The following is a 144,179-nucleotide window of genomic DNA, read 5'->3' as shown; positions in this document are numbered from 1 at the left end:
ATATGTAGATGGCGGTGTAGATATTTCCATGTTTATACAGATAGCGGTGTAGTTATTTCCATGTTTATATAGATAGCGATGTAGTTATTTCCATGTATATACACATGGCTGTGTAGATATTTCCATGTTTATACAGATGGCGGAGTAGATATTTCCATGTTTATACAGATAACTTTGTAAGTATTACCATTTTTATACAGATGGCTGTGTAGGTATTTCGATATTTATAGAGATAGCAGTGGAGATATTTCCATGTTTATACAAATAGCGGTGTAGATATTTCCATGTTTATACTGATCGCAGTGTAGATATTTCCATGTTTATACAGATGGCGGTGTAGATATTTCCATATTTATACAGATGTCTGTGTAGATATTTCCATGTGTATACAGATGGTATTGTAGGTATTTCCATGTTTATACAGATGGTGGTGTAGATATTTCCATGTGTATTCGGATGACTGTGTAGATATTTCCATGCTTTTACAGATGGCAGTGCAGATATTTCAATGTTTATAGAGATGGCGCTGTAGATATTTCCATGTTCATACAGATAAAGGTGGAGATATTTCCATGTTTATACAGACAGCAGTGGAGATATTACCATGTTTATACACATAGCGGTATACATAATTCCATGTTTATAGAGACAGCAGTGTAGGTATTTCCATATTTATACAGATAGCGGTGTAGTTATTTCCATGTTTATATGGATAGCGGTGTAGATATTTCCATGTATATACACATGGCTGTGTAGATATTTCCATGTTTATACTGATGGCGGTGTAGATATTTCCATGTTTATACAGATCACGGTGAAGATATTTCCTTGTTTATACAAAAAGTGGTGTAGATATTTCCACGTTTATACAGATAGCGATGTAGATATTTCCATGTTTATACAGCTCGCGGTGCAGATATTTATATCTTTATAAAGATGGCATTGTAGATATTTCCTTATTCACACAGATGGCGGTGTAGAGGTTTCCATGTTTATACAGATGGCGGAGTAGATAGTTCCATGTTTATATAGATAGCGGTGTAGATATTTCCATGTACGTACACATGGATTTGTGGATATTTCCATGTGTATACAGATGGCATTGTAGATATTTCCATGTTTATACAGATAACTGTATAGGTATTTCCATGTTTTTACAGATGGCAGTGCAGATATTTCCACGTTTATAGAGATAGCGTTGTAGTTATTTCCATGTTTGCACAGATGGCGTCGTAGATATTTCCATGAACATGCAGATGGCGGTGTAGATATTTCCATGTTTATAGAGATAGCAGTGTAGATATTTCCATGTGTATACAGATGGCTGTGTAGATATTTCCATGTGTATACAGATGGTATTGTAGATATTTCCATGTTTATACAGATGACTGTATAGGTATTTCCATGTTTTTACAGATGGCAGTGCAGATATATCCATGTTTATAGAGATAGCGGTGTAGGTATTTCCATGTTTGTACAGATGGCGGTGTTGATATTTCCATCTATACACAGATGGCCGTGTAGATATTTCCATGTTTATACAGATGGCGGCGTAGATATTTCCAAGGTCATGCAGATGGCGGTGTACATATTTCCATGTTTATAGAGATAGCGATGTAGATATTTCCATGTTTACACAGATGGTGGTGTAGATATTCCCGTGTTTATACACATGGCGGAGTAGATACTGCCATCTTTATGGAGATGGCAGTGTAGATATTTTCATGTTTATAGAGATGGCGGTGTAGCTATTTCCATATTTATAGAGATAGTGGTGTAGATATTTCCATCGTTCTACAGATGGCAGTGTAGTTATTTCAATGTTTATAGAGATGGTGCTGTAGATATTTCCATGTTTATATAGATAACGGTGGTGATATTTCCATGTTTATACAGAGAGCAGTGGAGATATTTCCATGTTTATACACATAGCGGTGTACATATTTCCATGTTTATAGAGACAGCGGTGTAGTTATTTCCTTGTTTATACAGATAGCGGTGCAGATATTTCCATGTTTATATAGATGCCTATGCAGATATTTCCATATTTATACAGAGGGCTGTGTAGATATTTCTATGTTTATACAGATGGCAGTGTAGATATTTCCATGTTCCTACACATGACTGTGAAGGTATTTACATGTTTATACAGATGGCTTTGTAGATATTTCCATGTTTATAGAGATAGCGGTGCAGATATTTCCATGTTTATACAGATAGCGGTGTATATTTTTCCATGTTTACACAGATCGTGGTGTAGATATTTCCATGTTTATACAGATACCGGTGTAGATATTTCCATGTTTATACAGACCGCAGTGTAGATATTTCCATGTTTATAGAGATAGCAGTGTAGATATTTCCATGTTTGTACAGATGGCGGTGTTAATGTTTCCAATCTATACACAGATTGCCGTGTAGGTATTTCCATGTGTATACAGATGGCATTGTAGATATTTCCATGTTTATACAGATGGTGGTGTAGATATTTCCATGTTTACACAGATGACTGTATAGGTATTTCCATGTTTATACAGATGGCGGTGTAGATATTTCCATATTTATACAGATAATGGTGTAGAAACTTTCATGTTTATACAGATATCGGTGTAAATATTTCCATGTTTATACTGATCACGGTGTAGATATTTCCATGTTTATAGAGATAGCGGTGTAGATATTTCCATGTTTATACCGATAGCGGTGTAGATATTTCCATATTTATACAGACCGCGGTGTAGATATTTCCATGTTTATACAGATCGCGGTGCAGATATTTCCATGTTTGTACAGATGGCGGTGTTGATATTTCTATGGGTATGAAGATGGTGGTGTAGATATTACCATGTATATACAGATAGCGCTGTACTTATTTCCATGTTTATATAGAGAGTGGTGTAGATATTTCCATGTATGTACACATGGCTGTGTAGATATTTCCATGTTTATACAGATGGCAGAGTAGATATTTCCATGTTTATACAGATAACTTTGTAAGTATTTCCATGTTTATACAGATGGCGGTGTAGATATTTCGATGTTTATAGAGATAGAAGTGGAGATATTTCCATGTTTATACAGATAGCGGTGTAGATATTTCCATGTTTATACTGATCGCGGTGTAGATATTTCCATGTTTATAGAGATGGCGGTGTAGATATTTCCATGTTTATACAGATAACGGTGGAGATATTTCCATGTTTATACAGACAGCAGTGGAAATATTTCCATGTTTATACACATAGCGGTGTACATATTTCCATGTTTATAGAGACAGCGGTGTAGGTATTTCCATGTTTATACAGATAGCGGTGAAGATATTTCCATGTTTATACAGATGACTATGCAGATATCTCCATATTTATACAGAGGGCTGTGTAGATATTTCTATGTTTATACAGATGGCAGTGTAGATATTTCCATGTTCCTACACCTGACTGTGTAGGTATTTCCATGTTTATACAGATGGCTTTGTAGATATTTCCATGTCTATAGAGATAGCAGTGCAGATATTTCAATGTTTATACAGATGGCAGTGTATCTATTTCCATGTTTATACAGATCGTGGTGTAGATATTTCCGTGTTTATACAGATACCGGTGTAGATATTTACATGTTTATACAGACCGCAGTGTAGATATTTCCATGTTTATAGAGATAGAAGTGTAGATATTTCCAAGTTTGTACAGATGGCGGTGTTGATGTTTCCATCTATACACAGATTGCCGTCTAGTTATTTCCATGTGTATACAGATGGCATTGTAGATATTTCCATGTTTATACAGATGGTGGTGTAGATATTTCCATGTTTACACAGATGACTGTATAGGTATTTCCATGTTTATACAGATGGCGGTGTTGGCATTTCCATGTTTATTGAGATAGCTGTGTAGAAATTTCCATGTTTATACAGATAGCGGTGTAAATATTTCCATGTTTATACAGATCACGGTGTAGATATTTCCTTGTTTATACAAATAGCGGTGTAGTTATTTCCATGTTTATACAGATAGCGGTGTAGATATTTCCATGTATATACAGATGGCTGTGTAGATATTTCCATGTTTACACAGATGGCGGAGTTGTTCGTTCCATGTTTATGGAGATGGCAGTGTAGATATTTTCATGTTTATAGATATGGCGGTGTAGATATTTCCATGTTTATAGAGATAGCAGTGTAGATATTTACATGTTTATACAGATGGCTGTGTAGATATTTCCACGTGTATACAGATGGCATTGTAGATATTTCCATGTTTATACAGATGACTGTATAGTTATTTCCATGTTTTTACAGATGGCAGTGCAGATATTTCCATGTTTATAGAGATAGCGGTGTAGATATTTCCATGTTTGTAAAGATGGCGGTGTTGATATTTCCATCTATACACAGATGGCCTTGTAGATATTTCCATGTTTATGAAGATGGCGGGGCAGATATTTCCATGGACATGCAGATGGCGTTGTAGTTATTTCCATGTTTATATAGATAGCGGTGTAGATATTTCCATGTTTAAACAGATGGTGAAGGAGATATTTCCGTGTTTATACACATGGTGGAGTAGATACTTCCATCTTTATGGAGATGGCATTGTAGATATTTTCATGTTTATAGAGATGGTGGTGTAGATATTTCCATGTTTAAACAGACAGCAGTGGCGATATTTCCATGTTTATACACATAACGGAGTACATATTTCCATGTTTATAGAGACAGCGGTGTAGGTATTTCCATGTTTATACAGATAGCGGTGCAGATATTTCCATGTTTATAAAGATGCCTATGCAGATATTTCCATATTTATACAGAGGGCTGTGTAGATATTTGTATGTTTATACAGATGGCATTGTAGATATTTCCATGTTCCTACACATGGCTGTGTAGGTATTTCCATGTTTATACAGATGGCTTTGTAGATATTTCCATGTTTATAGAGATAGCGGTGCAGATATTTCCGTGTTTATACAGATAGCGGTGTATATATTTCCATGTTTATACATATAGTGGTGTAGATATTTCCATGTTTATACAGATAGCCGTGTAGATATTTCCATGTTTATACAGACCGCTGTGTACATATTTCCATGTTTATAGAGATAGCAGTGTAGATATTTTCATGTTTGTACAGATGGCGGTGTTGATATTTCCATCTCTACACAGATTGCCGTGTAGGTATTTCCATGTGCATACAGATGGAATTGTAGATATTTCCATGTTTATACAGATGCTGGTGTAGGTATTTCCATGTTTACACAGATGACTGTATAGGTATTTCCATGTTTATACAGATGGCGGTGTAGTTATTTCCATGTTTATAGAGATAGCGGTGTAGATATTTCCATATATATACAGATAACGGTGTAGAAATTTCCATGTTTATAGAGATATCGGGGTAAATATTTCCATCTTTATACAGATCATGGAGTAGATATTTCCATGTTTATAGAGATAGCGGTTTAGATATTTCCATGTTTATACACACCGCGGTGTAGATATTTCCATGTTTATACAGATTGCAGTGCAGATATTTCCATGTTTGTACAGATGGCGGTGTTGATATTTCCATCTATACACAGATGACCGTGTAGATATTTCCATGTTTATACAGATGGTGGCGCAGATATTTCTATGGATATGTAGATGGCGGTGTAGTTATTAACATGTATATACAGATAGCGGTGTAGTTATTTCCATGTTTATATAGAGAGCGGTGTAGTTATTTCCATGTATGTGCACATGGCTGTGAATATATTTCAATGTTTATACAGATGGCGGTGTAGATACTTCCATGTTTATACAGATAACTTTGTAAGTATTTCCATGTGTATACAGATGGCGGTGTAGATATTTCGATGTTTATAGAGATAGCAGTGGGAATATTTCCATGTTTATACAAATAGCGGTGTAGTTATTTCCATGTTTATGTAGAAAGCGGTGTAGATATTTCTTTGTATATACACATGGCTGTGTAGATATTTCCATGTTTATACAGATGCCGGTGTAGATATTTCCATGTTTATACAGATAACTTTGTAAGTATTTCCATGTGTATACAGATGGCATTGTAGATATTTCGATGTTTATGGAGATAGCAGTGGAGATATTTCCATGTTTATACAGATAGCGGTGTAGATATTGCCATGTTTATACTGATCACGGTGTAGATATTTCCATGTTTATAGAGATGTCGGTGTAGATATTTCCATGTTCATAGAGATAGCGGTGTTGATTTTTCCATGTTTATTGAGATAGCTGTGTGTATATTTCCATGTTTATACAGATAGGGGTGTAGATAATTCCATGTTTATAGAGATGGCGGTGTAGATATTTCCATGTTTATACAGATCACGGTGTAGATATTTCCATGTTTATACAGATCACGGTGTAGATATTTCCAAGTTTATACATATCGCGGTTTAGATATTTCCATGTTTATACAGATCATGGTGTAGATATTTCCCTGTTTATACAGATCGCGGTGTTGATATTACCATGTTTATAGGGATAGGGGTGCAAATATTTCCACATTGATACAGATAGCGGTGTAGTTCTTAGCATGTTTATACAGATAGCGGTGTAGATATTTCCATGTATAAACAGATGTCTGTGTATATATTTCCATGTTTAAACAGATGGCGGTGTAGATATTTCCTTGTTTATACAAATAGAGGTGTAGTTATTTCCATGTTTATACAGATCGCAGTGTAGATATTTCCATGTATATACAGATGGCTGTGTAGATATTTCCATGTTTATACAGATTAGTTTGTAGGTATTTCCATGTTTATGCAGATGGCGGTGTAGATATTTCCATGGTTATAGAGATAGCTCTGTAGATATTTCCATGTTTATACAGATCGCGGTGTAGATATTTCCATGTTTATACAGATCGCAGTGTAGATATTTCCGAGTTTATACAGATCGCGGTGTAGGTATTTCCATGTTTATACAGATCGCAGTGTAGTTATTTCCATGTTTATACAGATAGCAGTGTAGATATTTCCATGTTTATACAGATAGCGCTGTATATATTTCCATGTTTATACAGATGGCGGTGTAGATATTTCCATTTTTATAGAGATAGCAGTTTAGATATTTCATATTTATACATATAGCGGTGTAGATATTTCCATGTTTATACAGATTGCGGTGTAGATATTTCCATGTTTATACACATGACTCTGTAGGTATTTCCATGTTGATACAGATGGCTTTGTAGATATTTCCATGTTTATAGAGATAGCGGGGCAGATATTTCCATGTTTATACATATAGCGGTGTAAATATTTCCATGTTTATACAGATCGTGGTGTAGATATTTCCATGTTTATACAGATACCGGTGTAGATATTTTCATGTTTATACAGACCGCAGTGTAGGTGTTTCCATGTTTATAGAGATAGCGGTGTAGATATTTCCATGTTTGTACAGATGGCGGTGTTGATGTTTCCAACTGTACAGAGATTGCCGTGCAGGTATTTCCATGTGTATACAGATGGCATTGTAGATATTTCCATGTTTATACAGATGACTTTATAGGTATTTCCATGTTTTTACAGATGGCAGTGCAGATATTTCCATGTTTATAGAGATAGCGGTGTAGATATTTCCATGTTTGTACAGATGGCGGTGTTGATATTTCCATCTATACACAGATGGCCGTGTAGATATTTCCATCTTTATACAGATGGCGGCATAGATATTTCCATGGACATGCAGATGGTGGTGTAGTTATTTCCATGTTTATACAGATAGCGGTGTAGATATTTCAATGTTTACACAGATGGTGGTGTAGATATTTCCGTGTTTATACACATGGTGGAGTAGATACTTCCATCTTTATGGAGATGGCTGTGTAGATATTTTCATGTTTATAGAGATGGCTGTGTAGATATTTCCATATTCATAGAGATAGCGGTGAAGATATTTCCAACTTTCTACAGATGGCAGTGTAGATATTTCCATGTTTATACAGATGGCGGTGTAGATACTTCCATATTTATACAGATATCTGTGTAGATATTTCAATGTGTATACAGATGGTATTGTAGCTATTTCCATGTTTATACAGATGGTGGTGTAGATATTTCCATGTTTATTCAGATGATCGTGTAGATATTTCCATGTTTTTACAGATGACAGTGTAGATATTTCAATGTTTATAGAGATGGCGCTGTAGGTATTTCCATGTTTATACAGATAACGGTGGAGATATTTCAATGTTTATACAGACAGCAGTGGAGATATTTCCATGTTTATACACATAGCGGTGTACATATTTCCATGTTTATAGAGACAGCGGTGTAGGTATTTCCATGTTTATACAGATAGCGGTGAAGATATTTCCATGTTTATACAGATGCCTATGCAGATATTTCCATATTTATAGAGGGTTGTGTAGATATTTCTATGTTTATACAGATGGCAGTGTAGATATTTCCGTGTTCCTACACATGACTGTGAAGGTATTTCCATGTTTATACAGATGGCTTTTTGGGTATTTCCATGTTTATAGAGATAGCGGTGCAGATATTTCCATGTTTATACAGATAGCGGTGTATATATTTCCAGGTTTATACAGATCGTGGTGCAGATATTTCCATGTTTATACAGATACCGGTGTAGATATTTCCATGTTTATACAGACCAAAATGTAGATATTTCCATGTTTATAGAGATAGCAGTGTAGATATTTCCATGTTTGTACAGATGGCGGTGTTGTTGTTTCCATCTATACACAGATTGCCGTGTAGGTATTTCCATGTGTATACAGATGGCATTGTAGATATTTCCATGTTTATACAGATGGTGGTGTAGATATTTCCATGTTTACACAGATGACTGTATAGGTATTTCCATGTTTATACAGATGGCGGTGTAGATATTTCCATGTTCCTACACATGACTGTGTAGGTATTTTCATGTTTATGCAGATGGCTTTGTAGATATTTCCATGTTTATAGAGAGAGCGGTGCAGATATTTCCATGTTTATACAGATAGCGTTGTAAATATTTCCATGTTTATACAGATCGTGGTGTAGATATTTCCATGTTTATACAGATACCAGTGTAGCTATTTCCATGTTTATAGAGACCGCAGTGTAGATATTTCCATGTTTATAGTGATAGCGGTGTAGATATTTCCATGTTTGTACAGATGGTGGTGTTGATGTTTCCATCTATGCACAGATTGCCGTGTAGGTATTTCCATGTGTATACAGATGGCATTGTAGATATTTCCATGTTTATACAGATGGTGGTGTAGATATTTCCATGTTTATACAGATGACTGTATAGGTATTGACATGTTTTTACAGATGGCATTGTAGATATTTCCATGTGTATAGAGATAGCAGTGTAGATATTTCCATGTTTATACAGATGGCGGTGTAGATATTTTCATGTTTATAGAGATAGCGGTGTAGATATTTCCATATTTATACAGATAACGGTGTAGATATTTCCAAGTTTATACAGATCACGGTGCAGATGTTTCTATGTTTATACGGATCATGATGTAGCTATTTCCATGTTTATACAGATCGCGGTGTTGATATTACCACGTTTATAGGGATAGCGGTGCAAATATTTCCACATTGATACACATAGCGGTGTAGTAATTAGCATGTTTATACAGATAGCGGTGTAGATATTTCCATGTATAAACAGATGTCGGTGTATATATTTCCATGTTTAAACAGATGGCGGTGTAGATATTTCCTTGTTTATACAAATAGCGGTGTAGTTATTTCCATGTTTATACAGATAGCGGTGTAGATATTTCCATGTATATACAGATGGCTGTGTAGATATTTCCATGTTTATACAGATGGCTGTGTAGATATTTCCATGTTTATAAAGATGACTTTGTAGGTATTTCCATGTTTATACAGATGGCAGTGTAGATATTTCCATGTTTATAGAGATAGCTGTGTAGATATTTCCATGTTTATACAGATAGCGGTGTAGATATTTCCATGTTTATACAGATCACAGTGTAGATATTTCCATGTTTATACAGATCGCAGTGTAAGTATTTCCATGTTTATACAGATCGCAATGTAAATATTTCCATGTTTATACAGATAGCGGTGTAGATATTTCCAAGTTTATACAGATAACGCTGTAGATATTTCCATGTTCATACAGATGGCGGTGTAGATATTTCCATGTTTATAGAGATGGCGGTGTAGATATTTCCATGTTTATAGAGATAGCGGTGTAGATATATCCATGTTCATAGAGATAGCAGTGAGGATATTTCCTTGTTTATACAGATAGCAGTGTAGATATTTCCATTTTTATAAAGATAGCGGTTTAGATATTTCCTATTTATACAGATAGGGGTGTAGATATTTCCATGTTTATACAGATTGCGGTGTAGATATTTCCATGTTTATACACATGACTGTGTAGCTATTTCCATGTTTATACAGATGGCTTTGTAGATATTTCCATGTTTATAGAGATACCGGTGCAGAAATTTCCATGTTTATTCAGATAGCGGTGTAAATATTTCCATGTTTATACAGATCGTGGTGTAGATATTTCCATGTGTATGCAGATTGCGGTGTAGATATTTCCATGTTTATAGAGATAGTATGGTAGGTATTTCCATGTTTATAGAGACAGTGGTGTAGATATTTCCAGGTTTATACAGATGGCTGTGTAGATATTTCCATGTGTATAGAGATGGCAGTGCAGTTATTTCAATGTTTATAGAGATGGTGGTATAGATATTCCCATGTTTATTCAGATGACTGTGTAGATATTTGCATGTTTATACACATGACGTTGTAGATATTTCCATGTTTATAGAGATAACATTGTAGATATTTCCCTGTTTATAAAGATAGAGGTGTAGATATTTCCATGTTTTAGAGTTAGCAGTGTAGATATTTCCATATTTATACAGATAGAAGTGTGGATATTTCCATGTTTATTCAGATGGCGGTGTAGATAATTCCATATTTATACAGATGGTGGTGTATATATTTCCTTGTTTATACAGATAGCGGTGAAGTGATTTCCATGTTTATACAGATAGCGGTGTAGATATTTCCATGTTTACAGAGATAGCGGTGTAGATATTTCCATCTTTGCAGAGATTGCGGTGTAATTATTTCCATCTTTACAGAGATAGCTGTGTAGATATTTCCAAGTTTAAACAGATAGCTATGTAAATATTTCCATGTTTGCCCAGATAGCGTTGTAGATATTTCCATGTTTATACAGATAACGTTGTAGATATTTCCATGTTAATACAGATAGCGGTATAGATATGTCCATGCTTATAGAGGTAGCGGTGGAGATATGTCCACGTTTATACACATATCGATGTAGATATTTTCTACATTTATACAGATAGCGTTGTAGATATTTCCACGTGTATACAGATAGCGGTGTAGATATTTCCAGGTTTTTACAAATAGCGTTGTTGGTATTTCCATGTTTATACAGATAGCGGTGTAGATATTTCCATGTTTATACAGCTCGCGGTGTAGATATTTTTATCCTTATACAGATGACAGCGTAGATATTTCCAAGTTCATAAAGATAGTGGTGTAGATATTTCCATGTTTATAAAGATGGCGGTGTAGATAGTTCCATGTTTCTGGAGATGGTGGTGTAGATATTTTCATATTTACAGAGATGGAGGGGTAGGTATTTCCATGTATATAGAGATGGTGCTGTAGATATTTCCATGTTAATAGAGACAGCGGTTTAGGTATTTCCATGTTTATAGGGATAGCGGTGTTGATATTTCCATGTTTATACAGATGGCTGTGTAGATATTTCCATGTGTATTCAGATGGCAGTGTAGATATTTCCATGTTTATAGAGATGATGGTGTAGATATTTCCGTGTTTATACAGATGACTGAGTAGATATTTGCATGTTTATACAGATGGCGGTGTAGATATTTACATGTTTATAGAGATAGCGGTGTAGGTATTTCCGTGTTTCTACATATAGCGGTGTAGATATTTCCATGTTTACAGAGACATTGGTGGAGATATTTCCTTGTTTATACAGATCGTGGTGTAGATATTTCCATGTTCATACAGATCACGGACTAGATATTTCCATATTTGTATAGGTAGCGGTGTAGTTATTTCCATGCATACACAGATCGCGGTGCAGATATTTCCATCTTTCCACAGATGTCAGTGTAGATATTTCAATGTTTATATAGACGGCGGTGTAGATATTTCCATGTTCATGCAGGTGGCGGTGTAGATATTTCCATATTTATACAGATGGCCGTGTAGATATTTCTATGTTTATACAGTTAGCGGTGTAGATATTTCCATGTGTATAGAGACGGCGGTGTAGTTATTTCCATGTTTATACAGATGATGGTGTAGATATTTCCTTGTTTATAAAGATATCAGTGCAGATATTTCCATGTTGATACACATAGCGGTGTAGTTATATCCATGTTTACAGAGATAGCAGTGTAGATATTTCCATCTTTGCACAGATTGCGGTGTAGATATTAACATCTTTACCAAGATAGCTGTGTAGATATTTCCATGTTTACACAGACAGCTGTGCAAATCTTTCCATGTTTAAAGAGATAGCGTTGCATATATTTCCATGTTAATATAGACAGCGTTGTAGGTATTTTCATGTTTATACAGATAGCGGCGTAGGTATTTCCATGTTTATACAGACAGCGGTGTAGACATTTCCATATATATACAGATAGCGGAGGAGATATTTCCACGTTTATACAGATAGCGATGTAGATATTTCCACATTTACACAGATAGCGGTGTAGATATTTCCAGGTTCATACAGATAGCGGTGTTGGTATTTCCATGTTTTTACAGAGAGCGGTGTAGATATTTCCATGTTTATACAGCTCACGGTGTAGATATTTTCATCCTTATACAGATGGCAGTATAGATATTTCCATGTTTATAAAGATAATGGTGTAGATATTTCCATCTTTATACAGATGGCGGTGTAGACAGTTCCATGTTTCTGGAGATGCTGTTGTAGATATTTTCATATTTATAGAGATGGAGTTGTAGATATTTCCATTTTTATAGAGATTGCGGTGTAGGTATTTCCATGTATATAGAGATAGTGGTGTAGGTATTTCCATGTTTATAAGGATAGCGGTGTCGATATTTCCCTGTTTATACAGATGGCTTTGTAGATATTTCCATGTGTATTCAGATGACAATGCAGATATTTCCATCTTCATAGAGATGATGGTGTACATATTTCCATGTTTACAGGGATTGCGGTGTAGATATTTCCATGTTTATTGAGATAGCGGTGTAGGTATTTCCATGTTTATAGAGATAGCGGTGTAGATATTTCCATGTTTATACAGTTGACTGGGTAGATATTTGCATGTTTATACAGATGGCGGTGTAGATATTTCCATGTTTATACAGATAGCTGTGTAGATATTTCCAAGTTTACACATACAGCTGTGTAGACATTTCCATGTTTACACAGATAGCGGTGTATATATTTCCATGTTTATACGGATAGCGGTGTAGATATTTCCATGTTAATACAGATAGCGGTTTTGGTATTTCCATGTTTATACAGACAGCGGTGTATATATTTCCATGTTTATACAGATAGCTGTGTAGATATTTGCAAGTTTACACATACAGCTGTGTAGACATTTCAATGTTTACACAGATAGCGGTGTAGATATTTCCATGTTTATACGGATAGCAGTGTAGATATTTCCATGTTTATACAGATAGCGGTGTTGGTATTTCCATGTTTATACAGATACCGGTGTAGATATTTCCCTGTTTATACAGCTCGCGGTGTAGATATTTCCATCCTTATACAGATGGCAGTGTAGATATTTCCATGTTTATAAAGATAGTGGTGTAGATATTTCCATGTTTACACAGATGGCGGTGAAGATAGTTCCATGTTTCTGGAGATGGTGGTGTAGATATTTTCATATTTATAGAGAAGGAGGTGTAGATATTTCTATGTTTATAGGGATTGCAGTGTAGATATTTCCATGTTTATAGAGATAGCGGTGTAGGTATTTCCATGTTTATAGAGATAGCGGTGTAGATATTTCCATGGTTATACAGATAGCGGTGTAAATATTTCTATGTTTATACAGATAGCGGTGTAGATATTTCCAGGTTTATACAGATAGTGGTGGAGATATTTCCTTGTTTATACAGATCGTGGTGGAGATATTTCCATGTTTATACAGATAGCGGTGTAGATATTTCCATAATTATACAGGTAGCGGTGTAGATATTTCCATGTTTTTACAGATCGCGGTGTAGATATTTCCATCTTTCCACAGATGGCAGTGTAGATATTTCCATGTTTATACAGATGGCGTTGTAGATATTTCCATGTGTATACAGAGGGCAGTGTACATATTACCATGTTTATAGAGATGGTGGTGTAGATATTTCCAAGTTAATACAGATGACTGGGTAGATATTTGCATGTTTTTACAGATGGCAGTATAGATATTTCTATGTTTATAGAGATAGCGTTGTAGATATTTCCACGTGTATAGAAATGGCGGTGTAGGTATTTCCATGTTTATAGAGATAGTGGTGAAGTTATTTCCATGTTTATACAGATAGCGGTGTAGATATTTCCATGTTTATACAGATAGCGGTGTAGATATTTCCATGTTTATACAGATAGCGGTGTTGATATTTCCACGTTTATACAGATAGCGGTGTAGATATTTCCATCTTTCCACAGATTGCAGTGTAGATATTTCTATCTTTACACACATAGCTATGTAGATATTTCCAAGTTTACACAGATAGCTGTGTAGATATTTCCATGTTTACACAGAAAGCGTTGTAGATATTTCCATGTACATACAGATAGCGGTGTAGATATTTCCATGTTTATACAGATAGCGGTATAGATATTTCCATGTTTATTCTTATAGCGGTGGAGATATTTCCACGTTTATGCAGATAGCGATGTAGATATTTCCATTTTTACAGAGATGGCGGTGTAGATATTTCAATGTTTATAGAGATTGCGGAGTAGACATTTCCATATATACAGAGACAGCGGTGTAGTTATTTCCATGTTTATAGGGATAGCAGAGTAAATATTTCTATGTTTATACAGACGGCTTTGTAGGCATTTCCATTTGTACACAGAAGGCAGTGTAGATATTTCTATGTTTATAGAGATGGTGTTGAAGGTATTTCCATGTTTATACAGATGACTGTGTAGATATTTGCATGTTTATACAGAAGGCGGTGTAGATATTTCCATGTTTATAGAGATGGCTGTGTAGATATTTTCATGTTTATACAGATGGCTGTGTAGGTATTTCCATGTTTATACAGATGGCAGTGTAGATATTTCCATGTTTTTACAGATAATGCTGTAGATTTTTCCATGTTTATACAGATGACTCTGTCTGTATTTCCATGTTTATACAGATGGCGGTGTAGATATTTCCATGTTTATAGGGATAGCCATGTAGATATTTCCATGTTTATACAGATAGCAGTCTAGACATTTCCATGTTTATAGAGATAGCGGTGTAGATATTAATATATTTATACAGATAGCGGTGTAGATATTTCCATGTTTATACAGATAGCGGTGTAGATATTTCCATGTTTATACTGATCGTGGTGTAGATATTTCCATGTTTATACAGATAGCGGGGGAGATATTTCCATGTTTATACAGATAGCGGTGCAGGTATTTCCATGTTTATGCAGATAGCGGTGCTGATATTTCCATGTTTATAGAGATAGCGGTGAAGGTATTTCCATGTTTATGCAGATGGTGGTGTAGATAGTTCCATGTTTATACAGATAGCGTTGTAGATATTTCCATGTTAATCAGATGGCGGTGTAGATATTTCCATGTTTACAGAGATTGAGGTGTAGATATTTCTATGTTTATAGAGATAGCGGTGTTGGTATTTCCATGTTTATAGAGATGGCATTGTAAGTATTTGCATGTTTATAGAGATAACAGTGAAGATATTTCCATGTTTATACATACAGCGTTGTAGATATTTCCATGTTTATTCAGATAGCGGTGTTGGTATTTCCATGTTTATGCAGAGAGCGGTGTATATATTTCCATGTTTATACAGCATGCGGTGTAGATTTTTCCATCTTTATACAGTTGACACTGTAGTTATTTCCATGTTTACACAGATAGCAGTGTAGATATGTCCTTGTTTATAGGGATGGCGGTGTAGATAGTTCCATGTTTATGGAGAGGTCGGTGTAGATGTTTAAATGTTTATAGAGATGGTGGAGTAGATATTTCCATGTTTTTACAGATGACAGTGTAGCTATTTCCATGTTTATACAGAAGCAGTGTAGATATTTCCATGTTATACAGATAGCGGTGTAGACATTTCCATGTTTACAGAGATAGCTGTGTAGATATTTCAATCTTTGCACAGTTTGCGGTGTAGATATTTCCATCTTTACCCAGATAGCGGTGTAAATATTTCCAAGTTTACACATATAGATAGCTGTGTAGATATTTCCATGTTTACACAGATAGCATTGTTGATATTTCCATGTTTACACATATAGCTGAGAATATATTTCCATGTTTATACTGATAGCGGTGTAGATATTTCCATGTTTATAGAGATAGCGGTGTAGATATTTCCATGTTCATACAGATGGCTGTGTAGATATTTCCATGTATATACAGATGGCAGTCTAGCTATTTCCATGTTTATAGACATGGTGGTGTAGATGTTTCCATGCTTATATAGATGACTGTGTAGATATTTCCATGTTTATACCGATGGCAGTGTAGATATTTCCATGTTTATAGAGATAGCTGTGTAGCTATTTCCATGTTTATACAGATAGCGGTGTAGCTATTTCCATGTTTATAGAGATAGCGGTGTAGATATTTCCATATTTGTAGAGATAGCATTGTAGATACTTCCATGTTTATGCAGATGGCGGTGTAGATATTTATATGTTTATAGAGATGGCGGTGTAGAAATTTCCATGTTTATACAGATAGCTGTGTAGATATTTCCATGAATATACTGATAGCGGTGAAGATATTTCCATGTTTACACAGATAGCGGTGTAGATATTTCCATCTTTGCGCAGATTGCGGAGTAGATATTTCCATCTTTACACAGATGGCGGTGTAGATATTTCCATGTTTACTCAGATAGCTCCGTAGATATTTCCATGATTACACAGATAGCGTTGTAGTTATTTCCATGTTTATAGAGATAGCGGTTTAGATATTTCCATGTAGATACAGATAGCGGTGTTGACATTTCCATGTTCATAGGGATAGCGATGTAGACATTTCTATGTTTATACAGATAGCAGTGTAGATATTTCCGTGTTTATACAGATAGCGGTGTAGATATTTCCTTTTTTATACCGACAGTTGTGTAGATATTTCTATGTTTATACAGATCATGGTGTCGATATTTCCATCTTTACACAGATAGCGGTGTAGATATTTGCATGTATACTCAGATAGCTCTGTAGATATTTCCATGATTATACAGAGAGCGTAGTAGATATTTCCATATTAATAGAGATTGCGGTTTAGATATTTCCATGTAGATACTGATAGCGGGGTTGACATTTCCATGTTTATAGGGATTGCGATGTAGATATTTCCAAGTTTATACAGATAGTGGTGTAGATTTTTCCATGTTTATACAGATAGCGGTGGAGATATTTCCATGTTTATACAGATATCGGTGTAGGTATTTCCATGTTTACAGAGATAGCGGTGTAGATATTTCCATGTTTATAGAGATGGCGGTCTAGATATTTCCATGTTTATTCAGATGTCCGTGTAGATATTTCCCTGTTTATACAGATGGCGGTGTAGATATTTCCATGTTTATACAGATAGAGGTGTAGACATTTCCATCTTTCTAGAGATGGCAGTGTAGATATTTCAATGTTTATACAGATGGCAGTGTAGATATTTCCCTGTTTATAGAGATGGCGGTGTAGATATTTCTATGTTTATAGAGATAGCGGTGTAGATATTTCCATGTTTATACAGATGGCGGTGTAGATATTTCTATGTTTATGCAGATGTTGGAGTAGATATTTCCAAGTTTATACAGATAGCATTGGAGATATTTCCATGTTTATACAGATATCGTTGGAGATATTTCCATGTTTATACAGATAGCGGTGTAATTATTTCCATGTTTACAGGGATAGCGGTGTATATATTTCCATATTTGCACAGACTGCGGTGTAGATATTCCCATCTTTACACAGATAGCAGTGTACATATTTCCATGTTTACAGAGATAGCTGTGTAGATACTTCCATATTTACACAGAGAGAGTGGTAGATATTTCCATGTTTATACAGATAGCTGTGTAGATATTTCCATGTTTATAAAGATAGTGTTGTGGATATTTCCATGCTTATAGAGATAGCAGTGGAGATATTTCCATGTTTATACAGATAGCGATGTAGATATTTTCATGTTTATACAGATAACGGTGTAGCTACATCCATGTTTATACAGATCGACGTGTAGGTATTTCCATGTTTATACAGATTGCAGTGTAGATATTTCCATGTTTATACAGATAGCGGTGGAGATATTTCCATTTTTATACAGATAGCGGTGGAGAAATTTCCATGTTTATACAGATGGCGGTGTAGATATTTCCAAGTTTATACAGATAGCGGTGCAGATATTTCCATGTCTATACAGACAGCGGTGTAGATATTTCCATGTATACAGATGGCGGTGTAGGTATTTGCATGTTTATAGTGATAGTGGTGTAGATATTTCCATGTTTATACAGATGGCTGTGTACATATTTTCATGTGTATACAGATGGCAGTGTAGATATTTCCATGTTTTACAAATGGAGGTGTAGATATTTCCATGTTTTTACAGATGACTGTGTAAATATTTCCATGTTTTTACAGATGGCGGTGTAGATATTTCCATGTTTATACAGATAGCGTTGTAGATATTACCATGTTTATAGAGATGTCTGTGTAGATAATTCCATGTTTATACAGATAACGGGGTAGATATTTCCATGTTTCCAGAGATAGCGTAGTATATATTTTGATACTTGCACAGATTGCGGTGTACATATTTTCATCTTTACACAGATAGTGGTGTACATATTTCCCTGTTTACTCAGATAGCTGTGTAGATATTTCCATGTTCACACAGATATTGTTGTAGTTATTCCCACGTTTTTACAGATAGCGGTGTAGATATTTCCATGTTTTTAAAAAAGCGGTGTAGATATTTCCATGTTTATACAGATAGCGGTGTAGATATTTCCATGTTTACACAGATATTGTTGCAGTTATTTCCATTTTTATACTGATAGCGTTGTAGGTATTTCAATATTTATAGAGATAGCGGTGTAGATATTTCCATGTTTATGCATATAGTGGTGAATATATTTCCATGTTTATATAGATAGCGGTGTAGATATTTCCATGTATATACACATGGCTGTGTAGATATTTCCATGTTTATACAGACGGAGGTGTAGATATTTCCATGTTTATACAGATAAATTTTTAAGTATTTCCATGTTTATACAGATGGTGGTGTAGATATTTCGATGTTTATAGAGATAGCGGTGTAGATATTTCCATGTTTATACAGATCGCGGTGTAGATATTTCCATGTTTATACAGATCGTGGTGTAGATATTTCCATGTTTATACAGATAGCGGTGTAGATATTTCCATGTTTTTACAGATATCGGTGTAGATATTTCCAAGTTTACACAGATTGCGGTGTAGGTATTTCCATCTTTCTACAGATGGCATTGTAGATGTTTCCATGTTTATACAGATGGTGGTGTAGATATTTCCATGTTTATACAGATCGCGGTGAAGATATTTCCATGTTTATACAGATCGCGGTGCAGATATTTCCATGTTTGTACAGATGGCGGTGGTGATATTTCCATCTATACACAGATGACCGTGTAGATATTTCCATGTTTATACAGATGGCGGTGCAGATATTTCCATGGATATGTAGATGGCAGTGTAGATATTTCCATGTTTATACAGATAGTGGTGTAGTTATTTCCATGTTTATATAGATAGCAGTGTAGATATTTCCATGTATATACACATGGCTGTGTAGATATTTCCATGTTTATACAGATGGCGGTGTAGATATTTCCATGTTTACACAGATAAATTTGTAAGTATTTCCATGTTTATACAGATGGTGGTGTTGATATTTCGATGTTTATACAGATAGCGGTGTAGATATTTCCATGTTTATACAGATCGCGGTGTAGATATTTCCATGTTTATACAGATCGCGGTGTAGATATTTCCATGTTTGTACAGATAGCGGTGTAGATATTTCCATGTTTTTACAGATATCGGTGTAGTTATTTCCAAGTTTACACAGATTGCGGTGTACATATTTCCATCTTTCTACCGATGGCATTGTAGATATTTCCATGTTTATACAGATGGCGGTGTAGATATTTCCATGTTTATATAGATGGTGGTGTAGTTATTACCATGTTTATACAGATAGCGTTGTAGACATTTCCATGTTTATACAGATCGTGGTGAAGTTATTTCCATGTTTATACACATCGCGGTGTAGATTTTTAAATGTTTATACAGATCGCGGTGTAGATATTTCCATGTTTATACAGACCGCAGTGTAGATATTTCCATGTTTATAGAGATAGCAGTGAAGATATTTCCATGTTTGTACAGATGGCGGTGTTGATGTTTCCATCTATACACAGATTGCCGTGTAGGTATTTCCATGTGTATACAGATGGCATTGTAGATATTCCCATGATTATACAGATGGTGGTGCAGATATTTCCATGTTTACACAGATGACTGTATAGGTATTTCCATGTTTATACAGATGGCGGTGTAGATATTTCCATGTTTATAGAGATAGCGGTGTAGATATTTTCATATTTATACAGATAACGGTGTAGAAATTTCCATGTTTATACAGATAGCGGTGTAAATATTTCCATGTTTATACAGATCACGCTGTAGATATTTCCATGTTTATAGAGATAGCGGTGTAGATATTTCCATGTTTGTACAGATAGTGGTGTAGATATTTCCATGTTTATACAGACCGCGGTGTACATATTTCCATGTTTATACAGATAGCGGTGCAGATATTTCCATGTTTGTACAGATGGCGGTGTTGATATTTCCATCTATACACAGATGACCGTGTAGATATTTCCATGTTTATACAGATGGCGGCGCAGATATTTCCATGGATATGTAGATGGCGGTGTAGATGTTTCCATGTTTATACAGATAGCGGTGTAGTTATTTCCATGTTTATATAGATAGCGGTGTAGATATTTCCATGTATATACACATGGCTGTGTAGATATTTCCATGTTTATACAGATGGCGGTGTAGATATTTCCATGTTTATACAGATAAATTTGTAAGTATTTCCATGTTTATACAGATGGTGGTGTAGATATTTCAATGTTTATAGAGATAGCGGTGTAGATATTTCCATGTTTATATAGATCGCGGTGTAGATATTTCCATTTTTATACAGATCGCGGTGTAGATATTTCCATGTTTATACAGATCGCGGTGTAGATATTTCCATGTTTTTACAGATATCGGTGTAGATATTTCCATGTTTACACAGATTGCGGTGTAGATATTTCCATCTTTCTACAGATGGCATTGTAGATATTTCCATGTTTATACAGATGGCGGTGTAGATATTTCCATGTTTATATATATGGTGGTGTAGATATTTCCATGTTTATATATATGGTGGTTTAGATATTAACATGTTTATACAGATAGCGGTGTAGATATTTAAATGTTCCTACACATGACTGTGTAGGTATTTCCATGTTTACACAGATGTCTTTTCAGGTATTTCCATGTTTATGGAGATAGCGGTGCAGATATTTCCATGTTTATACAGATAGCGGTGTAGATATTTCCATGTTTACACAGATGACTGTATAGGTATTTCCATGTATATACAGATGGCGGGGTAGATATTTCCATGTTTATGCAGACAGGAGGGGAGATATTTCCATGTTTATACAGATAGCGGTGTAGATATTTCCAGGTTTATACAGATAGCGGTGTAGATATTTCCAAGTTTATAGAGATAGCGGGGTAGATATTTCCATGTTAATACAGTTGGCAGTGTAGATGTTTCCATGTGTATACACATGGCAGTGTAGATATTTCCATTTTTATACAGATGGAGGTGTAGATATTTCCATGTTTCTACAGATGACTGTGTAAATATTTCCATGTTTTTACAGATGGCGGTTTAGATAATTCCATGTTTATACAGATGGCGTTTTGGCTATTTCCATGTTTATACAGATAACGGTGTAGCTATTTCCATATTTATAGAGATGGCTGTGTAGATATTTCCAGGTTTATACAGATGGCGGTGTAGATATTTCCATGTTTATATAGATGACGGTGTAGATATTTCCATGTTTATACACATGGCGGTGTAGATATTTCCATGTTTTTACAGAAAGCTGTGTAAATATTTCCATGTTTATACAGATAGTGGTGTAGATATTTCCATGTTTACACAGACAGCGGTGTAGATATTTCCATGTTTACACAGACAGCGGTGTAGATATTTCCATCTTAGCACAGATTGCGCTGTAGGAATTTTCATCTTTACACAGGTAGCGGTGTAGTTATTTCCATCTTTATAGAGATTACGGTGTAGATATTTCCACATTTGCACAGATAACGGTGTAGCTATTTCCATATTTATAGAGATGCCTGTGTAGATGTTTCCATGTTTATACAGATGGCATTGTAGCCATTTCCATGTTTATACAGATAGTGGGGTAGATATTTCCATGTTTATACAGATGACTGTGTAGTTATTTCCATGTTTATACAGATGGCGGTGTACAAATTTCCATGTTTATACAAATAGCGGTGTAGATATTTCCATGTATATACAGATAGCGCTGTAGATATTTCCATGTTTATACCGATAGCGGTGGAGATATTTACATGTTTATGCAAATGGCGGTGTAGATGTTTCCATGTTTATACAATTAGCGGTGTAGGTATTTCCATGTTTATAGAGATAGCGGTGTAGATATTTCCATGTTTATACAGATGGCTGTGTAGTTATTTCCATGTGTATACAGATGGCACTGTAGTTATTTCCATGTTTATACAGATGTCACTGTAGATATTTCCATGTTTAAACAGATGGAAGTGTGGATATTTCTATGTTTATACACATGACTGTGTAGATATTTCCATGTTTATAGAGATGGCGGTGTAGATATGTCCGTGTTTATACACATAGTTGTGTGGATATTTCCATGACTATACAGATACCGGTTTAGCTATTTCCATCTTTATACAGATAGCGGTGTAGATATTTCCATGTTCATTCTGATGGAGGTCTGGATATTTCCATGTTTACACAGATGACTGTGTACATATTTCCATGTTTTTGCAGATGGCGGTGTAGATATTTCCATGTTTACGCAGACGGCATTGTGGATATTTCCAGGATTATACAGATGGCGGTGCTGATATTTCCATGTTTGTACAGCTGGCGGTGTAGTTATTTCCATGTTTATACAGATAGCGCTATGGCTATTTCAAAGTTTATACAGATAACGGTGTGGCTGTTTCCATACTTACAGAGATGGCTGAGTAGATAATTCCATGTTTATACAGATGGCGGTGTAGATAATTCCATGTTTATACAGATAGCGGTGTAGATATTTCCATGTTCATACAGATAGCGGTGGAAATATTTCCATGTTTATACAGATGGCGGTATAGATATTTCCATGTTTATACAGATAGCGGTATAGGTATTTCCATGTTTATAGAGATAGCGGTGTAGATAATTGCATGTTTATACAGATGGCTCTGTAGATATTTCCATGTGTATACAGATGGCAGTGTAGATATTTCCATGTTTATACAGATGGAAGTGTGGAGGTTTCCATGTTTATACACATGAATGTGTAAATACTTCCATGTGTATACAGATGGCAGTGTAGATATTTCCATGTTTATACAGATGAAAGTGCGGATGTTTCCATGTTTACAAACATGACTGTGTAGATATTTCCATGTTTATACAGATGGCAGTGTAGATATTTCCATGTTTATACAGATTGCGGTGTGCCTACTTCCATGATTATAGAGAAAGCGGTGTAGCTATTTCCACGTTTATAGAGATAGCGTTGTAGATATTTCCATGTTCATACAGATGGATGTGTAGATATTTCCATGTTTATACAGATTACTGCGTACATATTTCCATGTTTTTACAGATGGCGGTGTAGTTATTTCCATGTTTATACAGACAGCAGTGTGGATATTTCCATGATTACACAGGTGGCGATGTTGATATCAACATGTATATAAAGATGGCGGTGTAGATATTTCCATGTTTATAGAGATGGCGGTGTAGATATTTAGGTGTTTATGCGGATGGCGGTGTAGATATTTCCAAGTTTATAGAGATAGCGGTGTAGATATTTCCATGTTTATACAGAAAGCTGTGTAAATATTTCCATGTTTATACATATGACTCTGTAGATATTTCCACGTTTATACAGATGGCGGTGTAGATATTTCCATGTTTATAGAGACAGCGGTGTAGTTATTTCTATGTTTATACAGATAGCGATGTAGATATTTCCATGCTTATAGAGATAGCGGTGTAGTAATTTCCAAATATTTCCATGTGTATACAGATGGCATTGTAGATATTTCCATGTTTATTCCGATGACTGTGTAGATATTTCCATGTTTTTACAGATGGTGGTTTAGATATTTCCATGTTCATACAGATAGTGGTGTGGCTATTTCCATGTTTATACAGATAGCGTTGTAGCTATTTCCATATTTATAGAGATGGCTGTGTATATATTTCCATGTTTATACTGATGGTGGTGTAGATATTTCCATGTTAATTCAGATGACTGTGTACTTATTTCCATGTTTAAACAGATGGCGGTGTAGATATCTCCATGGTTATAGAGATAGTGGTGCAGTTATTTCCATATTTATACATATATAGGTGTAGATATTTCCGTGATTATACAGACGGCGGTGTAGATATTTCCATGTTTATACAGATAGCGGTGTGGCTACTTCCATTTTTATACAGATAGCGGTGTAGCTATTTCCATGTTTATAGAGATGGCTGTGTAGGTTTTTCCATGTTAATACCTATGGCAGTGTAGATATTTCCATTATTATACAGATGCTGGTGTAGGTATTTCCATGTTTATAGAGATGACTGTGTAGGTATTTCCAGGTTTATACAGATAGCGGTGTAGATATTTCCATGTTTACATAGATGGCGATGTAGACATTTCCCTGTTTATAGAGATAGCGTGTTAGGTATTTCCATCTTTATACAGATAGCTGTGTACGTATTTCCATGTTTGTACAGATACCGGTGTTGCTATTTCCATGTTTATACAGATAGCTGTGTAGATATTTCCATGTTTATACAGCTCGCGGTGTATATATTTACATATTTATACAGATGGCAGTGTAGATATTTCCATGTTTATACAGATGGCGGTGTAGATAGTTCCATGTTTATGGAGATAGCAGTGTAGATATTTTCATGTTTATAGAGATGGCGCTGTAGTTATTTCCATGTTTGTAGAGATAGTGGTGTAGATACTTCCATGTTTATAGAGATAGCGGTGTTGGTATTTCCATGTTTATAGAGATACCAGTGTAAATATTACCATGTTTACTGAGCTAGCGTTGCAGGTATTTCCATATTTATAGAGATAGTGGTGTAGATATTTCCATGTTTATACAGATGGCTGTGTAGATATTTCCATGTGTATACAGATGGCAGTGTAGTTATTTCCAAGTTTATACAGATGGTAGTGTAGATTCTTCCATGTTTATACAGATGACTTTTTAGATATTTCCATGCTTTTACAGATGTCGGTGTAGATATTTCCATGTTTATAGAGATAGCGTTGTAGATATTTCCATGTTTATATAGATGGCGATATAGATATTTTCTTGTTTATGTAGATAGTGTTGTAGATATTTCCATGTTTACAGGGATGGCGTTGTATATATTTCCATGTTTATAGAGCAAGCGGTGTAGATATTTCCATGTTTATAGAGATAGCGGTGTAGATATTTCCATTTTTATACAGCTCGCAGTGTAGATATTTACGTCTTTACAGAAGGCAGTGTAGATATTTCCATGTTTATACAGATGGCGGTGAAGATAGTTCCATGTTTATGGAGATGGCAGTGTAGATATTTACATGATTATAGAGATCGCGGTGTAGATATTTCCATGTTTATACAGATAGTGGTGTAGATATTTCCATGTTTATAGAGATAACGGTGTAGGTAATTCCATGTTTATAGAGATAGCGGTGTAGTTCTTTCCATATTGATACAGATGGTGGTGTAGATATTTCCATGTTTATACAGATGACTGTGTAGATATTTCCATGTTTTTAGAGATGGCGGTGTAGATATTTCCATATTTATACAGAAATCGGTGTAGATATTTCCATGTTTATACAAGTGACTGTGTAGATATTTCCACGTTTTACAGATGGCGGTGTAGATATTTCCATGTTTATAGAGATAGCGGTGTAAATATTTCTATGTTTATACAAATAGCGATGTAGATATTTCCATGTTTATAGAGATAGCGGTGTAGTTATTTCCATATTTATACATATAGCGCTGTAGAAATTTCCATGTTTATACAAATAGCGGTGTAGATATTTCCATGATTATACAGATAGCCGTGTAGATATTTCCATGTTTTTATAGATAGCGGTGGAGATATTTCCATGTTTATTCATATAGCGGTGTAGATATTTCCATGTTTATACAGATGGGGGTGTAGATATTTCAATGTTTATACAGATGACTGTCTAGATATATCCATGTTTTTACAGATTGCGGTGTAGATATTTCCATGTTTATACAGATAGCGATGTGGATATTTCCATGTTTATACAGATAACGGTGTAGCTATTTCCATATTTATAGAGATGGCTGTGTAGAGGTTTCCATGTTTATACAGATGTCGGTGTAGGTATTTCCATGTTTATACAGATGGTGGTGAAGATATTTCCAGGTTTATACAGATGACTGTGTAGATATTTCCATGTTTTTAGATATGGTATTGTAGATATTTCCATGTTTATAGAGACAGCGGTGTAGATATTTCCATGTTTATACAGATGGCGTTGTAAATATTTCCATGTTTATACAGATAACGGTGTAGATATTTCCATGTATATACAGATAGCGGTGTAGGTATTTCCATGTTTATAGAGATAACGGTGTAGATACTTCCATCATTATACTGATGGAGGTGCAGATATTTCCATGTTTATACAAATGACTGTGTACATATTTCCATGTTTTTACAGGTGGCGGTGTAGATATTTCCATGTTTATACAGATGGCAGTGTGGATATTTCCATGATTATACACATGACGGTGTAGATATTTCCATGTTTATACAGATGGCGGTGTAGATATTTAGATGTTTATGCAGATGGCGGTGTAAATACTTCCAAGTTTATAGAGATAGCGGTGTAGATATTTCCATATTTATACAGAAATCGGTGTAGATATTTCCATGTTTATACAAATGACTGTGTAGATATTTCCACGTTTATACAGATGGCGGTGTAGATATTTCCATGTTTATAGAGATAGCGGTGTAGTTATTTCTATGTTTATACAGATAGCGATGTAGATATTTCCATGTTTATAGAGATAGCAGTGTAGTTAATTCCATATTTATACATATAGCGGTGTAGAAATTTCCATGTTTATACAAATAGCAGTGTAGATATTTCCATGTTTATTCAGATAGCCGTGTAGATATTTCCATGTTTATATAGATAGCGGTGGAGATATTTCCATGTTTAAACAGATAGTGGTGTAGATTTTTCCATGTTTATACAGATAGCGGTGTAGATATTTCCATGTTTATAGAGATACCGGCGTAAATATTTCCATGTTTATACAGATGGCACTGAAGTTATTTCCGTGTTTATACACATATCGGTGTAGGTATTTCCATGTTTATAGAGATAGTTGTGTAGATATTTCCATGTTTATACAGATGGCGGTGTAGACATTTCCATGTGTATACAGATGGCAGTGTAGATTTTTCCATGTTTGTACAGATGGAGGGGAAGATGTTTCCATGTTTATACACATGACTGTGTAGATATTTCCATGTTTATATAGATGGCGGTGTAGATATTACCTTGGTTATGCATATGGCAGTGTAGATATTTCCATGTTTATAGCGATGGCAGTGTAGATATTTCCACGTTTATAGAGATATCGGTGTAGGTATTTCGATGTTTATACAGATAGCGGTGTAGATATTACCATCTTTATACAAATAGCGTTGTTTTTATTTCCATGTTTATACGGATAGCGGTGTAGGTATTTCCATGTTTGTAGAGATAGCGGTGTAGACATTTCCATGTTTATACAGATGGCTGTGTAGATGTTTCCATGTGTATACACATGGCAGTGTTCATATTTCCATGTTAATACAGGTGGAGGTGTAGATATTTCCATGTTTATACAGATGACTATGTAGAAATTTCCATGTTTTTACAGATGGCTGTGGAGATATTTCCATGTTTATACAGATAGCGGTATAAGTATTTCCATTTTTATAGAGATAGTGGTGTAGATAATTCCATGTTTATACAGATGGCTGTGTAGATATTTCCATGTGTATACAGATGGCAGTGTAGGTATTTCCAAGTTTATACATATGGTAGTGTAGATACTTCCATGTTTATACAGATGACTTTGAAGATATTTCCAAGCTTTTACAGATGGCGGTGTAGATATTTCCATGCTTGTAGAGACAGCGGTGTAGATATTTCCATGTTTATACAGATAGCGGTGGAGATATTTCCAAGTTTATACAGATAGCGGTGTAGATATTTCCATGTTTATACAGATAGCGGTGAAGATATTTCCATGTTTCTACAGATTGCATTGTAGGTATTTCCATGTTTATAGAGATAACAGTGTAGATATTTCCATGTTTATACTGATGGAGCTATAGATATTTCCATGTATATACAGATGACTGTGTACATATTTCCATGTTTTTACAGATGGCGGTGTAGATATTTCCATGCTTATACAGATGGCAGTGTGGATATTTCGATGATTATACACATGACGGTGTAGATATTTCCATGTTTATACAGATGGCGGTGTAGATATTTAGATGTTTATGCAGATGGCGGTGTAAATACTTCCAAGTTTATAGAGATAGCGGTGTAGATATTTCCATATTTATACAGAAATCGGTGTAGATATTTCCATGTTTATACAAATGACTGTGTAGATATTTCCACGTTTATACAGATGGCGGTGTAGATATTTCCATGTTTATAGAGATAGCCGTGTAGTTATTTCTATGTTTATACAGATAGCGATGTAGGTATTTCCATGTTTATAGAGATAGCGGTGTAGTTAATTCCATATTTATAAGTATAGCGGTGTGCAAATGTCCATGTTGATACAAATAGCAGTGTAGATATTTCCATGTTTATACAGATAGACGTGTAGATATTTCCATGTTTATATAGATAGCGGTGGAGATATTTCCATGTTTAAACAGATAGTGGTGTAGATTTTTCCATGTTTATACAGATAGCGGTGTAGGTATTTCCATGTTTATAGAGATAGCGGTGTAAATATTTCCATGTTTATATAGATGGCACTGAAGGTATTTCCGTGTTTATACACATATCGGTGTAGGTATTTCCATGTTTATAGAGATAGCCGTGTAGTTATTTCCATGTTTATACAGATGGCGGTGTAGATATTTCCATGTGTATACAGATGGCAGTGTAGATTTTTCCATGTTTGTACAGGTGGAGGTGAAGATGTTTCCATGTTTATACACATGACTGTGTAGATATTTCCATGTTTATATAGATGGCGGAGTAGATATTACCTTGTTTATGCATTTGGCAGTGTAGATATTTCCATGTTTATAGCGATGGCGGTGTAGATATTTCCACGTTTATAGAGATATCGGTGTAGGTATTTCCATGTTTATACAGATAGCGGTGTAGATATTACCATCTTTATACAAATAGCGGTGTTTTTATTTCCATGTTTATACGGATAGCGGTGTAGGTATTTCCATGTTTGTAGAGATAGCGGTGTAAACATTTCCATGTTTATACAGATGGCTGTGTAGATGTTTCCATGTGTATACACATGGCAGTGTACATATTTCCATGTTTATACAGTTGGAGGTGTAGATATTTCCATGTTTATACAGATGACTATGTAGAAATTTCCATGTTTTTACAGATGATTGTGTAGATATTTCCATGTTTATACAGATAGCGGTATAGGTATTTCCATGTTTTTAGAGATAGTGGTGTAGATAATTCCATGTTTATACATATGGCTGTGTAGATATTTCCATGTGTATACAGATGGCAGTGTAGATATTTCCAAGTTTACACAGATGGTAGTGTAGATACTTCCATGTTTATACAGATGACTTTGAAGATATTTCTAAGCTTTTACAAATGGCGGTGTAGATATTTCCATGCTTATAGAGACAGCGGTGTTGATATTTTCATGTTTATACAGATAGCGGTGGAGATATTTCCAAGTTTATACAGATAGCGGTGTAGATAATTCCATGTTTATACAGATAGCGGTGAAGATATTTCCATGTTTCTACAGATTGCATTGTAGGTATTTCCATGTTTATAGAGATAACAGTGTAGATACTTCCATGTTTATACTGATGGAGGTATAGATATTTCCATGTATATACAGATGACTGTGTACATATTTCCATGTTTTTACAGATGGCGGTGTAGATATTTCCATGCTTATACAGATGGCAGTGTGGATATTTCCATGATTATACACATGACGGTGTAGATATTTCCATGTTTATACAGATGGCTGTGTAGATATTTAGATGTTTATGCAGATGGCGGTGTAAATATTTCCAAGTTTATAGAGATAGCTGTGTAGATATTTCCGAATTTTTACAGAAATTGGTGTAGATATTTCCATGTTTATACAAATGACTGTGTAGATATTTCTACGTTTATACAGATGGCGGTGTAGATATTTCCATGTTTATAGAGATAGCGGTGTAGAAATTTCCATGTTTATGCAAATAGCGGTGTAGATATTTCCATGTTTACACAGATCGCGTGGTAGTTATTTCCATCTTTCTACAGATGGCATTGTAGATATTTCCTTGTTTATAGAGATAGCGTGTTAGGTATTTCTGTGTTTATACAGATGGCGGTGTAGATATTTCCATGTTTATACAGATAGCGGTGTAGATATTTCCATGTTTGTACAGATAGCAGTGTAGATATTTCCATGTTTATACACTTAGCGGTTGAGGTATTTCATGTTTATACAGATAGCGGTATAGATATTTCCATGTTTATACAGATAGCGGTGTAGGCATTTCCATGTTTATAGAGATAGTGGTGTAGATATTTCCATGTTTATACAGATGGCTGTGTAGATATTTCCATGTGTATACAGATGGCAGTGGAGATATGTCCATGTTTATGTAGATGGAGGTGTAGATGTTTCCATGTTTGTACACATGATTGTGTAGATATTTCCATGATTATACAGATAGCGGTGTAGCTATTTCCATGTTTATAGGGATGAGTGTGTAGATATTTCCATGTTTACATAGATGGCAGTGTAGATATTTCCATGTTTATACAGATGGTGGTGTAGACATTTCCATGTTTTTGAGATAGCCATGTAGATATTTCCATGTTTATACAGATAGCGGTGTAGGCATTTCCATGTTAATAGGGATAGCGGTAAAGATATTTCCATATTTATACAGATAGCGGTATAGATAATTCCATGTTTATACAGAAAGCGGTGAAAATATTTCCATGTTTATACAGATAGGGGTGTAGATATTTCCACGTTTATACAGATCGCGGTGTAGATATTTCCATGTTTATACAGATAGCGGTGTAGATATTTCAATGTTTGTACAGGTAGCGGTGTAGATATTTCCTTGTTTACACAGATCGCGGTGTAGATATTTCCATCTTTATACATATGGCAGTGTAGGCATTTCTATGTTTATACAGATGACGGTGTAGATATTTCCTTGTTTATGTATATGGCGGTGTAGGTATTTCCATGGTTATAGAGATGGCGGTGTATATATTTCCATGTTTTGAGAGATAGCGGTGTAGATATTTCCATGTTTATAAAGATAGGGGTGTAGATATTACCATATTTATACAGCTCGCGGTGTAGTTATTTACATCTTTATACAAATAGCGTTGTAGATATTTCCATGTTTATGCAGATGGCGGGTTAGATAGTTCAATGTTTATGGAGATGGCAATTTAGATATTTTCGTATTTATAAAGATGGCGCTGTAGATATTTCCATGTTTATAGAGATAGTGGTGAAGATACTTCCATGTATATAGAGATAATGGTGTAGGTATTTCCATGTTTATAGAGATAGCGGTGCAGTTATTTTCATGTTGATACAGATGGCAGTGTAGATATTTCCATGTATATACAGATGGCATTGTTGGTATTTCCATGTGTATTCAGATGGCAGTGTAGATATTTCCAAGTTTATACAGATGGTATTATAGATATTTCCATGTTTATACAGATGACTGTGTAGATATTTCCATGTTTTTACAGATGGCGGTGTGGATATTTACATGTTTATAGAGATAGCGGTGTAGATATTTCCATGTTTATACAGATGGCGATGTAGATATTTCCATGTTTATAGAGATAGCAGTGTAGATAATTCCATATTTATACAGATGGTGGTGTAGATATTTCAATTTTTGCACTGATTGCGGTGTAGATATTTCCATCTTTACACAGATAGCGGTGTAGATATTTCCAAGTTTACACAGATAGCTGGGTAGATATTTCTATGTTTACATAGATAGCGTTGTAGATGTTTACAAATATAGCGTTGTAGTTATTTCAGGTTTACACAGATAGCGTTGTAGATATTTCCATGTTTATAATTGCAGCGGTGTAGGTATTTCCATGTTTTTACAGATAGCGTTGTACGTATTTCCATGTTTATAGAGATAGCAATGTAGATATTTCCAGGTTTATAGAGATAGCGATGTAGATATATCCAAGTTTCTACAGATAGCGGTGTAGATATTTCCATGTTTACAGAGATAGCGGTGTAGAAATTTCCATGTTTATACAGATGACTGTGTAGATATTTCCATGTGTATATATATGGCTGTCTAGATATTTGCATGTTTATTGAGATGGTGGTGTAGATATTTACATGTTTATACAGATGACTGCGTAGATATTTGCATGTTTATATAGATGGCGGTGTAGTTATTCCCTGTTTATACAGATAGCGGTGTAGATATTTCCGTGATTATACAGATAGCAGTGTAGATATTCCCAGGTTTACAGAGATAGCGGTGTAGATATTTCCACTTTGCTCAGATTGCGGCGTAGTTTTTTCCATCTTTACACAGATAGCGGTGTAGATATTTCCAAGTTTACACAGATAGTTGTGTAGATACTTCCACGTTTACACAGATATCATTGCATATATTTCCATTTTTATACAGATAGCGGTGTAGATATTTCCACATTTATACAGATAGCAGTGTAGATATTTCCACGTTTATACAGATAGCAGTGTAGATATTTCCACGATTATACAGATAGCGGTGTAGATATTTCCATCTTTATAGAGATAGCGGTGTAGATATTTCCATGTTTACACAGATAGCGGTGTAGATATTTCCATGTTTACACAGATACCGTTGTAGATATTTCCATGTTTATACAGATAGCGGTGTAGATATTTCCATGTTTATACAGATGGCAGTGTGGATTTTTCCATGTTATAGACATACCGGTGTAGGTATTTCCATGTTTATAGTGATAGAGGTGTAGATATTTCCATGTTTATACAGGTAGCGGTGTAGATATTTCCATGTTTATGCAGATAGCGGTGTTGATATTTCCATGTTTATAGCGATAGCGGTGTAGATATTTCTATGGTTATACAGATAATGGTGTAGGTATTTCCATTTTTATACAGTTAGCATTGTTGATATTTCCATGTTCATAGAGATGGCTGTGTAGAAATTTCCATGTTTATACAGATGGCGGTGTAGATATTTCCATGTTTATACAGATGTTGGTGTAGATATTTTCATGTTTATAGAGATATCGGTGTAGATATTTCCATGTTTTTACAGATAGCGGTGCAGGTATTTCCATGTTTATAGAGATATTGGTGTAGATATTTCCATATTTATAAAGACAGCGGTGCAGATATTGCCAGGTTTATAAAGATAGCGGAGTTTGTATTTCCAAGTTTATACAGATAGCAATTTAGATATTTCCATATTTATACAGCTCGCGGTATAGATATTTCCATCTTTATACAGATGGCAGTGTAGATGTTACCATGTTTATACAGAAAGCGGTGTAGATATTTCCACATTTATACAGATGGCGGTGTAGTTAGTTCCATGATTATGGAGATGGCGGTGTAGATATTTTCATGTTTATAGAGATGGCGGTGTAGATATTTCCATGTTTATAGACATGGCGGTGTAGATATTTCCATGTTTCTAGAGATAGCTTTGTAGGTATTTCCATGTTTATAGAGAATGCAGTGTAGATATTTCCATGTTTATACATATGGCTGTGTAGATATTTCCATGTGTATACAGACGGCAGTGTATATATTTCCATGTTTATAGAGATGGTTGTGTAGATATCTCCACGTTTATAGAGATACTGGTGTAGATATTTCCATATTTATTCAGATAGCGGCTTAGATATTTCCATGTTTATACAGAACCCGTTGTAGATATTTCCATGTTTATACAGTTGGCGGTGTAGATATTTCCAACTTTATACTGATGACAGTGTAGGTATTTCCTTGTTTATACAGATAGTGGTGTGGATATTTCCATGTTTATACCGATGGCGGTGTAGATAGTTCCATGTTTCTGGAGACTGCGGTGTAGATATTTTCATGTTTATAGAGACGGCAGTTTACATAATTCCATGTTTATGGAGATTGCGTTGTAGATATTTCCATGTTTATAGAGATAGCGTTGTAGGTATTTCCATGTTTATAGAGTTAGCAGAGTAGATATTTCCAGGTTTACACAGATGGCTGTGTACATATTTCCAAGTTTATACAGATAGCGGTGAAGATATTTCCATATTTATACTGATCATGGTGTAGATATATGCATGTTTATACAGATAGCGGTGTAGATATTAACATGTTTTTACAGACCGGGGTGTAGATATTTCAATGTTTATACAGATAGCCGTGCAGTTATTTCCATGTTTGAACAGATGGCGTTGTTGATATTTACATCTATACAGAGATGGCCGCGTAGATATTTCCATGTTTACACATATGGCGGCGTGGATATTTCCATGGATATGCAGATGGCGGTGTAGATATTTCCATGTTTATACACATAGCGGTGTAGTTATTTCCAGATTTATACAGATCGCGGTGTAGATATTTCCATCTTTTTACAGATGACTGTGTAGATATTTCCATGTTAATACTGAGTGCGGTGGAGATATTTCCATGTTTATAGAGATAGCGGTGTAGATATTTCCATGTTTATAGAGATAGCGGTGTAAATATTTCCATGTTTATACAGATAGCGGTGTAGTTATTTCCATCTTAATACAGAAAGTGCTGTACATATTTCCATGTTTATACATATCATGGTGTAGATATTTCCATGTTTATACAGATAACGTTGTAGATATTTCCACGTTTATCTAGGTAACGGTGTAGATATTGCGATGTTTCCACAGATAGCGGTGTAGATGTTTCCATGTTTATACAGATAGCAGTGGAGATATTTCCATCTTTCTGCAGTTTTCAGTGTAGATATTTCCATGTTTATAGAGATGGCGTTGTAGATATTTCCATGTTTATATAGATGGCGGTGTTGGTATTTCCTTGTTTATGTAGATGACGGTGTAGATTTTCCCATGTTTATAGCGATGGCTGTGTATATATTTCCACGTTTATAGAGATAGGGGTGTAGATATATCCATGTTTATGCAGATGCCGTTGTAGATATTTCCATGTTTATAGAGATAGCGGTGTAGATATTTCCAGGTTTATACAGATCGCGGTGTAGTTATTTCCATGTTTATACAGATCATGGTGTAGATATTTCCAAGTTTATACAGATCGCGGTGTTGATATTACCATGTTTATAGGGATAGCGGTGCAAATATTTCCACATTTATACAGAGAGCTGTGTAGTTATTAGCATGTTTATACAGATAGCTGTGTAGCTATTTCCATGTATAAACAGATGTTTGTGTATATATTTCCATCTTTAAACAGATGGCGGTGTACATATTTCCTTGTTTATACAAATAGCCGTGTAGATATTTCCATGTTCATACAGATAGCGGTGTAGATATTTCCATGTATATACAGATGGCTTTGTAGATATTTCCATGTTTATACAGAAGCTGCGTAGATATTTCCATGTTTATACAGATGACTTTGTAGGTATTTCCATGTTTATACAGATGGCGTTGTAGATATTTCCATGTTTATACAGAAAGCAGTGTAGATATTTCCATGTTTACACTGATAGTGGTCTAGATATTTCCATGTTCATACAGATCGCGGTGTAGATATTTCCATGTTTATAAAGATAGCGGTGTAGATATTTCCACGTTTATATAGATGGCGATGTAGATATTTCCATGTTTATAGAGATGTGGGTGTAGATATTTCCATGTTTATAGAGATAGCCGTGTAGATATATCCATGTTCATAGAGATAGCAGTGAGGATATTTCCATGTTTATAAAGATAGCTGTGTAGATATTTCTACTTTCATAGAGATAGCGGTATAGATATTTCATATTTATACAGATAGCGGTGTAGATATTTGCATGTTTATACAGATCACTGCATAGATATTTCCATCTTTATACAAACGGTGGTGTATATATTTCCATGTTCCTACACATTACTGTGTAGTTATTTCCATGTTTATACAGATGGCGGTGTAGATATTTCCATAATTATAGAGATAGCAGTGTAGATATTTCCAGGTTTATACAGATAACGGTGTAAATATTTCCATGTTTATACAGATCGTGGTGTAGATATTCCCATGTTTATACATATACCGGTGTAGATATTTCAATATTTATACAGACTGCAGTGTAGGTATTTCTATGTTTATTCAGATAGCGGTGTAGATATTTCCATGTGTTAACAGATTGTGGTGTAGATATTTCCATGTATTTACAGATGGCTGTGTAGATATTTCAATGTTTATACAGATGGCTTTGTAGATATTTCCATGTTTATGCAGATGACTTTGTAGGTATTTCTATGTTTATACAGATGGCGGTGTAGATATTTCCATGTTTATAGAAATAGCTGTGTAGATATTTCCATGTTTATACAGATCGCGGTGTAGATATTTCCGTGTTTATACAGATGGCGGTGTAGATATTTCCATGTGTTTACAGATATCTTTGTAGATATTTCCATGTTTACACAGATTGCGGTGTAGATATTTCCATCTTTCTACAGATGGCATTGTAGATATTTCCATGTTTATACAGATGGCGGTGTAGATATTTCCATGTTTATATAGCTGGTGGTGTAGATATTGCCATGTTTATACAGATAGTGGTGTAGATATTTCCATGTTTATACAGATCGTGGTGAAGATATTTCCATGTTTATACAGATCGCGGTGTAGATATTTCCATGTTTATACAGATCACGGTGTAGATATTTCCATGTTTATACAGATAGCGGTGTAGATATTTCCATGTTTATAGAGATAGCGGTGTAGGTATTTCCATGTTTATAGATATACCGGTGTAGATATTTCCATGTTTATATAGATGGCGTTGTAGATATTTCCATGTTTGTACCGATAGCGGTGTTGGTATTTCCACGTTTATACAGATAGCGATATAGATATTTCCATGTTTATACAGATCGCGGTGCAGATATTTATATCTTTATACAGATGGCATTGTAGATGTTTCCTTATTCAAACAGATGGCAGTGTATATGTTTACATGTTTATTCAGATGGCGGAGTAGTTAGTTCCATGTTTATGAAGATGGCAGTGTAGATATTTTCATGTTTATAGAGATGGCGGTGTAGATATTTCCATGTTTATAGAGATAGCAGTGTAGATATTTACATGTTTATAAAGATGGCTGTGTAGATATTTCCATGTGTATACAGATGGCATTGTAGATATTTCCATGATTATACAGATGACTGTATAGGTATTTGCATGTTTTTACAGATGGCAGTGCAGATAATTACATGTTTATAGAGATAGCGGTGTAGATATTTCCATGTTTGTACAGATGGCGGTGTTGTTATTTCCATCTATACACAGATGGCCGTGTAGTTATTTACATGTTTATACAGATGGCAGCGTAGATATTTCCATGGACATGCAGATGGCGGTGTAGATATTTCCATGTTTATAGAGACAGTGGTGTAGATATTTCCATGTTTACACAGATGGTGTTGTAGATATTTCCATGTTTATACACATGGCGGAGTAGATACATCCATCTTTATGGAGATGGCAGTGTAGATATTTTCATGTTTATAGAGATGGCGGTGTAGATATTTCCATATTTATAGAGATAGCGGTGTAGATATTTCCATCTTTCTACAGATGGCAGTGTAGATATTTCCATGTTTATACAGATGGCGGTGTAGATATTTCCGTATTTATACAGATGTCTGTGTAGATATTTCCATGTGTATACAGATGGTATTGTAGGTATTTCCATGTTTATACAGATGGTGGTGTAGATATTTCCATGTTTATTCAGATGACTGTGTAGATATTTCCATATTTTTACAGATGGCAGTGTAGATATTTCAATGTTTATAGAGATGGCACTGTAGATATTTCCATGTTTACACCGAATGCGGTGTAGATATTTCCATCTTTCTACAGATGGCATTGTGGATATTTCCATGTTTATACAGTTAGCGGTGTAGATGTTTCCATGTTTTTACAGATATCGGTGTCGATATTTCCATGTTTACACAGATTGCGGTGTAGATATTTCCATCTTTCTACAGATGGCATTGTACATATTTCCATGTTTATACAGATGGTTGTGTAGATATTTCCATGTTTATATAGATCGTGGTGAAGATATTTCCATATTTATACAGATAGCGGTGTAGAAATTTCCATGTTTATTCAGATAGCGGTGTAGATATTTCCATGTTTATAGAGATAGCGGTGTAGGTATTTCCATGTTTATAGACATAGCAGTGTAGATATTTCCAAGTTTATATAGATGGCGTTGTAGATATTTCCATGTTTATACAAATAGCGGTGTATATATTTCCATGTCTGTACAGATCATGGTGTAGATATTTCCATGTTTATACAGATACCGGTTTAGATATTTCCATGTTTATACAGACCGCAGTGTAAATATTTCCATGTTTTCAGAGTTAGTAGTATAGATATTTCCATGTTTGGACAGATGGCGGTGTTGATCTTTCCATCTATACACAGATTGCCGTGTAGGCATTTCCATGTGTATACAGATGGCATTGTAGATATTTCCATGTTTATACAGATGGTGGTGTAGATATTTCCATGTTTACACAGATGACTGTGTAGGTATTTCCATGTTTATACAGGTGGCGGTGTAGATATTTCCAAGTTTATAGAGATAGCGGTGTAGATATTTCCATATTTATACAGATAACAGTGTAGAAGTTTCCATGTTTATACAGATAGCGGTGTAAATATTTCCATGTTAATACAGATCACGGTGTAGATTTTTCCATGTTTATAGAGATAGCGGTGTAGATTTTCCATGTTTATACAGATAGCGGTGTAGATATTTCCATGTTTATACAGACCGCGGTGTAGATATTTCCATGTTTATACAGATAGCGGTGCAGATATTTCCATGTTTGTACAGATGGCGTTGTTGTTATTTCCATCTATACACAGATGACCGTGTAGATATTTCCATGTTTATACAGATGGCGGCGCAGATATTTCCATGGATATGTAGATGGCGGTGTAGATATTTCCATGTTTATACAGATAGCGGTGTAGTTATTTCCATGTTTATATAGATAGCGGTGTAGATATTTCCATGTTCATAGAGATAGCAGTGTTGATTTTTCCATGTTTATAGAGATTTCGTTGGGGATATTTCCATGTTTATAAAGATAGGGGTGTAGATATTTCCATGTTTATAGAGAAGGCGGTGTAGATATTTCCATGTTTATACAGATCACGGGGTAGATATTTCCTTGTTTATGCAAATAGCGGTGTAGTTATTTCCATGTTTATACAGATTGCGGTGTAGATATTTCCATGTATTTACAGATGGCTGTGTAGATATATCCATGTTTATACAGATGGCTGTGTAGATATTTCCATGTTTTTACAGATGACTTTGTAGTTATTTCCATGTTTATAGAGATGGCGGTGTAGATATTTCCATGTTTATAATGATAGCTCTGTAGATATTTCCATGTTTATACAGATAACTTTGTAACTATTTCCAGGTTTGTACAGATGGCGGTGTAGGTATTTCGATGTTTATAGAGATAGCAGTGGAGATATTTCGATGTTTATACAAATAGCGGTGTAGTTATTTCCATTTTTATATTGATAGCGGTGTAGTTATTTCTATGTATATACACATGGCAGTGTAGATATTTCCATGTTTATACAGATGTCGGTGTTGATATTTCCATGTTTATACAGATAACTTTGTAAGTATTTCCATGTTTATACAGATAGCGGTGTAGATATTTCCATGTTTATACTGATCACGGTGTAGATATTTCCATGTTTATAGAGATGGCGGTGTAGATATTCCCATGTTCATAGAGATAGCGTTGTTGATTTTTCCATGTTTATAGAGATAGCTGTGTGGATATTTCCATGTTTATACAGATAGGGGTGTAGATATTTCCATGTTTTTACAGATGGCGATGTAGATATTTCCATGTTTATGCAGATCACGGTGTAGATATTTCCATGTTTATACAGATCGCTGTGCAGATATTTCCATGTTTATACAGATCATGGTGTAGATATTTCCATGTTTATACAGATGGCGGTGTTGATATTACGACGTTTATAGGAATAGCTGTGCAAATATTTCCACATTTATACAGATAGCGGTGTAGTTATTAGCAGGTTTATACAGATAGCGGTGTAGATATTTCCATGTATAAACGATGTCTGTGTATATATTTCCATGTTTAAACACATGGCGGTGTAGATATTTCCTTGTTTATACAAATAGCGTTGTAGTTATTTCCATGTTTATACAGAGAGCGGTGCAGATATTTCCATGTTTGTAGAGATGGCGGTGTTAATATTTCCATCTATACACAGATGACCTTGTAGATATTTCCATGTTTATACAGATCGCGGTGTAGATATTTCCATGTTTATAAAGACAGCAGGGGAGATATTCCCATGTTTATACACATAGCGTTGTACATATTTCCATGTTTATAGAGACAGAGGTGTAGGTATTTCCATGTTAATACAGATAGCGGTGCAGATATTTCCATGTTTATACAGATGCCTATGTAGATATTTCCGTATTTATACAGAGGGCTGTGTAGATATTTCCATGTTTATACAGATGGCAGTGTAGATATTTCCATGTTCCTTCACATGACTGTGTAGGTATTTTCATGTTTATACAGATGGCTTTATAGATATTTCCATGTTTATAGAGATAGCGGTGCAGATATTTCCATGTTTATACAGATAGCGGTGTAAATATTTCCATGTTTGTACAGATCGTGGTGTAGATATTTCCATGTTTATACAGATACCGGTGTAGATATTTCTATGTTTATACTGACGGCAGTGTAGATATTTCCGTGTTTATAGAGATAGCGGTGTAGACATTTCCATGTTTGTACAGATGGCGGTGTTGATGTTTCCATCTATACACAGATTGCCGTGTAGGTATTTCCATGTGTATACAGATGGCATTGTAGATATTTCCATGTTTATAGAGATAGCAGTGTAGATATTTCCAAGTTTATACAGATGGCGATGTAGATATTTCCATGTTTATAGAGATAACGGTGTAGATATTTCCATATTTATACAGATATCGGTGTAGATATTTCCATGTTTATACAGATAGCCGTGTAAATATTTCCATGTTTATACAGATCACGGTGTAGATATTTCCATGTTTATAGAGATAGCCGTGTAGGTATTTCCATGTTTATGCAGATAGCGATGCAGATATTTCCATGTTTATACAGACCGCGGTGTAAATATTTCCATGTTTATACAGAAAGCGGTGTAGTTATTTCCATGTTTATATAGATAGCAGTGTAGATATTTCCATGTATATACACATGGCTGTGTAGATATTTCCATGTTTATACAGATGGCGGTGTAGATATTACCATGTTTATACAGAAAACTTTGAAAGTATTTCCATTTTTATACAGATGGTGGTGTAGATATTCCGATGTTTATAGAGATAGCAGTGGAGATATTTCCATGTCTATACATATGGCGGTGTAGATATTTCCATGTTTATACTGATTGCGGCGTAGATATTTCCATGTTTATAGAGATGGCCGTGTAGATATTTCCATGTTCATAGAGATAGCGGTGTTGATTTTTCCATGATTATAGAGATAGCGGTGTGGATATTTCCATGTTTATACAGATAGGGTTGTAGATATTTCCATGTTTATAGAGATGGTGGTGTAGATATTTCCATGTTTATACAGATCACGGTGTAGATGTTTCCATGTTTATACAGATCATGGTGTAGATATTTCCATGTTTATACAGACCACGGTGTTGATATTACCATGTTTATAGGGATAGCGGTGTAAATATTTCCACATTTATACAGATAACGGTGTAGATATTAGCATGTTTATACAGATAGCGGTGTAGGTATTTCCGTGTATAAACAGATGTCTGTGTATATATTTCCATGTTTAAACAGATGGCGGTGTAGATATTTCCTTGTGTATACAAATAGCGTTGTAGTTATTTCCATGTTTATACAGAGAGCGGTGCAGATGTTTCTATGTTTGTACAGACGGCGGTGTTGATATTTCCATCTATACACAGATGACCGTGTAGATATTTCCATGTTTATACAGATGGCGGCACCGATATTTCTATGGATATGTAGATGGCGGTGTAGATATTTCCATGTTTATACAGATAGCGGTGTAGTTATTTCCATGTTTATATAGATAGTGGTGTAGATATTTCCATGTATATACACATGGCTGTGTAGATATTTGCACGTTTATACAGATGGCGGTGTAGATATTTCGATGTTTATTGAGATAGCAGGGGAGATATTTCCATGTTTATACAGATAGCGGTGTAGATATTTCCATGTTTATACTGATCGCGGTGTAGATGTCTCCATGTTTATGCAGATGGCGGTGTAGATATTTCCATATTTATACAGATGTCTTTGTAGATATTTCCATGTGTATACAGATGGTATTGTAGATATTTCCATGTTTATACAGATGGTGGTGTAGATATTTCCATGTTTATTCGGATGACTGTGTAGATATTTCCATGTTTTTACAGATGGCAGTGTAGATATTTCAATGTTTATAGAGATGTCGCTGTAGATATTTCCATGTTTATACAGAAAAAAGGTGGAGATAGTTCCATGTTTATACAGACAGCAGTGGAGATATTTCCATGTTTATACACATAGCGGTGTACATATTTCCATGTTTATAGAGACAGCGGTGTAGATATTTCCATGTATATACAGATAGCGTTGCGGATATTTCCATGTTTATACAGATGCCTATGCAGATATTTCCATATTTATACAGAGGACTGTGTAGATATTTCCATGTTTACACAGATGGCAGTGTAGATATTTCCATGTTCCTACACATGACTGTGTAGTTATTTCCATGTTTATACAGATGGCTTTGCAGGTATTTCCTTGTTTATAGAGATAGCGGTGTAGATATTTCCATGTTTATACAGATATCAGTGTCAATATTTCCATGTTTTATACAGATCATGGTGTAGATATTTCCATTTTTATACATATACCGTTGTAGATATTTCCATGTTTATACAGACCGCAGAGTAGATATTTCCATGTCTGTACAGATGGCGGTGTTGATGTTTCCAACTATACACAGATTGCCGTGTAGGTATTTCCATGAGTATACAGATGGTATTGTAGATATTTCCATGTTTATACAGATTGTGGTGTAGATATTTCCATGTTTCTACAGATGGCGTTGTAGGTATTTCCATGTTTATACAGATAACGGTGTAGATATTTCCATGTTTTTACAGATAGCGCTGTAAATATTTCCATGTTTATACACATCACGGTGTAGATATTTCCATGTTTATAGAGATAGTGGTGTAGATATTTCCATGTTTATACAGATAGCGGTTTAGATATTTCCATGTTTATACACACCGCGGTGTAGATATTTCCATCTTTATACAGATTGCGGTGCAGATATTTCCATGTTTGTACAAATGGCGGTGTTGATATTTCCATCTATACACAGATGACCGTGTAAATATTTCCATGTTTATGCAGAGGGCGGCACAGATATTTCCATGGATATGTAGATGGTGGTGTAGATATTTCCATGTTTATACAGATAGCGGTGTAGTTATTTCCATGTTTATATAGATAGTGGTGTAGATATTTCCATGTATATACACATGGTTCTGTAGATATTTACATGTTTATACAGATGGCGGTGTAGTTATTTCCATGTTTATACAGATAACTTTGTAACTATTTCCATGTTTATACAGATGGCGGTGAAGATATTTCGATGTTTATAGAGATAGCAGTGGAGATATTTCCATGTTTACACAGATAGCGGTGTAGATATTTCCATGTTTATACTGATCGTGGTGTAGATATTTCCATGTTTATAGAGATGGCGGTGTAGATATTTCCATGTTCATGGAGATAGCCATGTTGGTTTTTCCATGTTTATAGAGATAGCGGTGTGGATATTTCCATGTTTATAGAGATAGAGGTGTAGATATTTCCGTGTTTATAGAGACGGCGGTGTAGATATTTCCATGTTTATACAGATCACGGTGTAGATATTTCCTTGTTTATACAAATAGCGGTGTAGTTATTTCCATGTTTATACAGATAACGGTGTAGATATTTCCATGTTTATACAGACCGCGGTGTAGATATTTCCATGTTTATACAGATAGCAGTGCAGATGTTTCCATGTTTGTACAGATAGCGGTGTTGATATTTCCATCTATACACAGATGACCGTGTAGATATTTCCATGTTTATACACATGGCGGCGCAGATATTTCTATGGATATGTAGATGGCGGTGTAGATATTTCCATGGATATACAGATAGCGGTGTAGTTATTTCCATGTTTATATAGAGAGCGGTGTAGATATTTCCATGTTTATACAGATCACGGTGTAGATATTTCCACGTTTATAGAGATGGCGGTGTAGATATTTCCATGTTCAAAGAGATAGCTGTGTTGATTTTTCCATGTTTATAGAGATAGCTGTGTGGATATTTCCATGTTTATACAGATAGGGGTGTAGATATTTCCATGTTTTTACATATATCGGTGTATATATTTCCGTGTTTACACAGACTGCGGTGTAGATATTTCCATCTTTCTACAGATGGCATTGTAGATATTCCCATCTTTATACAGTTGGCGGTGTAAATATTTGCATGTTTATACTGATAGCGGTGTAGATATTTCCATGTTTATATAGATGGCGTTGCAGATACTTCCATGTTTATACCGATAGCGGTGTTGGTATTTCCACGTTTATACAAATAGCGATATAGATATTTCGATGTTTATAGACATAGCAGTGGAGATATTTCCACGTTTATACTGATCGCGGTGTAGATATTTCCATGTTTGTAGAGGTGGCGGTGTAGATATTTCCATGTACATAGAGATAGCGGTGTTGATTTTTCCATGTTTATAGAGATAGCGGTGTGGATATTTCCATCTTTATACAGATAGGGGTGTAGATATTTCCATGTTTATAGAGATGGCGTTGTAGATATTTCCATGTTTATACAAATCACGGTGTAGATATTTCCATGTTTATACAGATCATGGTGTAGATATTTCCATGTTTATACAGATCGCGGTGTTTATATTACCATGTTTATAGGGATAGCGGTGCAAATATTTCCACATTTATACAGATAGCGGTGTAGTTATTAGCATGTTTATTCAGATAGCGGTGTAGATATTTCCATGTATAAACAGATGTCTGTGTATATATTTCCATGTTTAAACAGATGGCGGTGTAGATATTTCCTTGTTTATACAAATAGCGGTGTAGTTATTTCCATGTTTATACAGATCACGGTGTAGATATTTCCTTGTTTATAGAAATAGCGGTGTAGTTATTTCCATGCTTATACAGATAGCGATGTAGATATTTCCTTGTTTATACAAATAGCGGTGTAGATATTTCCATGTTTATACAGATCACGGTGTAGATATTTCCTTGTTTATAAAAATAGTGGTGTAGTTATTTCCATGTTTATACAGATAGTGGTGTAGATATTTCCATGTATATACCGATGGCTGTGTAGATATTTCCATGTTTATACTGATGGCTGTGTAGATATTTCCATGTTTATACAGATGTGTTTGTAGGTATTTCCATGTTTATACAGATGGCGGTGTAGATATTTCCATGTTTATACAGATCATGGTGTAGATATTTCCATGTTTATACACATCGAGGTGTAGATATTTCCATGTTTATACAGATAGCGGTGTAGATATTTCCACGTTTTTACAGATATCGGTGTAGATATTTCCATGTTTACACAGATTGCGGTGTAGAAATTTCTATCTTAAAACAGGTAGCGTTGTAGATATTTCCATGTTTATAGAGATAGCCGTGTAGATATTTCTACATTTATTTAGATAGCGGTGTAGATATTTCCATGTTTATACAGATGGCGATGTAGATATTTCCATGTTTATACAGATTGCGGTGTACATATTTCCATGTTTATACAGATAGCGGTGTAGATATTTCCATGTTTATACAGATGGCGGTGTAGGTATTTCCATGTTTACAGAGATAGTAGTGTAGATATTTCCACCTTTGCACAGATTGCGGGGTAGATATTTCCATCTTTATACAGATATCGGGTAGATATTTCCATGTTTACACAGATAGCTGTTTAGATATTTCCATTTTTACACAGATAGTGTTGTAGATATTTCCATGTTTACACAGTTAGCCTTGTAGATATTTTTATGTTTATTAAGATAGCGGTGTAGATATTTCCATGTTTATACAGATGGCGGTATAGATATTTCCATGTTTATACAGATGGCGGTGGAGAAATTTCCATATTTATACAGATAGCGGTGGAGATATTTCCATGTATGCACAGATGGCGGTGGAGTTATTTCCATGTTTACACAGATAGCGGTGTAGATATTTCCAAGTTTATACAGAGAGCAGTGTAGATATTTCCATGTTTATACAGTTAGCGGTGTAAATATTTCCATGTCTATACAGATGGCTGTGTAGATATTTCCAGGTGTATACAGATGGCAGTGTAGATATTTCCATGTTTATACAGATGACTGTGAAGATATTTCCATGTTTATACAGATGGCGGTGTAGATATTTCCATGTTTATAGAGATAGTGGTGAGGATATTTCCATGTTTATACAGATAGCAGTGCAGATATTTCCATGTTTATAGAGATAGCGGTGTAAATATTTCCATGTTTATACAGATAGCGGTGTTATATTTCCATGTTTATACAGATGACAGTGTAGATATTTCCATGTTTATACAGATAGCGTTGTTATATTTGCATGTTTATACAGATGACGGTGTAGGTATTTCCATGTTTATACTGATAGCGGTGTAGATATTTCCATGTTTATACAGATAGCGGTGTAGATATTTCCATGTATTTAGAGATGGCTGTGTATATATTTCCATGTTTATACAGATGACAGTGTTGATATTTCCATGTTTATACATGGCGGTGTAGATAGTTCCATGTTTATAGAGATAGCGGTGTAGATATTTCCATCTTTATAAAGACAGCAGTGTTGGTATTTCCATGTTTATACATATAGCGGTGTAGCTATTTCCAAGTTTATACAGCTCACAGTGTAGTTATTTCCATCTTTATACAGATATCAGTGTAGTTATTTCCATGTTTATACAGACAGCGGTGTAGATATTTCCATGTTTACACAGATGGTGGTGTAGATAGTTCCATGTTGATGGAGATGGCGGTGTAGATATTTTCATGTTTATAGAGATGACGGTGTAGATATTTTCATGTTTATAGAGATAGCAGTATCGGTATTTCCATGTGTATAGAGATAGCGGTGTGGATGTTTCCATATTTATACTGATGGCTGTGTAGATAGTTCCATGTGTATACAGATGGCAGTGTTGATATTTCCATGTTTACCCAATTAGTGTTGTAGATATTTCCATTTTTATACAGATAGCGGTGTAGATATTTCCATGTTTATATAGATAGCAGTGTTGATATTTCCAAGTTTATACAGATAGCGGTGTAAATATTTCCATGTTTATAAAGCTTGTGGTGTAGATATTTCCATATTTGTACAGATGGCAGTGTAGATATTTCCATGTTTATACAGATAGCTGTGTACATATTTCCATGTTTACACAGATGGCGATGTAGTTAGTTCCATGTTTATGGAGATGGCAGTGTAGATATTTTCATGTTTACGGAGATGTCAGTGTAGATATTTCCATGTTTATAGAGATTGCCGTGTAGATATTTCCATGTTTATAGAGATAGCAGTGTAGGTATTTCCATGTGTATAGAGATCGTGGTGTAGTTATTTCCATGTAGATACAGATGGCTGTGTAGATATTTCCATATTAATACAGATGACGGTGTAGACAGTTCCATGTTTATGTAGATGGCAGTGTAGATGTCTTCATGTTTATAGAGATGGCGGTGAAGATATTTCCATGTTTATAGAGGTAGCGGTGTAGATATTTCCATGTTTATAGAGATAGCTGTGTAGATATTTCCATGTTTACACATATACCGGTGTAGATATTTCCGTGTTTATATAGGTAGCGGTGTAGATATTTCCATATTTATACAGATCTTGGTGTAGAAATTTCCATCTTTATACAGATGGCTGTGCAGATATTTCATTGTTTATACAGATAGTGGTTTAGATATTTCCATGTTTACACAGATGGCGGTGTAGATAAATCCAAGTTTATACAGATAGCGGTGTAGATAATTCCATGTTTATACAGATGGCGGTGTAGATATTTCCATGTTTATGAAGATAGTGGTGTAGGTATTCCCATGTTTATAGAGATAGCGGTGTAGGTATTTCCATGTTTATACAGATGGCCATGTAGAAATTTCCATGTTTATAAAGATAGCGGTGTAGGTATTTCCATGTTTATAGACATAGCGGTGTTGATATTTCCAAGTTTATACAGATGGCTGTGTAGATATTTCCATGTGTGTACAGATGGCAGAGTAGATATTTCCAAATTTATACAGATGGTTTTGTAGATACTTCCATGTTTATACAGATGTCTTTGTAGATATTTCCATGTTTTTACAGATGGCGGTGTAGATATTTCCATGTTTATAGAGATAGCGGTGTAGATATTTCAATTTTTATATAGATGGCGGTGTATATATTTCCTTGTTTATATAGATGGTGGTGTAGATATTTCCATGTTTATAGAGATGACGGTGTATATATTTCCATGTTTATAGAGATAGCGGTGTAGGTATTTCAATGTTTGTAGAGATAGCGGAGTCAATATTTCCATATTTATACCGATAGCGGTGTAGATATTTCTATGTTTATACAGATTGTAGTGTTGGTATTTCCATGTTTATACAGATAGCAGTGTTGATATTTCCATGTATATACAGCTCACGGTGTAGATATTTACATCTTTATACAGATGGCAGCGTTGATATTTCCATGTTTATACAGATGGCGGTGTACATATTTCCATGTTCATAGAGATAGTGGTGTAGATATTTCCATGTTTACACTGATAGCGGTGTAATTCCATGTTTATAGAGATAGCGGTGTAGTTATTTCCATGTTGATACAGATGGCTGTGAAGATATATCCATGTGTGTAAGGATGGCAGTGTGGGTATTCCCATGTTTATACAGATGGTGGTGTAGATATTTCCATGTATGTACAGATGACTGTGTAGATATTTCCAGGTATTTGCAGATGGCGTTGTATATGTTTCCATGTTTATAGAGACTGCGGTGTAGTGTTTTCCATGTTTATACAGATGGCAGTGTAGATATTTCCATGTTTATACAGATAGCGGTGTAGATATTTCCATGTTTACACAGATGGTGGTGTAGATAGTTCCAGGTTTATGGAGATGGCGGTGTAGATATTTCCATGTTTATAGAGATAGCGGTGCAGATATTTCCATGTTTATACAGATAGCGGTGTAAATATTTCCATGTTTGTACAGATCGTGGTGTAGATATTTCCATGTTTATACAGATACCGGTGTAGATATTTCTATGTTTATACTGACGGCAGTGTAGATATTTCCGTGTTTATAGAGATAGCGGTGTAGACATTTCCATGTTTGTACAGATGGCGGTGTTGATGTTTCCATCTATACACAGATTGCCGTGTAGGTATTTCCATGTGTATACAGATGGCATTGTAGATATTTCCATGTTTATAGAGATAGCAGTGTAGATATTTCCAAGTTTATACAGATGGCGATGTAGATATTTCCATGTTTATAGAGATAACGGTGTAGATATTTCCATATTTATACAGATATCGGTGTAGATATTTCCATGTTTATACAGATAGCCGTGTAAATATTTCCATGTTTATACAGATCACGGTGTAGATATTTCCATGTTTATAGAGATAGCCGTGTAGGTATTTCCATGTTTATGCAGATAGCGATGCAGATATTTCCATGTTTATACAGACCGCGGTGTAAATATTTCCATGTTTATACAGAAAGCGGTGTAGTTATTTCCATGTTTATATAGATAGCAGTGTAGATATTTCCATGTATATACACATGGCTGTGTAGATATTTCCATGTTTATACAGATGGCGGTGTAGATATTACCATGTTTATACAGAAAACTTTGAAAGTATTTCCATTTTTATACAGATGGTGGTGTAGATATTCCGATGTTTATAGAGATAGCAGTGGAGATATTTCCATGTCTATACATATGGCGGTGTAGATATTTCCATGTTTATACTGATTGCGGCGTAGATATTTCCATGTTTATAGAGATGGCCGTGTAGATATTTCCATGTTCATAGAGATAGCGGTGTTGATTTTTCCATGATTATAGAGATAGCGGTGTGGATATTTCCATGTTTATACAGATAGGGTTGTAGATATTTCCATGTTTATAGAGATGGTGGTGTAGATATTTCCATGTTTATACAGATCACGGTGTAGATGTTTCCATGTTTATACAGATCATGGTGTAGATATTTCCATGTTTATACAGACCACGGTGTTGATATTACCATGTTTATAGGGATAGCGGTGTAAATATTTCCACATTTATACAGATAACGGTGTAGATATTAGCATGTTTATACAGATAGCGGTGTAGGTATTTCCGTGTATAAACAGATGTCTGTGTATATATTTCCATGTTTAAACAGATGGCGGTGTAGATATTTCCTTGTGTATACAAATAGCGTTGTAGTTATTTCCATGTTTATACAGAGAGCGGTGCAGATGTTTCTATGTTTGTACAGACGGCGGTGTTGATATTTCCATCTATACACAGATGACCGTGTAGATATTTCCATGTTTATACAGATGGCGGCACCGATATTTCTATGGATATGTAGATGGCGGTGTAGATATTTCCATGTTTATACAGATAGCGGTGTAGTTATTTCCATGTTTATATAGATAGTGGTGTAGATATTTCCATGTATATACACATGGCTGTGTAGATATTTGCACGTTTATACAGATGGCGGTGTAGATATTTCGATGTTTATTGAGATAGCAGGGGAGATATTTCCATGTTTATACAGATAGCGGTGTAGATATTTCCATGTTTATACTGATCGCGGTGTAGATGTCTCCATGTTTATGCAGATGGCGGTGTAGATATTTCCATATTTATACAGATGTCTTTGTAGATATTTCCATGTGTATACAGATGGTATTGTAGATATTTCCATGTTTATACAGATGGTGGTGTAGATATTTCCATGTTTATTCGGATGACTGTGTAGATATTTCCATGTTTTTACAGATGGCAGTGTAGATATTTCAATGTTTATAGAGATGTCGCTGTAGATATTTCCATGTTTATACAGATAAAGGTGGAGATAGTTCCATGTTTATACAGACAGCAGTGGAGATATTTCCATGTTTATACACATAGCGGTGTACATATTTCCATGTTTATAGAGACAGCGGTGTAGATATTTCCATGTATATACAGATAGCGTTGCGGATATTTCCATGTTTATACAGATGCCTATGCAGATATTTCCATATTTATACAGAGGACTGTGTAGATATTTCCATGTTTACACAGATGGCAGTGTAGATATTTCCATGTTCTTACACATGACTGTGTAGTTATTTCCATGTTTATACAGATGGCTTTGCAGGTATTTCCTTGTTTATAGAGATAGCGGTGTAGATATTTCCATGTTTATACAGATATCAGTGTCAATATTTCCATGTTTTATACAGATCATGGTGTAGATATTTCCATTTTTATACATATGCCGTTGTAGATATTTCCATGTTTATACAGACCGCAGAGTAGATATTTCCATGTCTGTACAGATGGCGGTGTTGATGTTTCCAACTATACACAGATTGCCGTGTAGGTATTTCCATGAGTATACAGATGGTATTGTAGATATTTCCATGTTTATACAGATTGTGGTGTAGATATTTCCATGTTTCTACAGATGGCGTTGTAGGTATTTCCATGTTTATACAGATAACGGTGTAGATATTTCCATGTTTTTACAGATAGCGCTGTAAATATTTCCATGTTTATACACATCACGGTGTAGATATTTCCATGTTTATAGAGATAGTGGTGTAGATATTTCCATGTTTATACAGATAGCGGTTTAGATATTTCCATGTTTATACACACCGCGGTGTAGATATTTCCATCTTTATACAGATTGCGGTGCAGATATTTCCATGTTTGTACAAATGGCGGTGTTGATATTTCCATCTATACACAGATGACCGTGTAAATATTTCCATGTTTATGCAGAGGGCGGCGCAGATATTTCCATGGATATGTAGATGGTGGTGTAGATATTTCCATGTTTATACAGATAGCGGTGTAGTTATTTCCATGTTTATATAGATAGTGGTGTAGATATTTCCATGTATATACACATGGTTCTGTAGATATTTACATGTTTATACAGATGGCGGTGTAGTTATTTCCATGTTTATACAGATAACTTTGTAACTATTTCCATGTTTATACAGATGGCGGTGAAGATATTTCGATGTTTATAGAGATAGCAGTGGAGATATTTCCATGTTTACACAGATAGCGGTGTAGATATTTCCATGTTTATACTGATCGTGGTGTAGATATTTCCATGTTTATAGAGATGGCGGTGTAGATATTTCCATGTTCATGGAGATAGCCATGTTGGTTTTTCCATGTTTATAGAGATTGCGGTGTGGATATTTCCATGTTTATAGAGATAGAGGTGTAGATATTTCCGTGTTTATAGAGACGGCGGTGTAGATATTTCCATGTTTATACAGATCACGGTGTAGATATTTCCTTGTTTATACAAATAGCGGTGTAGTTATTTCCATGTTTATACAGATAACGGTGTAGATATTTCCATGTTTATACAGACCGCGGTGTAGATATTTCCATGTTTATACAGATAGCAGTGCAGATGTTTCCATGTTTGTACAGATAGCGGTGTTGATATTTCCATCTATACACAGATGACCGTGTAGATATTTCCATGTTTATACACATGGCGGCGCAGATATTTCTATGGATATGTAGATGGCGGTGTAGATATTTCCATGGATATACAGATAGCGGTGTAGTTATTTCCATGTTTATATAGAGAGCGGTGTAGATATTTCCATGTTTATACAGATCACGGTGTAGATATTTCCACGTTTATAGAGATGGCGGTGTAGATATTTCCATGTTCAAAGAGATAGCTGTGTTGATTTTTCCATGTTTATAGAGATAGCTGTGTGGATATTTCCATGTTTATACAGATAGGGGTGTAGATATTTCCATGTTTTTACATATATCGGTGTATATATTTCCGTGTTTACACAGACTGCGGTGTAGATATTTCCATCTTTCTACAGATGGCATTGTAGATATTCCCATCTTTATACAGTTGGCGGTGTAAATATTTGCATGTTTATACTGATAGCGGTGTAGATATTTCCATGTTTATATAGATGGCGTTGCAGATACTTCCATGTTTATACCGATAGCGGTGTTGGTATTTCCACGTTTATACAAATAGCGATATAGATATTTCGATGTTTATAGACATAGCAGTGGAGATATTTCCACGTTTATACTGATCGCGGTGTAGATATTTCCATGTTTGTAGAGGTGGCGGTGTAGATATTTCCATGTACATAGAGATAGCGGTGTTGATTTTTCCATGTTTATAGAGATAGCGGTGTGGATATTTCCATCTTTATACAGATAGGGGTGTAGATATTTCCATGTTTATAGAGATGGCGTTGTAGATATTTCCATGTTTATACAAATCACGGTGTAGATATTTCCATGTTTATACAGATCATGGTGTAGATATTTCCATGTTTATACAGATCGCGGTGTTTATATTACCATGTTTATAGGGATAGCGGTGCAAATATTTCCACATTTATACAGATAGCGGTGTAGTTATTAGCATGTTTATTCAGATAGCGGTGTAGATATTTCCATGTATAAACAGATGTCTGTGTATATATTTCCATGTTTAAACAGATGGCGGTGTAGATATTTCCTTGTTTATACAAATAGCGGTGTAGTTATTTCCATGTTTATACAGATCACGGTGTAGATATTTCCTTGTTTATAGAAATAGCGGTGTAGTTATTTCCATGCTTATACAGATAGCGATGTAGATATTTCCTTGTTTATACAAATAGCGGTGTAGATATTTCCATGTTTATACAGATCACGGTGTAGATATTTCCTTGTTTATAAAAATAGTGGTGTAGTTATTTCCATGTTTATACAGATAGCGGTGTAGATATTTCCATGTATATACCGATGGCTGTGTAGATATTTCCATGTTTATACTGATGGCTGTGTAGATATTTCCATGTTTATACAGATGTGTTTGTAGGTATTTCCATGTTTATACAGATGGCGGTGTAGATATTTCCATGTTTATACAGATCATGGTGTAGATATTTCCATGTTTATACACATCGAGGTGTAGATATTTCCATGTTTATACAGATAGCGGTGTAGATATTTCCACGTTTTTACAGATATCGGTGTAGATATTTCCATGTTTACACAGATTGCGGTGTAGAAATTTCTATCTTAAAACAGGTAGCGTTGTAGATATTTCCATGTTTATAGAGATAGCCGTGTAGATATTTCTACATTTATTTAGATAGCGGTGTAGATATTTCCATGTTTATACAGATGGCGATGTAGATATTTCCATGTTTATACAGATTGCGGTGTACATATTTCCATGTTTATACAGATAGCGGTGTAGATATTTCCATGTTTATACAGATGGCGGTGTAGGTATTTCCATGTTTACAGAGATAGTAGTGTAGATATTTCCACCTTTGCACAGATTGCGGGGTAGATATTTCCATCTTTATACAGATATCGGGTAGATATTTCCATGTTTACACAGATAGCTGTTTAGATATTTCCATTTTTACACAGATAGTGTTGTAGATATTTCCATGTTTACACAGTTAGCCTTGTAGATATTTTTATGTTTATTAAGATAGCGGTGTAGATATTTCCATGTTTATACAGATGGCGGTATAGATATTTCCATGTTTATACAGATGGCGGTGGAGAAATTTCCATATTTATACAGATAGCGGTGGAGATATTTCCATGTATGCACAGATGGCGGTGGAGTTATTTCCATGTTTACACAGATAGCAGTGTAGATATTTCCAAGTTTATACAGAGAGCAGTGTAGATATTTCCATGTTTATACAGTTAGCGGTGTAAATATTTCCATGTCTATACAGATGGCTGTGTAGATATTTCCAGGTGTATACAGATGGCAGTGTAGATATTTCCATGTTTATACAGATGACTGTGAAGATATTTCCATGTTTATACAGATGGCGGTGTAGATATTTCCATGTTTATAGAGATAGTGGTGAGGATATTTCCATGTTTATACAGATAGCAGTGCAGATATTTCCATGTTTATAGAGATAGCGGTGTAAATATTTCCATGTTTATACAGATAGCGGTGTTATATTTCCATGTTTATACAGATGACAGTGTAGATATTTCCATGTTTATACAGATAGCGTTGTTATATTTGCATGTTTATACAGATGACGGTGTAGGTATTTCCATGTTTATACTGATAGCGGTGTAGATATTTCCATGTTTATACAGATAGCGGTGTAGATATTTCCATGTATTTAGAGATGGCTGTGTATATATTTCCATGTTTATACAGATGACAGTGTTGATATTTCCATGTTTATACATGGCGGTGTAGATAGTTCCATGTTTATAGAGATAGCGGTGTAGATATTTCCATCTTTATAAAGACAGCAGTGTTGGTATTTCCATGTTTATACATATAGCGGTGTAGCTATTTCCAAGTTTATACAGCTCACAGTGTAGTTATTTCCATCTTTATACAGATATCAGTGTAGTTATTTCCATGTTTATACAGACAGCGGTGTAGATATTTCCATGTTTACACAGATGGTGGTGTAGATAGTTCCATGTTGATGGAGATGGCGGTGTAGATATTTTCATGTTTATAGAGATGACGGTGTAGATATTTTCATGTTTATAGAGATAGCAGTATCAGTATTTCCATGTGTATAGAGATAGCGGTGTGGATGTTTCCATATTTATACTGATGGCTGTGTAGATAGTTCCATGTGTATACAGATGGCAGTGTTGATATTTCCATGTTTACCCAATTAGTGTTGTAGATATTTCCATTTTTATACAGATAGCGGTGTAGATATTTCCATGTTTATATAGATAGCAGTGTTGATATTTCCAAGTTTATACAGATAGCGGTGTAAATATTTCCATGTTTATAAAGCTTGTGGTGTAGATATTTCCATATTTGTACAGATGGCAGTGTAGATATTTCCATGTTTATACAGATAGCTGTGTACATATTTCCATGTTTACACAGATGGCGATGTAGTTAGTTCCATGTTTATGGAGATGGCAGTGTAGATATTTTCATGTTTACGGAGATGTCAGTGTAGATATTTCCATGTTTATAGAGATTGCCGTGTAGATATTTCCATGTTTATAGAGATAGCAGTGTAGGTATTTCCATGTGTATAGAGATCGTGGTGTAGTTATTTCCATGTAGATACAGATGGCTGTGTAGATATTTCCATATTAATACAGATGACGGTGTAGACAGTTCCATGTTTATGTAGATGGCAGTGTAGATGTCTTCATGTTTATAGAGATGGCGGTGAAGATATTTCCATGTTTATAGAGGTAGCGGTGTAGATATTTCCATGTTTATAGAGATAGCTGTGTAGATATTTCCATGTTTACACATATACCGGTGTAGATATTTCCGTGTTTATATAGGTAGCGGTGTAGATATTTCCATATTTATACAGATCTTGGTGTAGAAATTTCCATCTTTATACAGATGGCTGTGCAGATATTTCATTGTTTATACAGATAGTGGTTTAGATATTTCCATGTTTACACAGATGGCGGTGTAGATAAATCCAAGTTTATACAGATAGCGGTGTAGATAATTCCATGTTTATACAGATGGCGGTGTAGATATTTCCATGTTTATGAAGATAGTGGTGTAGGTATTCCCATGTTTATAGAGATAGCGGTGTAGGTATTTCCATGTTTATACAGATGGCCATGTAGAAATTTCCATGTTTATAAAGATAGCGGTGTAGGTATTTCCATGTTTATAGACATAGCGGTGTTGATATTTCCAAGTTTATACAGATGGCTGTGTAGATATTTCCATGTGTGTACAGATGGCAGAGTAGATATTTCCAAATTTATACAGATGGTTTTGTAGATACTTCCATGTTTATACAGATGTCTTTGTAGATATTTCCATGTTTTTACAGATGGCGGTGTAGATATTTCCATGTTTATAGAGATAGCGGTGTAGATATTTCAATTTTTATATAGATGGCGGTGTATATATTTCCTTGTTTATATAGATGGTGGTGTAGATATTTCCATGTTTATAGAGATGACGGTGTATATATTTCCATGTTTATAGAGATAGCGGTGTAGGTATTTCAATGTTTGTAGAGATAGCGGAGTCAATATTTCCATATTTATACCGATAGCGGTGTAGATATTTCTATGTTTATACAGATTGTAGTGTTGGTATTTCCATGTTTATACAGATAGCAGTGTTGATATTTCCATGTATATACAGCTCACGGTGTAGATATTTACATCTTTATACAGATGGCAGCGTTGATATTTCCATGTTTATACAGATGGCGGTGTACATATTTCCATGTTCATAGAGATAGTGGTGTAGATATTTCCATGTTTACACTGATAGCGGTGTAATTCCATGTTTATAGAGATAGCGGTGTAGTTATTTCCATGTTGATACAGATGGCTGTGAAGATATATCCATGTGTGTAAGGATGGCAGTGTGGGTATTCCCATGTTTATACAGATGGTGGTGTAGATATTTCCATGTATGTACAGATGACTGTGTAGATATTTCCAGGTATTTGCAGATGGCGTTGTATATGTTTCCATGTTTATAGAGACTGCGGTGTAGTGTTTTCCATGTTTATACAGATGGCAGTGTAGATATTTCCATGTTTATACAGATAGCGGTGTAGATATTTCCATGTTTACACAGATGGTGGTGTAGATAGTTCCAGGTTTATGGAGATGGCGGTGTAGATATTTCCATGTTTATAGAGATAGCGGTGCAGATATTTCCATGTTTATACAGATAGCGGTGTAAATATTTCCATGTTTGTACAGATCGTGGTGTAGATATTTCCATGTTTATACAGATACCGGTGTAGATATTTCTATGTTTATACTGACGGCAGTGTAGATATTTCCGTGTTTATAGAGATAGCGGTGTAGACATTTCCATGTTTGTACAGATGGCGGTGTTGATGTTTCCATCTATACACAGATTGCCGTGTAGGTATTTCCATGTGTATACAGATGGCATTGTAGATATTTCCATGTTTATAGAGATAGCAGTGTAGATATTTCCAAGTTTATACAGATGGCGATGTAGATATTTCCATGTTTATAGAGATAACGGTGTAGATATTTCCATATTTATACAGATATCGGTGTAGATATTTCCATGTTTATACAGATAGCCGTGTAAATATTTCCATGTTTATACAGATCACGGTGTAGATATTTCCATGTTTATAGAGATAGCCGTGTAGGTATTTCCATGTTTATGCAGATAGCGATGCAGATATTTCCATGTTTATACAGACCGCGGTGTAAATATTTCCATGTTTATACAGAAAGCGGTGTAGTTATTTCCATGTTTATATAGATAGCAGTGTAGATATTTCCATGTATATACACATGGCTGTGTAGATATTTCCATGTTTATACAGATGGCGGTGTAGATATTACCATGTTTATACAGAAAACTTTGAAAGTATTTCCATTTTTATACAGATGGTGGTGTAGATATTCCGATGTTTATAGAGATAGCAGTGGAGATATTTCCATGTCTATACATATGGCGGTGTAGATATTTCCATGTTTATACTGATTGCGGCGTAGATATTTCCATGTTTATAGAGATGGCCGTGTAGATATTTCCATGTTCATAGAGATAGCGGTGTTGATTTTTCCATGATTATAGAGATAGCGGTGTGGATATTTCCATGTTTATACAGATAGGGTTGTAGATATTTCCATGTTTATAGAGATGGTGGTGTAGATATTTCCATGTTTATACAGATCACGGTGTAGATGTTTCCATGTTTATACAGATCATGGTGTAGATATTTCCATGTTTATACAGACCACGGTGTTGATATTACCATGTTTATAGGGATAGCGGTGTAAATATTTCCACATTTATACAGATAACGGTGTAGATATTAGCATGTTTATACAGATAGCGGTGTAGGTATTTCCGTGTATAAACAGATGTCTGTGTATATATTTCCATGTTTAAACAGATGGCGGTGTAGATATTTCCTTGTGTATACAAATAGCGTTGTAGTTATTTCCATGTTTATACAGAGAGCGGTGCAGATGTTTCTATGTTTGTACAGACGGCGGTGTTGATATTTCCATCTATACACAGATGACCGTGTAGATATTTCCATGTTTATACAGATGGCGGCACCGATATTTCTATGGATATGTAGATGGCGGTGTAGATATTTCCATGTTTATACAGATAGCGGTGTAGTTATTTCCATGTTTATATAGATAGTGGTGTAGATATTTCCATGTATATACACATGGCTGTGTAGATATTTGCACGTTTATACAGATGGCGGTGTAGATATTTCGATGTTTATTGAGATAGCAGGGGAGATATTTCCATGTTTATACAGATAGCGGTGTAGATATTTCCATGTTTATACTGATCGCGGTGTAGATGTCTCCATGTTTATGCAGATGGCGGTGTAGATATTTCCATATTTATACAGATGTCTTTGTAGATATTTCCATGTGTATACAGATGGTATTGTAGATATTTCCATGTTTATACAGATGGTGGTGTAGATATTTCCATGTTTATTCGGATGACTGTGTAGATATTTCCATGTTTTTACAGATGGCAGTGTAGATATTTCAATGTTTATAGAGATGTCGCTGTAGATATTTCCATGTTTATACAGATAAAGGTGGAGATAGTTCCATGTTTATACAGACAGCAGTGGAGATATTTCCATGTTTATACACATAGCGGTGTACATATTTCCATGTTTATAGAGACAGCGGTGTAGATATTTCCATGTATATACAGATAGCGTTGCGGATATTTCCATGTTTATACAGATGCCTATGCAGATATTTCCATATTTATACAGAGGACTGTGTAGATATTTCCATGTTTACACAGATGGCAGTGTAGATATTTCCATGTTCCTACACATGACTGTGTAGTTATTTCCATGTTTATACAGATGGCTTTGCAGGTATTTCCTTGTTTATAGAGATAGCGGTGTAGATATTTCCATGTTTATACAGATATCAGTGTCAATATTTCCATGTTTTATACAGATCATGGTGTAGATATTTCCATTTTTATACATATGCCGTTGTAGATATTTCCATGTTTATACAGACCGCAGAGTAGATATTTCCATGTCTGTACAGATGGCGGTGTTGATGTTTCCAACTATACACAGATTGCCGTGTAGGTATTTCCATGAGTATACAGATGGTATTGTAGATATTTCCATGTTTATACAGATTGTGGTGTAGATATTTCCATGTTTCTACAGATGGCGTTGTAGGTATTTCCATGTTTATACAGATAACGGTGTAGATATTTCCATGTTTTTACAGATAGCGCTGTAAATATTTCCATGTTTATACACATCACGGTGTAGATATTTCCATGTTTATAGAGATAGTGGTGTAGATATTTCCATGTTTATACAGATAGCGGTTTAGATATTTCCATGTTTATACACACCGCGGTGTAGATATTTCCATCTTTATACAGATTGCGGTGCAGATATTTCCATGTTTGTACAAATGGCGGTGTTGATATTTCCATCTATACACAGATGACCGTGTAAATATTTCCATGTTTATGCAGAGGGCGGCGCAGATATTTCCATGGATATGTAGATGGTGGTGTAGATATTTCCATGTTTATACAGATAGCGGTGTAGTTATTTCCATGTTTATATAGATAGTGGTGTAGATATTTCCATGTATATACACATGGTTCTGTAGATATTTACATGTTTATACAGATGGCGGTGTAGTTATTTCCATGTTTATACAGATAACTTTGTAACTATTTCCATGTTTATACAGATGGCGGTGAAGATATTTCGATGTTTATAGAGATAGCAGTGGAGATATTTCCATGTTTACACAGATAGCGGTGTAGATATTTCCATGTTTATACTGATCGTGGTGTAGATATTTCCATGTTTATAGAGATGGCGGTGTAGATATTTCCATGTTCATGGAGATAGCCATGTTGGTTTTTCCATGTTTATAGAGATTGCGGTGTGGATATTTCCATGTTTATAGAGATAGAGGTGTAGATATTTCCGTGTTTATAGAGACGGCGGTGTAGATATTTCCATGTTTATACAGATCACGGTGTAGATATTTCCTTGTTTATACAAATAGCGGTGTAGTTATTTCCATGTTTATACAGATAACGGTGTAGATATTTCCATGTTTATACAGACCGCGGTGTAGATATTTCCATGTTTATACAGATAGCAGTGCAGATGTTTCCATGTTTGTACAGATAGCGGTGTTGATATTTCCATCTATACACAGATGACCGTGTAGATATTTCCATGTTTATACACATGGCGGCGCAGATATTTCTATGGATATGTAGATGGCGGTGTAGATATTTCCATGGATATACAGATAGCGGTGTAGTTATTTCCATGTTTATATAGAGAGCGGTGTAGATATTTCCATGTTTATACAGATCACGGTGTAGATATTTCCACGTTTATAGAGATGGCGGTGTAGATATTTCCATGTTCAAAGAGATAGCTGTGTTGATTTTTCCATGTTTATAGAGATAGCTGTGTGGATATTTCCATGTTTATAGAGAGAGCGGTGTAGGTATTTCCATGTTCATTGAGATAGCGGTGTAGTTATTTCCATGTTGATACAAATGGCTGTGTAGATATTTCCATGTGTATACAGATGGCAATGAAGGTATTTCCATGTTTATACATTTGGTGTTGTAGATATTTCCATGTCTATAGAGACGACTGTGTAGATATTTTCCTGTTTTTGCAGATGGTGGAGTAGATATTTCCATGTTTATAGAGACACTGGTGTAGATATTTAAATGTTTATACAGATGGCGGCGTAGATATTTCCATGTTTATACAGATAGCGGTGTAAATATTTCCATGTTTACACAGATGGTGGTGTAGATAGTTCCACGTTTATGGAGATGGTGGTGTAGATATTTTCATGTTTATAGAGATGGCGGTGTAGATATTTCCATGTTTATACAGAGAGCAGTGTAGATATTTCCATGTTTATACAGGTAGCAGTGTATATATTTCTTTGTTTACACAGATAGAGGTTTAGATATTTCCATCTTTGCACAGATTGCGGTGTAGAAATTTCCATTTTTAAACAGGCAGCGGTGTAGATATTTCCATGTTTATAGAGATAGCGGTGTAGACATTTCCACATTTATACATATAGCGGTTTAGATATGTCCATGTTTATACAGATGGCAATGTAGATATTTCCATGTATGTATAGATGGCAGTGTAGATATATCCATGTTTATAGAGTTAGCGGTGTAGATATTTCCATGTTTATACAGATAGCGGTGTAGGAATTTCCATGTTTATACAGATTGCGGTGTAGATATTTTCGTGTTTATACTGATGCATGTGTAGATATTTCCATATGTATACAGATGGCAGTGTAGATATTTCCATGTTTATACTCACGGAGGTGTATATATTTCCATGATTATACAGGTGATTGTGTAGTTATTTCCATGTTTTTACAGATGGCGGTGTAGGTATATCCATGTTTATAGAGTTAGCGTTGTTGGTATTTCCATGTTTAGACAGAAAGCGGAGTAGGTATTTCTATGTTTACACAGATAGCGTTGTAGATATTTCCATGTTTATAGAGATGGCGGTGTAGATATTTCTAAGTTTATAAACATAGTAGTGTAGAAAATTCATGTTTATAGAGATGGCGTTGTAGGTACATCCATGTTTATGGGTATAGTGGTGTAGATATTTCCATGTTTATACAGATAGCAGTGTCAATATTTCCATGTTTATACAGGTAGCTGTGTTGGTATTTCCATGTTTATACAGATAGCGGAGTAGATATTTCCATGTTTATACAGATAGCGGTGTTGGTATTTCCATGTTTATACAGATAGCGTTGTAGATATTTCCATGTTTATTCACCTCACGATGTAGATATTTACATCGTTATACAAATGGCAGTGTAGATATTTCCATGTTAATACAGATATCGGTGTCGTTATTTCCATGTTTACACAAATGTTGGTGTAGATAGTTCCATCTTTATGGAGATGGTGGTGTAGATATTTTCATGTTTATAGAGATGGCGGTGTAGATATTTCCATTTTATAGAGATTGCGGTGTAGATATTTCCATGTTTATAGAGATAGCGGTGTAGGTATTTCCATGTTTATACAGATAGCGATGGAGATATTTCCATGTTTATACAGATAGCGGTGTAGATATTTCCATGTTTATGCAGATAGTGGTGTAGATAGCTCCATGTTTATACAGGTTGCGGTGTAGATATTTCCATGTTTATACAGATATCGGTGCAGATACCTCCATGTTTATACAGATAGCGGTGTGGATATTTCCATTTTTATACAGATAGCTGTGTAGATATTTCCATGTTTATAGAGATAGCGGTGTAGATATTTCCATATTTATAAAGATAGCGGTGTATGTATTTCCATGTTTATTCAGATGCCTGTGTAGATATTTCCACATTTATACACATAGCGGTGTGGCTATTTGCATGTTTATACAGATGTAGTGTAGATATTTCCATGTTTATACAGATAGTGGTGTAGATATTTCCATGTTTATACAGATGACTGTGTAGGTATTGCCATGTTTATACAGATGACGTTACAGATATTTTCATGTTTATAGAGATAGCCATGTAGATATTTCCATGTTTATACAGATAGCGGTGTAAACATTTCCATGTTTATAGAGATAGGGGTGTAGATATTTCCATGTTTATACAGATAGCGGTGTAGATATTTAGGTGTTTATGCAGATAACGGTGTAGATATTTCCATGTTTACAGAGATCGCGGTGTAGATTTTTCTATATTTTCACAGATTGTGGTGTAGATATTTCCATCTTTTCACAGAGAGCACTGTAAATATTTCCATGTTTACACAGATAGCTGTGGAGATATTTCCATGTTTATACAGATGGCTCTGTAGAGATTTCCCTATTTATACAGATGGCGGTGAAGATATTTACAAGTTTATACAGATGGCGGTGTAGATAATTCCATGTTCATGCAGATGGCGGTGTAGATATTTCCTTGTTTATAGAGATGGCGGTGCAATTATTTCTATGTTTATAGGCATAGCGCTGTGGACATTTCCATGTTTACAGATAGCGGTGTTGGTATTTCCATGTTTATACTGATTGCAGTGTAGATATTTCCATGTTTATACAGCTCGTGTTGTAGATATTTGCGTGTTTACACAGATAGCGGTGTAGATATTTCCATCTTTGCACACATTGTGGTGTAGATATTTAAATCTTTACACAGATAGCGGTGTAGATATTTCCATCGTTGCACTGATTGTGCTGTAGATATTTCAATCTTTACACAGAGAGTGGTGTAGATATTTCTATGTTTACACAGACAGCGGTGTAGATATTTCCATATTTACACAGATAGCGTTGTATATATTTGAATGTTTATACAGATACCAGTGTAGATATTTCCATGCTTATACAGATAGCGGTGAAGATATTTCCATGTTCATAGAGATAACAGTGAAGATATTTCCATATTTATATAGATGGCGATGTAGATATTTCCATGTTTATTCAGATGTCAGTGTAGATATTTCCATGTTTATACAGATGGCAGTGTAGATATTTCCATATTTATACAGATAGCGGTGTAGATATTACCAAGTTTGCACAGATAGCGGTGTAGATTTGTCCATATTTGGACAGAATGCCGTGTAGATATTTCCATCTTTACACAGATAGCGGTGTACATATTTCCATCATTGCACAGATTGTGCTGTAGATATTTCAATCTTTACACTGATAGTGGTGTAGATATTTCCATGTTTACACAGACAGCGGTGTAGATATTTCCATGTTTACACAGATAACATTGTATATATTTGCATGTTTATACATATAGCGGAGTAGATAGTTCCATGTTTATACACGTAGCAGTGTAGATATTTCCATGTTTATACAGATATCGGTGTACATACTTCCAGGTTTATACAGATAGCGGTGTAGATATTTCCACGTTTATACAGATAGCGGTGGAGATATTTCCATGTTTATACAGATAGCATTGTAGATATTTCCATGTTTATACAGATGGCAGTGTAGATATTTCCATGTTTATACAGATAGCGGTGTAGATATTTCCAAGTTTATACAGATAGCGGTGTAGATATTTAAATGTTTTTACAGATAGAGATGCAGATATTTCCATGTTTATACAGATAGCGGTGTAGGTATTTCCATGTTTATAGAGATAGCGGTGTAGACATTTCCATATTTATAGAGATAACGGTGTAGATATTTCCATATTTATACAGATAGCGGTGTAGATATTTCCATGTTTATACAGATAGCGGTGTAGATATTTCCATGTTTATAGAGATGGTGCTGTAGATATTTCCATATTTATACAATTAGCGGTGTAGATATTTCCATGTTTTTGCAGATGGCTGTGTAGATATTTCCATGTTTAAAGAGACGGCGGTGTAGATATTTCCATGTTTGTACAGATGACTCTGTAGGTATTTCTATGTTTTCACAGACAGCAGTGTAGATATTTCCATGTTCATACAGATAGCGGTGTGGCTATTTCCATGTTTATAGAGATAGCGGTGGAGATATTTCCATGTATATAGAGATGGCGCTCAATATATTTCCATATTTATACAGATAGCAGTGTAGATATTTCCACGTGTATAGTGATAGCGGTGTAGTTATTTCCATCTTTATACAGATAGCAGTGTAGATATTTCCATGTTTATACAAATAGCGGTGTAGATATTTCCATTTTTAAACAGATAGCGGTGGAGATATTTCCATGTTTATAGAGATGGCTGTGTAGATATTTCCATGTTTATACAGATTGCAGTGTAGATATTTCCCTATTGATAGAGATGGTGGTGTAGATATTTCCATGTTTATACAGATGGCGGTGTAGATATTTCCATGTTTATGCAGATGGCGGTGTAGATATTTCCATGTTTATAGAGATGGCGGTGTAGATATTTCTATGTTTATATAGATAGCGGTGTAGATATTTCCATGTTTATAGAGATGGCGGTGTAAGTATTTCCATGTTTATAGAGATGGCGGTGTAAGTATTTCCATGTTTATAGAGATAGCGGTGTAGATATTTCCATGTTTATACACATAGCGGTGTAGATATTTCCATGTTTACATATAGCGGTGTTGGTATTTCCATGTTTATACAGATAGTGGTGTAGATTTTCCATGTTTATACAGCTCACGGTGTAGATATTTGCATGTTTACACAGATAGCGGTGTAGATATTTCCATCTTTGCACAGATTGCGGTGTAGATATTTCCATTTTTACACAGATAGTTGTGTAGATATTTCCATGTTTACACAGACAGCCGTGTAGATATTTCCATGTTTACACAGATAGCGTTGTATATATTTGCATGTTTATACAGATAGCGGTGTAGATATTTCCATGTTTATACAGATGGCTCTGTAGATATTTCCCTATTTATACAGATGGCGGTGAAGATATTTACATGTTTATACAGCTCGTGGTGTAGATATTTGCGTGTTTACACAGATAGCGGTGTAGATATTTCCATCTTTGCACACATTGTGGTGTAGATATATAAATCTTTACGCAGATAGCGGTGTAGATATTTCCATCGTTGCACTGATTGTGCTGTAGATATTTCAATCTTTACACAGATAGTGGTGTAGACATTTCCATGTTTACACAGATAGCGTTGTAGATATTTCCATGTTTATACAGTTAGCAGTGTATATCTTTCCATGTTTATAGAGATAGCATTTTAGGTATTTCCATGTGTATTCAGATAGCGGTGCAGATGTTTCCAAGTTTATACTGATGGCTGTGTAGATATTTCCATGTGTATACACATGGCAGTGTAGATATTTCCATGTTTATAGAGATGGTGGTGTAGATATTTCCAAGTATATTCAGATGACTGTGTAGATATTTCCATGTTTATAGAGATAGCGGTGCAGATATTTCCATGTTTATAGAGATAGCGGTGTAAATATTTCCATGTTTGCACAGATTGCGGTGCAGATATTTCCATCTTTACACAAATAGCGGTGTAGATATTTCCATGTTTACACAGATAGCTCTGTAGACATTTCCATGTTTACACAGATAGCGTTGTAGATATCTCCATGTTTATACTGATAGCGGTGTAGATATTTCCAAGACTATACAGATAGCTGTGTAGATGTCACCATGTTTATACAGATGATTGTGTAGGTATTTCCATGTTTATACAGATTGCGGTGTAGATATTTCCATGTTTTTACAGATGGCGGTGTAGATATTTCCTTGAATATACAGATAGCGGTGTGGATATTTCCATGTTTATAGAAACAGCGGTGTAGATATTACCATGTTTACACAGATAGGTGTTTAGTTATTTCCATCTTTGCACAGATTGCGATGTAGATATTTCCATCTTTACAAAGATAGCGGTGTAGATATTTCCTTTTTAGACAGATTGCGGTGTAGATATTTCCATGTTTACCCAGATAGTGGTGTAGATATTTCCATGTTTATACAGAAAGCGGTGAAGATATTTCCATGTTTATAGAGATAGCGTTGTGTATATTTCCATCTTTGCACAGATTGTGGAGAAGATATTTCCATCTTTACACAGATAGCGGTGTAGATATTTCCATGTTTACACAGATAGCGTTGTAGATATTTCCATGTTTAAACAGATAGCAGTGTAGATAATTCCATGTTTATAGATATAGTTGTGTAGATGTTTCAATGTTTATACGGATAGCGGTGGAGTTATTTCCTTGTTTATAGAGATAGCGGTGTAGATATTTCCAGGCTTATAGAGATACCGGTGTAGATATTTCCATGTTTATAGTGTTAGCGGTGTAGATTTTTCCATGTTTGTTCAGATGGTGGTGTAGATATTTCCACGTTTTCACAGATGTCGGTTTAGATATTTCCATGTTTATACAGATAACAGTGTAGATATTTCCATGTTTATACAGAGAGTGGTGTAGATATTACCATGTTTACCCTGATAGCGGTGTAGATATTTAAATCTTTGCACAGATGCCTATGCAGATATTTCCATATATATACAGAGGGCTCTGTAGATATTTCTATGTTTATACAGATGGCAGTGTAGATATTTCCATGCTCCTACACATGACTGTGTAGGTATTTCCATGTTTATACAGATGGCTTTGTAGATATTTCCATGTTTATAGAGATAGCGGTGCAGATATTTCCATGTTTATACAGATAGCGCTGTATATATTTCCATGTTTATACAGATAGCGGTGTAGATATTTCAATGTTTATACAGATACCTGTGTAGATATTTCCATGTTTAAACAGACCGCAGTGTAGATAATTCCATGTTTATAGAGATAGCAGTGTAGATATTTTCATGTTTGTACAGATGGCGGTGTTGATGTTTCCATCTATACACAGATTGCCGTGTAGGTATTTCCATGTGTATACAGATGGCATTGTAGATATTTCCATGTTTATACAGATGCTGGTGTAGATATTGCCATGTTTACACAGATGACTGTATAGGTATTTCCATGTTTATACAGATGACGGTGTAGATATTTCCGTGTTTATAGTGATAGCGGTGAAGACATTTATATATTTATACAGATAACTCTGTAGAAATTCCCATGTTTATACAGGTATCGGTGTAAATATTTCCATGTTTATACAGATCACTGTGTAGATATTTACATGTTTATACAGACAGCTGTGTAGATATTTCCATGTTTATACAGATAGCGGTGTAGATATTTCCATGTTTATACAGATAGCGGTGGAGATATTTCCCTGTTTATACAGATAGCGATGTAGATATTTCCATGTTTATACAGATTGCGGTGTAGTTATTTCCATGTTGATACAGATAGCGGTGTAGATATTTACATGTTTACACACATAGCGTGGTAGATATTTCCATGTTTATACAGATTGCGGTGTATATATGTCCATGATTATACAGATAGCGGTGTAGATATTTTCATGTTTATACAGATAGCGGTGGAGGTATTTCCATGTTTATAGAGACTGCGGTATAAATATTTCCATGTTTATACAGATAGTGGTGTAGATATTTCCATGTTTACAGAGATAGCGGTGTAGATATTTCCATGTTTGCACAGATAGCTGTGTAGATATTTCCATGTTTACACAGATAGCATTGTATATATTTCCATGTTTATACAGATAGTGGTGTAGATATTTCCATGTTTATACAGATAGCGATGTAGATATTTCCATGTTTATACAGATAGCGGTGGAGACATTTCCCTGTTTATACAGATAGCAATGTAGATATTTCCATGTTTATACAGATTGCGGTTTAGTTATTTCCATGTTGATACTGATAGCGGTGTAGATATTTACATGTCTATAGAGATGGCTGTGTAGATATTTCCATGTTTATACAGGTAGTGGTGTAGAAATTCCCATGTTTATACAGATCGCTTTGTAGACATTTCCATCTTTCTACAGATGTCAGTGTAGATATTTCAAAGTTTATACAGATGGCAGTGTAGATATTTCCATGTTTATACAGATTTCGGTGTAGATATTTCCATGTTTATAGAGATAGCGTTGTAGGTATTTCCATCTTTGCACAGATTGCGGTGTAGTTATTGCCAAACTTACACAGATAGCGGTGCAGATATTTCCAAGTTTACACAGATAGCTGTGTAGATATTTCCATGTTTACAGAGATAGCATTGTAGATACTTCCGTGTTTATACAGATTGCGGTGTATTTATTTCCATATTGAAAGTGATAGCGGTGTAGATATTTCCATGTTTATACAAGTAGCGGTGTAGAACTTCCCATGTTTATACAGATCGCTTTGTAGACATTTAAATCTTTCTACAGATGTCAGTGTAGATATTTCCAAGTTTATACAGATGACAGTGTAGGTATTTCCATGTTTATACAGATGTCTGTGTAGCTATTTCCATGTTTATGCAGAAGGCGGTGTAGATATTTCCATGTTTATAGAGATGGCGGTGTAGTTATTTCTATGTTTATAGAGATAGCGGTGTAAATATCTCCATGTTTATAGAGATGGTGGTGTAAGTATTTTCATGTCTATAGAGATAGCGGAGTAGGTATTTCCATATTTATACAGATTGCAGTGTAGATATTTCCATCTTTATACAGATGGTGGTGTAGATATTTCCATGTTTATACAGATGGCAGTGAAGATATTTCCATGTTTATACAGAGAGTGGTGTAGATATTTCCATGTTTATACAGATGGCGATGTAGATACATCCATGTTTCTGAAGATGGCGTTGAAGATATTTTCATGTTTATAGAGATGGCGGTGTAGACATTTCCATGTTTATACAGATGTCTGTGTAGATTATTCCATGTTTATGCAGATAGCGGTGTAGATATTTCCATGTTTATAGAGATGGCGGTCTAGTTATTTCTAAGTTTATAGAGATAGCGGTGTAAATATTTCCATGTTTATAGAGATGGTGGTGTAAGTATTTTCATGTTTATATAGATAATGGTGTAGATATTTCCATGTTTATACAGATGGCTGTGTAGATATTTCCATGTGTGTACAGATGGCAGTGTAGATATTTCCATGTTTATACAGATGGCGCTGTAGATATTTCCAAGTTTATACAGATGGCAGTGTAACTATTTCCATGTTTATATAGATGGCGCTGTAGGTATTTCCACGTTTTTACAGATGGCAGTGTAAATATTTCCATGTTTATACAGACAGCGGTGTAGATATTTCCATTTTTACTGAGATAGCGGTGTAGATATTTCCATCTTTGCACAGATTGCGGTGTAAATATTGCCAAATTTACACAGATAGCGCTGTAGATATTTCCAAGTTTACACAGATAGCTGTGTAGATATTTCCATGTTTACAGAGATAGCATTGTAAATATTTCCATGTTTCTGCAGATTGTGGTGTAGATATTTCCATGTTTATACAGCTCGCGGTGTAGATATTTCCATCTTTATACAGATGGCAGTGTAGATATTTCCATGTTTATACAGATAGCGGTGTAGATATTTACATGTCTATAGAGGTAGCGGTGTAGGTATTTCCATATTTAAGCAGATTGCGGTGTTGTTATTTCCATCTTTATACAGATGGCGGTGTAGATATTTCCTTGTTTATACAGATGGCAGTAAAGATATTTCCATGTTTATACAGATAGTGGTGTAGTTATTTCCATGTTTATACAGATGGCGGTGTAGATACATCCATATTTCTGAAGATGGCGGTGTAGATATTTTCATATTTATAGAGATGGCAGTGTAGATATTTCCATGTATATAGAGATTGCAGTGTAGATATTTCCATGTTTATAGAGAAATCGGTGTAGGTATTTCCATGTTTATAGAGATAGTGGTGTGGATATTTCCATATTTATACAGATAGCGGTGTAGGTATTTCCATGTTTATACAGATGGCGGTGTAGATATTTCCTTGTTTATACAGATATCGGTGTAGATATTTCCAATTTTATACAGAGAGCGGTGTAGTTATTTCCACGTTTTACAGATAGTGGTGTAAATATTTCCATCTTTATACAGATAGCGGTGCAGATATTTCCATGTATACACAAATAGCCGTGTAGATATTTCTATGTTTACACAGATAGAGTTGCAGATATTTCCATGTTTATAAAGATAGCGGTGCAGATATTTCCATGTTTATACAGATAGCGGTGTGGATATTTCCATGTTTATACAGATAGCGGTGTGTGTATTTCCATGTTTATACAGATAGCGGTATAAATATTTCCATGTTTATAGAGATGACTGTCTAGATATTTCCATGTTTATACAGCTTTCCGTGTAGATATTTCCATGTTTATACAGATGGTGGTGTAGATATTTCCATGTTTATACAGATGACTGTGACGTTATTTCCATGTTTATACAGATGTCAGTGTAGATATTTTCATGTTTATTGAGATAACTATGTAGATATTTCCATGTTTATAGAGATAGCGGTGTAGATATTTCCATGTTTATACAACTCGCAGTGCAGATATTTCCATCTTTATACACATGGCAGTGAAGATTTTTCCATGTTTATAGAGATAGTGGTGTAGATATTTCCATGTTTATACAGATGGCGGTGTAGATACAGCCATGTTTCTGAAGATGGCGGTGTAGATATTTTCATGTTTATAGAGATGGCGGTGTAGATAATTCCATGTTTATAGAGTTTGCGATGTAGATATTTCCATGTTTATAGAGAAAGCGGTGTTGTTATTTCCATCTTTTTAGAGTTAGCGGTGTAGATATTTCCATATTTCTACAGATCGTGGTGTAGGTATTTCCATGTTTATACAGATGGCGGTGTAGATATTTCCATGTTTCTACAGATGGCGGTGTAGATATTTCCTTGTTTATACAGATAGCGGTGTAGATATTTCCATGTTTATACAGATAGCGGTGTACATATTTCCATGTTTTGACAGAAAGCGGTGTAGATATTTCCCTCTTTGCACAGATTGCCGTGTAGATATTTCCATTTTTACACAGATACCTGTGTAGATATTTCCAAGTTTACAGAGATAGCTGTGTAGATATTTCCATTTTTACACAGATAGCGGTGGAGATTTTTCCCTATTTATACAGATAGCGATGCAGATATTTCCATGTTTATACAGATTACGGTGTAGATATTTCCATGTTTATAGAGATAGCATTGTAGATATTTCCATGTTTATACAGATAGCGATGTAGATATTTCCATGTTTATACAGATAGCAGTGTAGATATTTCCATGTTTATAGAGATAGCGGTGGAGATATTTCCATGTTTTTACAGATGGCTGTGTAGATATTTCAATGTGTGTACAGATGGAAGTGTAGATATTTCCATGTTTATACAGATGGCGCTGTAGATATTTCCATGTTTATACAGATGGCGCTGTAGATATTTCCATGTTTATACAGATAGCGGTGTAGATATTTCCATGTTTACAGAGATAGCGGTGTAGATATTTCCATCTTTGCACAGATTGTGGTGTAAGTATTGCCAAATTTACACAGATACCGGTGTAGATATTTCCAACTTTACACAGATAGCTGTGTAGATATTTCCATGTTTACAGAGATAGCATTGTAGATATTTCCATGTTTACACATATTGCGGTGTAGTTATTTCCATGTTGATACCGATAGCGGTGTAGATATTTCCATGTTTATTCAGGTAGCGGTGTAGAAATTCCCATGTTTATACAGATCGCTTTGTAGACATTTCCATCTTTCTACAGATGTCAGTGTAGATATTTCCAAGTTTATACTGATGGCAGTGTAGATATTTCCAAGTTTATACCGATGTCTGTGTAGATTTTTCCATGTTTATGCAGATGGCGGTGTAGGTATTTCCATGTTTATAGGGATGGCGGTGTAGTTATTTCTATGTCTACAGAGATAGCGGTGTAAATATTTCCATGCTTATAGAGAAGGTGGTGTAAGTATTTTCATGTTTATAGAGATAGCAGTGTAGATATTTCCATGTTTATACAGATAACGGTGTTGGTATTTCCATGTTTATACAGATAGCGGTGTAGATATTTCCATGTTTATATAGCTCACGGTGTAGATATTTCCATCTTTATACAGATGGCAGTGTATATATTTCCATGTTTATACAGATAGCGGTGTAGATATTTACATGTCTATAGAGGTAATGGTGTAGGTATTTCCATATTTATAAAGATTGCGGTGTAGATATTTCCATCTTTATACAGATGGCGGTGTAGATACTTCCATGTTTATACAGATGGCAGTGAAGGTATTTCCATGTTTATACAGACAGTGGTGTAGATATTTCCATGTTTATACAGATAACGGTGTTGGTATTTCCATGTTTATACAGATAGCGGTGTAGATATTTCCATGTTTATATAGCTCACGGTGTAGAAATTTCCATCTTTATACAGATGGCAGTGTATATATTTCCATGTTTATACAGATAGCGGTGTAGATATTTTCATGTCTACAGAGGTAGTGGTGTAGGTATTTCCATATTTATAAAGATTGCGGTGTAGATATTTCCTTCTTTATACAGATGGCGGTGTAGATATTTCCATGTTTATACAGATGGCAGTGAAGATATTTCCATGTTTATACAGACAGTGGTGTGGATATTTCCATGTTTATACAGATGGCGGTGTAGATATATCCATGTTTCTGAAGATGGCGGTCTAGATATTTTCATGTTTATAGAGATGGCGGTGTAGATATTTCCACGTATATAGAGATTGCAGTGTAGACATTTCCATGTTTATAGAGAAATCGGTGTAGGTATTTCCATGTTTATAGATATAGCGGTGTGGGTATTTCCATATTTATACAGATAGCAGTGTAGGTATTTCCATGTTTATACAGATGGCGGTGTAGATATTTCCTTGTTTATACAGATATCGGTGTAGATATTTCCATGTTTATACAGTTAGCGATATAGATATTTCCATGTGTATACAGATAGTGGTGTAGATATTTCCATGTGTATACAGATCGTGGTGAAGGTATTTCCATGTTTATACAGATAGTGGTGTAGATATTTCCATGTCTATAGAGATCGCAGTGTAGATATTTCCATGTTTATACAGATAGCGGTGTAGATATTTCCATGTTTATACAGATAGCGGTGTAGATATTTCCATGTTTATACAGATGGTGGTGTAGATATTTCCATGTTTACACAGATGACTGTATAGGTATTTCCATGTTTATACAGATGGCGGTGTAGATATTTCCATGTTTATAGAGATAGCGGTGTAGATATTTCCATATTTATAAAGATAACGGTGTAGAAATTTCCTTGTTTATACAGATATCGGTGTAAATATTTCCATGTTTGTACAGATCACGGTGAAGTTATTTCCATGTTTAAAGAGATAGCGGTGTATATATTTCCATGTTTATACAGATACCAGTGTAGATATTTCCATGTTTATACAGACCGCGGTGTAGATATTTCCATGTTTATACAGATAGCGGTGCAGATATTTCCATGTTTGTACAGATGGCGGTGTTGATATTTCCATCTATACACAGATGACCGTGTAGATATTTCCATGTTTATACAGATGGCGGCACAGATATTTCTATGGATATGTAGATGGCGGTGTAGATATTTCCTTGTATATACAGATAGCGGTGTAGTTATTTCCATGTTTATATAGAGAGCGGTGTAGATATTTCCATGGATGTACACATGGCTGTGTAGATATTTCTATGTTTATACTGATGGCGGTGTAGATATTTCCATGTTTATACAGATAACTTTGTAAGTATTTCCATGTTTATACAGATGGCGGTGTAGATATTTCGATGTTTATACAGATAGCAGGGTAGGTATTTCCATGTTTATACAAATAGTGGTGTAGATATTTCCATGTTTATAGAGATAGCGGTGTAGTTATTTCTATGTTTATAGAGATAGCGGTGTAAATATCTCCATGTTTATAGAGATGGTGGTGTAAGTATTTTCATGTCTATAGAGATAGTGGAGTAGGTATTTCCATATTTATACACATTGCAGTGTAGATATTTCCACCTTTATACAGATGGTGGTGTAGATATTTCCATGTTTATACAGATGGCAGTGAAGATATTTCCATGTTTATACAGAGAGTGGTGCAGATATTTCCATGTTTATACAGATGGCGATGTAGATAATTCCATGTTTCTGAAGATGGCGTTGAAGATATTTTCATGTTTATAGAGATTGCGGTGTAGACATTTCCATGTTTATACAGATGTCTGTGTAGATTATTCCATGTTTATGCAGATAGCGGTGTAGATATTTCCATGTTTATACAGATGGCAGTGTAACTATTTCCATGTTTATACAGATGGCGCTGTAGGTATTTCCATGTTTTTACAGATGGCAGTGTAAATATTTCCATGTTTATACAGACAGCGGTGTAGATATTTCCATGTTTACTGAGATAGCGGTGTAGATATTTCCATCTTTGCACAGATTGCGGTGTAAATATTGCCAAATTTACACAGATAGCGGTGTAGATATTTCCAAGTTTACACAGATAGCTGTGTAGATATTTCCATGTTTACAGAGATAGCATTGTAAATATTTCCATGTTTCTACAGATTGCTGTGTAGATATTTCCATGTTTATACAGCTCGCGGTGTAGATATTTCCATCTTTATACAGATGGCAGTGTAGATATTTCCATGTTTATACAGATAGCGGTGTAGATATTTACATGTTTATAGAGGTAGCGGTGTAGGTATTTCCATATTTAAGCAGATAGCGGTGTTGTTATTTCCATCTTTATACAGATGGCGGTGTAGATATTTCCTTGTTTATACAGATGGCATTGAAGATATTTCCATGTTTATACAGATAGTGGTGTAGATATTTCCATGTTTATACAGATGGCGGTGTAGATACATCCATATTTCTGAAGATGGCGGTGTAGATATTTTCATATTTATAGAGATGTCAGTGTGGATATTTCCATGTATATAGAGATTGCAGTGTAGATATTTCCATGTTTATAGAGAAATCGGTGTAGGTATTTCCATGTTTATAGAGATAGTGGTGTGGATATTTCCATATTTATACAGATAGCGGTGTAGGTATTTCCATGTTTATACAGATGGCGGTGTAGGTATTTCCATGTTTATACAGATGGCGGTGTAGATATTTCCTTGTTTATACAGATATCGGTGTAGATATTTCCAATTTTATACAGAGAGCGGTGTAGTTATTTCCACGTTTTACAGATAGTGGTGTAAATATTTCCATCTTTATACAGATAGCGGTGCAGATATTTCCATGTATACACAAATAGCCGTGTAGATATTTCTATGTTTACAAAGATAGAGTTGCAGATATTTCCATGTTTATAAAGATAGCGGTGCTGATATTTCCATGTTTATACAGATAGCGGTGTGGATATTTCCATGTTTATACAGATAGCGGTGTGTATATTTCCATGTTTATACAGATAGCGGTATAAATATTTCCATGTTTATAGAGATGACTGTCTAGATATTTCCATGTTTATACAGCTTTCCGTGTAGATATTTCCATGTTTATACAGATGGTGGTGTAGATATTTCCATGTTTATACAGATGACTGTGACGTTTTTTCCATGTTTATAGAGATGTCAGTGTAGATATTTTCATGTTTATAGAGATAACTATGTAGATATTTCCATGTTGATACAGATAGCGGTGTAGACATTTCCATGTTTAGAGAGATAGCGTTGTAGATATTTCCATATTTATACAGATAGCGGTGTAGATCTTTCCAGGTTTATACAGAAAGCGGTGTAGATATTTCCATGTTTATACAGATAGCGGTGTAGATAGTTCCATGTTTATAGAGATGGCATTGTAGATATTTCCATATTTATAGAGATAGCGGTGTAGATATTTCCATGTTTATACAACTCGCAGTGCAGATATTTCCATCTTTATACACATGGCAGTGAAGATTTTTCCATGTTTATACAGATAGTGGTGTAGATATTTCCATGTTTATACAGATGGCGGTGTAGATACAGCCATGTTTCTGAAGATGGCAGTGTAGATATTTTCATGTTTATAGATATGGCGGTGTAGATAATTCCATGTTAATAGAGTTTGCGATGTAGATATTTCCATGTTTATAGAGAAAGCGGAGTTGTTATTTCCATCTTTATAGAGTTAGCGGTGTAGATATTTCCATATTTCTACAGATCGCGGTGTAGGTATTTCCATGTTTATACAGATGGCGGTGTAGATATTTCCATGTTTCTACAGATGGCGGTGTAGATATTTCCTTGTTTATACAGATAGCGGTGTAGATATTTCCATGTTTATACAGATAGCGGTGTAGATATTTCCATGTTTTGAGAGAAAGCGGTGTAGATATTTCCCTCTTTGTACAGATTGCCGTGTAGATATTTCCATTTTTACACAGATACCTATGTAGATATTTCCAAGTTTACACAGATAGCTGTGTAGATATTTCCATTTTTACACAGATAGCGTTGTAGATATTTCCATGTTTATACAGATAGCGGTGTAGATATTTTCATGTTTATACAGATAGCAGTGTACATATTTACATGTTTATACAGATAGCGGTGGAGATTTTTCCCTATTGATACAGATAGCGATGCAGATATTTCCATGTTTATACAGATTATAGTGTAGATAGTTCCATGTTTATAGAGATAGCACTGTAGATATTTCCATGTTTATACAGATAGCGATGTAGATATTTCCATGTTTATACAGATAGCAGTGTAGATATTTCCATGTTTATAGAGATAGCGGTGGAGATATTTCCATGTTTTTACAGATGGCTGTGTAGATATTTCAATGTGTGTACAGATGGAAGTGCAGATATTTCCATGTTTATACAGATGGCGCTGTAGATATTTCCATGTTTATACAGATGGCGCTGTAGATATTTCCATGTTTATACAGATAGCGGTGTAGATATTTCCATGTTTACAGAGATAGCGGTGTAGATATTTCCATCTTTGCACAGATTGTGGTGTAAGTATTGCCAAATTTACACAGATAGCGGTGTAGGTATTTCCAACTTTACACAGATAGCTGTCTAGATATTTCCATGTTTACAGAGATAGCATTGTAGATATTTCCATGTTTATACAGATTACGGTGTAGTTATTTCCATGTTGATGCTGATAGCGGTGTAGATATTTCCATGTTTATACAGGTAGCGGTGTAGAAATTCCCTTGTTTATACAGATCGCTTTGTAGACATTTCCATCTTTCTACAGATGTCAGTGTAGATATTTCCAAGTTTATAGAGATGGCAGTGTGGATATTTCCATGTTTATACAGATATCTGTGTAGATATTTCCATGTTTATGCAGGTGGCGGTGAAGACATTTCCATGTTTATAGGGATGGCGGTGAAGTTATTTCTATGACTATAGAGATAACGGTGTAAATATTTCCATGCTTATAGAGATGATGGTGTCAGTATTTTCATGTTTATAGAGATAGCGGTGTAGATATTTCCATGTTATACAGATAACAGTGTTGGTATTTCCATGTTTATACAGATAGCAGTGTAGATATTTCCATGTTTATACAGGTCACGGTGTAGATATTTCCATCTTTATACAGATGGCAGTGTAGATATTTCCATGTTTATACAGATAGCGGTGTAGGTATTTACATGTCTATAGAGGTAGCTGTGTAGGTATTTCCATATTTATAAAGATTGCGGTGTAGATATTTCCATCTTTATACAGATGGCGGTGTAGATATTTCCATGTTAATACAGATGGCAGTGAAGATATTTCCATGTTTATACACACAGTGGTGTAGATATTTACATGTTTATACAGATGGCGGTGTAGATACATCCATGTTTCTGAAGATGGCAGTGTAGATATTTTCATGTTTATAGAGATGGCGGTGTAGATATTTCCATGTATATAGAGATTGCATTGTAGATATTTCCATGTTTATAGAGAAATCGGTGTAGGTATTTCCATGTTTATAGAGATAGCGGTGTGGATATATCCATATTTATACAGATAGCGGTGTAGGTATTTCCATGTTTATACAGATGGCGGTGTAGATATTTCCTTGTTTATACAGATATCAGTGTAGATATTTCCAGGTTTATACAGAGAGCGGTGTAGATATTTCCACGTTTTACAGATAGTGGTGTAGATATTTCCATCTTTATACAGATAGCGGTGCAGATATTTCCATGTTTACACAAATAGCCGTGTAGATATTTCTATGTTTACGCACTTAGAGTTGCAGATATTTCCATCTTTATAAAGATAGCGGTGCAGACATTTCCATGTTTATACAGATAGCGGTGTGGCTATTTCCATGTTTATAAAGATAGCGTTGTGGGTATTTCCATGTTTATACAGATAGCGGTATAGGTATTTCCATGTTTACAGAGATGACTGTATAGATATTTCCATGTTTATACAGCTTTCCGTGTAGATATTTCCATGTTTATACAGGTGGTGTTGTAGATATTTCCATGTTTATACAGATGACTGTGAAGTTATTTCCATGTTTATACATATGTTAGTGTAGATATTTTCATGTTTATAGAGATAACGATGTAGATATTTCCATGTTTATACAGATAGCGGTGTAGACATTTCCGTGTTTAGAGAGAGAGCGTTGTAGATATTTCCATATTTATACAGATAGCTGTGTAGATCTTTCCAGGTTTATACAGATAGCGGTGTAGATATTTCCATATTTCTACAGATAGCGGTGTAGGTATTTCCATGTTTATACAGACGGCGGCGTAGATATTTCCATGTTTCTACATATGGTGGTGTAGATATTTCCTTTTTGATACAGATAGCAGTGTAGATATTTCCATGTTTATACAGATAGCGGTGTAGATATTACCCTCTTTGCAGAGACTGCCGTGTAGACATTTCCATTTTTACACAGATACCTGTGTAGATATTTCCAAGTTTACACAGATTGCTGTGTAGATATTTCCATGTTTATACAGTTAGCGTTGTAGATATTTCCATGTTTATACAGATAGCGGTGTAGATATTTCCATGTTTATACAGATAGCGGTGTAGATATTTCCATGTTTATACAGATAGCGATGTAGATATTTCCATGTTTATACAGATAACGGTGTAGATATTTCCATGTTTATAGAGATAGCAGTGTAGATATTTCCATGTTTATACAGACAGCGATGTAGATATTTCCATGTTTATACAGATAGCGGTGTAGATATTTCCTTGTTTATATAGATAGCGGTGTAGATATTTCCATGTTTATACAGATGGCTGTGTAGGTATTTCCATGTGTGTACAGATGGCAGTGTAGATATTTCCAAGTTTATACAGATGGCGCTGTAGCTATTTCCAAGTTTATACAGATTGCAGTGTAGATATTTCCATGATTATACAGATAGTGGTGTAGATGTTTCCATGTTTACAGAGATAGCGGTGTAGATATTTCCATCTTTGCACAGATTGCGGTGTAAGTATTGCCAAATTTACACAGATAGCGGTGTAGATATTTCCAAGTTTACACAGATAGCTGTGTAGATATTTCCATGTTTACAGAGATAGCATTGTAGATATTTCCATGTTTACACATATTGCGGTGTAGTTATTTCCATGTTGATACCGATAGCGGTGTAGATATTTCCTTGTTTATTCAGGTAGCGGTGTAGAAATTCCGATGTTTATACAGATCGCTTTGTAGACATTTCCATCTTTCTACAGATGTCAGTGTAGATATTTCCAAGTTTATACTGATGGCAGTGTAGATATTTCCATGTTTATACCGATGTCTGTGTAGATTTTTCCATGTTTATGCAGATGGCGGTGTAGATATTTCCATGTTTATAGGGATGGCAGTGTAGTTATTTCTATGTCTATAGAGATAGCGGTGTAAATATTTCCATGCTTATAGAGAAGGTGGTGTAAGTATTTTCATGTTTATAGAGATAGCAGTGTAGATATTTCCATGTTTATACAGATAACGGTGTTGGTATTTCCATGTTTATACAGATAGCGGTGTAGATATTTCCATGTTTATATAGCTCACGGTGTAGATATTTCCATCTTTATACAGATGGCAGTGTATATATTTCCATGTTTATACAGATAGCGGTGTAGATATTTACATGTCTATAGAGGTAGTGGTGTAGGTATTTCCATATTTATAAAGATTGCGGTGTAGATATTTCCATCTTTATAAAGATGGTGGTGTAGATACTTCCATGTTTATACAGATGGCAGTGAAGGTATTTCCATGTTTATACAGAAAGTGGTGTAGATATTTCCAGGTTTATACAGATAACGGTGTTGGTATTTCCATGTTTATACAGATAGCGGTGTAGATATTTCCATGTTTATATAGCTCACGGTGTAGATATTTCCATCTTTATACAGATGGCAGTGTATATATTTCCATGTTTATACAGATAGCGGTGTAGATATTTTCATGTCTACAGAGGTAGTGGTGTAGGTATTTCCATATTTATAAAGATTGCGGTGTAGATATTTCCATCTTTATACAGATGGCGGTGTAGATATTTCCATGTTTATACAGATGGCAGTGAAGATATTTCCATGTTTATACAGACAGTGGTGTGGATATTTCCATGTTTATACAGATGGCGGTGAAGATATATCCATGTTTCTGAAGATGGCGGTGTAGATATTTTCATGTTTATAGAGATGGCGGTGTAGATATTTCCACGTATATAGAGATTGCAGTGTAGACATTTCCATGTTTATAGAGAAATCGGTGTAGGTATTTCCATATTTATAGATATAGCGGTGTGGTTATTTCCATATTTATACAGATAGCAGTGTAGGTATTTCCATGTTTATACAGATGGCGGTGTAGATATTTCCTTGTTTATACAGATATCGGTGTAGATATTTCCATGTTTATACAGATAGCGATATAGATATTTCCATGTTTATACAGATAACGGTGTAGATATTTCCATGTTTATAGAGATAGCAGTGTAGATGTTTCCATGTTTATACAGACAGCGATGTAGATATTTCCACGTTTATACAGATAGCGGTGTAGATATTTCCTTGTTTATAGAGATAGCGGTGTAGATATTTCCATGTTTATACAGATGGCTGTGTAGGTATTTCCATGTCTGTACAGATGGCAGTGTAGATATTTCCAAGTTTATACAGATGGCGCTGTTGATATCTCCAAGTTTATACAGATGGCAGTGTAGATATTTCCATGTTTATACAGATAGTGGTGTAGATATTTCCATGTTTACAGAGATAGCGGTGTAGATATTTCCATCTTTGCACAGATTGCGGTGTAAGTATTGCCAAATTCACACAGATAGCGGTGTAGATATTTCCAAGTTTACACAGATAGCTGTGTACATATTTCCATGTTTACAGAGATAGTATTGTAGATATTTCCATGTTTATACATATTGTGGTGTAGTTATTTCCATGTTGATACCGATAGCGGTGTAGATATTTCCATGTTTATACAGGTAGCGGTGTAGAAATTCCCATGTTTTTACAGATCGCTTTGTAGACATTTCCATCTTTCTACAGATGTCAGTGTAGATATTTCCAAGTTTATACAGATGGCAGTGTAGATATTTCCATTTTTATACAGATGTCTGTGTAGATATTTCCATGTTTATGCAGATGGCGGTGTGGATTACTCCATGTTTATAGGGATGACGGTGTAGTTATTTCTATGTCTATAGAGATAGCTGTGTAAATATTTCCATGCTTATAGAGATGGTGGTGTAAGTATTTTCATGTTTATAGAGATAGCGGTGTAGATATTTCCCTCTTTGCAGAGACTGCCGTGTAGACATTTCCATTTTTACACAGATACCTGGGTAGATATTTCCATGTTTAAACAGATGGTGGTGTAGATATTTCCTTGTTTATACAAATAGCGGTGTATTTATTCCAATGTTTATACAGATAGCGGTGTAGATATTTCCATGTATATACAGATGGCTGTGTAGATATTTCCATGTATATACAGATGGCTGTGTAGATATTTCCATGTTTATACAGATGACTTTGTAGGTATTTCCATGTTTATACAGATTGCGGTGTAGATATTTCCATGTTTATAGTGATAGCTGTGTAGATATTTCCATGTTTATACAGATAGCGGTGTAGATATTTCCATGTTTATACAGATCGCGGTGTAGATATTTCCATGTTTATACAGATAGCGGTGTAAATATTTCCATGCTTATACAGATAGTGGTGAAGAAATTTCCATGTTTTCACAGCTCACGGTGTAGATATTTCCAAGTTTAAACAGATCGTGGTGTTTATATTACCATGTTTATAGGGATAGAGGTGCAAATATTTCCACATTTATGCAGAGAGCGGTGTAGTTATTAGCATGTTTATACAGATAGCGGTGTAGATATTTCCATGTATAAACAGTTGTCTGTGTATATATTTCCATATTTAAAGAGATGGCGGTATAGGTATTTCCTTGTTTATACAAATAGCAGTGTAGTTATTTCCATATTTATACAGATCACGGTGTAGATATTTCCTTGTTTATACAAATTGCGGTGTAGTTATTTCCATGTTTATACAGATAGCGGTGTAGATATTTCCTTGCTTATACAAATAGCGGTGTAGATATTTCCATGTTTATACAGATCACGGTGTAGATATTTCCTTGTTTATACAAATAGCCGTGTAGTTATTTCCATGTTTATACAGATAGCGGTGTAGATATTTCCATGTACATACAGATGGCTGGGTAGATATTTCCATGTTTATACAGATGGCTGTGTAGATATTTCCATGTTTATACAGATGACTTTGTAGGTATTTCCATGTTTATACAGATAGCGGTGTAGATATTTCCATGTTTATTTAGATATCGGTGTAAATATTTCCATATTTATACAGATATTGGTGTAGATATTTCCATGTTTTTACAGATAGCAGTGTAGATATTTCCATCTTTATTCAGAGAGTGCTGTACGTATTTCCATGTTTATACACATCACTGTGTAGTTATTTCCATGTCTATAAAGATAACGTTGTAGATATTTCCATCTTTATACAAACGGTGGTGTAGATATTTCCATGTTCCTACACATGACAGTGTAGTTATTTCCATGTTTATACAGCTGGCGGTGTAGATATTTCCATATTTATAGAGATAGCAGTGTAGATATTTCCAGGTTTATACAGATAGCGGTGTATATATTTCCATGTTTATACAGACCGCAGTGTGGATATTTCCATGTTTATAGAGATAGCGGTGTAGATATTTCCATATTTATACAGATAGCGGTGTAGATATTTCCATGTTTTTACAGATATCGGTGTAGATATTTCCATGTTTACACAGTTTGCGGTGTAGATATTTCCATCTTTCTACAGATGGCATTGTAGATATTTCCATGTTTATACAGGTGGCGGTGTAGATATTTCCATGTTTATATAGATGGTGGTGTAGATATTACCATGTTCATACAGATAGCGGTGTTGATATTTCCATGTTTATACAGATAGCGTTGTAGATATTTCCATGTTTGTATAGATCGTGGTGAAGATATTTCCATGTTTATACAGATCGCGGTGTAGATATTTCCATGTTTATACAGATGGCTGTGTAGATATTTCCATGTGTATAGAGATGGCATTGTGTATATTTACATGTTTACACAGATGACTGTATAGGTATTTCCATGTTTTTATTGATGGCGGTGTAGATATTTCCATATTTATAGAGATATGGGGGTACATATTTCCATCTTTCTACAGATGGCCGTGTAGATATTTCCATGTTTATACAGATGGCCGTGTAGATATTTCCATATTTATACAGATGTCTGTGTAGATATTTCCATGTGTATTCAGATGATATTGTAGGTATTTCCATGTTTATACAGATGGTGGTGTATATATTTCCATGTTTATTCATATGACTGTGTAGATGTTTCCATGTTTTTACAGATGGCACTGTAGATATTTCAATGTTTATAGAGATGGCGCTGTAGATATTTCCATGTTTAAACAGATACCGGTGTAGATATTTCCATGTTTCTACAGACCGCAGTGTACATATTTCCAAGTTTATAGAGATAGCAGTGTAGATATTTCCATGTTTGTACAGATGGCGGTGTTGATGTTTCCATCTATACACAGATTGCCGTGTAGGTATTTCCAAGTGTATACAGATGGCATTGTAGATATTTCCATGTTTATACAGATGGTGTGGTAGATATTTCCATGTTTACACAGATGACTGTATAGGTATTTCCATGTTTATACCGATGGCGGTGTAGGTATTTCCAAGTTTATAGAGATAGCGGTGTAGATATTTCCATATTTATACAGATAACGTTGTAGAAGTTTCCATGTTTATACAGATAGTGGTGTAAATATTTCCATGTTTATACAGATCACGGTGTAGATATTTCCATGTTTATAAAGATAGCGGTGTAGATATTTCCATGTTTATACAGACCACGGTGTAGATATTTCCATGTTTATACAGATAGCGGTGCAGATATTTCCATGTTTATACAGATGGCGGTGTAGATATTTACATGGACATGCAGGTGGCGGTGTAGATATTTCCATATTTATACAGATAGCGGTGTAGATATTTCCATGTTTACACAGATGGTGGTATAGATATTTCCGTGTTTATACAGATGGCGGAGTAGATACTTCCATCTTTATGGAGATGGCAGTGTAGATATTTTCATGTTTATAGAGATGGCGGTGTAGATATTTCAATATTTATAGAGATAGCGGTGTAGTTATTTCCATGTTTAAATAGATAGCGGTGTTGATATTTCCATGTATATACAGATGGCTTTGTAGATATTTGCATGTTTATACAGATGGCTGTGTAGATATTTCCATGTTTATACAGATGACTTTGTAGGTATTTCCATGTTTATACAGATGGCGGTGTAGATATTTCCATGTTTATGGAGATAGCTGTGTAGATATTTCCAGGTTTATACAGATCGCGGTGTAGATATTTCCATGTTTATACAGATAGCGGTGTAGATATTTCCATGTTTTGACAGATATCGGTGTAGATATTTCCATGTTTACCCAGATTGCGGTGTAGATATTTCCATCTTTCTACAGATGGCCTTGTAGATATTTCCATGCTTATACATATGGCGGTGTAGATATTTCCATGTTTATATAGATGGTGGTGTAGATATTACCATGTTTATACAGATAGCGGTGTAGATATTTCCATGTTTATACAGATCTTTTTGAAGATATTTCCATTTTTATACAGATCGCGGTGTAGATATTTCCATGTTTATAGAGATAGCGGTGTAGATATTTCCATGTTTATACAGACCGCGGTGTAGTTAATTCCATGTTTATACAGATAGCGGTGTAGATATTTCCATGTTTATACAGATAGCGGTGTAGTGATTTCCATGTTTATATAGATAGCGGTGTAGATATTTCCATGTATATGCACATGGCTGTGTAGGTGTTTCCATGTTTATACAGATGGCGGTGTAGATATTTCCATGTTTCTACAGATAACTTTGTAAGTATTTCCATGTTTATACATATGGCGGTGTAGATATTTCGATGTTTAGAGACAGAGCAGTGGAGATATTTCCATGTTTATACAGATAGCGGTGTAGATATTTCCATGTTTATACTGATCGTGGTGTAGATATTTCCATGTTTATAGAGATGGTGGTGTAGATATTTCCATGTTCATAAAGATAGCAGTGTTAATTTTTCCATGTTTATAGAGATAGCGGTGTGGATATTTCCATGTTTATACAGATAGGGGTGTAGATATTTCCATGTTTATACAGATTGCGGTGTAGATATTTCCATGTTTATACCGATCACGGTGTAGTTATTTGCTTGTTTATACAAATAGCAGTGTAGTTATTTCCATGTTTATACAGATAGCGGTGTAGATATTTCCATGTATATAGAGAGGGCTGTGTAGATATTTCCATGTTTATACAGATAGCGGTGTAGATATTTCCATGTTTATACAGATCACGGTGTAGATATTTCCATGTTTATACAGATCGCGGTGTAGATATTTCCATGTTTATACAGATAGCGGTGTAGATATTTCCATGTTTTTACAGATATCGGTGTAGATATTTCCATGTTTACACAGATTGCGGTGTAGATATTTCCATCTTTCTCCAGATGGCATTGTAGATATTTCCATGTTTATACAGATGGCGGTGTAGATATTTCCATGTTAATATAGATGGTGGTGTAGATATTTCCATGTTTATACAGACCGCGGTGGAGATATTTCCATGTTTACACAGATGGTGGAGTAGATATTTCCGTGTTTATACACATGGTGGAGTAGATACTTCCATCTTTATGGAGATGGCAGTGTAGATATTTTCATGTTTATAGAGATGGCGGTGTAGATATTTCCATATTTATAGAGATAGCGGTGTACATATTTCCATCTTTCTACAAATGGCAGTGTAGATATTTCCATGTTTATACAGATGGCCGTGTAGATATTTCCATATTTATACAGATGTCTGTGTAGATATTTCCATGTGTATACATATTGTATTGTAGGTATTTCCATGTTTATACAGACGGTGGTGTAGATATTTCCATGTTTATTCAGATGACTGTGTAGATATTTCCATGTTTTTACAGATGGCAGTGTAGATATTTCAATGTTTATAGAAATGGCGCTGTAGATATTTCCATGTTTAAACAGATACCGGTGTAGATATTTCCATGTTTATACAGACCGCAGTGTAGATATTTCCATGTTTATAGAGATAGCAGTGTAGATATTTCCATGTTTGTACAGATGGCAGTGATGATTTTTCCATCTCTACACAGATTGCCGTTTAGGTATTTCCATGTGTATACAGATGGCATTGTAGATATTTCCATGTTTATACAGATGGCAGTGTAGATATTTCCATGTTTACACAGATGACTCTATAGGTATTTCCATGTTTATACAGATGGCGGTGTAGTTATTTCCAAGTTTATAGAGATAGCGGTGTTGATATTTCCATATTTATACAGATAACGGTGTAGAAGATTCCAAGTTTATACAGATAGCGGTGTAAATATTTCCATGTTTATACAGATCACGGTGTAGATATTTCCATGTTTATAGAGATAGCCGTGTAGATATTTCCATGTTTATACAGACCGCGGTGCAGATATTTCCATGTTTATACAGATAGCGGTGCAGATATTGCCATGTTTGTACAGATGGCGGAGTTGATATTTCCATCTATACACAGATGACCGTGTAGATATTTCCATGTTTTTACAGATGGTGTAGATATTTCCATGTTTATACAGATAGCGGTGTAGATATTTCCATGTTTACACTGATGGTGGTGTAGATATTTCATTGTTTATACACATGGCGGTGTAGATACTTCTATCTTTATGGAGATGACAGTTTAGATATTTTCATGTTTATAGAGATGGCGGTGTAGATATTTCCATATTTATAGAGATAGCGGTGTACCTATTTCCATCTTTCTACAGATGGCAGTGTAGATATTTCCATGTTTATACAGATGGCCGTGTAGATATTTCCATATTTATACAGATGTCTGTGTAGATATTTCCATGTGTATACAGATGGTATTGTAGGTATTTCCATGTTTATACAGATGGTGGTGTAGATATTTCCCTGTTTATTCAGATGACTGTGTAGATATTTCCATGTTTTTACATATGGCTGTGTAGATATATCAATGTTTATAGAGATGGTGCTGTGGATATTTCCATGTTTAAACAGATAACGGTGGAGATATTTCCATGTTTATACAGACAGCAGTGGAGGTATTTCCATGTTTATACACATAGCGGTGTACATATTTCCATGTTTATAGAGACAGCGGTGTAGGTATTTCCATGTTTATACAGATAGCGGTGCAGATATTTCCATGTTTACACAGATGCCTATGCAGATATTTCCATATACATACAGAGGGCTCTGTAGATTTTTCTATGTTTATACAGATGGCAGTGTAGATATTTCCATGCTCCTACACATGACTGTGTAGGTATTTCCATGTTTATACAGATGGCTTTGTAGATATTTCCATGTTTATAGAGATAGCGGTGCAGATATTTCCATGTTTATACAGATAGCTCTGTATATATTTCCATGTTTATACAGATCCTGGTGTAGATATTTCCATGTTTATACAGATACCTGTGTAGATATTTCCATGTTTAAACAGACCGCAGTTACATAATTCCATGTTTATAGAGTTAGCAGTGTAGATATTTTCATGTTTGTACAGATGGCGGTGATGATGTTTCCATCTATACACAGATTGCCGTGTAGGTATTTCCATGTGTATACAGATGGCATTGTAGATATTTCCATGTTTATACAGATGCTGGTGTAGATATTGCCATGTTTTCACAGATGACTCTATAGGTATTTCCATGTTTATACAGATGACGGTGTAGATATTTCCATGTTTATAGAGATAGCGGTGTAGACATTTATATATTTATACATATAACTGTGTAGAAATTCCCATGTTTATACAGGTAGCGGTGTAAATATTTCCATGTTTATACAGATCACGGTGTAGATATTTACATTTTATACAGATAGTGGTGTAGATATTTCCATGTTTTTACAGACCGCGGTGTACATATTTCCATATTTATACACATAGCGGTGCAGATATTTCCATGTTTGTACAGATGGCGGTGTTGATATTTCCATCTATACACAGATGACCGTGTAGATATTTCCATGTTTATACAGATGGCGGTGCAGATATTTCCATGGATATGTAGATGGCGGTGTAGATATATCCATGTTCATACAGATAGTGGTGTAGTTATTTCCATGTTGATATAGATAGCGGTGTAGATATTTCCATGTTTATACAGATCGTGGTATAGATATATCCATGTTTATACAGATCGCGGTGTAGATATTTCCATGTTTATACAGATCGCAGTGTAGATATTTCCATGTTTATACAGATAGCGGTGTAGATATTTCCATGTTTATACAGATAGCGGTCTAGATATTTCCATGTTTATAGAGATAGCGGTGTAGGTATTTCCATGTTTATAGACATAGCGGTGTAGATATTTCCATGTTTTATAGATGGCATTGTAGATATTTCCATGTTTATATAGATGGCGATGTAGATATTTCCATTTTTATACCGATAGCTGTGTTGTTATTTCCACGTTTAAACACATAGCGATGTAGATATTTCCATGTTTATACAGATGGCGGCGCAGATATTTCCATGGACATGCAGATGGCGGTGAAGATATTTCCATGTTTATACAGATAGGGGTGTAGATATTTCCATGTTTACACAGATGGTGGTGTACACATTTCCATGTTTATACACATGGCGGAGTAGATACTTCCATCTTTCTGGAGATGACAGTGTAGGTATTTTCATGTTTATATAGATGGCGGTGTAGATATTTCCATATTTATAGAGATAGCGGTGTACATATTTCCACATTTCTACAGATGGCAGTGTAGATATTTCCATGTTTATACAGATGGCCGTTTAGATATTTCCATATTTATACAGATGTCTGTGTAGATATTTCCATGTGTATACAGATGATATTGTAGGTATTTCCATGTTTATACAGATGGTGGTGTATATATTTCCATGTTTATTCATATGACTGTGTAGATGTTTCCATGTTTTTACAGATGGCGCTGTAGATATTTCAATGTTTATAGAGATGGCACTGTAGATATTTCCATGTTTAAACAGATACCGGTGTAGATATTTCCATGTTTATACAGATAGCGGTGTAGGTATTTCCATGTTTGTACAGATGGCGGTGTTGATATTTCCATCTATACACAGATGACCGTGTAGATATTTCCGTGTTCATACAGATGGCGGCGCAGATAAATCCATGGATATGGAGATGGCGGTGTAGATATTTCCCTGTTTATACAGCTATCGGTGTAGTTATTTCCATGTTTATATAGATAGCGGTGTAGATATTTCCATGTATGTACACATGGCTGTGTAGCTACTTCCATGTTTATACAGATGGCGGTGTAGATATTTCCATGTTTATACAGATAACTTTGTAAGTATTTCCATGTTTATACAGATGGCGGTGTAGATATTTCGATGTTTATAGAGATAGCAGTGGAGATATTTCCATGTTTATACAGATAGCGGTGTAGATACTTCCAAGTTTATACTGATCGTGGTGTAGTTATTTCCATGTTTATAGAGATGGCGGTGTAGATATTTCCATGTTCATAGAGATAGCGGTGTTGATTTTTGCATGTTTATAGAGATAGCGGTGTGGATATTTCTATGTTTATACAGATAGGGGTGTAGATATTTCCATGTTTATAGAGATGGCAATGTAGATATTTCCATGTTTATACAGATCACGGTGTAGATATTTCCTTGTTTATACAAATAGCGGTGTAGTTATTTCCATGTTTATACAGATAGCGGTGTAGATATTTCCATGTATATACAGATGGCTGTGTAGATATTTCCATGTTTATACAGATGGCTGTGTAGATATTTCCATGTTTATACAGATGACTTTACAGGTATTTCCATGTTTATACAGATGGCCGTGTAGATATTTCCATGTGTATGGAGATAGCAGTGTATATATTTCCAAGTTTATACAGATAACGGTGTAGATATTTCCATGTTTTTACAGATATCGTTGTAGATATTTCCATGTTTACACATATTGCGGTGTAGATATTTCCATCTTTCTACAGATGGCATTGTATATATTTCCATGTTTATACAGAGGGCGGTGAAGATATTTCCATGTTTATTCCGAGGGTGGTGTAGATATTTCCATGTTTATATAGATGGTGGTGTAGATATTACCATGTTTATACAGATAGCGTTGTAGATATTTCCATGTTTATATAGATCGTGGTGAAGGCATTTCCATGTTTATACAGATCGCGGTGTAGATATTTCCATGTTTATACAGATCGCGGTGTAGATATTTCCATGTTTACACAGATAGCGGTGTAGATATTTCCATGTATATGCAGATAGCGTTGTAGATATTTCCATGTTTATAGAGATAACGGTGTAGGTATTTCCATGTTTATAGACATAGCGGTGTAGATATTTCCATGTTTATATAGATGGCGTTTTAGATATTTCCACGTTTATACCGATAGCGGTGTTGGTATTTCCATGTTTATACAGATAGCGATGTAGAGATTTCCATGTTTATACAGTTTGCGGTGCAGATATTTATATCTTTATAGAGAAGGCATTGTAGATATTTCCTTATTCACACAGATGGCGGTGTAGATGTTTCCATGTTTATACAGATGGCGGAGTAGATAGTTCCATGTTTATGGAGATTGCAGTGTAGATTTTTTCATGTTTATACAGATGACTTTGTAGGTATTTCCATGTTGATACAGATGGCAGTGTAGATATTTGCATGTTTGTACAGATGGCGGTGTTGATATTTCCATCTATACACAGATGGCCTTGTAGATATTTCCAGGTTTACACAGATGGCGGCGTAGATATTTCCTTGGACATGCAGATGGCGGTGTAGATATTTCCATGTTTATACAGACAGCGGTGTAGATATTTCCATGTTTATACAGATGGTGGTGTAGATAATTCCGTGTTTATTCACATGGTGGAGTAGATACTTCCATCTTTATGGAGATGGCAGTGTAGATATTTTCATGTTTATAGAGATGGTGGTGTAGATATTTCCATATTTACAGAGTTAGCAGTGTATATACTTCCATCTTTCTACAGATGGCAGTGTAGATATTTCCATGTTTATACAGGTGGCCGTGTAGATATTTCCATATTTATACAGATGTCTGTGTAGATATTTCCATGTGTATGCAGATGGTATTGTAGGCATTTCCATGTTTATACAGATGGTGGTGTATATATTTCCATGTTTATTCATATGACTGTGTAGATGTTTCCATGTTTTTACAGATGGCACTGTAGATATTTCAATGTTTATAGAGATGGTGCTGTAGATATTTCCATGTTTAAACAGATACCGGTGTAGATATTTCCATGTTTCTACAGACCGCAGTGTAGATATTTCCATGTTTATAGAGATAGCAGTGTAGATATTTCCATGTTTGTGTAGATGGCGGTATTGATGTTTCCATCTATACACAGATTGCCGTGTAGGTATTTCCATGTGTATACAGATGGCATTGTAGATATTTCCATGTTTATACAGATGGCGGCGCAGATAATTCCATGGATATGGAGATGGCGGTGTAGGTATTTCCACGTTTATACAGATGGCGGTGTAGATATTTCCATGTTTATATAGATGGTGTTGTAGATATTACCTTGTTTATACAGATAGCGGGGTAGTTATTTCCATGTTTATACAGATCGTGGTGAAGATATTTCCATGTTTATACAGATTGCGGTTTAGATATTTCCATGTTTATACAGATCGCGGTGTAGATACTTCCATGTGTATACAGATAGCGGTGTAGTTATTTCCATGTTTATACAGATAGCGGTGTAGATATTTCCATGTTTATAGAGATAGCGGTGTAGTTATTTCCATGTTTATAGATATAGCAGTGTAGATATTTCTTGTTTATATTGATGGCGTTGTAGATATTTCCATGTTTATACCGACAGCGGTGTTGGTATTTCCAGGTTTATACAGATAGCGATGTAAATATTTCCATGTTTATACAGCTCGCGGTGCAGATATTTATATCTTTATACAGATGGCATTGTAGATATTTCCTTATTCACGCAGATGGCGGTGTAGATGTTTCCATGTTTATACAGATGGCGGAGTAGTTAGTTCCATGTTTATGGAGATGGCAGTGTAGATATTTTCATGTTTATAGAGATGGCGGTGTAGATATTTCCATGTTTATAGAGATAGCAGTGTAGATATTTACATGTTTATACAGATGGCTGTGTAGATATTTCCATGTGTATACAGATGGCATTGTAGATATTTCCATGTTTATACAGATGACTGTATAGGTATTTCCATGTTTATACAGATGGCGGTGTAGTTATTTCCAAGTTTATAGAGATAGCGGTGTAGATATTTCCATATTTATACAGATAACGGTGTAGAAGTTTCCATGTTTATACAGACAGCGGTGTAAATATTTCCATGTTTATACAGATGGCGGTGTAGATATTTCCATGTTTATACACGTAACTTTGTAAGTATTTCCATGTTTATACAGATGTCAGTGTAGATATTTCGATGTTTATAGAGATAGCAGTGGAGATATTTGCATGTTTATACAGATAGCGGTGTAGTTATTTCCATGTTTATATAGATAGCGGTGTAGATATTTCCATGTATATACACATGGCTGTTTAGATATTTGGATGTTTATACAGATGGCGGTGTAGATATTTCCATGTTTATACAGATAACTCTGTAAGTATTTCCATGTTTATAAAGATGGCGGTGTAGATATTTTGATGTTTATAGAGATAGCAGTGTAGATACTTCCATGTTTATACAGAGAGCGGTGCAGATATTTCCATGTTTATACTGATCGCGGTGTTGGTATTTCCATGTTTATAGACATGGCGGTGTAGATATTTCCATGTTCATAGAGATAGCGTTGTTGATTTTTCCATGTTTATAGAGATAGCGGTGTGGATATTTCCATGTTTATACAGATAGGGGTGTAGATATTTCCATGTATATAGAGATGGCGGTGTAGATATTTCCATGTTTATATAGACGACGGTGTAGATATTTCCATGTTTATACAGATCATGGTGTAGATATTTCCATGTTTATACAGATCGCGGTGTTGATATTACCATGTTTATAGGGATAGCCATGCAAATATTTCCACATTTATACAGATAGCGGTGAAGTTAATAGCATGTTTATACAGAAAGCGGTGTAGATATTTTCATGTATAAACAGATGTCTGTGTATAAATTTCCATTTTAAACAGATGGCGGTGTTGATATTTCCTTGTTTATACAAATAGAGGTGTATTTATTTCCATGTTTATACAGGTAGCGGTGTAGATATTTCCATGTATATACAGATGGCTGTGTAGATATTTCCATGTTTATACAGATGGCTGAGTAGATATTTCCATGTTTACACAGATGACTTTGTAGGTATTTCCATGTTTATAAAGATGGCGGTGTAGGTATTTCCACGTTTATAGAGATAGATGTGTAGATATTTCCATGTTTATACAGATAGCGGTGTAGATATTTCCATGCTTATACAGACAGCATTGGAGATATTTCCATGTTTATACACATAGCGGTGTACATATTTCCATGTTTATAGAGACAGCGGTGTAGGTATTTCCATGTTTATACAGATAGCGGTGCAGATATATCCAAGTTTATACAGATGCCTATGTAGATATTTCCATATTTATACAGAGGGCTGTGTAGATATTTCCATGTTTATACAGGTGGCAGTGTAGATATTTCCATGTTCCTACACATGACTGTGTAGGTATTTCTAAGTTTATACAGATGGCTTTGTTGATATTTCCATGTTTATAGAGATAGCGGTGCAGATATTTCCAGGTTTATACAGATAGCGGTGTAAATATTTCCATGTTTATACAGATACCGGTGTAGATATTTCCATGTTTATACAGATACCGGTGTAGATATTTCCATGTTTATACAGACCGCAGTGTAGATATTTCCAGGTTTATAGAGATAGCGGTGTAGATATTTCCATGTTTGTACAGATGGCGGTGTTGATGTTTCCAAGTATACACAGATTGCCGTGTAGTTTTTCCATGCGTATACAGATGGCATTGTAGATATTTCCATGTTTATACAGAAGGTGGTGTAGATATTTCCATGTTTATACAGATGACTGTATACGTATTTCCATGTTTTTACAGATAGCATTGTAGATATTTCCATGTTTATAGAGATAGCAGTGTAGATATTTACATGTTTATACAGATGGCGGTGTAGATATTTCCATGTTTATAGAGATAGTGGTGTAGATATTTCCATATTTATACAGATAACTGTGTAGATATTTCCATGTTTATATAGATAGCGGTGTAAATATTTCCATGTTTATACAGATCATGGTGTAGATATTTCCATGTTTATAGAGATAGCGGTGTAGATATTTCCATGTTTATACAGATAGCGGTGTAGTTATTTCCATGTTTATACAGACCGGGGTGTAGATATTTCCATGTTTATACAGATAGCGGTGCAGATATTTCCATATGTGTACAGATGGCGGTCTTGCTATTTCCATCTATACACAGATGACTGTGTAGATATTTCCATGTTTATACAGATGGCGGCACAGGTATTTCTATGGATAAGTAGATGGCTGTGTAGATATTTCCATGTTTATACAGAGAACTTTGTAAGTATTTCCATGTTTATACAGATGGCGTTGTAGAGATTTCGATGTTTATAGAGATAGCAGTGGAGATATTTCCATGTTTATACAGATAGCGGTGTAGATATTTCAATGTTTATACTGATCGCGGTGTAGATATTTCCATGTTTATAGAGATGGCGGTGTAGATATTTCCATGCTCATAGAGATAGCGGTGTTGATTTTTCCATGTTTATAGAGATAGCTGTGTGGATATTTCCATGTTTTTACAGATAGGGGTGTAGATATTTCCATGTTTATAGAGATGGCGGTGTAGATATTTCCATGTTTATACAGATCACGGTGTAGATATTTCCATGTTTATACAGATCATGGTGTAGATATTTCCATGTTTATACAGATCGCGATGTTGATATTACCATGTTTATAGGGATGGCGGTGCAAATATTTCCGCATTTATACAGATAGCGTTGTAGTTATTAGCATGTTTATACAGATAGCGGTGTACATATTTCCATGTATAAACAGATGTCTTTGTATATATTTCCATGTTTAAACAGATGGCGGTGTAGATATTTCCTTGTTTATACAAATAGCGGTGTAGATATTTCCATGTTTTTACCGATAGAGGTGTAGATATTGCCATGTATATACACATGGCTGTGTAGATATTTCCAGGTTTATACAGATGGCTGTGTAGATATTTCCAACTTTATACAGACGGCGGTGTAGTTATTTCCATGTTTATACAGATGGCAGTGCAGATATTTCCATGTTTATACAGATAGTGGTGTTGATATTTCCATGTTTATACAGATGGCGGTGTAGGTACATCCATGTTTCTGAAGTTGGCGGTGTAGATATTTTCATGTTTATAGAGATGGCGGTGTAGATATTTCCATGTTTATACAGATGTCTGTGTAGATATTTCCATGTTTATGCAGATAGCGGTGTAGATATTTCCATGTTCATAGAGATGGCGGTATAGTTATTTCTAAGTTTATAGAGATAGCGGTGTAAATATTTCTATGTTTATAGAGATGGTGGTGTAAGTATTTTCATGTTTATAGAGATAGCGGTGTAGATATTTCCATGTTTAAACAGATAGCGGTGTTGCTATTTCCATGTTTATACAGATAGCGGTGTAGATATTTCCATGTTTATACAGCTCACGGTGTAGATATTTCCATCTTTATACAGATGGCAGTGTAGATATTTCCATGTTTATACAGATAGCGGTGTAGATATTTCCATGTCTATAGAGATAGCGGTGTAGTTATTTCCATATTTATACAGATTGCGGTGTAGATATTTCCATCTTTATACAGATGGCGGTGTAGATATTTCCATGTTTATACAGACAGTGGTGTAGATATTTCCATGTTTATACAGATGGCGGTGTAGATACATCCATGTTTCTGAAGTTGGCGGTTTAGATATTTGCATGCTTATAGAGATGGAGGTATAGATATTTCCACGTATATAGAGATAGCAGTGTAGATATTTTCATGTTTATAGAGAAAGCGGTGTAGGTATTTCCATGTTTATAGAGATAGCGGTGTAGATATTTCCATATTTATACAGATTGCGGTTTAGATATGTCCATGATTATACCGATAGCGGTGTAGATATTTTCATGTTTATACAGATAGCGGTGGAGACATTTCCATGTTCATAGAGACTGCGGTATAGATATTTCCATGTTTATAAGGATAGCGGTGTAGATATTTCCATGTTTACAGAGATAGCAGTGTAGATTTTTCCATCTTTGCAGAGATTGCTGTGTAGATATTTCCATTTTTACACAGATAGCTGTGTAGATATTTCCAAGTTTACACAGATAGCTGTGTAGGTATTTCCATGTTTACACACATAGCTTTGGATATATTTCCATGTTTATACAGATAGCGATGTAGATATTTCCATGTTTATACAGATAGCGGTGTAGATATTTCCATGTTTAAACAGATAGCGGTGGAGATATTTCCCTGTTTATACAGATAGCGATGTAGATATTTCCATGTTTATACAGATAGCGGTGTAGATATTTCCATGTTTATAGAGATAGCGGTGTAGATATTTCCATGTTTATACAGATGGCTGTGTAGATATTTCCATGTTTGTACTGATGGCAGTGTAGATATTTCCATGTTTATACAGATGGCGCTGTAGATATTTCCATGTTTATACAGATAGCGGTGTGGATATTTCCATGTTTACAGAGATAGCGGTGTAGATATTTCCATCTTTGCACAGATTGCGGTGTAGGTATTGCCAAATTTACACAGATTGCGGTGTAGATATTTCCAAGTTTACACAGATAGCTGTGTAGATATTTTCATGTTTACAGAGATAGCATTGTACATATTTCCATGTTTATACAGATTGCGGTGTAGTTATTTCCATGTTGATACAGATAGTGGTGTAGATATTTCCATGTTTATACAGGTAGCGGTGTAAAAATTCCCATGTTTAAACAGATCGCTTTGTAGACATTTCCATCTTTCTACAGATGTCAGTGTAGATATTTCCAAGTTTATACAGATGGCATTGTAGATATTTCCATGTTTATACAGATGTCTGTGTAGATATTTCCATGTTTATATAGATGGCAGTGTAGATATTTCCATGTTTATAGGATGGCGGTGTAGTTATTTCTATGTTTATAGAGATAGCGGTGTAAATATTTCCATGCTTATAGAGATGGTGGTGTAAGTATTTTCATGTTTATAGAGATAGCGGTGTAGATATTTACATGTCTATAGAGGTAGCGGTGTAGGTATTTCCATATTTATACAGATTGCGGTGTAGATATTTCCATCTTTATACAGATGGCGGTGTAGATATTTCCATGTTTATACACATGGCATTGAAGTTATTTCCATGTTTATACAGATAGTGGTGAAGATATTTCCATGTTTATACAGATGGCGGTGTAGATACATCCATGTTTCTGAAATGGCGGTGTAGATATTTTCATGTTTATAGAGATGACGGTGTAGATATTTCCATGTATATAGAGATTGCAGTGTAGATATTTCCATGTTTATAGAGAAAGCGGTGTAGGTATTTCCATGTTTATAGAGATAGCTGTGTGGATATTTCCATATTTATACAGATAGCGGTGTAGGTATTTCCATGTTCATACAGATGGCGGTGTAGATATTTCCTTGTTTATACAGATAGCGGTGTAGATATTTCCATGTTTATACAGATATCGTTGTAGATACTTCCAGGTTTATACAGAGAGCGGTGTAGATATTTCCACGTTTTACAGATAGTGGTGTAGATATTTCCATCTTTATACAGATAGCGGTGCAGATATTTCCATGTTTACACAAATAGCCGTGTAGATATTTCTATGTTTACACAGATAGAGTTGCAGATATTTCCATGTTTATAAAGATAGCGGTGCAGATATTTCCATCTTTATACAGATAGCGGTGTGGGTATTTCCATGTTTATACAGATAGCTGTGTGGGTATTTCCATGTTTATGCAGATAGCGGTATAGATATTTCCATGTTTATAGAGATGACTGTCTAGATATTTCCATGTTTATACAGCTTTCCGTGTAGATATTTCCATGTTTTTACAGACAGCGGTGTAGATATTTCCATGTTTATACATATAGCTGTGTAGATATTTCCATGTTTATGCAGACAGCATTGTAGTTATTTCTATGTTTATAGAGATAGCGGTGTAGATATTTTCATGTTCATACAAACAACAGTGTAGATATATTTTGTTTATGGAGATTGCGGTGTAGATATTTCCATTTTTATAGACATAGCAGTGTAAATATTTCCAAATTTTTACAGATAGCGGTGTAAATATTTCCATGATTATACAGATAGCCGTGTAAATATTTTCACGTTTATAGACATAGCGGTGTAGATTTTTCCATGTTTTTAGAGATAGCGGTGTAAATATTTCCATGTTTATACAGATAGCCGTGTAAATGTTTACACGTTTATAGGGATATCAGTGTAGATATTCCCACGTTTATACAGATAGCGGTGTAGATATTTCCCCGTTTATAGAGATAGCGGTGTAGGTATTTCCACGTTTATAAAGATAGCGGTGAAGATATTTCCACTTTTATACAGGTTGCGGTGTAGAAATTTGCAAGTTTATACACATAGCGGTGCAGATATTTCCACGTTTATACACATACCGGTGTAGATATTTCCATGTTTATACAGATAGCAGTGTAGATATTTCCACGTTTGTAGACATAGCGATGTAGATATTTCCACGTCTATACAGATAGCGGTGTAGGTATTTCCACATTAATACAGATAACGGTGTAGATATTTCCAGTTTTGTAGAGACAGCGGTGTATACATTTCCATGTTTCTACAGATAGCGGTGTAGGTATTTCCATGTTTATAGAGACAGCGGTGTAGATATTTCCATGTTTAGACAGATAGCTGTGTAGATATTTCCATGTTTATATAGTCAGTGGTGTAGATATTTCCATGTTTAAACAGATAGCCTTGTATATATTTCCATGTTTATACAGACAGCGGTGTAGATATTTCCAGGTTTTACAGATAGTGGTGTAGATATTTCCATGTTTATAGAGATAGCGGTGTAGATATTTCCATGTTTATAGAGATAGCTTTGTAAATATTTCCATGTTTATACAGATAGCGGTGTAAATATTTCCATGTTTATAGAGATAGCGTAGATATTTCCATGTTTATACAGATAGCGGTGTAGATATTTCCACATTTATACTTATAGCGGTGTAGATATTTCCAGGTTTATAGAGTTAGCGGTGTAGATGTTCCCACGTTTATAGAGATAGCGGTGTAGATATTTCCATGTTTTTAGAGATAGCGGTGTATATATTTCCACGTTTATAGAGATAGTGGTGTAGGTATTTCCATGTTTCTAGAGACAGCGGTGTAGATATTTCCATGTTCATAGAGATAGCGGTGTAGATATTTCCATGTTTATAGAGACAGTGATGTAGATATTTGCGTGTTTATAGAGATAGCATTGTAGATATTTCCATGTTTATAGAGACAGCGGTGTAAATATTTCCATGTTTATACAGATAGAGGTGTAGATATTTCCATGTTTATAGAGACAGCAGTGTAGATATTTCCATGTTTATACAGATAGCGGTGTAGGTATTTCCATGTTTATAGAGATTGCGGTGTAGATATTTCCATGTTTATAGAGATAGCGGTGTAGATATTTCCATGTTTATAGGGACGGCGGTGTAAATAGTTCCATGTTTATACAGATAGCGTTGTAAATGTTTACACATTTACAGAGATAGCGGTGTCGATATTTCCACGTTTACAGAGATTTTATGAAAAGTTATTTTATGAAGACCAAACAAGTCATTTGGGTACCTACCTTATGTCATTTTTTACATTGAGAGTGTTAAAAATACCCCTTCCCTAACCAAAACCCTGAGATATAGAGCCAGGAAAGCCCATGCAATAAAGGATTCTTGGGCTTGTGTGCCTGATAACAAAATCTTATCACAGAAGACTGCAAAAAACACAATCTTGCACAAAGCCCATTGCAACTTTGCACACAACAATGCTTTTGAAGGATATTTGCCCAACAACTGCCTGTCCAACCTGTGCCTGGAATCACCTTTGTTATTGATCTTTGTAGCCAAGGATAGTCATTTCCAAATGATCATATAATCTTCCTCATTTTTTCTTTTGTCTTCCTTTACCTCCGTGAATATGCATATAGTTTACTCTGGCTTGCCTGTTTCTATTGCAAGGCTCTGTTTCCAAACGAATATCTTTTTCTTGTGGAGAGCCTCTCTCTGTTTGTTATTTAGGTTGATAAGAGAAATGTGAACATTTGAGAGCTCAGGTAAAAGGCCTTAGTCTACAGTGAAACTTTTGTGCACCCTTAGATGCTTACTTCCACTACAACTTGCAGGTGGGCCTTGAAAAGTTCTTGGAATAAGTTTGAGCTTTGGTCTTCTCCGATTCATTTAGCATAGATTCTCAAAATGTGGTCCCTGGACCCACAGCATCAGCATCACCTGGAGATTGTTAGAAATGCAAATCATCAGGCCTCATTCCAGACCCTCAGCTGGAAACTCTAGGGGCATGGCCAGACCCTCTGTAGCTGAACAAGCCATCCAGGTGGTTTTGATGCAGCTAAAGTTTTGGAACAACTAATGTAGCCCCATTTGGAAAACTTGCCTCTACAGGCCTCCCTAGCTGGTAAGCTGCTAGCATTTTTTGTTTGTTTGTTTCTTTGTTTTGATACAGGGTCTTGCTCTGTTGACCAGACCGTGACCTCCTGGGTTCAAGCGAGGACTCAGCCTCCTGAGTAGCCGGGACTACAGGTATGTGCCACCACCATGCCCAACTACTTTTTGTATTTTTTTTTTTGTAGGGATGGGGTTTTAGCCCAGGCTAATCTCAAACTCCTGGACTCAAGCAATCTGCCCACTTTGACCTCACGAAGTGCTGGGATTATAGGCATGGGCCACCACTCCTGGCCCAAAGTTCATATTTTATCTACTAACCTAAATTATTTTAAAAACAAAATTCTCCTTGGACTCAAACCAGGTCAGAGTGACATGATCATGTGCCTGTTTTGTGCATGGTGAAGTGAGATTATTATCTAGGAAATAGCTGAAATGTCCTGAGGGTGACAAAGAGGAGCTGTGTTTTCAGCCAAATATCAGAACCAGGGCCACTGCCTGCCGCTGAACCCCATCGGGGACCCCTACTTTGTGTTTATCTGTGGTGGCTACGCTTGCCCACCTGGGTGGGAACCCTGAGAATGACTCCAGACTTTTCCAGGGACTGCATGCCAGGGTATTTTTACAATTTATGTGTAGACTTTCTTCGGGTGGAAAAGTTATTTTATGAAGACGAAACAAGCAATTGGGGTACCTACCTTATGGCATTTTTTACATTGAGAGTGTTGAAAATACCCCTCCCCTAACCAAAACCCTGACAAATAGAGCCAGGGAAGGCCATGCAATAAAGGATTCTTGGGCTTGTATGCCTGATAACAAAAACTTATCACAGAAGACTGCAAAAAACACAATCTTGCACAAAGCCCATTGCAACTTTGCACACAACAATGCTTCTGAAGGATATTTGCCCAACAACTGCCTGTCCAACCTGGGCCTGGCATCACCTTTGTTATTGATCTTTGTAGCCAAGGATAATCATTTCCAAATGATCATATAATCTTCCTCATTTTTTCTTTTGTCTTCCTTTACCTCCGTGAATATGCATATAGTTTACTCTGGCTTGCCTGTTTCTATTGCAAGGCTCTGTTTCCAAACGAATATCTTTTTCTTGTGGAGAGCCTCTCTCTGTTTGTTATTTAGGTTGATAAGAGAAATGTGAACATTTGAGAGCTCAGGTAAAAGGCCTTAGTCTACAGTGAAACTTTTGTGCACCCTTAGATGCTTACTTCCACTACAACTTGCAGGTGGGCCTTGAAAAGTTCTTGGAATAAGTTTGAGTTTTGGTCTTCTCCGATTCATTTAGCATAGATTCTCAAAATGTGGTCCCTGGACCCATAGCATCAGCATCACCTGGAGATTGTTAGAAATGCAAATCATCGGGCCTCATTCCAGACCCTCAGCTGGAAACTCTAGGGGCATGGCCAGACCCTCTGTAGCTGAACAAGCCATCCAGGTGGTTTTGATGCAGCTAAAGTTCTGGAACAACTAATGTAGCCCCATTTGGAAAACTTGGCTCTACAGGCCTCCCTAGCTGGTAAGCTTCTAGCATTTTTTGTTTGCTTGTTTGTTTGTTTTGATACAGGGTCTTGCTCTGTTGACCAGACCGTGACCTCCTGGGTTGAAGTGAGGACTCAGCCTCCTGAGTAGCCGGGACTACAGGTATGTGCCACCACCATGCCCAACTACTTTTTGTATTTTTTTTTTTTTTTGTAGGGATGGGGTTTTAGCCCAGGCTAATCTCAAACTCCTGGACTCAAGCAATCTGCCCACTTTGGCCTCACGAACTGCTGGGATTATAGGCATGAGCCACTGTGCCCGGCCCTGCCAGCTTTGTATAAGCTGAGGAGTTTTTAAAAATACCTAGACTCAGGGCAAACCCCAGACACTTAAGTCAGATTCTCTGGGAGGTGAAGCCCAGGCACTGGTATTTTTAAAGTCTCTACAGATGGTTCTAATGTGCTGCTAAGTTAGAGAACCGCTGATCTAGACCAGGCCTTTTCAAACTTAATGTGCACGTGAATTACCTGGACCTTGTTAAAATGCAGATTCAGTCTGCATAGGCCTGGGGTGGAGCCTGAGCTTCTGCATTTTTAACAAGTCTCTAGAGGATGCTGCTGCATCTGGGCTGCTAACTACACTTGGAGATAGGAGGTTCTGGAGAGAGAGGAAAGAGCATGAACCATAACCTAGGGGCTGGTAGTCCTGACTTCCGAGCCAAGGTTTGCCTTTATGTGGCTGGCAACTTGCTTGGACTCCTACCTCAATTCTTTGGGCCCAAGGTTTGTCCTGCCTCAGAAGGATGTCAATAAAATTGAGTGAGTAATGCAGAATTGTTTCTTAAAGTGTGTGCAGATGCTCCATGAATTTAGAGAGTATGTGGATGCACATTAGTAAATTTTAATAGTTGTGACCATCTTGTTATGAGTACTTAGAACAAGTAATAATGGCTTTTGATGTATAGTAGTAAGAAAGCTTCCTTTTAAAAGGCGTGTATTTAAGTTTCAAAAGTGGGTCTATTTTAAAATATATGAAATAAATAATAGTAGAGGTAATTGACAGATCAAAGTTAGGAAGGCAGGATGAGAATGACTCAAGTTTGGGAAATGCTGAGAAAGCAGATGCCCAAGGGCTATGAAAACGTAAAAAAATAGGTAGCACTTGATTTTGATTGGCTGAATGAGATGATGTGTTTGATTATTTATGGGGTTGGCATTTGGCAACATGCACTGGGTGGCTGGGATCACTGTTTATTAAAAAATATTTGAGTCTCCACTTTGCACTAGATACTCTTTTAGTCTCTTGGAAAAGGGATTGGGGGGCAGGCAGGATAAAAACAAATCATTTATGCCCACAAGAAAATTGCAGGAAGATAAAAGTCATGAAATAAACCCTATGCTTCTAATTTAATATTTTTTATAGATTATGAGAAAAAAGTTTTGCTCACTATCAGCTAGGAAAGCTGTCTTAGCACAACCATTCATTCTTGCACAAATCATAATCAAGATGAGCCAGATTTAATTTAATATTTTTTCACAGATGATGAGAAAAAAGTTCTAATTTAATTTTTTTATAGATTATGAGAAAAAAGTTTCGCTCTGTATCAGCTAGGAAAGCTGTCTTAGCACAACCATGCATTCTTGCACAAATCAAAATCAAGATGAGCCAGAAGGCTCCATTCTGACAGCTTCTAATGGAGAAGCTACATTTACTGGACATGGGGAAAGTTGCTGGGCTCTAAGGACTGTGCATTTCTTGAACTAGATAAATGGTCTTGGTGTAGCATAATACCAAAACTTCTTGTCGCAGCCTGTAAGGACAGAACTCAATCAGCCTGAAAAGGAAGTCAGTGACTCCGACTCAACACAGGAATGTTCTGTGATTCCTAAAGAAGGATGTAGGAGTGTGGCACAATTCAACCACAGTCTGTGGCCCTGTGCCTCTGCCTTGACATGAGTGGGATTTCCCAGCTGGTCATTTTCTTCTTATCTAAGACATTGGGAACAAATTACTTGACCTCCTCTGGGCTTCAGTACTCCCACTCATCAAATTAGAGGACTGGGCAGTCGCTAGGCTCTCTTTAGGCATCATATTTTAGTTTCTGTGATTTTAAATTTGAGAAGGGGTGTCTAAGGGAGAATACATAGGGGAGGGGGAAAGGCTTAGTAAAAGTGTAGTTAGACACTGAATTTTTAAGAATTGCATTTTGTAATAATACCTTTACCTAATCAGGACTGACAATCTTACCTGATGACAGCACATGGAGGAATGGCTGCATTCAAAAATAAAAATGAAATAAAACAAGACCTTATTTGAACTTAGCAATAATGCTGATTCCTCTTTTTGATTTGAGGAGGTTATAGCTGTTGTAAATGCTTGAATTGGGTCTGCCCAGGCAAAACGGAGTCAAGAGTCCATGTCGGATGAATTTTAACAATGTAGACAATAGAAAGGGTTGCTTAAACTGCCCCTCTTTTACCAAAACACATTTACAAATGAAAGAACAACACTTCCATTTTTTAAAAACATTTTTTGAGATGAAGTCTTCCTTTGTCACCCAGAGTGGAGTGCAGTGGTGCGATCTTGGCTCACTGCAAACTTTGCCTCCCGGGTTCAAGTGATTCTCCTGCCTCATCCTCCCGAGTAGCTGGGACTACAGGCGCCCACGACCATTCCTAGCTAATTTTTGTATTTTTAGTAGAGACAGGGTTTCACCATGTTGGCCAGGCTGGTCTCGAACTCCTGACCCCAGGTGATCCGCCGACCTCGGCCTCTGAAAGTGCTGGGATTACAGGCGTGAGCCAACAGGCGTGGCCAAAAAATTTCCATTTTTAATTGCAGGGTCTGGGGAATTAAAATGCATCCGTAATTTCTTGCATCTCTCCGCTCGGGCTTGCATGAATGCAGAGGGATGGGGAGGACTTCTTGAGGCAAGCATCCCCCTCTTGTCGCCTGCCATCTAGAGAGAGAGGGCTGTGATTTATCTCACTTTAATCAGGAAGGACCCGATGTGTGGATGGAGAGGTCTGACGGCTTTGTTGCTCCATGTGGGAAAGAAACGGACAGAGTGAATTTGTGTATGATCCCTAAGGAGAAAGCGTCTTTGTGCTCTATTTCTTTTTGACCTGGAGCCCCTGAAAGCAAGCTAGTTACAAGTTGAAATAGGCCGTTTCTAAAGTGTGATTTTGTTTGTGTATGAGCCTTGATTACAAAGGGGAAAAAAACCCGCTTAATTTACATACACCACATGTAGTGCAGGATCCCCTGGGCTGTCTTTTCAGGTATCAGGGAACTTTGATGAAAGTCGCTTGTCTCATCTAGGAGTCATTTCATATTGTTTAGCAGAGCCTGGTATTAACATTTCCTTCCAACTGTTTACTGGAATCTGTGTGTTCCCTTCAAGTGATGCATACTAGGTGCACAGGCTTCCTGCCACTGTCATCCTAATCTTTCCGTGCAGACAGGAGCAGAGGGGAGAGCGCTGAGCCAGGCCCCAGCTTGCTTTTCTTTCCTGACACAGCCCGGCTCCACTGCACTTCTCAGCTCTTGCTCTAGGTGGTGCTGTTTGACCATTTTCTTCATTTGACCCTCCACTCGGTAATATAAATTCATTCGGAGGATGACCTGATATGAAAAAAAATTCCTTTTGATCAGTAGAATCAACTTGTTTCTTCACACGATACTCTTCCCACTGAGACACATGGAGACAATTCTGACTCCACGTTTGCAACCTTGAGATTTCTCTCAGATGCAATAAAAAAAAACAAAAAAGCATTTTGAGTGGCACAGTGATGCCTAGTGCATGATCATGTTTTTCTGCTCAAACATTAAAGGGAAACTTGTGGGTTTGAGGATGCCCAGCAGCACTACAGCTACCAATGTAAATGAGCCGTATAGAGAGAGAGGGGGCGGGAGGGGACTACAAACTTCAGAATATGAGCTGATCGTTTATAAGTTAAAAAAAAAAAAAAAAACAAGTCAAAAGGGAGCCCAGGATGGTGCAAGAAAGAGGAGAAAGGAAGATTTTCCTTGCAGCTAATCAGGAGAGTTCATAAGGGCTGATTACATGAGTGGAAGCCTTAAGTTCTTTTTTTTAAAAAATGTGAAAATTTGCATGTATGTATGTATGTATGTATAGCTTCGTGTATTACCATTATTATTGCAATCAGCAAATGGATTTACTTCCTTTATCTCATGGGCTCCTTCCCACTCACTTCTGGCAGCACATTTTCCTTTCTCCTTCATCCCAGAACACCAAAGAACAGATGCGCTTCCTAACCCTGGCTCCAGGGGACTTTATACAATGTAAACAGTGCACCTCTAACATGGTTCACTGCTTAGAGAACGTGTGTCCCATTTTAAAACTGTGACTCCTTTATATTTTGCAGTGCTTATTTTAATAAGAGACATTGGACTTGTGACTTATTTTTCATGGAGGAGTGAGCTTAATGGTTGAAAGTAATCGATAAACTTGTTTTTCCTCTGATGCCATCAGCCAAGATCCTATGGCAATAGTAAGAGGATGACACTGGGCTGGCACCCCCTCCATAACATATTTGGACCATGTTTTCCCCCCAGAATGCACATGCAATAGCTTTGGTTTGGTAAGAGAGAGATGGTGTACTTGGTTTCCTTCTGTCACACTTTTGGTGAAATGAATTAGACTTTTAAATCAGGAAATTCAGCGAGATGAGTTAGATTTTTACACAAGAGCAGTGGAGGACTTCCAGCTGGTTGGGGGAATGATATGGAAATATCTTGCTAAATCAGGGTCTGGTGGAATGCTGCTCCCCTGGCAGGCTCCTCTTCACAGGGAGCAATCTGTGGGTTGCTTATAGAACAGAGCGAGCAGGAGGCATAGCATGGTCTTGCTCAGGGGAAGACCCGGTGTTCAGATGTTTGTCATTAGGAACTGGGTGTGGGCTTTTTCAAGTTAAACTGAAGCAGCAGTTCTATTAGGAAGAGCCTCCCAGATCAGCATCTTCTGTTTCTGGATACTCTCCCTTTGAAAAGGCAGATTTCAGCAAAAAGCTTTGCTAATGGTGAAATTGCACAACTGAAACCCTATGGGAGCAATGGGAAAGATGGAGAAAGAGGTGGTTATATCATGTACTTCAACAGTTTATTTAGAGGCTGTTGACGTTAGAATAACAAGCCAAGACAAACAAAAATACTCATTTTGGATGAAAATATTGTCTTTTCATGTTATTATAGATAGCTGAGTCCTAAGACTTCTACAGAAACACATTTTCCTAATGAGTGGCTGATTTTTCTGGTTGTGCAAGTAATATCCAAATTATTGTACAAATTTTTGGCTCAGGAGCAAACATTGTATTGTATATTGAGCTAATCACTTGCCCTTTCTAAGGTAATCCCTTACCTCTGCTTTCCCTTCATCTTGTCATTTCTGTTTGTTGGGTACAGGTTTCCTGTTGGTTCTTTCGGTTGGCTCTGATGTAACATGAATGAAGTTATTAACATCCTTTCAGACATAAACACAACTTAGCTCATTGTTTCTGAGTTCATATAGAGGTTTTATTGCCCCTGAGACTTTCGTGTCAGACAGCTGGATGTTGCTGTGTTCAAGGCTCTATATGTTGATTTTGTATCCTACAACTTTACTGATATCACCTATCAGTTCAGTTCTAACAGTTTTCAAATTTTATTTATTTGTTTTTGTTTTTTAAATATTGCATGTTTCATTTTAGAGTCGGGAGCGTAGATGTACAGGTTTCTTAAACAGGTATATTGCATGGTGCTGAGGTTTGGGCTTCTAATGATCCCACCACCCAAGCAGTGAGCATAGTAATCGATAGGTAGTTTTTCAACCCTTGCTCCCACCATCCTTCCCTCCCACCTTTGGAGTCCCCCAGTGTCTATTGTTCCCTTCTTTGTGTTGAGTTCTAACCTTTTTTTAGTGAAGTTTGTAGGGTTTTCTATATATAACAAGATCATGCCGTCAGTAGAGACAGTTTCACTTCTTCCTTTCCTATTAAGATGCCTTTTATTTCTTTCTTTTGCCTAATTACCCTGAGAAGTGGTGTCTGTGGGCATCCTTGTCTTGTTCCTGATGGTAGAGGAAAAGTTTCAACTTTTCACCATTGATCATGGTGTTAGCTATGGGTTTGTCATATATGGCCTTTATTTTGTTGGGATACAGTCCCTCAATACGTGATCTGTTGGGTGTTTTTTTTTTTCACCATGAAAGGGTTTCGAATTTTGTCAAAAGCTTTTTCTATATCTATTGTGATGGCCATATAGTTTCAATCCTTTATTTTTCTAATATGGTATATTATATGTATTGATTTGCTTATGTTGAACCATGACATGATCATGGTGAATGATTCTTTCAATGTGCTATTGAATTTGGTTTGCTAGGATTTTGTTGAGGATTTTTGCATCTATGTAGATCAAGGATATTGGCCTGTCATTTTCCTTTCTTGTAGTGTTCTTGTCTGGCTTTGGAATCAGGGTAATGCTGGCCCTGTAAGATGAGTTTGGAAGTATTCCCTCCACTTCAGCTTTTTGGAAGAGTTTGAGAAGGACTGGTATTAGTTCTTCTTAAAATATTTGGTAGAATTAATCTGGGAAGCCATCTGGTTTTGGGTTTTTCATTGATAGGAGACATTTTCTTACGGATTCAACCTCCTTGCTTGCTATTAGTCTGTTCAGATTTTTAAATTTCTTCATGAGTCAATCTTGGTAGGTTTTATGTGTCTGGGAATTTATCCATTTCTTCTAGATGATCCAATTAGTTAGTGTGTAATTATACCTAGCAGTTTCTTAGGATCCTTTGTATTTCTGTGATATTGGCTATGATGTTTCATCTTTCATTTCTGATTTTATGCTCTATTGAAAACATGAGGCATAGCAGGTAGGGGGCACTGGTCAGGACTTGGGGTATAAACTGGCAGATGTTAAGGTGGGTGATTCTGGTTAACTCAGAAACTCCGAAGTCCCGTGTGGAAGAATTAACTGCCTGTACTCACCTAGTAATGTATATCCTTGGTCAAAAGAGATCCAGCTGAGAATGTTGGATGAAGGGACCAAATCAATATTCATCATTATATTGAAAACAAGTCAGATTGGCTGTGGTCTTTTGACAGCAGGTCAGTGGCTAAGTCTATTTGAACAAAGTTAGGGCAGGTTCAAGGGAGAATCCTGAGATCGGTATTCTTTGTTCCATACAAACTTGCCTTTCAGTTTCTTCTCCCCATGCCTCCAGGATGTCCCTGCACAGCCCGTAGGGCCCCCTCCTTCAGTACCTTGCCTTACGAAGGGGAGAAAATGAGTTTTCCAATGTTAGCATATATTTAGCCTTCCAAAATTTTCTATTTCTATTTTAGGGGAGCTCTAGGAAAACAGCAGATTACTCTAAATCCCCAGGTAAACATCTGAAATGGTGGAATTTCATATCACCAGGAGACATATTTTGGGGCAAGTGGGCTTTTCACAATCACTTGGACATGAAGGCATCTGCTTCTTCTATGCCTAAAATAGTCCTTCAATTTAGTAGTTTAATTCCTCTTCCACTTTTTCAAATTTCAAGACAATACATGTAGTGACTGAACAATTTGGATCCAAGTTTCACTATTTAACTGCCAGTGTGACCTTGGGCGAGTCACTTAATCTTTTCAAGGCTCAATTTCATCATGTAAAGTAGAAGTACAAACAATCCCTGACTTAGAATATTTTGACTTACGATTTTTCAACTTTAAGATAGTTTGAAAGCAATACACATTCAGCAGAAGCTGTACTTTGAGTACTCATACAACCATTCTGTTTTCCACTTTCAGTACAGTATTCATTATATTACATGAGATATTCAAAGCCCACTTTATTATAAAATGGGCTTTCTGTTAGATGATTTTGCCTAACTGTAGGTTAATGTGAGTGTTTAAGGTAGGCCGAGCTAAGCTATGATGTTTAGTAGGTTAAGTGTATTAAATGCATTTTCAGCTTACAATATTTTCATAAGTTTATTGGAATATAACCCTATTGTAAATTGAGGGGTATTTGTAATAATGATATCTCTTCAAGGAGACTTTGTGAGCCTCTCATAGGAAAATGCATACACAGATGCATATAAATATATAATCTTTCTTTTCCATACATATGATATTCTTTAAGGATATTCAAAAATCTGGAAACAGTTGCCTCCAGGGAGATAAATGGTAGTGGGTTGGGAAACTTTTAACTGTATACGCTTTTGTACCTTTTGCATTTTGAATCAGATGAATGTATAATCTACATAAAATATTAAGATTAAAACATCACCGAATAACTTATCAGGAGTTTGGTGAACATAAGGGAAGGCCACCTATGGTGGCTGTATTTTATTCAGTGTTGGTCACTGTTGGGCACTTCATAGAGCTTATTTCATTTCATCCTCACAAGCGCCGTAGGAGGAAGGGGCCCCAGAGGGATTCATGGTTAGAATAGCAGAGTAGGAGCATTTGGCAGCTATATTCTGTGTAGGTGATAACTTTAAAGATATTTTTGTTATAAAATGTTTCAAACATACAAAAAATATAGAGAAGCAGTTTTCTATAGTTATTAAATATTCTTAATGGGTAGTCACAGAAATTATCATCCAAAGTGGGATATTCTTGAGAGAAAAAGGAGGTTCTATTTATAATTATGGTGGGATAACAAACTTAAGATGAACAGCTCTGGACAAACTGGGTTGTATGGTCCCTGGAAAACAAGGATTACTGTAAATGTGAGTCCCGCCTTGTGCTTCTCTCTGTCCCACCAAGAAAATATGATCTTGATACAGATGTTCATTGTGTCAAGGCAACCATGGCAACCATGATCTAGATACACTGTTCAAGTTTTATGCTGATCCTACCTAGGTATGTCTCAGGAACTTTCCAGAGTTTCCTTTGAGTGCTTCTAAATTTTGCATAAATGGTATGTTGTCCCTTGTCTCTTTTTAAAACCAATAAGCCATTTTCCCTTCTTTTCCTGGAAAATTAAAGGAACAAAGACCAGGAAATAACAACGTATTAGCTAAGGTTCTGTTGATTGAAAGCAACAGAACCTAATTCTGGCTAGCTTAAACCATGCTAGGATTTAATGAAGAATACTGCAGAATCTTAGATATCTTATGACTGGGAAAGAGGAGGTTCAGGCAGTTCCTGGGATGTCAGCAACAGGTAGCTGTCAATTAACTGCCCCCACACCACCCACTGCTGCCGTCATCAATATAGCACACCACGATGGCTCCCAGCCTCTGTACGTCTGGGTTCCAGTGTTCAAATTCTAGAGACAGCAAGAGAAATCCCATTGAGTCAGGGATCCTTCCCTGGGTCACACTCCCTGCATATGGTCAGAAATGCAGGATTATGTACTAAAGACACAGCTAAAGAGGACCCACTTCACTGTTTTGGGACCATTTGCAGGGGAGGCAAAATTATGAGCTACTCACTTAAAGAGGTGATAACCATAAGTTTGCAGGAAAAAAAAATTGGAGAAGAGAAGGATAACACTATCCTACGGTTTCTTCTGAAAATGGACGAAGGGAACAGCATTTCCATTTGGAAATTCTCTCCTGGCATTTCAATATTTATGGATTCTGAATTCTGAGAAAAATCAGTTGAGAAATTAGGAAAATGGGAAGGAACATTCTAATTTTCCTGTGAAAATTACAGCTTAATAGTCAGTATAGAGAACTTACTGGCTTGAAGAAATGCACTGACTTCAAGTCAAGCAAGATGAGGAAGCACTGACATGTGGAGATGAAAGTTAAGGTGAACAGGACAGGAGCAGTAAAGGAGCCTCAGTCAGACTTTCTTGTATCTGTTGCTGTGTTACAAGTGTGTGTTCATGACCTTGTCCACTGCTAACAGTGAACCATTTCTGCAAATAAATATTAATGTGTTCCTAGGCATAGTATATGTTTTACAAATCCTATGAGAGGTTTTCTAAGAAATGCCAAGTTTTAGAAACAAAATATGCCCTTAAATCGGCAATTTTGACAGTTGCTTCTTTCTAGTGCTATTCATCTTGCCAGGAGATCAGAATGTTATGTTATTTAAATGGTATTGGAGGGGATGATTGATGCCTTGTTTAACAATGTCATGTAAACAACGATTAAAGCATTAAGTATTTGTGGTGTTACCTTTCAATCTTTAAAGGACTTTTCTTTAGCATTTATTTTGTGATAATATTCATTTCTTTTTAATGTTTTCTCTATTAATGCTATTGGATTTTAGAATCTTGTTACAATATGTTGGCTCCTAATAATAAGAAATCATCATTTGTTATCATATCTTTTAAAAACAGAAGACTACTAAAACTTTTCATATAATCCTGTTACAGAAAAAAACGACTATTTGCTTGTTATTATAGTCACTTATTATTTTTCAAAAACTTGTAAGTGAAGTGTTATGAAAATCATATGAACTTGGGAATTCCCAAGCATTCTCAGAAATTCTATTTCCTTGTTCCCAAATCCCAATGATTAATATCTGCCAGGAGTCGGAAAACAGTGAAAGGAAGTAACATCCTATGTTGGATACCTGGTAGGGTTAGTGAAGAAACGTTATTGCTGAGCTCTGTGTTACGCTCACGAATGATGTCATTGAGGAAGTCACGCTTGTTGAAAGGAACGCAGATACACAAAGAGTTTTGCTGCTGTCTGTTGGATAAGAACCCCCTGGTCGATTTCAGCTCCTACTGCAAGTTACAAAAATCAATCCAATGATAAATGAAAAGTGCCCAGTGTGCTGGGAAATAACTTATTTTTTGGCTTCAGAGGAAATTTTAGAAACAGTGCCAAGTGAAACGTAAAAACAAACTACGAAGACGTTCATGAATTTCCCTCTGAAGCTGACAGCCGTATTTTAGCAGATGGAACTCCTACTATTAGCCCAACTCTTGGGTTGAAACAGTGTGTCCAGGAAACCCTATGTTAAAATGCAATGTGTTGGGGATATTGTTCCTCTATTTGCTTGAGTTAATTTTCAAATTAGTGTACTCTTGCTTAGCTGTGCTCTGAGGGAATGAACAAAAGATTGGTAAACTCTGATGGAGAACACTGGTCAGGCAGGGCACATAGAATCCCTGGGGATGGTGGTTCCTGGCAAATGGGGGAGGAGGCCCTGAGCCAGGCTTGGGCTGGGTGGAGGAACTTGAAGATGGGATCTACTCACAACCCCCAAAACTGAGGGGTCCTGGTAACACATTATTTCACCCTCAGCCATGCAAATTTATTATTTTTATGGATAAAATAGCTTTAAAAAACTAATTTACATTGAAATGTTAAAATATTTATATAGCGATTAGAAATATTTATATAGAGATTATTGGGAATCCCCTCCTAAAGCCCAAACATAAAAACTACCAAAAAAAGAAATTCCGTGTAGGCTAAGATTGCAAATGACTGATGGAATGTCATTTAAATTAAACATGGAAAATATATTTCCTCTTTAATAAAGATCTAAATTCTATTCTTTTTAGGAGCCTTCAGAAATGAAATTCAACTATTAAAAAAAGTATAGAGAAGCCTTTAGAAAAGAAACTTTTCTTTTGCTGTATTATATATTAAAGAACTTTAATGAGAATAGTTCTAAAGTGTTTAATACTCGATTCCACTGATGTTTCTAGGTATTGTGGGGAACACCTAGAAATTAAATATTCATCTTTGGCAGATCAGAGGCCTATTATTTTTAGGTAAAACAATTAAAATCTGCTTTTAATAAATCACAAATTTTGCAAGTTAGCCATTAATAGTAAGTGCTTTTCAAAGTTTGGCCCAATACATGAAAAAGCCAGAAAAACATACCTGCATTAGTTTTGCCCATCACCTTCTTATGCTGGCCTCAGGAGATTTATTAACAGCATTCAATATTTTAGGTAGGCTGGATGTGGTGGCTCATGCATGTAATCCCAGCACTTTGGGAGGCTGAGGTGGGAGGATGGCTTGAGACCAGGAGTTCAAGACCAGCCTGGTCAACCTAGTGAGCCCCTCGGTCTCTCTGAAAAGAAAAAAAAATTAGGTATCCTGTGGCTACCTCCAAAAACAAACTCCAGAGGAACTGAATTTTTTTTTTTTATTTCATGTGTTGGGATAATGGCTTCTTTTGCAGTTACTTACGAAGAATTTAAGGGTCAGTAAAAATATTTTTTCATCCTTAATAACATGAATTCTCTAATTTGTGTGTGATATAATGCTAGATATTGTGCCAAAAGTGTTACATAGACATAATCCATGCCCATTTTCAAAGATAATACTAATATAGAGAATAAGAATCATTATTATTGTAGTAATTATTATTTTAGTAATACTAGTAATAATCAAAACAATTACATCAAACACTTATTAAACCCTTATTATGTGATAGGTACTGTGTAAGCAATTTCCACATATTAGCTCCTTAAATGTGATCACTAACCCCATGAGGTAGGTAGCATTATGTCCATTTTATAGATGCAGAAACTGAGCTTTGAAGAGGGAAAGCAACTTGCCCAAGGCCATGCAGGCAGTCATTGATAAGGGTGGGGAGCGAGAAGTTGAAGTCTGAGATGTAAGTTCACAGACACGAGTACACAAACACGTACAAGATACTCGTATGACATGTGGGGTTGCTTGAAATATGTAATTGACTTTCCCCAGCACAAGAAAGTGTTTGGACAGATTTCAAAGGGATCTAACACTTCCTCAGAGGACTGCCCTACGACATTTTTCCGTGTGCTTTTCTGCCTCTTGTCCTATACTTTTGGCATTTCTTCTGCTCTTAGAGGCAATGAGTCAACAGCATATTTTTAGCACCTCCTGTGTGCATAGAAGTGGCCCCTGACTCAATGGGAGTGTATAACTACCATGGGCCAAATCAGTGTGCTTTCCTGTTAGCCAGGGGATTATAGAAGAACACGCTCCCCTGATTCCAACAGAACTTGCTGCCACTCTGATGTCTTCATTGTAAGGCCTCTAAATGAATGTTCAAGAAATTCATGTTAAAGGCACGTGTCATATGTGAAACTTGTAAACATTTGTGTACTTGTCTCTGTGTCCTTACACCTCAGGCTTCAACTCTTGTTTTTACCTTTATCAATGACTACCTGTGTGCTGTGTGGCTTTGGACCAATTGCTCACCCCCTCTAAAGCTCAGTTTCTGCATCTGTAAAATGGATATAATGCCATATATACATAGATATAGATATACATACACCAATATATATACACACATATATATGTGTGTATACATATATATACACACATATATATGTGTGTATATACATATATATAATATACAAACTGAAATATATAGTTATATAAATATTTCAGTTTAAGTTTCAAAAATCACTGGAGGGTATTTTTATAATACCCTTCAGCAATTTTACCTGCTGCCTTTGCACATTCTGGTGAATTTCTAAATGGAAGTCTGATAGAGATTAATCTTTTAATGCATCATAAATAAAAAAGAAAATCACAGAATGATGTAGCTGGAGAGGACCCTGGGGATCTAGTGTTTCATGAAAGATTAATGTCCTTGATCTGTTTGTAAGTGTTTTGGAAAAATCTTCCATGGTCAAATAAAACTTGGCAATGTTGGATTAAAGTTAAATAGGTTTTTTTTCCTGCAGAACTTCATAGTCTTTAATATGCTAATATGTTTTGTGAATCTACAAGGAATGAAGTGTTTCAATGCTTATTTTACCCAGATTCTCATTTTGGGACAGGCTGGTCAAGCTGAGTCAGATAGTATATTCTCTAGATGGAGATGATGGCTGATTCCTTTTTGAGAGCAAGAGAGTCCCCAGGGGAAGCAAGGGTATATCAGTTGCTCCATTTCATGCCAAGGATCCTCAGTCTTTAGAGGCTCAGAGAAGGCTGAAAGGCTACTCTAGGCTATCAGGGCTACCATTCATTGTGACCCATGCTACAGAGAAGCTTTGAGCTCAGTGCAAAGGAGTGACCAGCCCTTGAGAATCAGGAAAATTTATTTATTCCTGACCTAGTCCACTGAGGACATACAAGGAATGGGGCAGGGGAGTGTCACCAGCTATGGTTACAAGCTAATCTGATTCTCTTTCATTAAGAAAACTGGTCCCTGTGAGTTTAGATTGGGAAGCACCAGGTTAAAAAAATTTTAGGCCAGGAGTGGTGGCCACTGTACTCCAGCCTGGGTGACAGAGTGAGAATCTGTCTTAAAAAAAAAAAAAAGTTAAGTGATGTCTTCTGTTGAGGACCTCTCAGAACTTTTAATATGAAAGTGTGCATTGTGAAGAATGGGAGTAGAGTGTACAGGAGTTTTAAAAGCTACTTGGTCATGAAACTCTTGCTTTGTGCAGGATTCGAGGGGCACTAACATTCTGAGGAAAATATTTTGGGAAACATTGATCTAATCCAAACTTCTCATTTTACCAGCAAACAACTGTGGGGCCCTCTAAGTTTCCTTTCTCCATCATTGTGACAAATTCATTGGAATTAATTCAATTAAACCTGGGGTCAGCTTTGAAGAGATTTATTTAGCAGGTAAATCTGTTTTGTACATTTTGAGGGAGTTCTGAGTTTCCATAGTCAAAAACCACAGATCAATTTAACCAACCTTTATGGAATATCACCTATGGCCCAAAGACCCTTTAGCTACAGTGATGGTCTACAAAAATATAAACTGTAATTCTTGCAATACAGGAGATTAGTAATAATGGTAAATATAATGATGATGACACCATGAATAGCTAACATTTATTGAATGCCTTTCTATTAGTCAGGCACTTTACTAAGTATTTTAATCCTCCCAACAATTTATGAGGTAGGGATTATAATAATGCCCATCTTATAGTGAGGACACTGAGGTTAGGAAATTATCCTAGCCTAAATGTTAAGTATAAGCATGAATAGAAAGGTGTTATTAGCCTCTAAGACATTCCTTTATGAGTGACACAAAGTCCTATGTAAATTCAGAGAAAAGAAAAGTGGTTTTAGAAATCCTTGATCAGTGAGTGTGAAGCATGTGGTGGCCCGGTTACTGTTTGGTTGCCCATCTGTCCTCCCTCTGGGATCAGCACCCCCTTACTTTGGAAGAATTGTTTTCCTTTTCACTGTAAGGTTCTTTCTGGCTATGCGATGGGGCACATTGCCTCAAACTAGCCCTGTTCCAGTCTTTGAGAACCTTGAAATTGGAACCAAGGGAAGAGGATTGCCTCTTGAATGGTAATTCTCTAAAATCTAGTCTGAGGTGCTGGTGCCTAATCCCTGGGTCTGTGGAAGGAGCTGGGCTGTGAGAGGGGAGAATGATGTTGATGTCAAGAGAGAGGCAGGTGCTAGGAGCAGAGAAATGGAGGCCTGGAGGGTTTCTGGGCTTCTCTGAGGCTTAGGGTTTGGATCATTGTCTTCGTTACTGGAACAAAGGATTTACCATACCTGCTCTTCTGGGAATGAAACTGTCCTGCTTTGCAAAATAAAGTGTCATTAGAAAGAGATCTTAAAAACCCCACACCATAGACAGGTGCACAGATCCGTAGAAGTGTTAAAGTTCTGTGTGTTGGATGCTAAGCCAAGACTCTTAAGTATGTTCTAAAGAGAAACTGGTGTGTGTAGGCTGTGCACTCCCAGGGAGATAAAAAGTTAGGAACTTTATGGGTTGGGCTTGGTGGCTCCCACCTGTAATCCCAGCACTGTGGGAGGCTAAAGTGGGCAGATTGATTGAGCTGAGGAGTTCGAGACCAGCCTAGGCAACATGGTGAAACCCCATGTCTACAAAAACTACAAAAATTAGCTGGGCGTGGTGGCATGTACCTGTAGGCGGGAGGATCGCTTGAGCCCAAGAGGGAGAGGGTGCAGTGAGCCATGATTGTGCCACTGCACTCCACCTGGGTGACAGGAACATTATGGGGAATGGGATCTTGGAGACTGAGTAGAGACTAGAGGAAAAAAAAAAAAAAAACTACCTCCCCAACTGGCCACACTATTCTTTTAAAAAATGTTAATTGACAAATTAAAATTGTATGTATTTACGGAGGTATAATGTGATGTTATGATATATGTATACATTGTGGAATAATTAAATCCAGAGAATTAATAGATTCATCACCTCAAAACCTATCTTTTTTGTGGTGAGAACATTTGAAATTTATTGTCTTAGCAATTTTGAAATACACAATACTTCATTGTTAACTACAGTCACCATGTTGTGCTGTAGATCTCAACAAAATGTATTCTTCCTGTCTCAACTAAAACATTGTACTCTTTGACAACATTTCCCCATTCCTCTCACCCCCTCCAAAAACACCCATTCTTTATGTTGAAGAGAATGGCTAAAAAGTCCCAGCAGGTTTCAACTGACAGCTTCACTGGTTGTCCCATCACACTTCAATGTTATTAATAGAAAGGGGAGGGGCAATACATAATTTGGACAGGCGGAAAGTACCACTGTAACCACTTTCCTGACTTCACAGAAAAAATCCTCTTGTTTTCATCTGTAAAATGGGAACTGCGTGAATACCATTCTTCTTTTCTTCAGCCTCCAAAGAAAAAACAGATGCAAAGCCTTTTATCAATTGCAAAACAGTATACAATGTTTGTTATTACTCACAGTTGTCTTACTGTGACCAAACACTTTATAAGCCTGTGGCAAGTCAGCCTTACTCTCAGGAAGTGGACAATATTTGGGGAAGGAGAAGCAGCAGGATCTTTCAGGACAGTAGCCTTGGTGGGTCCAAAAATTCCTTGAGCGAAATGGGAGACAAAACTTTCTTCCTGCTTTGGGGTTTATCCTGTTAGTCTTTTCTCTCTTCACTCCTATTTTCTATGGAGAATTTCCTGGTTTTGGAGTTTGGGTGTGTTTTATGGAGAGGAGGCAGAACATCTTTAGCTCCAGCAGAATGAAAGGATACATGCAAAGGAACCTAGCACAGTATGTGGTACCCAGTTCCCCTTTAACTTGGCTTTATTCATTCACTCCTGGTAGGGCATTAATAAGGGATTTAGCCCCCTCCTATTGAAAACGATTAATTCAGGGAAGAGTTCAGGCAGTGTGGACAGATACAGTGTAGGCCAAGCCTGTTTCTAAGGCAGGAGCTGGGTAGGGAGGGTGAGAAGGGCGAGAAGAATAGGGAAATATGTGTCGTCTGTGTTGCTGCTGTTGCAACCACCACAACAAACAAACAAGTGAAAAAAAAAAAAAAAGAATTGTCCATACCGGAAAGTGTGCTGTTTTGGAGGAGGCTGGGGAAAGTGTGGATGGCTCGAGTGGGTCCTGTTGGATTGAAGTCTGACAGCGGTGATTCCCTTCAACAGATGGTCGGGGTGGGAGGGTACACACACACATGCACACACACACACACCCCACACGCAGCACCAAGCCTCCGATTTCAGCGCTGGCAGGAGATAACCATTCTTAGCTCGCCTTTCCAGGGTTATTTTTGGCTGAGGCTGTTCGCTGATGGCAAAAGGTTTCAGCCCCCTCCCAAATCCCTCCCCATGCTTGTTCTAAAGAGAAACTGGTGCGTGTAGGCTGCGCACTCCCAGGGAGACAGGGAGACGGGCCTGGCGCCGGAGAGGAACCCGGACTCTGCCCAAAGTCTCGCCGCCCGCCGGCTGTTTTCTGGCGGAGGGTGTGCCCCGGAGGGCGGCGATCGCGCGTGAAGGCTGGGGCCAGGCGCGGGTGCAGGCGTCACTGGGGTCGGGCTAGCAGGCCCTGGAATCAGGCTTTTGGGACACCCCGAAAGTGAGTCCAACTTGGGGAGAAACTGAGGACACCTCGGGCAGTCTGGCAGCGGAGAAGGTGGGCGGGAGAAAACTTTACAGGAAGGCAGAAGCAATCTCCGCCGAGGGAGTCAGCGAGCGGCCGCGTGGAGAGGAGGGGCGGGCGGTCCCCAGGCGGGCGGGCGCAGGGCGCCGACCTGCTGGAGAGGGGCCCGGGCGCGAGGCGGAGTCCTGGCACGCGGCCAGGCTGGTGGAGGCCCCCGGCAGGCTGCAGATTCCCTCCGGCCCCGGGAGCCTCAGCAGGACCGGCCAGGAGGCACCACGGAGGGGAGCCCCATCCCGGTGCTGACAGTGCCCACCGTGCCCTACGAGTACTCGCGGCGGGCCGGTGGCGGGGTTCTGCGGCGACCTACCGGCCTCTTCGAGGGCCAGCGCAACTACCTGCCCAAATTCATCCAGAGCGTGCTATCGTCCATTGACCTGCGCGACCGTCGGGGCTGCACCACGGTGGTGGGCAGCGGCGGCAGGTACTTTAGCAGGACGGCCATCGAGATCGTGGGGCAGATGACCGCGGCCAACGGGGTGAGTGTCCAGATGCCCCTCGCTTCCCGCCGCGCTGCCGCCATGCCCTCTCCTAGCCCTTGTCCCCCTGCTGCCTCCAGGCCCAGCTGGGAGGCCCCTGCCCGGCCCAGGCTTTGCTTCCTCACTCCCACGTCCTCACCCTCCAGCGCCCCACTCCCACCATGCTTGCAGCCTCCCCGGCGCACCCCGGACACTGGGTTCTATTAGTACCCACCGCCCCCAAAAGCCTTGAGGGGTGTCCGTCGTTCCTGGAGCCACTCCGGGCGCCCTGGACTCTTCTCCGACTCTGCACACATCCCGCACCTGCTCATTTTTCTTTCGGACATTCTCTTACCCGGCCCTGTAGATTCCAAGGCAGCTCCCAGTTTTCCATATTGTTCCCAACGCGTTCACTGCCCACAGTCCCCACACAAACTTCTTTCCCAGGCTCACAACATAGTCCCTCTGCCCCGTGCCCTTTTTGCAATAATCTGCCAGTCCCCTAAGTCTTAGCTCTGCCTATTTAACAGTAGTGGTGTCTCAGAACACACACACACACACACACACACACACACACGATCCCTGACATATTTGGCAAGAGTAGGCCCTGAAGGTTTTTAATATTTTGGTTCTTTAACCCAGTGGAATTACTGAATGATTTATTTAATTAGGGTAGGGATGGAGTGGATCCATTTGTTTGATGCTAAACAGCCTGAGCTCGCAGTTCCCAGGGGGCATATCTGTAAATGGTCTGAAATGAGATTTGCAGTGGTTTTCTTAATGCAATTCCCAACTTCTCTCCAAATGCCTTTTGACATTTGACAACATTTCATGCCTCTTCCCCTTTCGCTTTTCATCCTTGTTTTCTCTCCCTTCTCCCACGACCTCGGTAGTCTTCTGCAATCCAGATTCTCAGACTTCGGGTTTTTCTCCCTCTGCCCCTTTCCTCTCTGTCCTATAACTAGAAGCACCTTTTGGCATAGACCCGTATCCCAGTTTCCTCTTTCCCAGGTCCAGCAGCATCTCAAGGACATCTACAAGAGGGATACCTAACTTCAGGGGTCTCTGAATGATATGTGGGAAACATCGTCTAAAAAGGTAATTTTATCCTTATTCATGCAACCAGACCCACACTCATAGAACTTTTCTTTAAGGGGAGTGTCTTGCAGATGTATAAATGAGTGTTAACATCTTTAAAAGCGAAACTGCACAATTCCCTGGCATTTGAATTCCCTCCTTCCTTCCCAACCCTCTCCTTTTCATTTTCTCATTTATTATTAAAAACATTTTTAAAGGATCTCCATGCTTCATATTTATCTACTATAATTCCTCCTTCTCGGTGTTGCAGGGATGGGGAAAGAGGATTTTTTAAAAAACACAATAAAAAGCAATTGGGAGAAACAGGGCCAATGGTGTTGGGGTGGGTAGTGGAATTGTGATTTTTGACTCCAGTAGACAATGATGCTGGATATATGGGGTTTGATTTCTCTCTGGCTCCTCACTTGAGATTGATGAAGTTTGGCTAGAATCAGGGAGTTGAAGAGAGGTTGACAAATGGTCTTTCACTCTTCTCTGACAGGCTGTTCCTGTGGAGTGATGGAGAATAATGAGCCTTGGGAGAGCTATGGGAGCTCTCATACTCCTTCCCGAGCCAATTTTTTAGGGAGTGAGAGAAACATGGCCTGTCCAATACTTGTTGTGGGTCAAGATATTTTTGAAGCTACGGTTGTTGATTTGCATGGGAAAATTATTATGTCTTATTATTTCTTGTCCCACTTTACCATAAGGGCTCCTCAGCTTCTTACTTCAATGGGTCTTCCATGACACACACACTTTATTAACTCTAAGAGTGGAATTTATTTTAACAGATAATTAGCATAGGTCAATATATGCTGAAAATAGAGTCAAATTAAACCTACTAGCTGTTATAAAGGACAGCTGACAAAATCCACATAGAAGCATCGACTCTTAAATAATCTGAAAGTACTACTTCTAAGAGGGGCGGGCATGGGTGAAGGGAATGGTGGACATGTTTCAGAATTTCAAATGCCAACTTTAACCAATCGTTTCCTCATTTTGTTCACCTTCTTGGGGGCTTATGCTAAAGTGAAGTGAATAGCCATAAGGCTGGCTTCAGGAGAAAGGTGGTCTAAAAGAACTGGATAATTATAAGCAAAATTGGTCTCGAATGATTGAAAATTGATGAGAATGCGCTTGTCTCCTGATTTGGCATCCTGAGTTAGACTCAGGAATACTGAACATGGATCCCAAAGGCTTTGGTCTTTTTTGATATCCTATTGGATAATCATAAGCAGGCTAGAAAAATAGGAAACTAGAATTTTTTCTCTTTGAACTGACAAATCTGACCAGTGGGCTGCATTCTCTATATCTGAAAAATCTTGGTTTTGATTGAAAAATTAATTTTACAAAGCAATTTTCTTTTTTTCAATTAAATTTCATTTTTTTTTTTGACACAGGGTCTCACTTTGTTGCCCAGGCTGGAGTGCAATGGTACAGTCTTGGCTCACTGTAGCCTTGACCTCCCCAGATTCAGGTGATCTTCCCACCTCAGCCTCCTGAGTAGCTGGGGCTATAGGTGCACGCCACTACGCACAGCTGATTTTTGTGTTTTTACTACTCATAGGGTTTCTCTGTGTTGCCCAGTCTAGTCTCAAACTCCTGATCTCAAGAGATCTGCCTGCCTTGGCCTCCTAAAGTGTCATGAACCACCATGCCCAGCCTACAAAGCAATGTTCTAGGAAAAACTACAGTTACTCTTTGATTATGTAATTGCTGGAGAAGAAAAGCATGGCATTTCTAAAATGATGAACTATATTACTTATATTTTAATATCTCATAAAGTTTGAAGTAGACATTTCAAACATAAACATGTATAAAAATTTTTATAAATTATAAAATCAAAAACATTTTACAATTATTTTATTATAAAATTATTACAGAATCAAAAACATTATAATTTTAAACAACTTTTTAAAAAATTTATTTTGGGATTTCCCATGGAGTGATGGAGAATAATGAGCCTTGGGAGAGCTATGGCAGCTCTCATACTCCTTCCTGGGCCAACTTTTTTAGGAAATGGGAGAAATATACCCTGTTCAATGTTTATTGTGGGTCAGGATATTTTTGAAGCTATAGTTGTTGATTTGCTTCAAACTTTAAAAAAATTATTATAAAATTATGGGATGTAAAAAAATTTATTATAAAACTTTGAAATTTTCAAACTTTCAGAAAAGCAGAGAGATGAGATTAATGGCACTCACAGGCAAGCATAGAACATAGATTGTAAACATTTTGCTATATTTGTGTCATGACTATTTTTTGCTTGTGTTTGAAAGTATATTAAAGAAAATGATATTTTACCCCTAAATTCTTTAGTACAGATTTCTAAAAAAATAAGAACATTTTCCTGTATAGTTACAAAATCATCTTTTCAAACAAAATAAAAAATGGTTTTTTTATATCATTTATTACCCAGTCCACATTCAGATTTCCTCAATTATTATGAAATGTCCTTTTATTTTTTGAGACAAAGTCTTGCTCTTTCACACAGCCTGAAGTGCAGTGAAACAATCATAGCTCATTGCAGCCTCAAACTCCTGGGCTCAAGTGATCTTCCTGCCTCAGCTTCCTGAGTAGCTAGGACTAGAGGTGCACACCACCATGCCCAGCTAATTTATTGTTTTTGTAGAGATGGAGGTCTTACTACGTTGCCCAGGCTGGTCTCAAACTCCTGGCCTCAAGTGATCCTTCCAGCTTGGTCTCCCTGAAATATCTTTTGTGGCTGGTTTGTTCAAATTAGTTTCTTCTAATCAAGGGATACACATTGCATTTGATTATTTAGCTCAAGACTTTTTTAACCTGGAAAATACTCATACTCTTTGTTTATGTATTTATTTAGTGAAATTGACTTGTTGAAAAACTAGTCAGTTGTCCTGTAGAATATTTCCCCTTCTGGAATTTTCTGGTTGCTTTTTATGGTGTCATTTAACTTTTCACTCTGTTTTTTCCTGGTTAACTGGAAGTTAGTTCTAAAGGCTTTTAGGCCTGCTATAACAAAATACCAAAAACTGGATGACTTATAAAGAACAGAAATTTATTTCTCACAGTCCTAGAGGCTAGCAAGTTTAAAATCAAGGAGCATGTGGTTTTGATATCTGGTTAGGACCAACTTTCTGGTTCATAGATTGGCCTTCTTGCTGGGCCCTCACATAGTGGGAGAGACTAGCTAGCTCTCTGGGGCCTCTTTTATAAGGGCACTAATTCCAATCATGAAGCCTCTGTCCTTATGATCTAATGACCCCCTAAAGGCCCCACCTTTTAATACCAGCACCTTTGGGGTTAGGATGTCAACATATTAATTTGGGGAAGACATACACGTTCAGCCCATTGCAAGGTTTAGTTAGATTCAGGTTCAACTTCTTTTTTTAAAGACTATTTCATAGGCAATAATGTGTATTCATATCCCATCATTAGTGATGGTGAGATGATCGCAAGGTTAGGGTGATCACTGCCTATCTCCTCTGCTATATTCCCCCTTGGGTCAAGCCAGTAGTCTGTGACGTGAACTTTGTACCATGTGTATATTCAGTTATATTCTGTATCAATAGTTACTTGATTGTTTTAGCATTTATTAATGATCCTTGCTTGAGTTGATTATTTCATTAGGTTTTTCAAAATGGTGAATTTCTAATTCTCTAATTCTATCTACATGTTTTAGCTGGCATTTTTCTATAAGCAGACCATTTTCTTCACAACTGGGTTATTTGGCTACCCTGAAACATAGTTCCTTCCGGGAAGGCAGAACATATGTTTATTTCTGTCTTTTAAAAATTACTGGTGTTTGGAGTGAAGATTAGGTGAGCTAACTACCTCCACAGGTGACAAATGAATTTTGTTTTGTCTCACTTTTGCTTTTTTGAATATCACTGTGGCTGCTTGGATTTTTATATTTAATTTGAATGGATTAGGGAATAAATGAGAAGATAGGTTTTATCTGTTTCTGTAGTTTTTATGTGGCTGTGTGAACTTACTTTTAAAAATTCCCAGAAATATTTTAATTCCCCTTTAAAGATATAAACTATGTCATACTATAAAGCAAAAGAAAAACCAATCATGTGAAGAGTAAATAGTATCGTTTAAACGAATTGTGGTTAAGCTTAGTTTGTAACTAATTAGTTTTTTATTTTCTTTCTACTTTTATCTGCTTCAGAGCCTCTTCAGTGGTTTAGATCTTCTATGTGTCAAATTATTCTAATCTCTTAAAAAGTTTAAGAGCTAAAATACAACACAATGACTACAGGAATGCCCTTGTCCTTTTCTGGGTAGGTACACCTAAGGCAACTTCTTTTTCTCTTCTTTGTTCTCTTCCTCTTTCTTATTCTTAAATCATCTTCAATATTGGACAGAAGACAGCACTATGCCTGCCTCAAGATGTTTCTGACTTTTTCTTTTTCTTTTCTTTTTTTTTTTTTTTTGAGATGGAGTCTTGCTCTGTCACCCAGGCTAGAGTGCAGTGGCACAATCTTGGCTCACTACAACTTCTGTCTCCTGGGTTCCAGTGATTCTCCCAACTCAGCCTCCTGAGTAGCTGTGGTTACAGGCATGCACCACCACGCCTAGCTAATTTTTTGTATTTTTACTAGAGACGGGGTTTCACCATGTTGGCCAGGCTGGTCTTGAACTCCTGACCTCAAGGGATCTGCCTGCCTTGGCCTCCCAAAGTGCTGGGATTACACGTGTGAGCCACTGCACCCGGCCGTTTCTGACTTTTTCTAAAGTCTTCTTTCTCTGGAGATGACATTATATAATAGCACTGTTCAATAGAAGTTTCTTTGATGATGGAACTGTTCTATAATCTGCATTGTCCCAGCCACTAGCCATATGTGACTACTGTAACACTTGAAATGTGGCTAGAGCAACTGAAGAACTGAATTTTGCATTTTACTGAATTTTAATTAATTAAAATAGAAATGCAAATAACCATAAGTGGTTAGTAGCTACCATACTGGACAGCAAAGATCTATAATTCAGCATTTAAAATCGATTTTGTTTTGTTTTCAAAAATGGAGTCAGACTGTTACAACCCAAAAGAACTGTAGGTTAAATTAAGGTAAATCCCCAAATACTACATACACATTTGGGAAATCCAAACCAGATTTTTTCATGTGATAACCACACCCTCTTTTGACTTTAGCCTTGGAGGTAATGGAGTATGGCAGAAAAAACCCTGTATCAGCAGCTGGAAGACTCACCTTCTTTTCCTAGCTCTGCCATATATTGACCAAAAGAGTCAAAGTCCATTCAGATGGTTGAAGGGCCTTGGAATTTTGTTTTTGGTTTTCACATACAAGTTGGAGGGCAGATGCGTTAGCCTCTTGAAATACCCAGAAACCACTTGTTTCCTCATCTAAAAATCAGGTATGACAGGATCATTTAATTATCCTGGAAATCAGATGAAGCACTGCATATGAAAGCACTTTGTAACATCGATAGCACTGGGAAATGTAAAGACCTTTTACTGAAATATAAAGGTGTATGGTCAACTGAATATATCTCAGATAGTTAGGATTTGACTGTATATATTGAATATAACCTGTAGTGGGCCCCTTGGTAAACAGCTTACAGTTTTGTTGCAAGTTTTAGCCAAGAGAAAATTTATTTGTTGACTAGTCATGCCCTTTATTGGCCACATGATGAGCAGCCAAGATATTAACACACAGTGCACCTTGCAGAATTCAAGAATGTCTCAGTGTCTTGTGAACTAGGAAGCTGAAATGCAGTGGTATGCAGAAGGCTGGCTCAGTAGGAGCCTTGGGAGTGTCCTCCAGATAGATGTTTGTGCAGGTTGTGCTTGATTCCAGTTGGCCATGAAAAGCTGGTTGCTCTAAAGAATGAGAATATACTTGGTTTTGCATTTACTAGAACTATCTGGGGAACAAATCTTGGGGTGGAAGAAAGAAGGGAGGGAGGGAAAGCTGTGCTTCAATACCTAGGGCTTCTTTCCTGGAATGGATCTGAGAATCTGGGATTGGGTGGCTAATATCTCATCTCTAGAAGGGAGAAAGAACTGGGTGGTGATGGCTTTGTATTTTCTATTGGAGTTCACTAGAGAATAGGTGAATGGAATGGGCTGCTATGATCCAGACATTAGGGAGGACAGGTTTGTGATACATTAGAAAACTTGAATGAGCCCTTCTATGATTCTCTCTTCCCTCTTTCTGCTTCCCGTTCTTAATCACCATCCGCAGGTTGTGGAATTAGCAAATCTATTATGTGAGCAATAGCAAACTTACAGGAGCCCTTGGCTCCATCTATCTCCCTGTTTGTGTCAGTTCCTTCTGGATGCTTTTAGTCTGTGGTCTTCATTCACTCTTTTTATGGGGAAGTAAAAGGAGTGGGACAGATTATGAGAACAGCTGGGTCCTCCCAGTTGCTGGGGTGGTTATTTTAAGCTTTGTTTAATGTGTCCAGAGACCCAGATGGCATTTTTAACTAAGCTGCTTTATTAAATCTTGTGATAAAGCATAGTGATGTTTATTGAAAAGGCAGACACGCATCAGCAACATTATGCGTGAAACTTGCTCTAAGAATTTTCTATAAAACATCTGTTCTCTTTGAGCCTTTTGTGAACTCTGGAAGTTTGCTAGTTTCTATACAGACTTGAGGACAAGAAGTTGGAACCCACTTTTGGAGATGTCCAAGCATAGGTATTGGAATCATTAATCCTAACCCTCTCAGTTTTAAGGCCCCGGATACCCTTCTGTTAGACAACAGTAACATGAGCAAGCACTGTAATAACCTTTAAACAAGATGATTTGGAAATAATGGACAAGAAAAATTAGTATAAATTGTTTGGGGATTTTAAAATTAAAGATAAAAAGCTAGGGCTTCAATGACCTGTGCCAGCCTGTAGCCTTAAGAGTCAATTTGCAAACACTCAAGATTTGGCCAATATGCCTCTACTACTTCTACTTAACACAGTCAAAGGGAAATTTTTAGATTCTTTCATCTGATTTGACTCTCTTAGTTACGAATAAGAGGATATCTAGAATATATATGTGACTTGTTAAAATGAAAATCCACCTTCTCTGAGTCTTCAAATATCTTTCATATCTTACATTTTTTAGTCACATCAACTTTTGAAGTCATGTCCGTAGTTGTATGAAAAGAAAAATTTCAGGAACATTCAACCTCAAAAGTTCTTTTTCTTAGTCTGAAGTCGTAGAAGCATTTGACTTTTACTTTCTCTTTTTAAGTTTGTACTAGTAGGTATTTTGTATAAATATAATATTTAATTATTGCCTTTGTATTCTTTTTCTCTAGTAAACATCCTGGTTTTTAGCTATCAATATGTAGTTTTACATTTAGGGATTTCTAATGGAAAGAGAAAGGAATCTGAAATCAGAGGACGAGAGTTTATTCTACTTGACCAAACACATACACAATACTGGAAGGAGAGTTTTACAACAAATATTTAATATCTATGACATGTAAAACGTTTTTTGAAATCAAGAAAATTCAAACAATTCAATACAAATATCATCAATAATAAGACATGAACAGGTGGCCAACCTTATTAATAACCAGAGAAATATAAATTAAAACAATCCATCAACTTGTAAAAAAGATGAAATTACCCAGAGTTGGTGTAGGTGATGGAAAATTGTCATGTTTGTATACTGTTCATAGAAGTTAAATTGACATAACTTTTTGGTCAGGCAATTTGGAAGTATATATCTAAATTAATAGAGTAGTTTTCTAATAACCTGGGAATCTCTTAATCTAAGAATCTTTACTGTAGATTTTTCTAGAACAAATGTACAAACATCTGTGTACAAGGGTACTCACTGCAGCATTTTGCTAAGGAAAAACTCAGAAAAAATCTATATGTTCAACAGAGAACAGGTACATAATTTATGACACAACTGCACAATATACACCACTAAAATAAAGGATATAAATTTATATGTAGTATGAAAAAGATGTGAATGATAGCTTGTTGGTGAAAAACAGCAATGACTGGAATATTGTGTGTAACGTAATCCTGCTTTTCTGTATATAATGTAGGCATAGAAAATAGGATTGAAAGGACATACTCTAGTCAACAGTGTATATAGCTTGGGTGGAGGGGGTGTATAATGGGGAAGGAGAGTCCCTTTTCCTATCTATTCCATATACATCTCTGGATTTAAAAGATCATACATGCATATGCATTACCTTCAAAATTAAAATGATAAAGACAAAAGGAGAAGCTTTGGATTTGAATCATGATACTACTGTTTGCAACTTCTATGACCGTGGGGAAGTCGCCTAGCCTCCTGGGGTTTATTTCCTCATTTATAAAAATAGGGAAGGTAATAATACTTGTCTACATATCTTCTAGGGTTGTTGGGAGGATTGAATGTGATAATGGGTTACAGCATTATGAATTATTTATTCATAGAACACAATTATTATAAAAATATTTTGCTCTGATTAAAATAAAAGAAGGACGAGATCGTGTGTGTTTTTCAGTCCCAGTAGCTTTACTAACCAGAAAGCGCCTGCTGATGTGGTGATCACAGTTGCTTTGGTGCAGCTTCCTCTTGACTTTTGGCAATTCTCCACGCTGCTAGCTAAGGCTGAGGTGGCGACTGTGGAAGGTGTGATCTCCTCCCCCTCCCAGCACACATTTGTGTGCATACTCACACTCATGCACACACAAACACACACATGCACACTCTATCACAGTACATGAGGTGGCAGCAGCTGCTCCGGCATAGACTTTCACACAACATAAAGGGCTTTTTTGGTGTGGTCTGTGCATTATTTCCTGTTAAGCATGAGCTGAGTCAGTGCCATGCTTTTCCATCTGAAACCTTTCTGAGGCTCAGGCTGTGTTAAGAGCAAACCCTCTCCCCTCCATGCCCACCCCATGGCCCTCTACTGAAGCCAGATCATAATCTGCTCATTTCATGAGGATTTTCAAACCGAATGGACTGGGCCATGTGAGAGATCACTGAAAGGAACAGACCAAGCAGAGGCTAAGAGACTCCACGCTAATCTGCTGAGTCATCTGAAAATGCACAGCTGTGGCAGCTCACGGTGCTTTAAAGTACTTTGGCAGGATGTTTGTTCAGGGGGCCTGTTCCTGCAGCCCTGCTGAATGTTTGGTTAGGAGGCATAATCATTTTTTGGACAGGATCTCCCAAATGTAAGGTGATAGATGCTAATGTGGAATATAATACAGAAGATACAGCTTGGATGTCATAAATAACAATAAATGGTTTAATCTTGCTGAGTTGTAAATCTGTGATTGCCAGAGGTCTTTAGTTCACTGGAACATAGTATGGGGGCAGGGGCACTTAGCAAATAGGCAGTTATTATTTTCCAACCAGACAGAAACTGGTCTGATGAAATTTATCTAAAAAGGCATACACATGTATTTTAATTAATTGTGACAATTACTCAGAGAAAACACATGGCCCTAAAGAGGCTGAGGGTTTTTTGTTCTACCTATAAATGTATATGTATATTCACCTATATTCTACCTATGTATAAGTAAGAGAATGAGTTTTTGTTTTGGGGATATATATTTATACGTATCTATACAGACAGATATACACATACTTAATTTCTGTGTACCTATTAAGGTGCGGTGACAGATGGAAAGTATTTTTAAGCATTTAGATAGCTTATTCTATAGCATATGTGTGCATATAGCCCCCCCCCCATAAAGCTTTGTCTCTTTTCTGGATATATTTAACAAGAGGCTAGAACAGAGTCCAAAATGTCAGAAATGTTTGAACATTCCATAGAAATGAAGGAGGTGTTTCCAAATGACCTATGTTTCTATGGCAATAAATAGAACTTGTGCTGCGTTGGATGGGTCAGGAGTAAGGAATATAAACAGTGTAAGTATGGCTATTCCAGGCAGAAATCTACCTTGTAAGAACAGCTTTGTGCAGTGAGCTCGACAACATTGATCAGTTAGCAGTCCGGTTCAGTACAACAATGATCAGGTAGCAAGACGGTTTGGCAGTGCCAGTCGGAGACACAGATGGGGACAATCAAAGAAGATGTAGGTCAGGACAAGGATGCAGACATGTACCTGTCACTAACATGGACTTCAGCAGCTTCTTAGTGAGCAGGTTTATGATCAAAGAAGAAAGACATCGTTGATATGTAAGCATGTTACAATTAATTTGCTGTTTAGTTACTAGCAAACTACATCCAGTTTTTAGGTTTTAGGTTTTTTTTTCTTTTTTCTTTTTTGAAACAGGTTCTTGTTCTGTCATCCAGGCTGGAGTGCAGTCGTTATCCAAGCTCACTGCAGCCTTAAACTCCTGGGCTCCGTGGATCCTCCCACCACAGCCTCCCAAGAAGCTGGGACTACAGGTGCACACCACCATGGCCAGCTAATATTTCTTATTTTTTTGTAGAGATGAGGCCTTGCTGTATTGCCCAGGCTGCTCTTGAGCTCCTGGCAGTGCAGATATTTCCATGTTTATACAGATGATGCTGTAGATATTTCCATGTTTATTCAGATGAGTGTGTAGATATTTCCATGTTTTTAAAGATGGCGGTTAAGATTTTCCATGTTTATAGAGATGGCGGTGTAGATATTTCCATGTTTATACAGATAGCGGTGTAGATATTTCCACATCTTTAAAGATAGCGGTGTAGATATTTCCATTTTTATACAGGTAGCGGTGTAGATATTTCCATGTTTACACAGATGGCGGTGTAGATATTTCCATGTTTATTGAGATAGCGGTGTAGACATTTCCATGTTTATACAGATAGTGGTGTAGGTTATTCCATGTTTATAGAGGTAGCGGTGTAGATATTTCCATATTTATACATATAGCGGTGTAGATATTTCCATGTTTATAGTGATAGCGGTGTAGGAATTTCCATGTTTATAGTGATAGCGGTGTAGATATTTCCATGTTTATACGGATAGCGGTGTAGATATTTCCATGTTTATACGGATAGAGGTGTTGATATTTTCATGTTTATACAGATAGCGGTGTAGGTATTTCCATGCTAATACAGATAGCGGTGTAGATATTTCCATGTTTATACAGATGGCTGTGTAGATATTTCCATGTTTATACAGATGGCAGTGTAGATATTTCCATGTTTATGCAGATGGTGGTGTTGATATTTCCGTGTTTACAGAGATTGCGGTGTAGATATTTCCATCTTTGCACAGATTGCGGTGTAGGTATTTCCATCTTTACACAGACAGCGGTGTAGATATTTCCGAGTTTACAAAGATAGCTGTGTAGATATTTCCATGTTTACACAGATAGCGTTGTAGATATTTTCATGTTTATACAGATAGCGGTGTAGATATTTCCATTTTTCTACAGATAGCGGTGTAGATATTTCCATATTTATAGAGATAGTGGTGGAGATATTTCCATGTTTATACAGATAGCGGTGTAGATATTTCCATGTTTATACAGATAGCGGTGTAGATATTTCCATGTTTATAGAGATAGCGGTGTAGATATTTCCATGTTTATACAGATGGCTGTGTAGATATTTCCATGTGTATAGAGATGGCAGTCTTGATATTTCCATGTTTATAGAGATGGTGGTGTAGATATTTCCACGTTTATACAGACGACTGTGTAGATATTTGCATGTTTATACAGATGGCAGTGTAGAGATTTCCATCTTTATAGAGATAGCGGTGTAGATATTTCCATGTTTATACAGATAGCGTTGTAGATATTTCCATGTTAATAGAGACAGCGGTGTAGATATTTCCAAGTTTATAGAGATAACTGTGTAGATATTTCCATGTTTATACAGATAGCGATGTAGATATTTCCATGTTTACACATATAGCGGTGCAGATATTTCCATGTTTACACATATAGCGTTGCAGATATTTCCATGTTTATACAGATGGCGGTGTAGATTTTTCCATGTTTATGCAGACGGCGGAGTAGATATTTCCATGGTTATGCAGATGGCGGTGTAGATATTTCCAAGTTTATAGACATGGTGGTATAGATGTTTCCATATTTATAGAGATGGCGGTGTATGTATTTCCATGTTTATAGTGATAGTGGTGTAGGTATTTCCATGTTTATAGTGATAGTGGTGTAGATATTTCCATGTTGAAACAGATAGCGGTGTAGATATTTCCATGTTTATGTGGATAGCGTTGATATTTCCATGTTTATATGGATAGCTTTGTAGATGTTTCCATATTTGTACAGATAGCGGTTTAGGTGTTTCCATGTTTAAACAGATGGCAGTATAGATATTTCCATGTTTATACAGATTGTGGTGTAGATATTTCCATGTTTATACAGATGACGGTGTCGGTATTTCTATGTTTATACAGATGTCGGTGTAGATATTTTCATGTTTACAGAGATAGAGGTGTAGATATTTCCATGTTTATACAGATAGCGGTGTAGACATTTCCATGTTTATAGAGACAGCGGTGTAGATATTTAAATGTTTACAGAGATAGTGGTGTAGATATTTCCATTTTTGCACAGATTGCGGTATTGGTATTCCCATCTTTACACAGATAGCGGTGTAGATATTTACAAGTTTACACAGATAGCTGTGTATTTATTTCCATGTTTACACAGATAGCGTTGTAGATATTTCCATGTTTATAGAGATAGCGGTGCAGATATTTCCATATTTATAGAGATAGCGGTGTAGATATTTCCATGTTTATACAGATAGCGGTTTAGATATTGCCATGTTTATAGAGATGGCGGTGTAGGTATTTTCATGTTTATAGAGATAGTGGTGTAGATATTTCCATGTTTATACAGATAGCAGTGTAGATATTTGCAAGTTATACAGATAGCGGTGTAGTTATTTCCATGTTTATACACATAGTGGTGTAGATATTTCCATGTTTATACAGCTCGCGTTGTAGATATTTCCATCAATATACATATGGCAGTGTAGATATTTCCATGTTTATACACATAGTGGTGTAGATATTTACATGTTCATACAGAAGACTGTGTAGTTATTTCCATGTTTATACAGATGGCGGTTTAGATATTTCCATGATTATACGGACAGCGGTATTGTTATTTCCATGTTTATTGGGACAGCTTTGTGGATATTTCCATGTTTATACAGATAGCAGTGTAAGTATTTCCATGTTTATACAGATAGCGGTGTTGATATTTCCATGTTTATACAGACAGTGGTGTAGATATTTCCATGTTTATGGAGATGGCGGTGTAAATATTTTCATGCTTATAGAGATGGTGGTGTAGACATTTCCATGTTTATAGAGATTGCCATGTAGATAATTCCATGTTTATAGAGATAGTGGAGTATGTATTTCCATATTTATAGAGATGGCGGTGTAAATATTTTCATGTTTATAGAGATGTCGGTGTAGATATTTCCATGTTTATAGAGATTGCCAGGTAGATATTTCTAGGTGTATACAGATAGCGGTTTAGGTATTTCCATATTTATAGAGATAGCGGTGTAGATATTTCCATGTTTATACAGATGGCTGTGTAGATAGTTCCATGTTTATACACATGGCAGTGTAGATATTTTCACGTTTATAGAGATGGTTGTGTAGATATTTCCATGTTTATACACATGACTGTGTAGATATTTTTATGTTCATACAGATGGCGGTGTAGATATTTCCATGTTTATAGAGATAACGGTGAGGAATTTCATGTTTATACAGACGGCGGTGTAGATATTTCCATTTTAGCGGAGATTGCGGTGTAGATATTTCCATATTTACAGAGATAGCAGTTTAGATATTTCCATGTTTATAATGATCCTGGTGTAGATATTTCCATGTTTATACAGATGGCGGTGTAGATATTTCCATGTTTATACAGATAGCGGTGTAGATATTTAAATGTTTACAGAAATAGTGGTGAAGATATTTCCATTTTTGCACAGATTGAGGTGTTGGTATTTCCATCTTTACACAGATAGCGGTGTAGATATTTCCAAGTTTACACAGATAGCTGTGTAGATATTTCCATGTTTACACAGTTAGCGGTGTAGATATTTCCCAGTTTACACAGATAGCTGTGTAGATATTTCCATGTTTACACAGATAGTGTTGTAGATATTTCCATGTTTATGGAGATAGTGGTGCAGATATTTCCATATTTATAGAGATAGCGGTGTAGGTATTTCCATGTTTATACAGATAGCGGTTTAGATATTTCCATGTTTATAGAGATGGAGATGTAGGAATTTCCATGTTCATAGAGATTGTGGTGTAGATATTTCCATGTTTATACAGATAGCGGTGTAGATATTTGCAAGTGTATACAGATAGCGGTGTTGTTATTTCCATGTTTATAGACATAGCGGTGTAGATATTTCCATGTTTATACAGCTCACGTTGTAGATATTTCCATCTTTATACAGATGGCAGTGTAGATATTTCCACGTTTATACAGATAGCGGTGTAGATATTTCCACGTTTATACAGATAGCGTTGTAGATATTTCCATGTTTATACAGATAGCGGTGTAGATATATCCATCTTTTACAGATAGCGGAGTAGATATTTCCATCTTTACACAGATAGCGGTGTAGATATTTCCCTGTTTACACAGATAGTGTTGCAAATATTTCCATGTTTATACAGATGGCGGTGTAAATATTTCCATGTTTATGCAGATGGCGTTGTAGATATTTCCATGTTTATGCAAATGGCGGTGTATATATTTCCTTGTTTATGCGGATAGCGGTGTTGATATTTCCATGTTTATTGGGATAACGGTGTAGGTAATTCCATGTTTATACAGATAGCGGTGTAAGTATTTCCATGTTTATACAGATAGCGGTGGAGATATTTCCATGTTTACACAGAGGGCTGTGTAGATATTTCCGTGTTTATACAGATGGCAGTGTAGATATTTGCAAGTTTATACAGATGGTGATGTAGATATTTCCAAGTTTATACAGATGACTGTGTAGCTATTTCCATGTTTATGCAGATGTCAGTGTAGATATTTTCATTTTTATGGAGATGGCGGTGTAGATATTTACATGTTTATACAGAAAGCGTTGTAGACATTTCCATGTTTACAGAGATAGCGGTGTAGATATTTCCATATTTATACAGATAGTGGTGTAGATATTTCCATGTTTATACAGAATGCTGTGTAGATATTTCCATGTGTATACAGATGGCAGTGTAGATATTTCCATGTTTATAGAGATGGTGGTGTAGATATTTCCATGTTTATACAGATGACAGTGTAGATATTTGTATGTTTATACAGATAGCGGTGTAGATATTCCCAAGTTTATAAAGATAGCGGTGCAGATATTTCCATGTTTACAGAGATAGCGGTGTAGATGTTTCCATCTTTGCACAGATTGCGGTGTAGATATTTCCATCTTTACGCAGATAGCGGTGTAGATATTTCCAAGTTTACACAGATAGCTGTGTAGATATTTCCATGTTTACACAGATAGTTTTGTAGATATTTCCTTGTTTATACAGATAGCGGAGTAGTTATTTCCATATTTAAACAGGCAGCGGTATAGATAATTCCATGTTTATACTGGTAGCGGTGTTCGCATTTCCATGTTTATACAGATAGTGGTGGGGATATTTCCTTGTTTATACAGATCGTGGTGTAGATATTTCCATGTTTATACAGATCGTGGTATACATATTTCCATCTTTCTTCCGATGGCAGTGTAGATATTTCCATGTTTATATAGATGGTTGTGTATATATTTCCATGTTTATACAGATAGCGATGTACATATTTCCATGTTCTTGAAGATGGCGGTGTGGATATTTCCATGTTTATAGAGACGGCGGTGTAGATATTTCTCTGTTTACAGAGATAGTGGTGAAGATTTTTCCATGTTTATACAGATAGCGGTGTACATATTTACATATTTATATGGATAGCGGTGTTGGTATTTCCATGCTTATACAGATGGTGGTGTAGATATTTCCTTTTTTATACAGATAGTGGTGTATTTATTTCCATGTTTATACAGATAGCGGTGTAGACATTTCCATGTTTACAGAGATAGCGGTGTAGATATTTCCATCTTTGCCCAGATTGCGGTGTAGATATTTCTATCTTTATACAGATATTTGTGAAGACATTTCCAAGTTTACACTGATAGCCGTGTAGATGTTTCCAAGTTTACAAAGATAGCGTTGTAGATATTTCCATGTTTATACAGATAGCGGTGTAGATATTTCCATGTTTATACATATAGCGGTGTTCGCATTTCAATGTTTATACAGATAGCGGTGTCGGTATTTCCATGTTTATACAGCTCACGGTGTAGATATTTCCATCTTTATACTGATGGCAGTGTAGATATTTCCATGTTTATACAGATAGTCGTGTAGATATTTCCATGTTTACACAGATAGCGTTGTAGATATTTCCATGTTTATACTGATAGCATTGTATATGTTTCCATGTTTATACAGATAGCGGTGTAGATATTTCCATGTTTATACAGATAGCGGTGCAGATATGTCCATGTTTATACTGATAGCGGTGGAGCATATTTCCACTTTTATACAGATATCGATGAAAATATTTCCACGTTTATACAGCTCGCGTTGTAGATATTTCCATCTTTATACAGATGGCAGTGTACATATTTCCACGTTTATACATATAGCGGTGTAGACATTTCCACGTTTATACAGATAGCATTGTAGTTATTTCCACGTTTATACAGATAGTGGTGTAGATATTTCCATGTTATACAGACAGCGATGTAGATATATACTTTTTTATACAGATAGCAGTGTAGATATTTCCATGTTTACAGAGATACCGGTTTAGATATTTCCATCTTTGCACAGATTGCGGTGTGGATATTTCCATCTTTTAACTGATAGCTGTGTAGATATTTCCAGGTTTACAAGATAGCTGTGTAGTTATTTCCATGTTTACACAGATATCGTTGTAAATATTTCCATCTTTATACAGATATCGGTGGAGATTTTTCCATGTTTATTCAGATAGCGGTGTTGGTATTTCCATGTTTATACAGGTAGCGGTATAGTTATTTCCGTGTTTATACAGCTCGCAGTGTAGATATTTCCATCTTTATACAGATGGCATTGTAGATATTTCCATGTTTATACAGACAGTGGTGTAGATATTTCCATGTTTATAGAGATGGCGGTGTAGATAGTTCCATGTTTCTGGAGACGGCGGTGTAGATATTTTCATGTATATAGAGATGGTGGTGTAGATATTTCCATGTTTATAGAGATTGCGGTGTAGACATTTCCATGTTTATAGAGATAACGGTGTAGGTATTTCCATGTTTATAGAGTTAGCGGAGTAGATATTTCCATGTTTATGAAGATAGCAGTGTAGATATTTCCATGTTTATACACATAGCGTTGTAGATATTTCCACATTCATACAGATAGCGGTGCAGATATTTCCATGTTTACACGGATGGCGGTGTAGATATTTCCATGTTTATACAGATGGTGGTGTAGATATTTCCTTGTTTATACAGATAGCGGTGTAGATATTTCCATGTTTATGCAGATAGCGGTGTATATATTTCCATGTTTACAGATATAGCGGTGTAGATATTTCCATGTTTATAGAGATAGCGGTGAAGGTATTTCCATGTTTACAGATTTAGCGGAGTAGATATTTCCATGTTTACACAGATGGTTGTGTAGGTATTTCCATGGTTATACAGATGGCAGTGTATATATTTCCATGTTTATAGAGATGGTGGTGTAGATATTTCCATGTTTATACCTGTGAATGTGTAGATATTTACATGTTTATACAGATGGCGGTGTAGATATTTCCAAGTTTATAGCGATAGCATTGTAGGTATTTCCATGTTTATACAGATGGCGGTGTAGATATTTATATGTTTACAGAGATAGCAGTGTTGTTATTTCCAAGTGTATACAGATAGCGTTGTAGATATTTCCATGTTTATACAGATAGCGGTGTAGATATTTCCATGTTTATACCGATAGTGGTGTAGATATTTCCATGTTGATACAGATGGCGGTGTAGATAGTTCCATGTTTCTGGAGATGGAGGTGCAGATATTTTCATGTTTATAGACATGGCGGTGTAGGTATTTCCATGTTTATACAGATGACTTTGTAGATATTTGCATGTTTATACAGATGGCGGTGTAGATATTTCCATGTTTAAACAGATGGTGGTGTAGATATTTCCTTGTTTATACAGATAGCGGTTTAGATATTTCCATGTTTATTCAGATAGCGGTGTAGATATTTCCATGTTTACAGAGATAGCGGTGTGGCTATTTCCATGTTTATTCAGATAGCGGTGTAGATATTTCCATGTTTACAGAGATAGCGGTGTAGTTATTTCCATCTTTGCACAAATTGCGGTGTAGATATTTCCGATCTACACAGATAGCTGTGTAGATATTTCCAAGTTTACACTGATAGCTGTGTAGGTATTTCCATGTTTACAGAGATAGTGTTGTAGATATTTCCAGGTTTATACTGATAGCGGTGGAGATATTTCCATGTTTATACAGATAGCGATGTAGATATTTCCATGTTTATAGAGATGGTGGGGTAGATACTTCTATGTTTATAGAGATAGCGGTGTAGGTATTTCCATGTTTATTGAGATATCAGAACAGATATTTCCATATTTACACTGATGGCTGTGTAGTTATTTCCAAGGGTATACAGATGGCAGTGAAGATATTTCCACGTTTATAGATATGGTGGTGTAGATATTTCCATGTTTATACAGATGACTGTGTAGATATTTGCCTGTTTATACAGTTTGCGGTGTAGATATTTCCATGTTTATAGAGATAGCGTTGTAGGCATTTCCATGTTTATACAGATAGCGGTGTAGATATTTCCATGTTTACAGAGATAGCGTTTTA

The sequence above is a fragment of the Pan troglodytes genome, chromosome 19 (genome assembly GCF_028858775.2).
Source record: "Pan troglodytes isolate AG18354 chromosome 19, NHGRI_mPanTro3-v2.0_pri, whole genome shotgun sequence".
In the NCBI taxonomy this organism is placed as follows: Eukaryota; Metazoa; Chordata; class Mammalia; order Primates; family Hominidae; genus Pan; species Pan troglodytes.
Note: the sequence above shows the minus strand (reverse complement) of the source record.